General features: G+C 41.6%; 8 protein-coding genes and 1 non-coding gene across 9 annotated transcripts; 7 read left to right on the top strand and 2 right to left on the bottom strand.

The window, feature by feature from the left end:
• The first annotated feature begins 4,882 nt into the window (after nucleotides 1–4,882).
• On the top strand, nucleotides 4,883–6,808 carry LOC102701795 (UDP-glycosyltransferase 73E1-like). Its single transcript, XM_040520572.1, has one exon. It carries the CDS (start codon nucleotides 5,244–5,246, stop codon nucleotides 6,714–6,716), a length of 1,473 nt encoding a protein of 490 aa, XP_040376506.1. The 5' UTR covers nucleotides 4,883–5,243; the 3' UTR covers nucleotides 6,717–6,808.
• A 15,438-nt stretch (nucleotides 6,809–22,246) lies between these two features.
• LOC102701518 (UDP-glycosyltransferase 73E1-like) lies at nucleotides 22,247–24,306 on the top strand. Its single transcript, XM_040521427.1, has one exon. The coding sequence runs from the start codon at nucleotides 22,268–22,270 to the stop codon at nucleotides 23,771–23,773; it is 1,506 nt and encodes a 501-aa protein (XP_040377361.1). The 5' UTR covers nucleotides 22,247–22,267; the 3' UTR covers nucleotides 23,774–24,306.
• Nucleotides 24,307–33,087: 8,781 nt separating this feature from the next.
• On the bottom strand, nucleotides 33,088–33,226 carry LOC121053706. The gene has a single exon (XR_005811250.1). It is a non-coding gene; the product is annotated as a small nucleolar RNA Z247 (small nucleolar RNA).
• Nucleotides 33,227–60,944: 27,718 nt separating this feature from the next.
• On the top strand, nucleotides 60,945–63,609 carry LOC102714613 (3-ketoacyl-CoA synthase 11-like). The gene is made up of 2 exons (XM_006646996.3): nucleotides 60,945–61,048; nucleotides 61,715–63,609. Exon 2 carries the CDS (start codon nucleotides 61,722–61,724, stop codon nucleotides 63,300–63,302), a length of 1,581 nt encoding a protein of 526 aa, XP_006647059.2. The 5' UTR covers nucleotides 60,945–61,048; nucleotides 61,715–61,721; the 3' UTR covers nucleotides 63,303–63,609.
• An 863-nt stretch (nucleotides 63,610–64,472) lies between these two features.
• On the bottom strand, nucleotides 64,473–70,733 carry LOC102714344 (serine-threonine kinase receptor-associated protein). The gene is made up of 7 exons (XM_006646995.3): nucleotides 70,466–70,733; nucleotides 69,357–69,492; nucleotides 67,681–67,762; nucleotides 66,516–66,691; nucleotides 65,888–66,025; nucleotides 65,663–65,802; nucleotides 64,473–65,009 (listed from the first exon to the last, which is right to left on the bottom strand). The coding sequence occupies exons 1-7, from the start codon at nucleotides 70,581–70,583 to the stop codon at nucleotides 64,765–64,767; spliced, it is 1,035 nt and encodes a 344-aa protein (XP_006647058.2). The 5' UTR covers nucleotides 70,584–70,733; the 3' UTR covers nucleotides 64,473–64,764.
• A 1,266-nt stretch (nucleotides 70,734–71,999) lies between these two features.
• On the top strand, nucleotides 72,000–76,843 carry LOC102714068 (26S proteasome regulatory subunit 8 homolog A). Its single transcript, XM_006646994.2, has 9 exons — nucleotides 72,000–72,335; nucleotides 73,545–73,642; nucleotides 74,525–74,749; nucleotides 74,820–74,882; nucleotides 74,961–75,124; nucleotides 75,257–75,413; nucleotides 75,492–75,590; nucleotides 75,676–75,786; nucleotides 76,454–76,843. The coding sequence occupies exons 1-9, from the start codon at nucleotides 72,131–72,133 to the stop codon at nucleotides 76,592–76,594; spliced, it is 1,263 nt and encodes a 420-aa protein (XP_006647057.1). The 5' UTR covers nucleotides 72,000–72,130; the 3' UTR covers nucleotides 76,595–76,843.
• Nucleotides 76,844–83,005: 6,162 nt separating this feature from the next.
• Nucleotides 83,006–84,497, top strand: LOC102701241. Its single transcript, XM_040521050.1, has 3 exons — nucleotides 83,006–83,146; nucleotides 83,253–83,753; nucleotides 83,826–84,497. The coding sequence occupies exons 1-3, from the start codon at nucleotides 83,065–83,067 to the stop codon at nucleotides 84,371–84,373; spliced, it is 1,131 nt and encodes a 376-aa protein (XP_040376984.1). The 5' UTR covers nucleotides 83,006–83,064; the 3' UTR covers nucleotides 84,374–84,497.
• A 900-nt stretch (nucleotides 84,498–85,397) lies between these two features.
• On the top strand, nucleotides 85,398–87,901 carry LOC102713795 (50S ribosomal protein L19, chloroplastic-like). The gene is made up of 6 exons (XM_006646993.3): nucleotides 85,398–85,449; nucleotides 85,729–85,893; nucleotides 85,975–86,166; nucleotides 86,265–86,351; nucleotides 86,429–86,562; nucleotides 87,511–87,901. The coding sequence occupies exons 2-6, from the start codon at nucleotides 85,741–85,743 to the stop codon at nucleotides 87,611–87,613; spliced, it is 669 nt and encodes a 222-aa protein (XP_006647056.1). The 5' UTR covers nucleotides 85,398–85,449; nucleotides 85,729–85,740; the 3' UTR covers nucleotides 87,614–87,901.
• A 25,380-nt stretch (nucleotides 87,902–113,281) lies between these two features.
• On the top strand, nucleotides 113,282–116,061 carry LOC102700966 (cytochrome P450 734A2). Its single transcript, XM_040520849.1, has 5 exons — nucleotides 113,282–113,591; nucleotides 113,885–114,108; nucleotides 114,197–114,447; nucleotides 114,535–114,934; nucleotides 115,060–116,061. Exons 1-5 carry the CDS (start codon nucleotides 113,282–113,284, stop codon nucleotides 115,546–115,548), a joined length of 1,674 nt encoding a protein of 557 aa, XP_040376783.1. The 3' UTR covers nucleotides 115,549–116,061.
• The last annotated feature ends 10,081 nt before the right edge of the window (nucleotides 116,062–126,142 follow it).

The raw sequence follows: 126,142 nt of genomic DNA, 5'->3' as shown, positions 1-126,142 counted from the left end.
TATTTGTAAATATGTTGTTTGGTTTTTCCTTAAAATGGCAAAAATATGACCCCGTATAACAGCTGGTCAAGTCTTCGTAACTTGTATGTTTGATTATTTGCTCCCATGATCCTTACGGTTCTCTGAGTTGTCTCAGTCCAATACCATGAACACAATTGTGTAAGCTTGATACTAGTAGAGCCTTTGTAAATAGATTTGCTAGTTTTTCGCATGAACTAGGGGTTGTTTAGATGGGACTAAACTTTTTAGCCCCATGTCACATCGAATGTTTGGACACTAACTTGAAGTATTAAATAAAGACTAATAAAAAACTAATTTTATAAATGAGGTAATCCGCGAGATGAATTTTTTAAGCCTAATTAATCCATAATTAGAGCATGTTTACAGTAGCATCACATAGGCTAATCATGGATTAATTAGGCTCAATAGATTCGTCTGGTGAATTAGCCCAAGATTATAGATGAGTTTTATTAATAGTCTACGTTTACTATTATTATAATAAGTACCCAAACATTCGATGGGGTGTGCTAAAGTTTAGCCCCTTATCCCAAACACCCCTCTAGTTCACATGGCCTAGTTTACAGAATATTTACTCTTTTGAGATAAAAGAACATAGGGGCAATATGTTTTGTGAGACAGCTTTTCACATATCCCATGTGCATTTGTGCAACATGAAAACCGTTATCCGTTCGTATCTCTACTACACTACTAACACAACGGGTGCAATCTAATTCAATAAATACTACTATTCAAATAGAAATTTCAGCACCATTTGTTTTTCTCCAAATTCTTGGGGAAGTAAACATGGAACAACCGAACAATAGTTTCTACTTATATAATATTCAAATAAGAACAATACCTTAAAGCAGAATCACCTACATTTATATTGGATATGATTCTATCATCCTTGTTTTGCCTTTGTTCATGCATAAATCTGCACACTGCATACTCCAGTAAGCTTGAGCACATTTTTTATGATCTTTCCTTGGCATTGTCCTTTTAGACCCTTGCGTGTGCTCTGCTTGACTTCATGAATGTTCATGAGTTTGGGACCAACCGGTGGCTCTATCTCACTCTCACCACAATACATATAATCCTCTTCTTAGAGTTCTTGTATACCGAATACTTGCATTTTGTGTCATGCACCATCTGTTATTTGACATGCCGCTAAACTTGTTTTCTGCATGTAAAACAAAAAACTGATGTGTGAGGCAGAGTTGTGACAATTGTTTTCATTTTTCTTAAAAAATAAAAAATAAACCGGCTACAAACTAGGCCATCTTTTCCTAGTATAATAGGGTGGGCTGCAAGGTCAGCCCTGGCAGAGCCTATTTTGCCGTTTGGAGTTGTTATGAACCATACTTCATCCTTCATACTTACTGCCTTAGTGTGTTATATCGAGATTCATCCCTACCATCCCTTATATTTTATATATAGAGTAATTGATAGTGGCTTTGACTGTATGGCATATGACTATATATAAGTTGTCCTTAAATAGAGATTCGATTACAGTATTTGAGGCATAGGATTTGGTGGTGCCAAGGTATACACGAAATATTAGCAATGAGAATGGCACATAGATTTTTAATACAAGTTTTGGCCCTATCTAGTAATAGCCCTACTCATGTACTAGTTTCATCATTATATCAATCTAACATCAGTATACAACGAATAAACCATGTTTGTCTTCTAATTGCTCCTTAGGGTCTATTGGTCTCTAAGGGTTTATTGGATTGATTTTTAGTTGCCCCTTAGGGTCTATTGACTTCTTCAGGCCTGTTTTCCCCTCCTAGAGATTTTATATTTATATCCACAGTTATTCCCCTTTCCCAGTAAAAATGAAGGGGAAATGTATGGATACTATTCAAACAATCTTCTTAAAAATTGAGTATGACTTGAAGAAATCCTTGGGCTCAATGATCCGGTAGGTAAAATCGTACCCAGCTCGGACTAGCCATGTTTCCTTATCTGAGTACAATTTTCTTACTCTATCATGTAGGGTTGAGTACGTGGTACTTCCGTTGAGAAAAGTGCATGTCTATAGGACACATCATATATGTAACATTTACACCAGTCAATACGAAGCAACTATACGGAGTCAAAGGGTGAGGGAGTATAGTTACACGGAGAATATAGAGTATAAATAATTAATGTGATTAGCTGAATTGAATTGAGATGAACTGTACAGTTCTAACATTTTCTTGGTTTAATTGAATTGAGATGGATAATGGATAGTACAATTACTGATATTCTTTGTTGAATTGAATTGGGATGGATAGTACAGTTGAAGATATTCTCTATTGACTTTGGTTAGAATCTTGTTTAGATTAATGATAAAATCATGGGACAATCTATATTTCTCCCAACATAGTTCACAATTAAAATCAAAGTCAGTTCATCTTATGCTACATGATTCACACAATACACGATTGCGATAGTATCATGCACCGAATAGACCCATACCTCCAAAACCAGACTTGATAAAATTATTTGGCCTTGAGTTTAACGCTGTTAAGTTGACACCGGTAAGTAAAACAGGGTCAGATTAATTAGTATTTGGACTTCAAAACAGGATCAAAAGCATAATTATTCCCTTTTCTTTCCATGTTTCTTGCAGATTTATTGCTTGATAAAATTTAGTACAACAAGTACAAGCAATTGGAGGTGTGCTTTAGACCTTGAAAAAATTGTCACTCCTCAGTCCCAAAATGTAATATTAACTCTGTTCCAGAATGAACGCACCTCTCTAGTTTAAATTTAAACTAGAAAGCTTTCCAGAAGAGGGAGCAACTTATATACTTTAATTGTTTTCAACATAAAATAATTTTTACGCTTTTTTATTGCCGGTGTATAGCATAAAAAGTTAATATATTTTATGGTAAATAAATTATTATTTTTTCTATTGAGGTGTTGTAAACTAACGAGATAATGCCGTAAAATTTAAAAAAAAAGAAAAGAAAATGAAACAATAATAAGTAAACGGTTGTGGCCCGCTGCTATGTCTATGGTTATTTTTTTTTTTGAGATGAACGCCATCAAACTTTGGTAACGTAAAAGTTTTGATATTGCTAACATTTGGGTGGTGTTTAGATTGAGAAAATTTTTGGGAGAAGTGTCACGTCAAATGTCGGAAGAGGTTTTCGGTCACGAATGAAAAAACGAATTTCACGGCTAGTCTGGAAACCGCGAGACGAATCTTTTGAGTCTAATTAATCCGTCATTAGCACATATTGGTTACCGTAGCACTTATGACTAAACATGAGCTAATTAGGCTCAAAAGATTCGTCTCAAAATTTCTTTCATAACTGTGTAATTAGTTTTTTGGTTCATCTATGTTTAATGTTTTATTTAGATGTCTAAAAATTCGATGGGATGTTTTTGAAGAAAAATTTTGGAAACTAAACAAGGCCTTGGTAAGGGAGACAGATGTATGCAGTAAGTTTGACTTGTTGGCAATGTCAGAATTTTATAAAAGCTTCAAGAATGATTGAAATTTAATAGTGAAGCCTATTTAGAGAAATATCAGGATTGCTATTTTGCCAAATTTTGATAAAGCCAAATGTTCCAAGAAACGGTCATAAATTGTTAGAAATAGCGGTGTGACTAAATGTTATTTCAAGAAATAAAATAAATATGGTCCGTTGTTACAATATTTAAAATATCTCTGAAAAACACATAATGAATTAAAATAGTCTTTACTTTAGTGTGTGTATATATATATTTATATATATATATATATATATAATAGCTCTATAGAATAAATTAAATAGATGATGCAATGTCAGGAAAGCTTCTACAAAGAAACAAAAGACATGAAAGAAGAGGAGGCCCACTTCGATAGACGATTTTTTCTGACCTTTTTTTTCTTCTTTTTTATACAGGCTAAATAATATATATTTTAACAAATAGTATATTAAAATTTCTTAAAAAATTAGATGAATTTATTTTCAAGTTTATAACAGTAGCATTTAATTAATTATAAGTACTAATAACTTATCTTATTTTGCATCGAAAAGCATTAGAGCAGGTACAATAGCAGGCTATAAGCCAGCTATAAGCATATTTTAAAGAGATAAGAGAGAAGAGATAAAAGCAGCGTGCTACTAATTTATAGTCAGCTATAGCACGAACTTCAAGACATAGGTGAGACCGGATACTAATTATGTAGTATATAACTATTATATAAATTACTATTAAATTAACTATAAATGATTTAGAGCCAACCGTTGCCTTTACTATTGAACTCTATTAGCCGTTGCGAACGCGCCCGACAGTTCGATGGCTACAAAACTTCTCTCGTCCAATTGATATGGGCCTACCATCCACTTGATGTGGGCCTACTAACCCAGCGAGCTTCTTCTTGTTGGCACTGTTCATTGCCACATTTCGACGTAGCGATTATGTGTGGAATATCATGCCACGCAGGAACAGTGGTAGCCTGAACTCGAACGCACGTCACAAAATAGTGGTGTAACTGTGTAACTATAGGTCTATAGTTATTTTAAGAAATGGCATAATTAAGGTTACATAGTTAGAACGTCATTAAGTATGTTCACATTAAATAGAAAAAAAAAGAAAAAAAACTGTTAGATTAGATAAAGGGGTTTCACTTATATAGTACTCCATCCCTCACTTAATAGAAAAAATCCAATTTTATCCCCAAATACTATCTACCGTATCCTATATTAATAATTGTCCACTGATATATTCCCTTACAAAATTTTCCTCGTTCTAACTTTATTATTTCCGCTTTTGTTTATACTTATAAGCCATAATTTTAATTTTTGACTTTAAATTTGAAGTTGATTTTATTTTTTTCATATCATATTTTATTTTATAGCCTTTGCTTGTAGAGTGATAAAAACACATATATAAAATTTTTATTCCTAATTTTTTTTCTTTTCTATTATGTGATATTATAACCGTGTTTCTTCTTTCCCATTTCATTTCATAATTTAAGTAAGGATGTAACAGGTAGGTATAACTATATACTTCATACTTTCTAGCAGTAACAACAGAAGATTAGATACACATGAATACATGATGCAATAAAATGTCACAAAAGCTTCTAGAATGAAAAAAAAAGAAAGAATAAAGAAAAGATGGCACACATTAATCATTAGTGGCTCATGGCTATAAAATCCCTCTATATGTGATCCATCCAATGCAATCTCCCACATCAGCCACAGCGTTAAACGCTTTTGGCTGTCACTCGCACAAACAACTCGCGGGCGCCCACCACCATGGCGCCCATGGCGGAGCCCGTCGCCGCCGCGCCAGCGCCGCCGCACTTCGTCATCGTCCCCCTCCCGGCGCAGGGCCACACCATCCCCATGGCCGACCTCGCGCGCCTCCTCGCGGAGCGCGGCGCCCGCGCCAGCCTCGTCGTCACGCCCGTGAACGCCGCGCGCCTGCGGGGCGTCGCCGGCCTCGCCGCGCGCGCCAAGCTGCGCCTCGAGATCGTCGAGGTGCCGTTCCCCGCCGACTCCGGCCTGCCGCCGGGCGTCGAGAACGTCGACCAGATCACCGACTACGGCCACTTCCTGCCGTTCTTCCTCGCGCTGAAAGAGCTCGCCGGCCCGCTCGAGGCGTACCTGCGCGCGCAGGCGGTGCGGCCGAGCTGCGTCATCTCCGACTGGTCCAACTCGTGGACGGCCGGCGTCGCGCGGCGCGTCGGCATCCCGCGGCTGTTCTTCCATGGGCCCTCGTGCTTCTACTCTCTCTGCGACATCAACGCCGCCACGCACGGGCTGCAGCAGCAGGACGACACCGAGAGGTACCTCGTGCCGGGCATGCCGGTCCGCGTGGAGGTGACCATGGGGACGCGGCCGGGGTTCTTGAATTCGGCAGGGTTTGAGGCACTCAAAGATGCGGCCATGGAGGCCATGCGCACGGCCGACGGCGCGGTGGTGAACACGTTCACGGACCTCGAGGACGAGTTCATCGCGTGCTACGAGGTCGCGCTCGGCAAGCCGGTCTGGACGCTGGGGCCGTTCTGCCTCTGCAACCGGGACGACGACGCCATGGCGTCACGCGGGAACAAGCTTGGCATCGACCAGAGCGCGGTCACCGCGTGGCTCGACGCCATGGACACCGACTCCGTCATCTACGTCAACTTCGGCAGCCTCGCACGGAAGGTTCCCAAGTACCTGTACGAGGTCGGCCATGGCCTGGAGGACTCCGGCAAGCCGTTCGTCTGGGTGGTGAAGGAGTCGGAGGTCTCCACGCCGGAGGTGCAAGAATGGCTGTCCGCCCTGGAGGCGCGGGCGGCGGGGCGCGGCCTGGTGGTGCGCGGCTGGGCGCCGCAGCTCGCCATCCTGTCGCACCGCGCCGTCGGCGGCTTCGTCACCCACTGCGGCTGGAACTCGCTGCTGGAGTCCGTCGCCCACGGCGTGCCGGTCGTGACATGGCCGCACTTCTCCGACCAGTTCCTGAACGAGCGGCTGGCCGTGGACGTGCTCGGAGTCGGCGTGCCGATCGGCGTGACGGCGCCCGTGCTGCTGTTCGGGGACGAGGCCATGCGGTTCGGGAGAGCGGACGTCGCGCGGGCGGTGTCGGCGCTGATGGACGGCGGCGAGGAGGCCGACGAGAGGAGGAGGAGGGCCAAGGTGTACGGCGAGAAAGCTCGGAGAGCCATGGAGAAAGGAGGCTCCTCGTATGAAAGCCTGACACAGCTGATACAAAGCTTCACCCTGCAGGGAGGCAAACAGCACTAGAACAGTGTAGCATAAGCTCTTTTGGAAGATGCATTTGTGATTTTGGGAAAAAGCCAAACGGTATATTGTATAAATATATAAAAATAATTTGTGAATAAAATTTTTATATACTTATTTTTAGCGATATAAAAGCTAATATTAAAAAATAAATTTCGGTGAAGAAACCATAAAATCAACTCTAAATTTAAGATTAAAAATTTTAATTTTTGCTTATAAGCATAAACAGAAGCGAAAATATGGGGTGGCAGAAGTTGCACCGTCTGCTGATACCTTACCTTTATGTTGGCTCAGTTTAATCCCTTGAAATATAATAAAATATATTTTATATCTATATTATTTGTTATTTCAATTCTAATGCTGAAATATTGATCATCATAAAAAAAGTCAATTTTTACTGTTTTTGAAAACAAACGTGAGGTCCTATATTTTCAAGTATATAAATTTGGTACCTCAAGAAATTAGGTATCTAGATATACCAAATTTTAAGATATATTCTCAAGAACGATAAATTTCTTAGAAAAAACTAAAATCATCCCTAAAGTTTAAATTTTGGATGCGGCTGACGAGGGGCTTACTTATTTATGTGTTCATGTGTGTCGCTGCCGCAGAAAGTTCGTGGTGTAGATCAAGTCACAAATCTTTCTTATTCTGAAGAAAGAAAAGGATCACGTAATTCTAGCGTTGAACAGACTTCTTCACAATGCGGACTGAGAATCCAAGAAGCTCATGCATTCAGAATATTCCTAGTTGGAACCAAAGGATTTGTCCGGTTCCTTTGTTTTCTTGGCTTTTCACAGGCTACCAATTTCTGCACTAGTTTTTGGAGACATTTCTGCACTAGTCTAACATTGTTTTTGTCTGAACATTTTGTTTGGTTGATATCAGGCTATCGCTCATGTCTGTCATGTTCCACGTTCGAAATGATCACCTTGCAATCAGTGACAGATATAACTAATGAGGTTAGAGGAATCCGAACAACTTAGAGATATAGTTTTAGCCTAACTTTCTATTGATATTTGTCATAAAATTTTAGAATGATCTTAGTGAAAATTGGCTCACGTGACTTTAACGTGGGTAGCGGGACTCGAGCCCCCGTCACCACTATGCTAAGATCTGTTTGCAACGCTCTGCACATTTGAGCTGTAACAAGTCTGCCAGTAGCTGTGCCTGACTCTGGGTTAGGTTGATTGTCATTTTCATGACAGCGTTTAAAACAGATTATTGAACGGATCATCTAGATGATTATAGGGATGCATAAACTATTTTGGGGAATAAACGTGACCAATAGATTAAAACAAGTGGTCTAAACAAAGTTTTTTTTCCTAATAAAATGGAATTTTAGAAGCGTGAAACAAACAATCTGTTTCGATGATGTGGTGAGTTCTATGCTGAAAAAGAATAGGTCTTAATGCTAGGACTAAATTTATTAAATCGGTTATTGTTTTGGAGGCTAGCAGTCGATGCAACGTTTTGCAAGCAGATCTCTGTCCATGACCCTTCTCTTGCTTCCACATTCTTGAATTCTGTATTCCATCAGAAAAGGGTATAATCCATTCTATACATACTAATACTAGATAGATACCCCATACATTATTACGGGAGAACTGTGTAATAATATAGTAAATATGAGCTCTAAATTTTTTCTTACCTACTATATAATTTTTTCATGCGTTTATATATTTTTATGCATTTATCAATTATCCATAAGTTATAAATGATTGGGTTGTATGGTGTGTCTTTTAGGGAAAGAGATACAATTTTACTCTTGATGAATCATCCAAAGGCTAAAAACGATTAAGGTGATGTACCCTTAATATATCATCCTAAGATAAAAATAATTGAGCTGATGTGACTTTATAAGAGAGAAAAGAAAATTAGCATTAACTAAGTGTACATGAACTTTACAGAAAGAAGTGATATGACGTTGCTTTAGGTCAACCAACATCATATATTAAAGGATGCTGGTGGTGTGTGTATTAAAAAATCCCATTATAAAATATCTTTTAGTGAGATGGTAGGAGTGGCATTTGATTAGGGTTAATTGTATCCATGACTTTACTATTTTCATGGTTTTGAAAAATATTTATTTATTTAAAATCATACCATTATAATTTAATAGATATTTTGTATATGTTCATTTTAACAGACGCCGATGACGGTAGATGACGTGGCACGGATCATGGAGATGATGAGCGGCGTGATGGGGTTTATGTCCAGATCCATCCTCCCGATTGATGGCCTAAGCCGACCATACGGCGTAGGCAGACTCGATCGTCGGAGAGGTCGACGGCGATAGCGAAACGAAAAGAAGAGGAAGGATGGACGAAAAATATGACATTATTTTGGTCTATTAATATTTAGAAGTATCTCGAACAGGTAAATAGCGGCATGATATTATTCCTAATATATAAACTCGTACAATACACGAGAAAAACAACCTACATTTGACTCTACCGCAAAACTCGTACAATACACTACGAATTGCAGCGTGGGGTTTACTCTCTTATTTTTCTTATTAGCAAAATTTGATACAGAGCATTCGAAGTTTACAGACACCGCAGGATCATGTTTTGGCCGAAAAACACCGCAAAAAAGTGATAATTTACCATCGGATACCGGGACATTATTTTATATTTTCGCTGGTTTTGGTGAGAGAAAACATGATCAAAGTAACAAGATGCCCTTGTCCGATGATGACGCCATATCAAGAATCCATTTGTAGTGCAGCTAGCATGGAGCCGGTTCTTATCGTCCTCAGCTTCTTCTCTGAGCGCAAGTTTTTATCATCCTCCTCCATCTCCAACGTGAAATCGATACGGATATTTTGGTACTTTGGTCGTGTTTTCTCTCTCCAAAATCAGTGAAAAATATAAAATAATGTTATCGGTGCCCAACAGCTAATTACCAATGTTTTGCAGTGCCCTCCATCCAAAACACGATCTTGCGGTGTTCTGTAGCAAAGAACACAAACTTTCAGTGTCATATAGTAAATTTTTCCTTTTTTATTTCATGTTGTGAACTTTGGGTTCACGTTTCATGTTTAACAATTCGTCTTATTTAATATATATATATAATTATTAATTATTCTCTTGTGATTTGCTTTGTCATTAAAATACTTTTAAGCATGACTCGTAATTTTTCATATTTACAAAAAAAAGTTAATAGGATGAATGATCAAACCGTCATAAAAGAATTAACGATGTCAAATAAAAAACAGAGATACTATATATTTCCTCCCAAAATACTACCATGTATTAAAATGCATGTATTATTAGGTTGTTTAGATTAGATTAAGTACATATTAAAACATTCTATTTTAGTCACTTTAGTGCTTTTTAAATTTTCAACTAATTAGATTTCCTTTTGAAACATCTCATTAACTCTGAAATCATTAAAATGATTCAAATAGTAAGAATCGATACAGAAATACGTACATTATAATATAAGATTTAAATCCTACCCTATTTTGAAACAAATATAATTTTTGGGTGCACACGTCAGAATTCAGGAGACTGTCGCTCCATTATTGATCAGAGAGACAGAAAATACCTGTCTTGTTTAGTCCCAAATTTTTTTTTCAAAAATATGACATTAAATTTTTGGACACCTAAATAAAACATTAAACATAGATGAACCAAAAAGCTAATTGCACAGTTATGGGAGAAATGTTGAGACGAATCTTTTAAGCCTAATTAGTCCATGATTAGCCATAAGTGCTACAGTAACCAACATGTGTTAATGACGAATTAATTAGGCTCAAAAGATTCATCTCGCGGTTTCTAGGCTAGCCGTAAAATTTGTTTTTTTATTCGTGTCCAAAAATCCCTTCCAATATCCGGTCAAACATTTGACGTGACACTTTTCTCCTCAAAATTTTCTCCACCACCGAAGATTGATTGCGTGTTTTGCTTGGTTTGTGCTTGCTGCTGCCGCTTCTTCTGCATCAAGTGGACAGCAAAAGTACCAAACTACCAATCGAGCAATCAGATGTTGATTGACATAATTAAAGTAGTACGCCATGTTGGTTTTTACAACTGTCGTGTTCATCCAGCCTCCCCATGCAAGCATCAGAGAGATCTCGTAATTGATCTGCAGATCCACCTTGCTCCTCAAGCCTTAGGGGACAATCTCCACATATTTAGAAACAAATATAATTTATAAGTAACATTTTTATATACATATTCTTACTGATTTAAAAGTCAAAACTAGAAATAAATAGCAATGAAAAAACTTTAAAATTTAATTTAAGTTTAAGATTGAAAATTCAAATTTTGGCTTATTTTGGCTTTATTGCTTGCTTGATCCCATGTATATGTATATTGAAATGTACATTGTTCAAAGTAAGCATGCCCACGTGGAGAGCATCTTCAATAGATTACCTATTTAACTTGTCATCTCAAATTTTAGTAATTATGTTAAAAAATTATCCTCTAAAAGACTACATATTTGACTTAGCATGTCATTTGAATGGCTAAACATGTCTCATCAATAACTAAATCTGGCAAGTCATTCTCTCGCACAGCATGACTGTTATTTGTGGGTCTCACATGGTTGAGCCCATGAGTCATCCTCCCGGTGGTTAGGATTTGACTATTAGGGATGGAGAGTCTGTTGTAGTGTATTATAGTGCAGATCAATTTAGAGATATAATCTTTTGACATGGGTGACTAAATTAAAATTTAGCAAGTCTAATTTTAACCATTCTCTTGCAGATGCTCTTATGTACTTCTTGGAGATGCTCTTCCGTTCTATAAGGAACAAACTTGCATCAGAACACGTTCAGCTAGCTCAGGCCTGGGGTAAAGGTGCACACATGATCAGATGGAACCTTATTTGTTCAAATACAGTTTAATAAGTGATAAAAAAATTCGAAAACATTCAATACAATATACAAAATCGCAAGTCTAAACTCAATACATATCCATTGCGTGAACACTATTTGTACTATTCATTTAGAATTTGATATCAATGCATTCTATATTTAATTTTTTTCAAAACATTTCAGTATCATTTGTCTTCTATTCGAAAGGAAAAGTTGCACGAGAGATCATTCTTTCCTTCAAGGGATTGGAGTCCATAAAAATTTAAACATAGTTAAAACATGTTACATTATAAAATACAAGGAGTAATTAATATTAGTTAGCAGTGAGCTGAAGGTCTCAAAATCCAGGTGAACACGAATCTTCGAAAAGATTTATTCACCATTTGAAAATCAGAACATTATTGACTTACTATTGAGTGAGGTAGGTGGTGACGGTGAGCAATAATGTGCTAAAGTAAAACTACTCAAACCGTCACACGTGCAGACCCATAGTTTTTTTTAAAAGAGAATTGTATATTTATAAATAAAAAATAATTTACAAATAAAACTCTCATATACGTGTTTTTCGCAAGCGGCTTAGAACTTGAATTTGATCACCTTCCATTTACATACCTCATAAGCTATGGATAATTTAGGACTCAATTTGCAAGCTTGATCGGATAGTTTCATTACCTTCACGAGCAAGATCATACCTTTTGTTACGAGCCCATAGAAAGGTTCTGTCAAACAGATCACAACTATAGGCACCTGAGAGCATATTGAGGGAACGAACAAAATATGAACAGCCCATAGACCTTAGGTTGTAACTTGATCATGAGCGGATTGGTTGATGTTGCACCCACGAAGTATGAAAAGTGCTAAACATTGGGAACTACCTGGGGAGCAGTTAGGAATAGGAACAAGGAGAAGCCAGAACCACTTAAATGGAGGAGTCTATTGTATTTCTGCCTTTGTTCCTTTTTTTTTCTCTTGGTCCGATAAAAAACGAAAAGATCTATGAAAATATGAAACAAAAGCGGTCGGCAAGAACCGGTTTGCAAGGAGCAAGAAAACGGATGCACGTTCTAATGCTTTCACCCTAGTGCACTTAATCCGTTGCTTGTTTGCGAAAGTCTTTCTCATTTAAAAAAAAACATTTTTAAGTATATTTCCCTTCTCCATTTTCTGCTTGGATGATTGCCGCTTGTGTGAATTTCATTCCCAAGGTCCCGTGTGTGCTCGAATATGATGGTTTTAGGATTCTGTTTAGTTAGTTTATTTACTCCGGGATGCTGGTTATCAAGTTTATAGTGCGGCTGATAATCCAAAAGTCAAAAGATGTTAAAAACAAAATCTGAAAATAAAAAAATAATAAGAAACCCTAAATTTAACTTGAAAGTTAAGGATGATAATTCAAATTTTAACATGTAAGCATAAGGAAAGGCGAAAAAGATAAAACCTACGAATCTACTATGCTACTTCACACAAATTACAGCTATCCTCCAAACTAATGCTAGCGCTCGTTATCAACAACATTCTGTTGGCTGCTTATTCGAAGGCACACCGTCGCCGTCAGGATTGTCAACAGCCATCTTTGTATTATTGCACTAATACTCCCTCTATCCCTAAATGTTTGGCGCCGTTAATTTTTTTATATACGTTTGACCATTTGTCTTATTCAAAATTTTTTACAAAATATGTAAAGCTATATATATATATGCATAAAAATATACTTAACAATAAATGAAATGATATAAAAATAATTAATAATTATATAAATTTTTTGAATAAGACGAATGATCATGTATAAAAAAAGTCAACGACGTTAAACACTTAGTGACGGAGGTAGTATATGAAAACAAAAGAGAATGGATCCACTTTTGATCCATCAACTATACTAAACATGTTACTTTATATCCCTCAACTCTTATAATTCATCGTATTTTATTTTTGGGACTAGACAAATAGTTTTTGATGATGTGGCAAGATCCATGAAGTTATAAAAAAGTACATATATAGGAACACATTCTCTCCATCCTAAAATAAAATAAGTAACTGCTGTGATCCATTTAGACAAATTATTGCTTTAGTAAAATGATTTTTATGCCGCTATTTTTTACCCTTTTGGTGATGCAAAGATGGGATAATTAATGTTACTCCTCAATAAATGCAATAATCGTGCATGATTCTATCTAATATGTTTCCCTAAGTTTTAAAGCAATCACTTATTTTAGAATGGAGTAAGTACATGATACACTTCTGGGCAACTAGACAAGCTTCAAATTGTGCATTATGAAAACCTGACAAGGTACATTATAGTACTAAATTTTAGCTACTGTGAGATAGCATCAATTTTCTAACATGCTGACCTTAAAAAATAAGTAATGTTAGGACTGAAAAGATGAGCTAATATTCGTCTACCCAACCGTGTTCCACGTGCTCCAATATCAATTGTATAAAGTCATTTTCAGTTAGATCTTTTGTTAGTTTAATTACTTGTCCACACATGGAAAACCTGTTTCAAATAGGATTAGTATTTTCTTCTGCCCAAATTTATTATTCCTGCTCCGTACTGCCAAGTTGCCAACTAGAAACTCCAGTGATACTGATACATGTTCTCTCTCTAATTATAGTTACAAGTTGCCAACTGAAAACTCCAGTGATACGAGTTCACTCTCTAATTATAATTATTCGGTGTCTAGAAGAAGATTTAATTTAATGTAGTGAGTCGGTTCGTACGACGTACTTGGCAAAATTCAGATAAAACAATCTTTATGTCTCTACCTTTTTACTATTTTTGTGATAGAAGTATAAGCAATAGTTGTGCATGCTCCTTTTTAATATGTTTTTTCAGCTAAACCTAGAATAGTCACTTCACTTATTCCTCTTCTTTTGGCTTATGCTTATGCTTATAAGTCAAAAATTAAATTTTTAACCTTAAATTTGGAATTGATTTTGTGTTTCTTTTATCATTGCTTATTTTTCAGCTTGCCTTTTAGATTAATAGAACACATATAAAAAGTTTTATTCATATTCATTTGAACACATGTCATTTCGCTTACTATTTTCATTTCAAAAGCCAAAAAATTTACAAATTTTTTGGTCGAAATAGTCATTTCCAAACTTTTGGAAAGGTAGTGCCGTTTAGTCTTCCGATCAGTCATATGTTTCATCGGTGAGCAAAATGATTCGACTCAGTACTTGATTACCATATAAAAACCTGCTTAATCGAACTGATTCCAAAAGTTGAGCCGAATAGCATTCTTGTTTCATGTCATTATTAAGGGCGTGGTTAGGAGCTAATTTATGTTTTATTAGAAAAAAAAACTCCAACCTAATATAAGCTTGATGTCTTAATAATATTGTTCGCTTGCATTAAGTAATGTCTGTAAGACGGTATTTTTCCCAATCTATAAATTTATTTGAGTCAGTAAAATGTTGTATTGTAAGCCTATTGGAAAATAGTACACATATATTTGATAATATTGGCAATATAGCATACTTAAATATTGTAAAACTTAATATTCAAATATTTAGAATTTTACTTTGAATGTCAAGTTACGTATAATTACATCTAATCATCCGTATTTTGGTTAATTGCTTCAAGGTGTCTCGTCCATTCGACATGGAGAGGGTGATCGGCAAATGATATATTTGTAAACGAAAAATATTTATAAACTGGATGAGCTAATAGGCATTGTTTGCTTAATTTAGTTCTGACAACTATGATACAAGTATGTTTCTCTCCTATTGAGGTGTTTGCCCATGACGTACGACAAAAAAAACTATTTATTTTTATAATAGAAATAGGTAAGTATAAAAGTAACTGAAAAGATTGGGCTGTGATTCTTTGACGACTTTACCAGCTGCAGAACAAAGCGTGTGCATTATTTAACCGTGGTATCTCTGCTAGGTAGCCATGAGATTTGTAAACCACCAGTTGTCAAAGATAATTGATTAGACATAGGAAATGGATGATATGCCACTCTTTACGTTTGGCTTTGATCCACTGTTTTGCCACTCATTTGAGCAAGTTTAATTATAGAGCCAGCTACCGACTGTAAGGTTATATTATTAGAGCTAATATGTACAATATGTCGGTAAGGTTGGTTTCAATATTTTTATGGTGTCTCTTTCTCTCGCTTATATATCTAATACATTTATTTTATAGCATGTATACACGTAGCTCTTGCATAAAAGCAAATATCATTTATTTATCTTTTTTATCTTCTCTATGTAGACTTATAGCTGGCTTGCAGTCTGCTATTGTACTTGTTCTTTAGGCCTTCGTCTTTTCGCTTAGGCCCCAACGCTCCAATCAGCCCTGATGTCCTCGGCTGAGGCCCTAGCCCCCGGCCCTGAGGTCTGTGCCCTAAGGCCCCTGGCTTGAACCCTAACTGCTGCTGTTGTGTTTTTTCTCCCGATTAGAGATCGGTTTGCATCGCCCACTGACTCATCGACATTTGTATGTCTTTGATATTAGCATGGACTCCACCTTCCTTTTTGTCGTCCCTCTCACACAATATCAGCTTGATCACTCGATACGGTGCTTGACAGCAAGAACAGCTTGCGACTGATCACTTCTTGAGCCATCAAGCTTCGGGTTGCCGTTGCATTGTTCCCCTAGACCGTAGTGTCCCTGCTCATGGTCCCATGCTATTGCATCGACAAGGAGCTGCACATGTGTCTCGTTAAGTCGCAACATTGTGGCTTTTGTCGTCTTCACCGCCGATCGCATATCGACGCATGTGTCATCCATAGTGGTCATCATCCGTTGTTGAGTTCTCTGTCTACTTTGAGCATGGCTGACACAACTTTTTAAAGCTAGCGCTGCCATTGCTCCAGGCTGGTGGTCTAGCTACTCCTACGTTAGGCTACCAATGTCGCTATTTTGGTAGTTGGTCCCGCTGCTTCGACCTCGTATTTGTCTACTACACCATGTTAATAGTGTCACTTTCTTCCTAAATTACACTTAATTTGCTCTTCTCCAACAATAACGGGCTACATCGGAACTTCTTTCTCTATGTCGCTTTGCGAACTGCAATCATCTCATATGCCTTCTCCCCTTCGACAACACCGCAAGGTTTATGGTGGTCTCCTCACTCACCTGCACGGTTGTCACGCCCAGAAATTTACACCAAATTTCTGAACAATAGCATGCATTAATCTCGGTTTAGGAATCAGCCCGAGTACACACTATGACAAATCAATACACAGTTCCACGACTTAAAAACAAATAAAATCAGTTATCTATCGAAATGCAGCGGAAAAAGAAAACAAGACTAAACCATCTAATCTTCAACTTCAGCTGGCGATGACGGCTCCACACCACAGACATTCTCGACGGCGGACTGAACCTCACTTCAACCTCTGGAACAACCTTCTAACTCAGGCTCTGGCACTTGCTCTGGTGGGAGAAAAATTAAGCAAGGCTGAGTACAAACCACCGTACTCAACAAGTAACACCCAAGAGAGAAAGAATAATGAATGGGTATCAAAGATAGGCTAAGGTTAAATTGCACAAAGCTACAGTAATTTAGCAAAACAGTAAATAAAATAGACTGAATAAAAGTAAAGTAAACATTTAAAAATAAACATCCACTGTCCAACGTTACACCACATTGCAACAGGCCCAAACCACTGTCCAGCGTTACACCACACTGCAACAGGGTCAACCCTCTGTCCAACGTTAAACCACGTTGCGACAGACCCAAACCACTGCCAACGTTACACCACGTTGCGCAGGGTCAAACCAGTTCCAAGATTAATAAAATTATTAAAGGGGTTCAACTAATCCCAGTGGATCTGTCAGTACGCCCAATAACCGCGGGCACGGCTATTCGAATAGTTTTACCCTGCAGAGGTGTACAACTTTACCCACAAGACATGTCTCCCAAGCATGTTACCATGCCCCAACGTATCACCACGATACCTCAGTATGGAAACCATGATAAGACCTTTCACCTAAACCTCCCTAGACAATCGCACCGCACTTCAGGTTTCACCCCCTCCTTTACACCAAGTCGGGCAGTCCCCTCTTGTGCCTTGGTGAATCCGGAAGCAGCAGAGGCTTTCGTTACACCACGATTGCCCCTCCATACTCCATCACGCTCACCCTTGCCTTGGTACATCGAATAGGGACAAGCTAGATTACGAGTCTCAGCGTTACCCATTCTGGCTTGTGTTTAGTACGTGTAAGACTTTCAGGGTTTCTCGAGAACCGGTCCTTAATTGCCATGAGCACGACTCTCAAAACCATGCACCCACAGCCCACCACAAGCAATATTTTAGTTGTCATTAATCCACATCGGGAAATTAATCATGATCAGAACCATTAAAGATTATCAAGTCTAGAAGAAATTAAATAAGAATTGGTGACCTAGTTGAACTAAGCATGGCTAAGCATTGCCTAAGCCTATTTCTAGTCAAATTAACCCTGGGATGACAATAATAAATGAGAATCAACGGATATAAAGGTAAATGCCCAATAGATAAATAAAATAAATATATTTGCATAAACCAATGCACGTTTGAATGTAAAGCGGGGAATTTTATAATCATCGGTTCAATATGATCAAAAAAGGGTGCCACTTACCTTGCTTAGACCGACGAGGAACTTCGGCGACGACTTCGAGAACGAACGACGCTGCGACGGGGTCAAAACCTACGACAAATAAGGCAAAACAAGCAAAACAAGCTACAAAACTACTGAAACAGAGAAAGAAACTATTTTTAATGGATTCTTAGCATTTTTCTGGATTTAATGAAACTTGAATGGACCTAAACGGAGATTAGATGAATTATTTATGAATTTTAGAAGTTTTCTGGGTTTTTTAACTAAACAAAAAAGTCGTAAATCAATTATTGCGCAATGGGGCTGCTGACGTCAGCGGAGGGGAGGTGGCGCGCCGACAGGTGGGGTCCACCTATCGGTGAGAGAGAGGGGTGGCGGGATGGATGACAGGTGGGTCCCGAGGAGGAGAGAGAGGAAGGGGGCGACCGACGGCTGACGGGTGGGACCCGTCGGTCGGGAGAGAGGGAGGGAAGAGGAGGTGTGGCCGACGGGTGGGACCCGTCGGTCAAAGAGAGAGAGCAGGGGAGCGGGGAGGGGAGATGCTCGGCCGGCGGCGCCGATCGGCGGGCGGCGACAGCGGCGGCGCACGGCGCGGCAACACGGCGACGATGGGCGCGACGACGATAGCGACGGCGCGGCACGGCGCGACGGCGACGGCGCACGGCGGCGCGACGGACTGCGGCGCGCGATAGGGCGACGACGACAGGCAGCGACGGGTGCCGGCGGTGACGGCACGGTGACCTACGGCGACAGCGGCAGCGCACGACGCGATGGCGACGACGCGGCAACACGATGACGACGGGCGCGACGACGACAGCGATGGCGCACGACGCGCAACAGGGCAACGACGACAGGCAGCGACGGGTGCCGGCGGCGACGGCACGACGACCTACGGCGACAGCGGCAGCGCACGGCGCGATGGCGACGACGCGGCAACACGACGACGACGGGCGCGACGACGACAGCGACGGCGCACGACGCGCGACAGGACGACGACGCGCGACGACGACAGGCAGCGACGGGTGCCGGCGGCGACGGCACGGCGACCGCGTGGCGGTGGAGACGGCGCCCGACCGACGTGGAAGCGGCGACCTACGGCGTGCGCGCGCGGCGACGGCGAAGACGGCGGCCGGACCAAGAGGAGGACAACAAAGGATGGCGCCGGCTCGGGAAGAAGGTGGCGGTGACGTGCTGGGCCCGGCGGCGCTCCGGTGGCAGCGAGGCCACCACGGCGACGCCGAGGCGAAGTAGACGGCGGGCGGAGGGACGACGACGAGGACCGAGGTGTGCGGTGGCAGCAGCTTTCCCGGCGACGGCTCGCGGAGAGGAAAAGGAGGGAGAGGGAGGAGGGGAGAGCTCACCGGCGGCGACGGGGTGCGGCAGCAAGTCGGCGAGGACCCAGGATAGGTGACGACGGCCGGTGGCGCGGTTGATCAGCGGTGGCGGCGGAGATTGCTCGGCGGCGGTGAGGAGGTCGGGCGCGGTGGCGGACGGGAGGAAGAGGCGCGAGGGCGCTCGGGTGCCCACCGGTGGCGACGGAAGCCGACGGAAGGTCGGCGAGGTCGAGGCGGTGATGGCGACGCGGATAGGCGACGATGAGCGGCGACCAACGGTGAGATCGAACGGTGGCGGCGAGCTCGGGCGACGGGCGAAAGGTGGCGAGGCGGCGCGGGGGAGGGGAATTTATAAGGAAGGTGGCGCCGGCTAGGGCGGAGGCAGCGGTTGGGGAGGAGACCGAGTCGGCGACGGCCGGATTCGGCGGCGGCCGTTGCGGGCGGTGGAGTTGGAGTCAGCGGCGGCGACGCGCGGAGCTCGGCCCGGACGCGGCGGGGAGGCGGCGCAGACTTGCGCGGCACGGGCGCGGGCAAGCTGGGCCGGCCGGCTGGCAGCCCAGGCGGGGGGGGGGGGGGGGGGAGGGGGAGGCGCGCGTGGGCGGGAAGGCCGGCTCGGCTGGGCCGGTCGAGCGGGGGAGGTAGGCCGGCTCGGCTGGGCCGGCCCGTGAAGGAAGAGGGGAAAAAGAAAAAGAGAGAGGAGGAAAATTGGACTTCGACCCAATTTGAGAAGGAAGGAAAAAAGAAAGAAAAAGAGGGGAAAAAGGAAAGCCCCACTTTTGCCGAATTTTAAATTAATTTGTTTGGCCAAATTTTATAGTCTGCAATTGAAGTTTAAATCCCGTGAATCGATTTGCGAACCTCGATTTAATTAAATTACTTTCTTCAGAGAAATTTTTCCTGAGTTAATTAAGTCAATTATTATTTACGGATTTCTTTTACGAATTTAGGGTTAGGATAAACTCAGGGCGTGACAACGGTATTGGCAACACCGTTGCGTGAGTTCTTCTCGAGTCATCCCTGGGATTGGCAAACACGATGTGATGTCTCGCCCTCTATGGTCCAACTGTATCGGTTCTTTGTTATCATCTTCCTCCATGACCATGACATATTGACATTTGTGTCATTTGTCATTGTCTCCAAAGCGTCCTCGCACAACTTAGTTTATGGCACTATCCTGCTCACATGTGACTACTCAATGGGGCACCTTGTGTGCCCTACGACTTGTCTTACTCATCATCGCCATCAACTTCATTTGCATCGACCATGGCTCGTCCACGCCATTTGCTTTGGCAAAGTTCACTACAACACAACACAAAGGGCTGTCATTGCTATTGAGTGCTCCCGCCGGTTTCTTCTCCGGTCTAAGCATCCGCGTTGCTCATGCTTAGACTGCGGTGGATATCAGAGTATATAGTAGTTAAAAGATTATTAGGATGTGATTGATTTGATACTGTCTTTTCTTATCTCTATACTTTTCTTATATCTATCTATATGCCTATATATACCAGCCCTTGAGACTCAATACAACAACCCCTCTCAATACAACAACCCACGTATACGTTACATCTCTCTCACTGTACTCTCCAACACGTACATTCATCTCCCTCACATCGTTGTCATCGTTCATTTAGCCAGAGCCTATACCGGGTTGTGTTTTCCCCCCACGTCATTCCGTATTGGAATCGTCCAAGAAAACCGTCCAAAATTGCACACGAACTAGTCGCAAAATCCACTCGAGTTGAAACTTTTTTGTCATGGATGCAGGTGGAGTTTTCCCAGAGAAAAGAAATCCGAGCTAACACTCTGCTCGATAGACGATGGCCGAGGTGATGAGGGCGAGAGGAACGTAGCCCGTCCTGGCAGGCTTCTTGCCCTCCGTCCTTTTGCTTACCATCAGAGAGAGAGAGAGAGATCGAGGCAGCGAACGCACCGCGACAGCATCAACAATTTTCAACATCGACATCGACATCAGCGAGACGCATGAATGAGGATGTACGTCAGGCTTGGATCTATTCCAGAGCTAGAAAATCGGATCACTAATGTTCACTCCAACCTAAGCTAGTCTAGATTCATTCACTTATCAATTTATATATATTTTTATATGTATTTAGACTAATTAACATATATATATATATAAATTTAAACGAGATTAAAAAAATATTATAATATAAATTAGAGGAAATATTATTAATGTTAGAATACACTAATCTTGTTTAATTTCTTAGCTATCTAAAAGTTAAAATAAAAAAAAATAACTACAATAAAATACCCAAATTAACTTTAAATTAAAAATTTTAATTTTAATTTATAAATAAGGAAAAACGAGAAGACAGGTCCGAAGGAGAGGAGGCGAAGAGATAAGGATAGTCGTTTTTTGTTTGTCTTCTTTCTAAGTCCCATCGCTCGGGACTACAACTAGTCAGTACATACACAAACAGAGATAGGAGATGCAAAATTTGGACCATTGTATCATGAATAGTGCGCAAATCGCTCTTTTTGATCGTTTAGAGATATCTGAAATCGCAAATGGTAAATAATAAAAGTTTTGGTAGTAAAAATTTTAAAATTATATTTTTGTAAGTTGGTGTTTAGAGGCATGTAAAAGTTATTTTTTTAGTGAGAGATAGTTATGTCCTTATACACTTTTTGATCAAATTTGCTAGTTTAGACTACCAAATGCCAAATGTAAAGCTATCATTTTATTAGTCTGGTGTTCAGATCTTTAAAAAAGTACTTTAAACTGATAAAACTTTTGCTATTTTGGAGGATCCAAATAAGGCTTATTTTGTTGCCAAAACGGAAAACATATCATTCTCGCTTTGCTTAGCACACGTCGCCGGAAATGGCGCCAGCTGGGTCGCCGGCGCCGCCGCACTTCGTCCTCGCGCCCCTCGCGGCGCACGGCCACGTCATCCCCATGGTCGACCTCGCGCGGCTCCTCGCGAAGCGCGGCGCTCGCGCCAGCCTCGTCACGACGCCGCTGAACGTCGCCCGGCTGCGGGGCGTCGCCGACCAGGCCGCGCGCGACGGGCTGCCCCTCGAGCTCGTGGGGCTCCCGTTCTCGCCGGCGGAGGCCGGCATGCCGCCGGACTACCAGAGCGCCGACATGCTCGCGGAGAACGCCCAGTTCACGCCGTTCGTCAAGGCCTTGCGCGGCCTCGACGCCCCGTTCGAGGCCTACGTGCGCGCGCTGGCGCCGCCCCCGAGCTGCATCGTCTCCGACTGGTGCAACACGTGGACCGCCGGAGTGGCCCGGAGCCTCGGCATCCCGCGGCTGTTCTTCCACGGGCCGTCGTGCTTCTACTCGCTCTGCGACCTCAACGCCGTCGTGTACGGCCTGCACGAACAGATAGCAGCCGCCGCCGCCGCCGACGACGACGACGACAAGGAGGAGGCCCACGTCGTGCCGGGGATGCCGGTGCGCGTGACGGTGACGAAAGGCACGGCCCCTGGCTTCTACAACGCTCCGGGTTGCGAAGCGCTGCGCGACGAGGCCATCGAGGTGATGCTCGCCGCCGACGGCGTGGTGGTGAACACCTTCCTGGACCTCGAGGGTCAGTTCGTCGCGTGCTACGAGGCGGCGCTCGGCAAGCCGGTTTGGACGGTTGGCCCGCTCTGTTTGCACAACCGGGACGACGAGGCCATGGCATCGTGCGGGGGGAGCGCGGCCGCCGTCGACCGGCGCGCGATCACCGCTTGGCTCGACGGGCAGGTCCCCGGCTCCGTCGTTCTCGTCAGCTTCGGCACCGTCCTGCGAAAGCTTCCCAAGCACCTGTTCGAGGTCGGCCATGGCCTCGAGGAATCCGGCAAACCGTTCCTCTGGGTGGTGAAGGAGGCGGAGGCATCCAGGCCGGAGGTGCGGGAATGGCTGGACGGCTTCGGCGCACGGACGGCGGGGCGCGGGCTCGTGGTGCGCGGGTGGGCGCCGCAGGTGGCCGTCCTCTCGCACCGCGCCGTCGGCGGCTTCGTCACTCACTGCGGGTGGAACTCGCTGCTGGAGGCCGTCGCCCATGGCGTGCCCGTGGCGACGTGGCCGCACTTCGCCGACCAGTTCGCGAACGAGCAGCTCGCCGTGGACGTGCTCGGTGTCGGCGTGGCGATGGGCGCGGCGGCTGCGCCGGTGCTCATGCTGAACGACGAGTCCATGGCGGCCACCCGGCGCGACGTCGCGCGGGCGGTGTCGGCGCTGATGGACGGCGGCGAGGAGGCCGAGGAGAGGAGGAGGAAGGCCAAGGAGTACGGCGAGAAGGCTCGCAGGGCCATGGCGGAAGGAGGCTCCTCGCACGAGAGCGTGACGCAGCTCATCGCGAGTTTCATTCACAGTGGAGGTGATGAACTTGTCACATAGTCGCGTGATTTGTAGCCCTCCGTGTAGATGGCCAAATGGGCCGCTTGGCCCAGCACGGGTCGGGCATGATCGAGCCCGTGCTGAGATTGGTTGGGCCGGCACAGCACGACCTACCTATCGGACTGGGCCGTGCCCATCCACTTGCTACACCAGCTCAGGCATGGCCCAATAAGTCAAGAGTCAGCTCGAAGGCACGGCAACATATCTTTTTCTATGTAATAAGTCTATTTTTCCTTCTCTTCTCTTTGTGTCATGTCTTATATGCTAGAATAAGTCTATTATGCGTCCCTCTTTTATTTGAGTCGTGTGTTATATGAATAAATTAAGTCTATTTTAGGTCTGTCAACTATTTTTCTTTCCTACTCATTGGACCGTGCCATACAAGGTGCCGGGCAAAACACCAATCATGCCATGGTGTGCTTGCGCTGGCCTAAATGGTCGTGTTGTGGGCTAGGCCATTGGGACCTGTGACCATCTATACCCCTCCGATCCTAAATAATTAATTAGTATTGTGCACTATTTATTTTTAAATTTTAATCACTCGTATTTTAAAATTGTAGTGCATCGCAAAACTATGTTTCATATCTAAGTGTGAAAGTCGTCTTAGTGTAAACATAAAAACGGAAGAGTAACGTATTTACTTAAAAAAACAGTGTTATCCATCGTCCTGTCGCAAGAAACACCCTTTTCCCTAAACCTTGAAAATATAAGTAATTATTCAACGAAAAGAATACGCTATGCTCGATTCATGTTCTTAGTTTATCCCAATCATAATGACACGTGCATCATGAGCCATCGCATTCACGACCATTAATTACTAGTAGTCAAGAACAACATGTAGCAAGATGTAATCGCTGCTTCCTCTCACGCTGTGTTCTCAGGAAAGGATTAGACCAAATACATGCCTTGAGCATGATCAACTCATTTCCTCCTGATGGAATCTTTTGTACCGTATTATTTCTGTTTTTTTTCTTCGTTTTTATGTGCCAATACAAAACTAAAATGACTTTCAAACCAATGTCCCCACTTTCACAAATTTCGATACATTTATTCCCCGCTTTCGCAAACACTACTATATTTATGCGTGCTAGGAAGTCGAACGTTTTGCCGGATAGATCTTGACAAAAAAAAATAGTCGTAGGGGGGATGAATGAAGTAGTTTGCATTAATTGAACACGTCACATCCACGCCACCGTTGGGACATTAGGCTTAAAATGTGCTTGATGACTAAGGTTACGTTCTTTGGTTGCTGTAATAGAAAAATATTATCTTATTTTTATAATAGACTCATACCTATTTAACAGTATAAATTTAACAGTATAAATGGTAAAATTAGCCAATAAAAAGTTAAAAATTTGCCGAGAAAAACGAGATGGATTACTACTACAAAGAAACTTTTTGCAAGACGAAAAATGTATTGTTTAGTTGTTGATTAGGAAACATGCACATAAAAGCTAAGAAAATTTTTAACAAAAAACAAAACCTAATTAGATTGACTATTGGGGCTTTAAGTATAAAATGATTACACCCTCATTGTATTAATAGATGGTGTGCAGTAGATATTTTTAGCGGAATAGAGCATCCTAATTTTCTTAAAATAATATAAAATTTATGAATATTTTTAAAGTTGATGACGTTATACAATAAATATATTGTACCCTAGAAATTATATATATAAATTCAACTTACACGATTAGACCAATACAAATCCAAACCATAAATATTATTTGTACTATATATTGTATTTTTAGGGAAATGTTATTATACTATTACCGTATATTTTTTCAGTTGTAGGCTAAATCTAATATTTGCATAAACTTTTCTTTCGTGTACTACTTCACTTAAAATCAGGGGTGGATCTAGCGTGGGGCTGTGGTAGCTCCAGCCCTCTTGTACGCTAGATCCCTCGTAGAAAATGAGAGAGAGGGGAAGGGAAGAGATGGAGGAAGAAGAAGAAGGGGCTAGAGGAAGAAGAAGGTAACCAGCCCCTACAACTCAGATCCTACTCAGATCCTAGATCCATACCTGTTTAAATTTAAGCAGCCTTGTATATAAAATTTAAAAGAAACCGGTCAAGATTGATCAGGTATGGCCTCAACCGAAAGTTTCAGCAAGACATTACTCCATAATCCATGGGACAGAAAAAGAGTTGATCAGGAGAATAGTAAAAGAATGGCTAGATGACTTCTACAATTTATCCTCTCAACACTAATACTTGTTAGCATGTTTGAAAAATTGATTTTACATACAACTGGACAGTTGACACACTCGACACTTTTATACAAAAACACTACCGATACAACTATAAAGTTATTATTTTTCTGGTCGCTAAATAGAAATATATTATTCATGTTTGGATAATTTGTTTCCTCCATGATTTTCAATAGATGGATGGGTGTTTATTCATAACTATCATATTTGTTTTACTCCAATAACTCATGTCATCTCATAAATTTTTAAAAAAATAAATATCAAGAGGATAGAGAGTAATAGCAAGTGCATTTTAAAAATTAAAAATGGGTGGAGAGTGGCTAATCTATCTATCTATCTATCTATCTATCTATCTATCTATCTATCTATCTATATGTCCTTTAACTAAAAGCTGATGTTCAGTAATTTATAGTGGAGGCCAAGGAATGCTTGATATGATGAAAACTGTCTATTGTTAATCAGCTGCTCATCTAAAGTTTGCCTAGCAGTCACAACTATTTTGATGTTTACTTACACAACCAGTTCGATTGTGAACTCTCAACTTTTCGCTTTTGTATATGCTTATAGGATAAAATTTAAATTTCTAACACTAAATTTGAAGTTAATTTGTGATTTTTATTGTGGTTTATTTTTTATCATTTACTTTTAGATTTGTAAGAACACATAAATTTCATTCATAAATTACTTTTTATTTGTAAATACAAAACAGTGACCTTTGAGATGTTTCGCAACTCCTTTTCTGTTCTTTTTCTCAAGGTAACCGTCTATAGGATGTATGAGCTAGATTTAAAGGTCTTTTTTACTCTAATTGCTCTAACTGATAAAAAAAATGAATCTTTCACGCGCCCTTATTCTTTCTCTATGCACACCTTGTCCTTTCTCACGTTGTTTCTCCATCTCGACGGCATTCGGCCACCTTCGCCGCACCCGGCCTTCTTTCCCTCCATCAATTGGCCACCGTCGCCCGCGCCTAGCCTCCTTTCCCTCCATCGGTTGTCTACCTTCGTCATCCTTCGGCTGCCTCAGCCCACGCACCGAGGGTGCCATCTCCGTCCAGGCACCGTTGGAGTTAGAAAAATTGACAAGAGTCCTAACTACATGGCAAAAATATAGGAGCACTGTTGGAGTTGGTAAAGATTTAGGAGGATAATCATTTTGGAACAACTCCCAATATAGTAATTTTAAGAATCAATTTTTGACAATATCTTATATTACAATCCCTAAATGCAAATAAACACCCATCCATCAGGTGCGGATGACCGGGGCCGCATCTTTTCGATCGATTGCCGCAACGCGTGAGTTCTTTTTTTCACTTTGTCTTTATATGGTGTGCTCTTAATCCTGTAATTGTCTATTAATATTAATATGTACTCTTCTTGTCAAAAATATTTATTGTTTAAGATTAAATGTAATCACACTTTTAAAATTATGATAACCAACCTTTTGTTACAATAAATTTACAAAACTAAATGAGTTTATGGATTTACCATGGTTCCTTTTGAGAACTCAAAAATCTATGTATACCGCTTGTTTACATTTAAACTAAATATTTAAGAAATAATTAATATTTAAAACTTTAAATTTATGAAATATGATTCTAAATGGTAAATATTTTTGATTGACAAGAGTAGTTAGCAAACCACATGATTTCCTTCTCCTTAATATATTTGGCAGAGCTCCCACCGACAAAGTTTCGAAAACAAACTTTGATTTGTCCGTCGACCTGCGGTGTCACACCGGTGGTACTGCACGTGTTGATAGTGTTAACTAAAAGAGACGGCGATGTGAACGGTATATTTATAAATAAAAAATAATTTATAAATAAATAGTGATCTAAAAGTCAATACTATTAAATAAACTTTGGAGAAATAGCTTAAAATATACTTTAAATTTAAGATTTAAAATTTAAATTTTAACTTATAAGTATGACAAGAAGCGAAAAGATACGGGTCGGCCTGTTGTTACGAGATGGGAAGATATAAGACATCAGTTTGTATTTGTAGTGTTACTCTCTATTCCCTTCGTCCACCAAGCAAGTCACTACTTGGCTAATTTGAAGCAAATTAGTACTTGAAAGGAGATATGGTCGTCCTTCGAGTATAGATTGTCAAACTTTTAATTGTTCTATTCTAATGGACAAATCTACCTTGCATCTAACCAATAGGAGCATGATGTTACTTCATACTCAAAGACCCAATCCTGACTGATTTGTGAGTTGTGTGTATCAATCTTTAGAACTCACTAGATGATACCTCGCGTGTTGCTGTGGGCATATTAGAAATTTCGAAAAGTTGAACATTAGTACGAACGATTAGCATACGTGCAGTTTTAGATTTGTAATAAGAATAATAACATCAGCTAAGAATTTGAATTTGTAATGGATTGTAAGCACAATGAACAAATACATATCATACCAAATGAAAGACATATAAAGGACAATGTAAAGATATAATTTCATAGTAACATGCAATAAGGTGCATTAGGCAAACCTGTGATGTTGATGGAGATCCTTTGCGGCCTCTTGGCCTACAACATCATCCGCCGCGTCTTCTTCGCTCACTCCGACGACCCCCGCCCACCTGGAGTCAATGATGCTAACAATTCAGATTAGAATATATTTGACCAGATGGAGCGCTTTATTGCTAGAAGATCACTTTCTTTAAGACCTGTTCTCCTGCAACATCCGCTCACCGTCAGCACCAGCTTCGCCCCTCGCTGCCCTTCGGTGTCGTCGTCCTCGTCTTCTACGGTACCACCCTCGCCTATGCGCTGACGTATGGATGAATGTGAGGCTCAAATTGCTGCCAACCTTGAGATCATGGAGCCCTGCTCCAGTGTCAAGGATAGGTATGAAGTGCCTCTGTTTGTCCCCTTCTACTGATAATTTTGTGCTTTACTTATTTGTGTTATGTTGATAGTAATTTGCACGATTGGTTATAGCATGATTACTGATACAGAAGAGAAGGGTCTCATCACTTGAGGGAAGGTGAGACTGAAAGCATGAATCAACTGCTAGATTAGAATATACTGGACTCAATGATGCTAAGAATTCAGATTAGAATATATTTCACCGTATGGAGATATTTGGAGAAGCGGTACCTTTGCCTTGGCCCGGGTACGTGTTTATATATCGGTGAAAACAGCCTCCACCATGGCGTTTACATAGATAGATAGAGATTAGATTGTTGTAACCGTGTACAAGATGGAGATTGACGTCATATAAGCTAATCGATCTATAACAGCCATGCATGATAATTATCACACAAGAACTCACGTACGTATATGTGTACGTAAGCATGACATATGCATGACGTATGCATTACGTACATGCACGGGCTATACTCATATATCTAACACCCTCCCTCAATCACAACTTTCCTAAGTTTAGATTGTACTTAAAATTCTCTAATTGTCTACTAGACAAAGCTTTGGTAAAACCATCTGCCACTTGATCCTCCGTAGGAACATACTGTACTTCTAAAAGCTTTTTGGCTACTCTTTCTCTGACAAAATGATAGTCTACTTCTATGTGTTTTGTTCTTGCATGAAACACAGGATTAAAAGATAAATACCTTGCTCCCATATTATCACACCACAGTTTAGTTGTAGTTGGACTAGGAATCTGTAATTCATAAAGCAAAGTCTGTACACACATAATTTCAGCTGTGGCATTTGCTAGAGCCTTGTATTCAGCTTCAGTGCTAGATCTAGAAACAGTAGGCTGTTTTCTGGCATTCCATGACACAAGGTTATTTCCTAGAAAAACTGCAAAACCACCTGTAGATCTCCTGTCATCTAAACAACCAGCCCAATCTGCATCTGAATAAGCACTTACTAACATAGAATCCGACTTGCATATTTTTAACCCCAGATTAATACATAGCTTAAGATACCTTAGAATTCTCTTGACTGCTGCCCAATGAACGGTAGTTGGAGTGTGCAGGAACTGGCATACTTTATTAACAGGAAAAGCAATATCTGGTCTTGTGAGAGTTAAATACTGTAGTGCCCCAAAAATGCTTCTATACTGACTTGCATCATTAGGTCCTAGTGGTGAACCCTCATGAGCTGTTAATTTTTCACTAGTTGACAAAGGAGTACTAACAGGTTTACAGTTGACCATATTAGCCCTCTTTAACAGATCAGTAACATACTTGTGTTGAGTCAAGGTAATTCCGTTCGGAATTTTTGTTACCTCAATACCCAAGAAGTAGTGTAATTCACCTAGATCCTTCAAGGCAAAATCTTTCTGTAGGTCCTGTAGTAGTACAGACACTGCATCCTGTCTTGAGCTCACAACAATTATATCATCCACATATATAAGCATGAACATGATTAGTCCTCCTTTGTTATAGAAAAACAACGAAGTGTCAGCCTTGGATCCCTTGAAACCAAGTTCATACAACTTACTGCTTAGTCTGGAAAACCATGCTCTTGGAGCTTGTTTCAAGCCATATAAGGCTTTGTCTAATCTGCAAACATAATTAGGAGTTACAGAACTCTCATACCCAGGGGGTTGCTTCATATATACCTCTTCTTCCAAAATTCCATGAAGGAAAGCATTCTTCACATCCAGCTATCTCAAGGTCCACCCCTGGAAACTGCAACGGACAATATAATTCTAATGGTAGCAGCCTTTACAACTGGACTGAAAGTGTCCTCATAGTCAATGCCATATCTTTGCTTGAACCCCTTAACAACAAGACGTGCTTTATATCTGTCCAAAGTGCCATCTTGTTTTCTTTTAATTTTATAGACCCACTTGCAATCAATAATATTTTTGCCTTTTTGAGGAGGAACTAGATGCCATGTTTTGTTTTTGATGAGGGCCATATATTCATCATCCATTGCATTTTTCCAATTTCTATCACCTAGTGCATCTTGTAAATTTTGTGGCTCACCAGTCACAGTAGGGAGTCCCCATTTAACTGTACCGTCAGTATATACCTTGGCCTTGCGAATTCCACTTTGTAGACGTGTTCGGGGGCGAAGTGCCATGGTTGTAGTAGCATCTTGATCATCATTTGATGCAGTAGCATCTTGATCATCATTTGATGCGGCAGTATCAGGTTCCCCCCTTGCTGCAGAGGATCCTGCGCCGGAGGCAGGAGAGGGCGCATGGGCATTGTCAGGCTGTTGTGGAGTCGGAGACGGGGACTGCTGGTCTGGTGTCGATGTGTCGGTGCGATGCTGGTCGAGAGCTGAGTCCGAGGAGGACGCTGGAGAGTGCGCAGCGGAGGAATCCAGAGCTGACATGTTTCCTGTGTCATCAGTGCCATGCATGACGTTATCATCGCATGTGGGCTGTGAGCCAGCGCTGTCCTGTATAGGAAAATTTTCTGGACCATATTGATTAGTAAAATCAATAGGAGAATTAGACATATGTGAGCACTGTTGCAGACCCCTATTTCCTGGAAAAAGAGTATCAGGAAGAAGGGCAATTTCTGAACGAAGACGAGCACCGGCATTAGCATGGAGCTTAGTAAAAGGAAAAATTGATTCATCAAAGACAACATCACGAGAGACATAAACACGTCCTGTAGATGGATCAAGGCACTTAAAACCTTTATGAAGGGGACTATACCCAAGAAAAGTGCATTGTTTTGAACGAAATTGTAACTTTTGCGTATTATAGGGGCGCAGATTTGGCCAACAAGCGCAACCAAAGGTGCGAAGGGAATTATAGTCTGGTTTCTGATCAAGGAGATGTTCCAAAGGGGATAAATAATTAAGAACTCTACTAGGAGTTCGATTGATGAGATGAACAGCAGAAATAAAGGCTTCATCCTAGAATTTTAGTGGCATTGATGCATGAGCAAGTAAAGCAAGGCCTACTTCAACAATATGGCGATGTTTGCGCTCCGCAGAGCCATTTTGTTGATGAGAATAGGGACAGGAGACGTGATGTGATATACCTGCCTTGGCAAAGAAGGAATTGAGTTTCTGGTACTCTCCTCCCCAATCAGTTTGCATCGCCAGGATTTTCCTGTCAAATAAACGCTCGACAAGACTTTGGAATTCAAGAAATTTTTGGAACACTTCAGACTTGAATTTTAGTAAATAAATCCAAGTAAACTTGCTGTAGTCATCAATGAAGCTAACATAATATTTCTTTCCACCAACAGACTGTGGAGCAGCGCCCCAAACATCTGAAAACACAAGTTCTAAAGGATACTTAGACTCGCTAAAAGACTTAGGAAAAGGTAATTGATGACTCTTCGCCTGTTGACACGCATCACAGACGGTTTGTTTATTCGACTCACTAGAACAAGGCAATTTGTGATTATTGATGACTTTTTGGACGATGACAGAGGATGGATGGCCTAAGCGATGGTGCCATCTCTGAAAAGAGGGAGTGGAAACTCCATACGCCTGCTTTATTGACGATGTTGGTGGAAGAGGATAGAGACCATTGCGACCTCGACCTTTAAGAAGAATTCGCCTCGTGGCCCGATCCTTGATTAAGAAAAGATTAGAGTAAAGCTCAAGGAAGGCAAAATTATCATATGCAAGTTTATGGGCAGATATGAGGTTCTTTTTAGCCTTGGGTGCACAAAGAACATTATTTAGATATAGATTACGACTAGGGGTCTTAATAACAGAGTGCCCAATATGACTAATCTCCATACCTGCTCCACTCGCGGTCTGGATCTGATCTGTCCCATTATACTTCTCTCTTGTGGTCAGCTTCTCGAGCTCACTTGTTACATGATCTGTGGCTCCCGTATCAATGTACCAGTTGGGATCAATGTTGTAGGAGGTGGCCGATCCTGCAAAACGTTCATCTGGTACAAAGTTTTCATCAAACCTATACCAGCAATCTCGTACTGTGTGGCCACGTTTGTAGCACAATTGACACTTGGGGCGGTTGTCGACGTTGCTGCCGTAGCCACGTCCTCCTGAATTGTTGCCACGCCCTCGATTTGAGTTCTGGTTCTGATGACTAGAGAAGTTGTTGGAGCTGACGGAGTTGTTGTTGAAGTTGTTGAAGCCACCACGCCCACGACCGCCATTACCACGGCCGCGTTGTTGCTGCGATCCACGACCGCGATTAGCCATGTTGACGGAGCTTCCTTCGCCTCCTTGCCGAAGTGCATGGCGCTGCTCGAAACTCAGGAGCTGCGCCAAGGCTTCAGCCACTGTGATTGATTCGGGTCGTCCAACGATATTGGACACCACTGGCTCGAAATCATCATCTAACCCTGCAACAATATAAGAGATGAGATCATCGTCGTCGACGGTCTTGCCGGCTGCCGCCATCTCGTCCGCCAGAGCTTTCATCTTCCCAAAGTAAGTTGTGATTGACATGTCGCCTTTCTTCAGTGTAGCAAGCGACAATCTTGTGTTGATAGATCTTGCACGTGTCATTGAGGAGAATAGCCCCTCAACGAACTTCCAAGCATCAGCTGCTGATGAAGCCGACGCCACTTGTATCAGGATGTCCCTGGTCATGGATGCTAGGAGATAACCCAGCACTTGCTGATCCGTTGCCACCCAATCTTCATAAGCAGGGTTGCACGTCACAGTCTCGACACCCTTGTTGTCCTTCGTCTTGAGGGTCGCTGCTGGAGGCTCGCTTGCTCCGGTGAGATGCCCTTCAAGGCGAGCACCCCTGATCGCCGCCAGAACTTGCGCCCTCCAGATTGCGAAATTTCCTTTGCTCAACTTCTCGGAGAGAGCCTGTCCGCCGAGAGGATTAGCGACAGCAGAACAAGAGGAACTCGCCATTGTTTGTCGCAGATTGGATCTTTTTCTTCTTCTTTTGATGTGGATTATTTTCTCTTAGCCGATCACGGCTCTGATACCATATGGAGATATTTGGAGAAGCGGTACCTTTGCCTCGGCCCGGGTACGTGTTTATATATCGGTGAAAACAGGCTCCACCATGGCGTTTACATAGATAGATAGAGATTAGATTGCTGTAACCGTGTACAAGATGGAGATTGACGTCATATAAGCTAATCGATCTATAACAGCCATGCATGATAATTATCACACAAGAACTCACGTACGTATATGTGTACGTAAGCATGACATATGCATGACGTATGCATTACGTACATGCACGGGCTATACTCATATATCTAACACACCGGAGAGATCACCTTACTACTAGAAGATCACTGTCTTTAAGACCTGTTGTCCTGCAACATCCTGCTCGCCGTCCGCACCACCTTCGCCCCTCAGCCGCCCTTCTTCGTCGTCGTCCTCATCGTCTTCTACGGTACCACCGTCGCCTGTGCGCTCATGTACTACCTGCCCTTATTGCTTGGCTAAATTAATTACTCCACCTTTTGTGCTTAGTTAATTTCATTTTTTAAATTTTGCTGGATATGTGCATGTCTTTGATTTCTACGTCACATTAGAATGATAGATGCATGGTGTTAATTTTCTCATACTTTGTAAATATCTGATGCTCTCTCTATCCCATAATATAAGATATTATATTATAGATCTGAGCGATAAAATAATTTAGAATCAAATTTAGATCTGAGCAATAAAGTAATTTAGATCTCAGCAATGTTATCAACACATATTGATTGTGAATGTCAACTCTTGTGAATCAGATTTACTTCATACATATAACAGAAGTAATTTAGAACCTATATACTTCTTTTTATTACAAATATAATCATGTCAACTGTTGTTATACATATTTGGTTGCAATGAACATAATGGAATAAATTGAATTGTACACGCAACAAGTAACTTATGACAAAATTTTAATTCAACTTTAGGTGTTATCAATTTTTCTTGTATTTCCTTACCTTTCTTTACTTATGGGTCATCCTTCACTTTAAATGGTGCCGCATATGATTTGATTTGATAATTGAGAGTTCTCAGTATTACTATTATGGTACCTGTTTTTCTTGGTTTCAGCCTCAAGTGAAAAATATAGTCAGCTAGAGAATAGCTATGCAAAGCATTGGACAACCATCAATCCCATCGTTGTTTGTGTTCATTTTATTATCCCTTCACATGAATCCAAATTTTCATTTCTCTACTGGCTTTCTTACTCCTGTTTGTCACACCCGGAGTTTTGTCCTAAGCCTTAAATCGTAAAAAGAAATCCGTAAATAACAATTGGCTTAATTAACTCAGGAAGAATCCCTCTAAAAGGAATTAATTTAATTAAATCGAGGCTCGCAAATCGACTAACTGGATTTAAATTCAAATTGCAGAAGTATAAAATTTGGCCAAACAAATTAACTTAAAACTCGGCAAAAGTGGGGTTTTCCTTTTTTCCCTCCTTTTTCCTCTCTTTCTCCCTTCCTTCTCAAATTGGGCCGAAGTCCAATTTTCCTCCCTCTTTTTTTTCCTTTTTCTTTTTCTTTTTCTTCCTTCCCGGGCCGGCCCACCACTCCCCCTCGGCCGGCCCAGCCGACCGGCCGTTCCCCGCCCCGCGCGCGCCCCCGCCTGGGCCGCCGCCCGGCCCAGCTCGCCGCGTTGCCCGCGCCGCGAAGTCCGTCGCCGCTCCCTCCTTCCTCGCGCCACTGACAGGTGGGGCCCACCTGTCAGCGACCGAAACCCCGCCTCCGCGCCAGCCCGCGCCGCGCCGAGTCCGACTCCGCGCCGCCGCCGCAACCGCCGCCGCCGCAACGGCCGCCGCCGAGACCGCGTCGCGCCCGACTCGGTCTCCAACCTCCGCCCGCCCTAGCCAGCGCCGCCACCCTATAAATCCCGAGCCGCCGCGCGCCGTCGCCCACTTTCCCTCTTCGCTCGAGTCGCCACCGTGCTGTTGCCGTTCGCCGCCACCGTTCAATCTCGCCGCCAGCCGCCGGTCGTCGCCGTCTAGCTGCGTCGCCGCCTCCGCGCTGTCGTCGCCGCCGGATTGCCGCCCTGTCGTCGCCGGTGGACATCCCAGCGCCGCGCGTTCCCTCTCCGCCCGGTCGCCGCAGCGCCTCGTCGCCTCGCCGTCGTTCGTCGATCTCCGCCGCCGTTGCCGATCTTCCGCTCCTACCCGCGTCGCCACCTTCGCCTCGATCTTGCCGACCCGTCCGCGCGTTCGCCGCCGCCGGTGAGCGTCTTCATCCTCCTTCCCCCTCTCTCCCCCTTCCCGGCCGACCGCCGCCGAGCCGCACGCCGTCGCCGGACGGGTGCGAAGCTCGTCCTCGCCGCCGGCCGCTGCGGTCGTTGTCGCCTTCGCGACGCCATCGTCTAGCCGCCGTCACCTGCGCTTGCGCATGCCCGCGTTCGCCGCTCGCCAGTCGTCGCCGCGCCAGCCGTCGCCGAACGCCGGTCGTCGTCGCGCCGTTGCCGTCGCGCCGTCGTCGCCGTCGCCGCGCGCCGCGGCCGCGCTCTCCCCTCCCTCTCTGCTTCCCTCTCGCTGACCGACGGGGCCCACCCGTCAGTCACCCCGCGCCCCTCCTTCCTCTCTCCTCCCGTGGGACCCGCGTGTCAGTCTCTCCCTCCCCCTCTCTCACCGACAGGTGGTCCCCACCTGTCAGCCGTCAGCCTCCTCTCTCCTCGCTGACGTCAGCAGCCCCATTAATTGCGCAATAATTGATTTAGGACTTTTCTGTTTAGTTAAAAAACCCAGAAAACTTCTAAAATTCATAAGTAATTCGTCTAGTCTCTTTTCTGTTTAGGTCCATTCAAATTTCATTAAATTCATAAAATTGTCAAGAATCCATTAAAAATAGTTTCTTTTGCTGTTTCAGTAGAGTTTGTGCCTGTTTATTTATTTTTTGTGGTTTGTCGCTTAGATTCGGACCCCGCCGAAGAGCCGGTTTACTTCGAGATCGTCGCCGAAGTTCCCCTAGGGCCAGAGCAAGGCAAGTGACACTCATCCTTGATCATATTGAACCCATTATTGCAAATTCCCCGCTTTATTAATTCAAATATACATTGTTTTAATTAAAGTATTTACTGTATGTTATTTTCCGGGTAAACCTTATTATTATGCCGTTGTTTATCCAACTTTATTCACTGCTGGACCAGGGGTAAATTGATTAGAGTTAGGCCTAGGTTAATGCTTAGCCATGCTTAGAACAAATAGCTCATGGGATCACATATAATCATGCTTAGTTCCGAATAGCTGAGATATTGATTCATTACCCGGTTCGGGTTACTGTCAACTAAAATATTGATAATGGTGGGCTGTGGGTGCATGGTTTTGAGAGTCGCACCCATGGTAATTAAGGACCGGTTCACGGGAAACCCTGAAAGTAATTAAGTGCTAACCACATGCCGAAATAGGTAAGGTGGGATTTGAAGCATGACTTCGAACTATTTGACGTACCGTGGCAAGGGTAGGCGTGATGGAGTATGGACGGGCAATCGTGGTGTAACGAAAGCCTCTGCTGCTTTCGGATCTGCCAAGGCACAAGAGGGGACTGCCCGAATTGGTGTAAAGGAGGCGGTGAAACCTGAAGTGTGGTACGATTAAATAGGGAGGGTTGTGTAACGGGTCCTATCACGGTCTCCTTTCCGGTATACCATGGTGGTATGTTGGCGCACGTTCAAGTGTAGTGGAGTCGTGTCTTGTGGGTACAGTAGTACACCTCTGATCAGAGTATAAACTATTCGAATAGCCGTGCCCACGGTTACGGGTGAGCTCCCAGTCTCACTGTGATTAGTGAACCTTTAATAACTTGAGTAATTGGTTTGTCACTCGGGACTACTGCAACGTGGTGTAACATTGAGTAGTGGTTGGGCCTGTTGCAACGTGGTGTAACGTTGGACAGTGTTGTGGTATTTTACAACTGTTATTTACTTGTGCTTTACTGTATTCAATTACCTGTTATTCTTTTTTTTAATCTCTGTTATTGGTTTAACTGCTGCTTTACTGCAACTAACCCTAGCCTGTCCTTATTAATCCCTATGCATCATTTATTTCTCCCCTTTCCGTGTTGCTTGTTGAGTACGGTGGTTTGTACTCAGCCTTGCTTAACTTTCCCCCCAGAGCTAGAAGTCGAGTCCGATGGAGGTGCCTCTCAGGAGTGAGCTGTTCCGCCGTCGAAGCGTTGCCTGTGGACTGGAGCCGTACCCGCTGGAGCTAGTCTACCTTTTTTCTTTCCGCTGCATTTCCGCTAGAATAGGTGTAATTTTCAGTTGTTTCTAAGAACGATGGTTATGTAATCAACATTGTCTTTTTGTGTACCCTGGTTGGTCCTGGACAGGGATTTAATACACAATTAAGTTCGGAAATTCGTGTGAGTAATTTCTGGCGTGACACTGTTCAACTGAGCAGATACATTTCTTTCAAAAAACTCATGTGAAAATTAAGCTACTAAGCTGGTGGTTAGCAATTTTGTTGTGTGCTTGAAATTTTTACTATTTTCGCTTTCTTTAAACATTAGTACAACCGAGTTAGATAATATAAAAACTCATATTGACATTTATGTTACTGTGCCAACTCAAGCTTTGCTAGCTCAAACATACACCGTAGGATATCCATCATTGTAAGGACTTCCTGAGTTGGTTGTTTACCGTGCAGAAAGACATAACAGAAAAAGTGACATCTTCCTCTCTTTTCTTTATTATCCAGAAACTTTTGGATATCCATCAGATAACTTGACAAGTCCTCTAGCTTTCAAACTTCATCAAAGTTTGTGATTAATGTTTGTCTAATAAATGTACTTCTACTCTCTAGCTTTATATTATTTGTTTTTGACCCCAAGGTATTTCAGATCTCAAGTGTAAGAGAAAGTTTGCAAATTATTCTATTTATTATCCTGTATTGTCTAATAAATGTTTTTTGGCATGTAATTTTGAAAACAAATTTATGGTCCTCAAGAAAATCAAATTTGTGTTGCCTAATATGGTCTGCAGTATTGCCCTTGCAGTTGCACACATAGACAGAATACTTTTCTTTAGTCTCCAAGCTAATCGTAAATTTGTGGGATCCTTATATATGTTTCACTGACACTAAGTAACTGGGAAGGAAGGTTCTTTTGTGCTATCATTTTCTACAGATTTACCCAGGTTTATCTTCTGTATGTGCCGCTCATGAAATTCCCCACTCATTAACTAATATCTTCATTGACCTTATTGAAGAAATATCCCAAGATATGTAGAGATGTTGAATGTATCCCGACAAAGCTGGGACTTTCGTCTTTTGAAGAATCAAGCTATATAATTATAAAACTTTCTATTTAGTATGACAACGACTATTCATAGTGCTAACCAACACCTATATAAATATTTCTTATACTTGACTTTGTCTCGCATCGTAGACAATTGATTTGTACACCTAAATTACGAGTGCATGCAAAGAATGAATAAGCAAACAATGTATTCATTCTGATACCATGAGAGCAGACAAAATTCAACAGGAGTAGTCTGCATTTGTAAACAAGTGCATATCATTTATTTTGTCCTTCTCAAGGTGTGTTAAGGCGCATAAAAAAATGTACGTTTTTATCCAATATGTACTCAAATTATAAATTATAGTTATGTTGTATTGCTATCAATATTACATTTTCATATGTAAATATTGTTCGCAAAGTAGATATATTTATAAATATGAACTAACACATAAAATCTTCCCAGCTAGGAAAGTGATGTTTTGTTGTCTAAACTGTAGATGGGCTGGTAGGGCGCGCAAAGCGCGCCGTCCACTCTAGTTTATAATTAATGCTAGCAGATAACGAGCTACGTGCTTTGGTGTGAAGTCCTCAATCTACTTGCTCATCCAAGTTTTGACTGGCGGTCATGACTATGTTATGTCAATGGTAGGATGTTTGCACTTGCCAGTTTATGATTGTACGGTGAACGAGCTGCAGGCACGTATACTAGTAGTATTTGCCACTCGCTGGTGCACAGAGATTGCAAAATACCGAAGACGTTAATTTATTGGAAATTCTTACGTATCTCTAGGTATCAGAATCAATAATTAAAATTTTATATTTCAAGATACATTATATCTTCAGGCACCAAATTTCACACTAGGAAATACCTTCTTGGGGATGCTAAAATTATTATTAATTTATTGTGTGCTTTACGCACTGTTTTAGATGCTCCCTCCTACCTATGGAGTGTTAAAAGAAACCAACAATAAATAATAAATAATAGTCATTTAATTTTTATGTGTTTTTTCTAATGATAAACACTTAATTAACTGGTGAACGCAGAAAAAAAAAAGAACAGCAGTAATGACTATAACATTCTTCCCAATGTTAACCACGTGCAAGAAATCTGGAGTCCATTAAAATTCTAAGCATCCAAACGATTCAAATGGACGTCCAGTCTATTATTTCAAATATTGTGAAGTTGTTAATCAAAGTTCTGAAAGAAAATATGGTAAGAGTACAAAATTAAAATTCATAGAAACACATTTATATTTATGCAAATCAAATGGACTGCGGTTTTAAAATCGAGATTTAGGATAGCTGCAACGAAATTACATATTGTTTGGATTCCAAGGTATCTGAAAATTTCATAATCATGTAAGTGCTCTACAGTCTGAAGCATAAACACAAATTTTGAATTATGCTAATTTGATCAAAGAATTTTAATTTCACGTTCAGGATTTAAACACATGCGAAGTCGAAATATGTAAAATCAAGCGTCTAGCTTGCTATGTTGTAATTCAAAATTTGAACTATGGTTCATGGAGCAATGGAGGCGTCGGCCCTTTTGCATCTACAACAACGTACCGGGATTTTGGAGCTGGTGCTTGTCATCATCTCAAACAAAAAAAATTCCGGGAGCTCAAATTCAGTCAGTGCGCCGATCTTGCTCGTGATCCTATTGGTCGGACACCGAAACTGAACTTCCATATAGGCAAGGTTGGTCGGACTGTCCAAATCATATTTAGTTATCACCCCTATCTTTTATCTTTTCGCTTATGTTTATATTTAAATCTTAGAAAAGGCTTGAATCTAACTTATGTGAAACCTATGGTTGGGTTAGGTTTCTTGTTGTGGAAGGTTTCAAGTTTTAGACTCACCTCCATTGGTTAGGTATTGGAGGAGGGTTTGAGTTTTCAACTTAGCATGGCAGCAAATACTTATCAATTGCATTTGCGAGAGATGTTCATAGAGATATAGTGTACGACGTTGTAATCACAAGTGTTACCATCAGCATCTGCATCATGAGAACTAATCCAAATATAACCAAAAGCATCTAGTTTTGAAGAAAATGAAGTAAGTGCAATGACTACTCCAAATATAATCATAAAAATATGTATATTTCCAATTTTGGAGAAAGTTAACTAATACTACCTTCGTTTCAGGATCTTTACTCGTATGGATGCGTATACATTGATATATAAATAAGTCTAGACATAGCCAAAACGTTTAACAATACAAAATGGAGAGAGTAGTAAATTGACATTAAACATCTGTACACAGTCATCACTCCAATGAAAAATTCTTGGAAGAACAAATGATTATATTCAGTCGTTAGGGCATGAATAGAAGGCCCAATAAATCTCGTTGCGGACCTCCTCTTTTTCTCGTTATAATCGCACCTTATCTCGAACACCATGCGGATATTCTTCACTGTTTTGCCCTGCATGCACCAGTCAACCTCACCATCAAATATGAGTTTTTATAACTTCTCATGTATGCTTCTTGAAATTAAATCCAAATATTTATACTCTCAAAATGTCATCTGATACACTTGAAGTTATTTTTTCTTTTGATTCTAGTTTTTGCTAAAGAAGATAATTTAGTTATTTTCAGTTTTCTATTTCGGGTTTGTGGGAGATATAGATCAAAAGTATACACACGATTTGTAAGTATTCGTATACGATAAGAGGTTTATAATGATAGAAATGATAAACCATGTAAAATAGGTAGAGTAAAAAATCTGGAACCATGTGGATAATATGTTCATACTAGTTAGGCACAGTAAATATGATACCCATGTTGACGCTGAAAATAATTAACAAAGTGTGTTACACACGAAGGTCTGAGAATCACGCAGAACCTAAACCTAAATTCTTAGATGCTGGGCGTGTCAGTCAATTTGATCTGTAATTGACAAAATATAACATAGAAAATAGTTAAACCTAAACTGCTATTGGCCAGACAGCCGATACCGCTTCAGGACCCTAGCTGATGAGCTAAACGATCGGCTTTACAGAAATTTTATGATATCATATGAAAATATGCCCGATCGGCTGAACCAGGGGTAGGATAATTACCAAATAGCTCAATCAACTAATTAATCTTAAAAGATCGGACTCAACCAAGATAGTTTTAAAATTAACTGTGACACCTAGAAATTTACACCAAATTTCTGAGCAATAGCATGTATTGAATCTCGGTCCAGGAATCAGCCCGAGTACACACTATGACAAATCAGTACACAGTTCCACGACTTAAAAACAAATAAAAGCAATTATCTATCGAAATGCAGTGAAAAAGAAAAACAAGACTAGAACCATTTAATCTTCAGCTTCAGCTAGCGAAGACGGCTCCACAGCACAGGCATTCTCGACGGAGGACTGAACCTCACTTCAACCTTCGGAACTACCTTCTTCTGACAAAGGCTTTGGCACTTCTCTGGTGGGCGAAAAATTAAGTAAGGCTGAGTACAAATCAACGTACTCAACAAGTAACACCCAAGAGAGTACAATAATGAATGCAATAGGATACAAGGACAGGCTAAGGTTAAATTGCATAAAAGCGGTAGTAATTTAGAAAAACAGCAGATAAAATAGACTGAATAAAACAGTAAAATAACATTTAAAATAATCATCCGCTGTCCAACGTTACACCACGTTGCAACAGGCCCAACCACTATCCAGCGTTACACCACACTGCAACAGGGTCAACTCTCTGTCCAATGTTAAACCACGTTGCGATAGACCGAAACCACTACCAACGTTACACCACGTTGCGCAGGGTCAAACCAGTTCCAAGATTAATCAAGTTATTAATGGTTCAACTAATCCCAGTGAATCTGTCAGTTCGTCCAATAACTGCGGACACGGCTATTCGAATAGTTTTACTCTACAGAGGTGTACAACTTTACCTGCAAGACATGGCTCACAAGCATGTTACCATGCCCCAACGTATCACCACGATACCTTAGTACGGAAACCATGATAAGACCTTTCACCTAACCTTCCCTAGACAATCGCACCACACTTTAGGTTTCGCCCCCTCCTTTGCACCAAGTCGGATAGCCCCCTCTTATGCCTAGGTGAATCCGAAAGCAGCATAGGACCATCGTTACACCACGATTCCTATCCATACTCCATCACGCCCACCCTTGCCTGGGTACGTCGAATAGGGACAAGTTAGACTACAAGTCTCACCGTTGCCTACTCTGGCTTGTGGTTAGTACGTTAATATTTTCAGGGTTTTCTGAGAACCGGTCCTTAATTGCCATGGCACGACTCTCAAAACCATGCGCCCACGGCCCACCATAAGAAATATTTTAGTTCTCATTAATCCGCATCAGGAAATGAATAATGATCACAACCATTAAAGGTCTATTAAAGTCTAAACAATAATTAAATAACAATTGGTGAACTAGTTGAACTAAGCATGACTAAGCATTGCCCATGGCTAAGCATTGCCTAAACCTATTTCTAGACAAATTAACCCTGGGTTGACAATAATGATAAGTGGGGATCAACACATATAAAGGTAATTGCCCAGTAGATAAATAAAACAAATAGATTTGCATAAAACAATGCATGTTTGAATGTAAAGCAGAGATTTTATAAATATAGGTTCAATATGATAAAAAAAGGGTGCCACTTGTCTTGCTCAAACCCACGAGGAACTTCGGCGACGACTTCGAGAACGAACGGGACTGCGACGGGCTCAAAACCTACGGCAAACAAGGCAAAACAAGGAAAATAAGCTATAAAACTACTGGAACAGAGAAAGAAACTATTTTTAATGGATTCTTGACATTTTTCTGGATTTAATGAAACTTGAATGGGCCTAAACGGAGACTAGATGAATTAGCTATGAATTTTAGAGGATTAACTGTGTTTTTAAACTAAACCGAAAACCTTAATGAATTATTGCGCAATTAATCAGAGGCGCTGACGTCAATGAGGAGAGAGGACACTCACTGACAGAGGGGACCCACTTGGCAGCGAGGCGAGGAGAATGACAAAGGGGGCCCACGGGGTGAGAGAGGGGCTGGCCATGGGGCCCACGGGGAGAGAGGGGGTTCGGCTGACGGGGCGGGCCTACAAGACCGAGAGGTGAGGGGACTGACGGGCCGGGGCCCACAAGACAGAGAGGGAGAGGGATAGAAAGCTGGGCCCGACGAGGCAGTGAGAGAGAACAGAGGAGGGGTAGGGGATGGAGCGGTCGAACAGATAAGGGGAGCGGGCGGTGGTGGACGGCAGTTGGCGCTAGCGGCGACGACCGGCCAATGGCGCCAAGTGGCGAGCGGCGCAACGCCGCGCGGGACGGCGACGCTAGGCGGGGGCGGCTTGGCGCGCATGCGTGCGCAGCGGCGCGGCGAGGGGAGAGGAGTGGCAGTGACCGGGGAAACGGTGGCGCGAGCGCGGTGGTGTCGGCGTGCTAGCGGCTGCGGCGGCCAAGCGACGGCGAGAGATGGGCGGCGAGGAGTGGGCCCGAGGCAGCTTTGGCCCGGGGAGATGGCAGCATGGCGCGGCGGGCACTGGCGCGCACCAGCGACGGTGGCTTCACCTCCATGACGGCGAGAAGAAGGTGATGACGGGCAAAGGGACGGCAACGATGACAAGAGCGCACACACGCATGGCGGCGGCGTCGGCTTGACAGTGGCGCCCAGAGGGGAAGAAAGAGGGGGAAATGGACGGCGGTGGCTCACCGGCGATGAGAATGGTGGTGGCTAGTCGGTGTGGAGGAGGCGGAGGTGGCGACGGGGTTGCGTGGCTCGGAATGACGACGAGCGGCGGGATCGGGTGGCGACGGAGGACGTCAATCGACGGCGAGCGGCGGGGCGCACTCGCGGTGGCACGAAGAAACAGAGGAAGGGAGGAGAGTGGGCTCACCGATGGACGACGGCGGTGAGGGCGCGAGGATGACGACGCTCGGGCAGCGATCGGTGTCTGGCGGCGCGAGGACAGCGCCGCACGGGCGATGAGAGCGGCGCTCCGTGGCGGCGATCGGCGACATCCCGAGGCAGGGGCTTCGGTGCTCGAGCGGTGGCGAGGGCCGGGCGTGGGTGAGGCGGAGAAGAGTGGCAGCGTAGCGGCGATGGTGAAAGGGAGCGAGCGGCGGCCAGGGTGGGGATTTATGGTGGCGGCCGGCGCGTAGGGCGGGGAGGTGGTTAGCGCGGCCGAGGTGGACGCGGCGCGGGATGCGGCCGGGAGAAGCGGCCTGGTGGTTGCGCGCGACCATTGTGGGACGCGGGCGGGGCGAGGCGGCACGACGCGGATGCGCGATGGCTAGCGGCGCAGCGCGAGGCGAGGACGTGGGCGCGGGGTGGCGAAGGAGGGGGTGCAGGCGACGAACGGCCAGCGGCGCGGCTTGCGTGCGTGGAGGCGACAAGCGGCGCCGGCACGGATTCGTGGCGGCCAGCGCCGAGGCGAACAAACACGGCGGTGCAGCTAGCAGCGGCGGGGATCGGGGAAGGCGATGGTCGGTGGTGCACGAGCGGCACGGCGATGGATGGTGGCTCGGTAGAGCGACGGCGCGGCGCACGGGAGAGGGCGAGCGCTGGCACGACACGTCTGGGCATCGAGATCGCGACCGACGCGGGGAGCACTGTGCGGCGGCGAGGTAGGATGCGTGCGCGGCGAGGTAGAGGAGAGCGGCGAACTTGCGCGGGCGGGGTGACGACGCGACGGTGCGAGGCAGCGCGATGGCAGGCTTGTGCGATGGGTCTGCGGCGTAGCGTGACGGCAGCACGAGCGCGAGGCGATGACGCGCGGGCGGCGGCGAATGCAGCGTGGCGCGGCACTTGCGACGGAGGGCGGGCGATGACACGGCGTGGCGTCACGGCGGAAGGGAGAAGCGGCGCCGAAGGATGAAGATGCCTCCGACAGGTCGACCCCACCTGTCGGCGGCCGAGGGAGAGGGGGGAGGTGAGCCGGACCACAGGCACGTGTGTTGGGCCGTAGCCCGGCTTGGCCCAGGGAGGAAAGGCAGAGAAGAAAGGAGGGGAGGGAAAATAGGCCGAGCGGAGGAGGGGGCCGGCTAGCTAGGCTGGTGGCCTGCTGGCCTGGCCGAGAGGGGAAAGGAGGAGTGGGCTGAGGAAGGTGATGGGGACTTCGAGCGCGGGTTGATGTGGCTTAGGAAATTCTGAACAGAACGCGCCTTCGCAAAAAGGAACTAAAACATGCACGAATCATAGATTCGCACGACGAATCAGATCCGAAACGCGAAACCGTGAACGGTTACCGGAATAACGGCAGGAATTAACGACCTGTTAAATTGAGATTTAACGACTCGCTAGAATTAGACGACTTTAACGTAAAATCAATCTACACGTACGAAATTGAATTTCATATTGTAGATCAATCTCACGCTAGCTAATTAGATTAGAAAACCTAAACAATTACACGGTAGATCAAAAATATATTGACTCGCATGAGTAAAACGTATGCGAACCTGAGATTTGGTGGAGAGATCAGTGATGGATTGCGGCCGTTCCTCGCTGTTCGGCTATGAAACCTAAACAATTAAACGGTAGATGAATTTAGATTGATTCATAAGAGTAAAATGTATGCGAACCTGAGGATCAGTGACAGATTAGATCGGCTTTCGCTGCTGCGAACAGGGATGCAGCAGGGCTGCTAGCGGCTTGCTGCGCAGCTGCTGGATAGGGGGCGGCACAGATGTAGCGGAGGCGCAAGAGGCGACTGGAGGTGCATGGGAGAGGGAGACGAGGGAAAGAGGCCAGGCTGTGGGGGTATTTATAGGAGAGCTAAAGATAAATCTAGTTATCCATCTCCTATTAAAAATGAATAGATACTGTTTCAAAGGGATAAAAATTAGAGTCCTAATTAATTGAAATTAGTTTGACATGAGAGAGGTGGACAAGGGGTGGCTCACAGCTGGCAGGGGGAGGGATGTGCGTGCGGCACTGCACGGGGGAAGGGGGAGACGTGCGATCTGGAGAGGAGGGAGAGATCGCACCCAGGAGAAGGGGAAGGAGGAGTGCGGCCTGGGAGGGAAAAAAAGGAAAAAAGAGAAACAACGCGAAAAAGGAGAAAGAAAGAAGGAAAAAAGAAAAGAAAAAGGAAGGAGGAAAAAAAATTGCCTCTAATTTTGTCGATTTTTAGTAAGTTTATTTAGGCAAATTTTATTGACTGAAGTTTAAATATAAATCATGTTAATCATTTAAAATACTTTCGGGACATTTTACAATATTCCGAAAAGCTTCCAATTAGTTTAATTAAATTTATACACTGATTTTCTCCTGAACTTTAATTAACAAATTATTTTTAATGTATTATTTAATTAATTCTAGGCTTGGGAAAACTCAGGGCGTGACATTAGCCAACCAATCGACTAACTTGATGCTCATCGCATACACAGTCAGCAGCCGATAGGAAACTAAGCATGGAATACGAGGTAAACTGGATTGCTATGGAAATTGATGATACAAAACAATAATAACTAAGCACATACATGCCCAAGCTAGATCTAGAAGGTTGGACCAAACCAAGATAGTTTAGATCTAAACATAATCATATATGACATTCGTAAAATATTGCAACGTATGAATAATCATATATCAAACCAGTGTAACCCATCAACCTATTTACTAATCTTAGCCAACCGGACAAGTTCTTACAGCCAGATCGGACCAAACTTACATAGATCGGACCAAACCAAGATAGTATGAAATCAGGCACGATATAACTATAGGAAATATGAAGATCGATGAGCTTAATAAATAAACTGATGAATTACTCGAGATAATGTCAGCTAGAACTCCAACAATAAACCCTCATGGGTACTTGATCCAATTTGACCACACGAATCAAGCCAACTAGATTGATCGGAGTAAAAACGAGACAAATCAAGTTGAATAAACTCATATTAATAGATTGATAAAGAGCTCGTGAGGACTTGATCGAGAACCTATTACTACTTCGAGCCACGAATAGATCAAAGCAATAATAGGCCTCGGATAGGCCATCGACCAGTTAGTCAGTAGATCGAACTGAATTGAGACAGTCATGTTCTAGCCGATTGACGGGTTGACAAATATGAAATTACATTGCGAAGCTAACAAACCCCGTGCCGAAACCCCGCTCTGTAAAAGGTTGGCGATGCGCCGAAATTGTATTAGATGAACTGATTGTTATCTTTACAAAGCTGTGGATACCCTATTTATATTTTAGAAATTAACTAATCTAATCAGATATGGACCCGTATTAACAACTAACCTATTACACACAGGCTCTAATTAGATATAAAATCCTAAACAAACTCTAAGATATAGATAAAACTAATTTACATGAACTGTGAATAGTTCCGAATCTATCTTTGAGCTTCAGGGCACAATCAGACTCCAATTTCTGTCCGACTCAGACTCATTCGGCTGAACCCGTACTGACTTCACCTTACTCTTCCAACCGATTGCCCTTTTTTTATCTGATTCGGTTTCTAATTGTACATTAATCCACAACAGCTATTTGCCAAAATCCGACGTTAACAACCCGATATTTAATTAATGTAACCCATTATTTGAGAAAGATAGTAACATACTTCGAGTACATAGTTCTAAATGATTATACTTTGTTTCTTAAAAAATCTATTTAGTTTACTCCAATGGCTCATGTAATCTTGATAAAAAAAATATGACATTAGATTTCAAATTAGAATGGACTATTGTGTTGTAAGGATTTGGCCGGTTTGTCGATCTGATCAACATTTATAATTAATGCTATCAGATAACGAGTTCCATGCTTTGTTGTGGAGTGTTCGATCTACTTGCTCATCCAAGTTTTGCCTGACGGTCATATCTATGTTATGTCAATGGTGAGATTTTTGCACTTACAAATATATCGTTGATCCTAAAAATAATTTATAAATAAAATTTTTATGTACGGATTGGAGACACGGATGTAGGGACGGCCGGAGGGGCGTGGTAGTGCGCCCTGCGTGACCAGCTAGCCTGATAGAACCGAGGCGCCAGATGGAGCGGTGGCGCAAGTGTCCTCACCCGCAGGGCAAGTTGATGGCTGGGCTTCGTCACGCGTGGACACGCAGATTAGGGGCGGATACACGCTAACCCTATGTTTAAAAGAATCCTGGCTTCGTCACTGGCTACAATGGCGATGGTGGCATAGCAAGCGGTGGCTGTGCCATCGAATGAAGCGGCAGCAGCGACGGGGATAAGAGCATGTACAGTAGCGGACTATAAGTTAACTATAAACATATTTTAAAAAGATACGAAAAGAAGGAGAAGAGTAGCGGACTACAGATTTATAGTCAGCTGTAGCACGGACTTCAAGACACTTGTGCGTATAACAGGCGGGATATGATATTAATTGTGTAGTATATGGTTATAGGTAACTATTGTATGAATTAACTATTAAGTTGGCTATAGATAATTTTAAGCCAGCAGTTGGCTATTGAACTTGCTCTTAGGCGTCGGCGGAGAAAGCGGCTACGACGGCGGTGGAGAATTGAAGGTGGCGGTGGTGGCAACAGCGGTCATGGTGGAGAAGTAGAGGCAACGAGGGCGGCGGAGGAAGCGGTGACGGCGACGGGGATCGAGCGGCGACGGCGACGGTTTATATTTTAGCTAATATAAACCTAAAATGATTTTTAAATCCAATGTTCCCACTTTCACAAATTTTAATATATTTGTTCCTTGCTTCCACAAACACCACTACAACCTGTGGGTAAATGGAGTTTGTACTGCTTGCACATGTCACATCGATGCCACCGTCGGGACTTTAGTCTTAAAGTTTACGTTCTTTTGTTGCTAGAACACGAAATATTATCTTATTTCTATGATAGGCTAATAGCTATTTAATAGTATAAACGATAAAATTAGCTAATAAAAATTTAAAAATTTGCTCTTAAAAGTGAGACGATGGACTACTATAAAGAAACTTTTTGCAAGAAGAAAAATGTATTATTTAGCTGTTCAGGAAGTATGCACGTAAAAGCTGAGAAAAATTCTAACAGAAAAACACAACCCGATTATATTGACTATATTGACTATTGGTGGTTAAATAGAAAATGATTACACCCATATTGTATTAGTACAGAATCATAATTTTCTTAAGATAATATAAAATTTATGAATAGTTTTATAGTTGATGACGTTATGCAATAAATGTATTGTATCCAAGAAATTTTATATCTACATTCAATTTACACAATTAGACAAATACAAATCCAATCGATTAATATTATTTACACTATATATTGTATTTTTAGGTAAATGTTATTATACTTCTATCATATATTTTTTAGTAGTAGGCCGAATCTAATATTTGCATAAAATTTTCTTTTATATACTAGTTTAATTAAACTTAATTAGCCTTGCACATAGGATTTAAGAGAACTCGGTCAAGATTGATTAGATCTGGGTCTGAATTGAAAGCTTCAGCAAGTGATTCCTTGATAATCCATAGGATGAAGAGGAGTCAATCAGTCTAAAAATGAAATAATGGCTAGACGACTTAATCAATTTATCCTCTCAACACTAATACTCGTTAATTTTTGAAAATTGATTTATCATACAAGTCGTCAGTTTACACACACAATACTTTTATGCATCAACACTAAACAATACAACTATAAATTCTCTACCTTTCTAGTCACTGAATATATATGTATTATTAATGTTTGGATAAGATGTTCTCTGCCTCTATTTTTCAACACATGATGGATGGTTATTCATAACTATCATGTTTGTTTTACTCCAACAATTTATATCATCTCACAAATTTTTAAAAAGAATAAACGTAGAGAGGATAGAGTAAGAGCAAGCTCATTCTAAAAATTAAAAATGGTTGGAGAGCTGCTACCATCTATCTATCTGTGCTGTAACTAAAAGGTGAACTTCACTCTTTATAGTGGAGGCCAAGTAATCCTTTTTCTGATGAAGCCCGGCTGCCACTCATCCAAGTTTTGCCTCGAAGTCATAACAATTTTGATGTTTACTTACACAGCCGGTTCAACATGGACCTCATATTCTCGTTTTTTATATGTCTATAAGATAAAATTTAAATTTCTAACATTAAATTTAAAATTAATTTTGGGATTTTTTTATTGTAGTTTATTTTTGAGTATTTACTTTTAGATGGCTAAGAACACGCAAATTTTATTCATAAAATATTTTTTCTTTGTAAAAAAACAAACAATGGCCATGGGATGTTCGCAACTCTTTTTCTGTTTTTTTTAAAGGTAACCATCTACCGGACAACTGTGCTATCTTGAACGGGTGTAGAGGTGGTAACAAGTTTAAGTTTTGTGTCTTGAAAGGGTCGGATTTAAAATAGATCTGACTGAACTTTTATAAATTTTTAAAACTAAATTATTTTAAGGATTAAATTGGGTTATGGAAAAAACTCAAGGATTTAACTAGGGATGGCAATGGGTCCCGATACCCGATGGGTATTTGCTCTATTAGGATATGGGTATGGGATAATATCACTCCCCGCGGGTATCAAAATGGGCAAGAGTCCATCCCTAATGGATACGACGGGTATGAAGACGTTCAATATATACCCGTCCCCGATACCCATCGGGTAACCCATTTATCCTAGCAGTTATATTAAAATTTAAAATGGGCCCAAATATGCCCATCAACTATTTTGGCCCAATAGCCCAAATCCCTAACATATAAATTGCGATTGCTAGGTCTCAACTCTCAAACCCTAGGACGCCGAACTGCCTCCGCCGCCGCACTCACGCATGCGCAGGCAGCATGCTTCTTGCTCGCGCTTGCCTTCTCGCATCTACGCACGCACGCACGCGCTTGCCTTCTTGCGTCGCTGCCTTCTCGCCTGCTCATGCACGCAGCCGCGCGCACTACCGCCGCAGCCCTCGCACGCTGCCGCCACCACCCTCGCTCGCTGCGACGCTGCTGTCGCCGCCCCCGCTCGCCTGCTCGCCCACGTCGTCGAGATCGCCACACTCGCGGTCGCGCACGCCGCCGCCTGCTCGCGCTCGCGCCTGCAGCACCTCCCGACCTCCACATGCCCTCTGCTCCGTTGTCGCCTCCCCGGAAGACCGTCACCAGCACCGGTGTCACCCCCCTAAATCTCTCATCCATTTGCATTGCAATCGGGCTTGTACTCGGGTACGGGTTACCCGTTGGGTTTGTTTTACTTGGTCGGAGATGGGGACGGGGAAAATCTATACCCCCTACCGTTAATAGGGATGGGACGGGCCAATTATATTTTCACAGGGTTGATAACGTTCTTTACATACCTGATGTGTATATACCCGTTGCCACCCCTACATCTAACATGTATCAACCCTAAATGCAAACAAACGCTCGTGACAAGTTGATAACTCATTTCTGGAGATGTAGTCCGGCACCTGCGAATGGTTAACGGATGACCGGGGCCGCACCTTTTCGATCGATTGCCGCAACGCGTGAGTTTTTTTCTTCTCCATTTTGTAAATCTAGTGGTGTGCTCCTAATCTGATTTGTCATTAATAGACACTCTGATCAAAAATATTTATCGTTTAAAATAAGATGTAGGCACACTTTTAAAAGTCTGACAACCAATTTTTTGTTATAATAAATTTATAAAACCAAATAAGTTTATGATATTACGATGGTAACTTTTAAGGAACAATTTAAATTAGATATTTAAGAAATAATTGATAGTTAAAGACTTTAAATTTTAGTTAAATATTATTCTAAAGTATAAATATCTTTTTATCAAAGGGAGTATTTGGCGAAACGCCAATATCGATACTGTCTATCGATGTACGGCGTTACACGGATTGTACTGCACGGATTGTTGGTGTTAGCTAGAAAAGATTGCCTGTGCAGTCGTCGAGTAGGCATGTTACAATATGTGAAGGTAGAAGACATCAGGTTTTAGTGTTATTCCCTCCGGCCACCAAGTCATTACTTTGGCTAATTTGAGGAAAATTAGTACTTGAATACAATAATTCTCATGTCCTTTTTATTAACGTGAAACACTAACAGGTAGTGCGATAATTACTTCGGTTTCAGTTTCTTTTCGGTTACTTATATTTGGACAAAACTTTTGGTTAAAGTTTCCATTTATTTTGGAACGGGTGAGTACTATGTATCATCAAATTTGTCTAAGCAGATTTATCTATCTATATATCATAACCATCTTTTAAATATTTCGTGCATGTACTGCTAAGCTATATAAAAATGGTTTCTGTCTTAAAATTCAACAAAAGAGAAAGATGCGTGGTTCAAAAAAATAAGTTTGGTGTCCAGATTATAGTTAATTAATAGCAACGAACTGTTGTTGTGTTTTAGTAACATACAATGTATTAGTTTAAATTGAGTGCAGTGGACTGCAGTTTTAAAATGTAACTCAAAATTTGAACTATGGTAAATGGAATTAATTTTAACATACCTTGTAAGCATTAATTTTTTTATACCGTGTCGAACGATTTTTTCTCTTTCCTCTTTTGATCTATTAGCTCCAACGAGGTAAGTGGAATCCTAACAAACTATTGGATAAAAAAATGGATGGTCTCAACAATCTTGGAGTGGTGTAAAAATGAAAAAAAAACGTTTGTTTACACATACATGTCGATCGATAGGCTATTACTTTATATGTTTTAAAGTCATGTAACTGTGTATTTAACTTTGTCATAGTGTATAATCGAATTGGGTCTGTACCGAGAATTAATGCATACTATTGTTTAAAAATTAGTGTAGATTTCTGGGCCTGACAAGTTGATATCAAAGTCAATCTTGACTGTGGGATGAGCCAAATAGAAACCCTAGGAGCCATCTGAATGTTCTTTCATATGCTTATGTTTTTGCAAAATTGGAGTAGTTTTAAATAAACGAGTATTTTATTTTAAAATTAGGTTGAGCACACATTTATTCTCAAAACTTGATCTCTATATATGTATGACATCCCGTCAACGCATTGTGGCCAAGATATGGGAGATTTTGTCACAGAGATCAATCGGATGTTATTCATGGTGTCATACCGTAAGTACACGTTTGTCCGTTCGCTCAGTGGAGAGTTCACTCATCGAGTCGGCCTAGGGCTTCATGGAATGCTCACGTGTCTTAACAATATGGTGGTGATAGCATCTGCGGTGACGTTAGCACGCTGTCTGATGATGGCAAGACCACGGGAGAGACACGACGTGGAAGGACTTGTTAATCATGTTATTATAGATACACACGATCTGTCTTAATCACTATTAATTTCAATCTATCTCTATATAGCAAACAAATTGTGGTATATTGTTTCTGCTCCAATAGCTCATATAATGATCCAAGCTTCCAACATAGAAAAGGCTAAGAAAGCAGGAAATTAACAAACCATACACTAGTTTATTTGTCCCCAGAGCAAAAATATATCTCTAGATAACTCTGATATTTATGATACTTGTAGCTAACAAGCTAGCTTCATGCTGCAGTGGAGTCTATCAGCAAGGTGCTCTTCCATGTTTTGCCTAGCATTCATGAGTAATGTCTACACATAGGGAGAGTTGTCAAGAGTTCATGCATGAATGTTTTGGGAGGGAACACAGTTAACGTGCCATGATGTGTGCTGCAGCTCACCAACTCTCTCCTCTGATCTGATCTCTCTCTTCTGCATAGCAACATGACCCAACTGGCCCAAGCTCACATGCACACCATTATACGGCCCAGTTTGGCCCATTACAGTTTTTATTTTTATTTTTTGGGCCATCATTCTGCTCCTTCGTCCCAACCGAATAGAATAAGTTCATTTTAGGTCCCTCATCTTAACACCGAGTTTTAAAATTGTCTCTCAACCCTAATACCAGAAATGTTTGACCTCCAACTTATAAAAACCATACGAAAGAGATCCCCAGGCAATATATGAGGACGGTTTCGCTTACGTGGCATACTAGTTAGCTTGTACCTGTAAGTCAAATAAAAAATAAAAATAAGGACTCCCTCTGCTCTCCCCTCCCTCTCCATCATCATCGTCACCGTCAGGGTGGAGGCCCGCGTCTCGGCGCCACGCCGGCGAGCCACCAGCATCCTGCGCTCCGTAGCGGCGAGAGCATTGAGGGTGGGAAGCTTCCTTTGCCACTTTGGCATCTCGGGCGTGCTGCGCTGTGTCGATTCTACGTCGTCGTCGACGGTCGCCGCCAGGGCCAGCCAACCGCCGGAGCTCGTCACGACCTGGACAAGGCAGTTGACTTCAGTGGTGCAGATGAACAACGTATTGATCCCGGCAAGCAACATCTTGAACGCAGCGACGAATACGGTGCGTGGTGTCCTTCATCACCGTCAGGATCAAACGGAATGGAGTAGAGCAGCTGTGATGGTGGTGAGAGTTTTTGGGTCAAGCCCTGGCCTCCGCCACCCATGCAGCCCGACCACCACGGAGCATACACACCGGCCAGGCCAGCAACGGCGCTGGTGTGTGGCCCCGGACCTGTACAGCGCCGAAGATCGGCAGATGAAGTAGAGATGAGATAGTTTGTCACCCCCGCTTGTCAGATAAAGAGGAGAGAATTTTTTTTATTTTTTATTAGGCTGACAAATAGGCCCTACATTTTATTTAAGTTTGCTTAAGCTGACTTGGTAATAACATGTGGGTCCCATAAATTTTTTTTAATATTCTTTTGCTGACTGAGACGCCACATAAGCGAAACCATCCTCATATACCACTTGGGGACCTCTTTTGCACGGTATTCATGAGTTCAGGGTCCAATATTTTCGGTATTACGGTTGAGGGACGATTTTAAAACTCCGTGTCAAGATAAGAGACCTAAAATGAACTTATTCTCAACCGAATTAATGTCCCTCCATGAGCTGCGCATGTGAAGGCCCAATACTTGACCTTGAACTATTTCTATCCACATTTCACGTCTCGAATAAGTCCATTTGAGGTCTCTCAACTTATTTATTTCTTTTAGGTAGCTGACTATGGATCCAGGTAGGCCGGTCATTTTTTAAAAAAAATGTTATGTGCAGCTGACGGGTGGGTCTACTTTTTTCTGATATATAATTGCCCCGTAAGTGCCATATGAATGTCACGTGGGACGGAAACCTAGTTAAATTAGCCAGGTAGGCGTCAAATCAGCCAAAACCGCCTTCAAAACCACCGAGGGACCTTTTTTACGCCGGTTTTGATAGTTCAGGGACCGGTTGTATCCGAATTTACGGTCGAGTGAAGTACACCAGCAGTCCCTAAACTTGTGTGCATGTGTCATCTAGGTCCCCGAACTCTCAAAATACATTTTTGGTCCCCGAACTTGTCTGGTGTATCATATAGGTTCAAACGGGCTCCGAACCGTTCCATCCGATAAGGGACCTAAAATGAACTTATTCTTAACCGAATTAATGTCCCTCCATGAGCTGCGCATGTGAAGGCCCAATACTTGACCTTGAACTATTTCTATCCACATTTCACGTCTCGAATAAGTCCATTTGAGGTCTCTCGCCTTATTTATTTCTTTTAGGTAGCTGACTATGGATCCAGGTAGGCCGGTCATTTTTTAAAAAAAATGTTATGTGCAGCTGACGGGTGGGTCCACTTTTTTCTGATATATAATTGCCCCGTAAGTGCCATATGAATGCCACGTGGGACGGAAACCTAGTTAAATTAGCCAGGTAGGCGTCAAATCAGCCAAAACCGCCTTCAAAACCACCGAGGGACCTTTTTTACGCCGGTTTTGATAGTTCAGGGACCGGTTGTATCCGATTTTACGGTCGAGTGAAGTGCACCAGCAGTCCCTAAACTTGTGTGCATGTGTCATCTAGGTCCCTGAACTCTCAAAATATATTTTTGGGTCCCCGAACTTGTCTGGTGTATCATATAGGTCCAAACGGGCTCCGAACCGTTCCATCCGCTGACGTGGCATGCCACGGTGGCGTATACGTGTTGGTGGGCCATGTGGGTCTCACACGATGACGTTGTCGCCGGAGATACTGACATGTGGGACCTACATGGCCCCACCAACACGTAGGGCCACCGTGACATGCCACGTCAGCGGATGGAGTGGGTCGGAGCCTGTTTAGACCTATATGACACACCAGACAGGTTCGGGGACCCAAAAATACATTTGAAGAGTTTGGAGACCTAGATAACACATGCACACAAGTTTAGGTACCGCTGATGCATTTCACTCTTTATTATATTATATAGCGCTACCTCCATCTCAATTTAACTCTTTAACTGTATTTATAGATTTTTTTTCCAACGTTTGATCTTTCATCTTATTAAAAAAGTTATGAATTTTTTATAATAATCAGCATAAAAAGTATTATTCATATTTTATCATATAATAACAATAAAAAATACTAATAATAATTTTTTTAAAATCTCAACTTCGTGGAACGTGTGACCGATGCTTCTCACGGTGTAACGGCCGTAAAGACACCTTTTTTTTCTTTTTTGAGAAAACGGCGGTGAAGACTCTTATTACAGGCTTATGTGTTTGAGAATTGAGAGTGAGCGAGGAAAAAAAAAGTGCTCTCTCATTTTAAAATAAGACCATATTTGTCTTTTCTGCTCAAATAAGTTTATTTTTCAGCTGGTATATTCTAAAAATAGTGCACAAATGCATTAGAACCGGATAAAATGTGTGGCGATTATATTAAAATTTAATAAAGTGAAACGTATTATAGTCTTTTTATTTTTGTTTTGGTATGTGTTGGGCATTTGAAAAATAAAATTATTTTGAAACCTAAATAAAAGTATCTTATTAGTGAAAGATAAATTAAATATTAATAATTATAAATTTAATAAATTAATTAATATACTATTTAGAAAAAAATATTATTTAGTTGTTTGAGACAAGTATAACGGGAGACAAGCAAATTTTGTTCACCTTCGTCAAGAGTAGGCCATTTTTTATACCTTCTGCTCTCTTGATCTTATAATAAAACCAACATATATGACACATACTTTATATTACATTATAGATCTAAATATTATATCTATGAGAAAATCTATTGTGTGTCACTGACTTTGTCACCTTTCAATAATATACCATTGAGTTTGTCAAGTTCTACGATATACCCTCTATTCTGCTGAATGCTGCCACCGTTTACACTCTGTTAGACTCTGTTAGACTCTAGTTATATCTAGGGCTTTACTTTTATTAAATGCCAAAAATACCCTTCCCTCAAATAATATCACACGGAGGGAAAGAAGACAGTTCGATTGGAGCGAGGCCATGGAGGAGGAGGAGGAGAGCAGACAAGCGACCATGCCGCCGCCTGCATCCTCCGCGTCGTCGCCTGCGAGTCCGCCCCTAGCGCCGGCGGTAGCAGCCGCGTCCCCGCCCCCAGCGCCGGCAGCCACGTCTCCGCCCTCAGCGCCGGCGCCGATGCCTGCATCCCCGAGCCTGTCGCCAGCACCCTCTTCCCCGCCCTCAGCGCCGGCGCCGACGCCTGCATCCCCGCCCCCGTGGTGCTCTTCGGCCGCACCTTCTCCGACCGCGAGACGCTGCTCGGGCTCGTTGTCGCGTCGTTCGTGGCCTTCTACTTCACGTCCGTCGCGTCACTAGCATTTCCGGGCTGCTCGTCGGCGGAGCCATCGTCGCCGTGCACAGCGTGTTCCGCATGCCTGAGAATCTCCATTTCATTCTAATGATGTGCCTCTAAAATTTATCACGTGGATGGTTTGGAAATGGTTTCTGGCTTCCTGTTGCACAAGTACGATTTTGGCTATCTTTAGAGAGCTGGATCAAATGATCTTTTGTCTTAGCAAAGGCTAAATGATGTGGAATCATGTGGAATATTTGAGGATTTCCTGATATTTGTTGTTTGAGATGACTAATTCCGAACACTAATTTTGTAGTATTTTCACATAATAGTTTAGCCCCTCAGAAAATCCTTCTAAATTCTACAGTTCTCATGGAGCCATGGGATAATAATGGGCGCCATGTATATGAACATCTATTAATCTCTAACTTCAAATCTTGCAATGCTAATTCAATCAGCATTGTCTAAATAACATTTTCTGACTTTATAATGCTGCTATTTTCTTCCTAAATTGTGTCCTCCAGCTCAGTTGCAACTATACAATTGACTTATTATGCAGAATTTATATTTAAAATATATTCGCATCATTTTTTCTTAAATTTACATTGTATACTCAGAATTTTATATTTAAAATATATTCTCACAATTTTATATTTCAAATATAAATTTTAAAATATATTCTTAGAATTTTATATTTAAAATATAAATTTTAAAATATATTCTCAAAATTTTATATTTAAAATATAAATTGACTTGTAGTGTTCATTCTACATAATTATTACTACTGGCAACGACAAACGACAGTGCTATGCTATAGACGAGCAAATGTCACAAGGGCAGATTCGTCCTTTCTCCAGTTCAAACAGAGGCTAACAGCCAAACTCCTACTGCCAGTGGTATGCTATAGAGATTCAGCAAAATAGAGGACATATTGTAGAACTTGGTAAACTCAATGGCATATCATTGAAAGGTGACAAAGTCAGTGGCACACAATGGATTTTCTCTATGTCTACCTCTGTTCCATAATAACGTTATTTTTCGATTTTAGTACCCAATGCTTTGACAATTCGTCTTATTTAAAAATTTTATTAAAAAACTTAAAAAATTAGTCACGCATAAAGTATTATTCATATTTTATCACCCAATAACAATAAAAATATTAACCACAAAAAATTTCAAATAAAACGAAGAGTCAAAACATTGTACCTAAAAATTCGAAAATTACCTTATTTCAGGACGGGATAGTATTAGATATATTTTCGTAACACGAAGTGAGCAGATGCTTTCTACGCGGGAGCTCCCGCGTGGCCTGGGGAAAGAAGCGTATAACGGCAGAGCAGTGAATTTTCCTCATTCACCTTCATCAAGAGCACACCACCTTTTCTTCTTTTTTTTTTTCCATTGCTACCTTCTAGATGCTTTCTACGCGAAAACGGCGTGGCCTAAGGAAGGGTTCCGCGTCGCTTTCGCCGTTTTGGTATAACATATTAATCCAAAAACCACCCCCACGCGGCCACGCTGGCGCGGAGAATCGCAGCTCGCACACGTCGTCGTCGACCGGCATTTAGAGAAAAGCACTTAATTTTGGACTAGTTTTTGGTCACGCTGACTCCCAACGTTCCTCCAGGAAACGTGTACTACTAAATGTGTAGTATGCTCATCTACGGCATTGTTTAGGTGGCAGAAATTTTTGCTAAAGAGATCACATTGAATATTTGACCGGACGTTAGAAGAGGTTTTCGGATATGAATGAAAAAATAAATTTCAGGTTCCGTCTAAAAACCGTGAGACGAATCTTTTGAGTCTAATCAATCCGCGTCATTAGCACATGTTGGTTACTGAAACACTTATGGCTAATCATATCTTAATTAGGTTCAAAAAATTTGTCTCACGATTTCCCTGTAACTGTAATTAATTTTAATGTTTATGTATATTTAATATTTTATTTAGATGTCTAAAAATTTGATATGATGTTTTTGAGAAAAAATTTTGGGAACTAAACGAGCCTAAAAAACCTGAAACAGATCAGCCTTCTTCTATTGTACATGTAAGATGAAATGGATGGTTTATCGGCTAATCTTTTCGCTAGTGAAAATTTAAATTTTTAATCTTAAATTTAAAGTAGATTTTAATATTTTAAATGTAGTTTATTCTTTAGCTTTATTTCTTATATTGCTAAGAATATATATATAAAGTTTTATAAATAAATTATTTTTTATTTATAAATATATTGCTCGACTTTCTCTCCTTAACAGCCAAAAGATCACCTCAGACATTTCATCGGGAAACCGTTCACTTAAAAAAAAAAGAAAAAGAAACAAGAGAAAGTATCACGTGGAGATATGATCCATGGGTCCGTGGCTTCGTGTGTGCACGAACCATTCCATCCCACGACGACCCTCGCTGTCCACTTGTGCTCAGCCGGACCATCGATAAAAGGACCCCCTCCCCTCCCCTCCCCTCCCCTCTCCTGCTCCCTGCAAAACTTCGCCTTCTCCACGGCGGCGGCGGCGATATCGGCCTCGACTCCTCGTCGTCGTTCCTCCCGGGGTGCTCTGCTTGATCGGCGACAGTGCTTCGGTTTTCTTGCCGGTACGGTTCCAAGATCTCTCTCTCTCTCTCTCTCTCTGCACCTCTGTGTGGCTGGCCATGGGCGTTGGTCAAGTTGGAAAGCTTCGTTGATTTCTTGATTTTACTTCTCCTAGCTCTGTGCTGTTCAAGGCCAGGAGGGCTCCATCTAGCCATGTTGTTGATTAGTGATTACTGTGAAGATTTTTTTCCCTAATTTTGTTCCATCTTGTTTGGAGTAGTGGTCGCTTTTTGACATTTATTATGAGGATTTGACGGTGGGAAAAAAATCAGGGCTATTATTATGTGGTGCTCCACTACCTAAGTACCAAGGGTTTGTTGCCACTATTTTGTCTCGTACTATTCTTTTTCTGAAGTAAATATATTTCGGTCTAAGCTGACTGAAAGACAGCCAAGAACGCTGAAGAAAAATCCAGTTTTGTTTTTAGGGTAATTAAATTTCAAAAAAAAATTGAAGTTTACTGCTGCTTCTAGTTTATTCTGTCGATGATCCATCGCTGTTCTGAGGGAAAATCTAGTTCTTAAAAGTAGGATTAATACCAATAATTTACTGCAAATCTTAAAACGCTTCTGAATTTCTCATCTTAGCAACGGGAAGAGATTGATTTTCACCCAAAAAAATTCGTCCTTTTTTTTCCCTGAGAAATCTGCATTTCGATCTCTACCCAGAAGGTCCATGGACAGCACGGCGGCGCCAGCGAACAACGGCGACGGCGGGGCAGCCGCCTCGCCGCCGACGACGTCGCGGCGGCGCATGCCGGACTTCCAGCAGTCGGTGCGGCTCAAGTACGTGAAGCTCGGGTACCACTACCTCATCTCCAACGGCGTGTACCTCCTGCTGACGCCGCTCATCGTCCCCGTCGCCGTCCACCTCACCACGCTCTCCGCCGGCGACGTCGCTGACCTCTGGGCGCACCTCCGCTTCAACCTCATCTCCGTCGTGGCCTGCTCCACCCTCCTCGTGTTCCTCGCCACCGTCTACTTCCTGACCCGCCCGCGCCCCGTCTACCTCGTCGACTTCGCCTGCTACAAGCCGCCGCCGGAGCGCCGGTGCAGCCGCGACACCTTCATGCGCTGCTCCAGGCTCGCCGGCTGCTTCACCGCCGACAGCCTCGAGTTCCAGCGCAAGATCATCGAGCGGTCGGGCCTCGGCGACGACACCTACCTCCCCGCCGCCGTGCTCCGGGTGCCGCCCAACCCGTGCATGGCGGAGGCGCGGCTCGAGGCGGAGGCCGTCATGTTCGGCGCCGTCGACGACCTCCTCCGCAAGACGGGCGTGAGCGCCAAGGACATCGGCGTCCTCGTCGTCAACTGCAGCCTGTTCAACCCGACGCCGTCGCTGTCCGCCATGGTGGTGAACCACTACAAGCTCCGCGGCAACATCACCAGCTACAACCTGGGGGGCATGGGCTGCAGCGCCGGCCTGCTCGCCATCGATCTCGCCAAGGACCTCCTCCAGGTGCACCCCAACACGTACGCGCTGGTGATCAGCACGGAGAACATCACCCTCAACTGGTACGCCGGCAACGACCGCTCGAAGCTCGTGTCCAACTGCCTCTTCCGGATGGGCGGCGCGGCGATCCTGCTGTCGAACCGGCGGCCGGAGAAGGCGAGGTCCAAGTACGAGCTGGTGCACACGGTGCGCACCCACAAGGGCGGCGACGACAAGTGCTTCGCGTGCGTCACCCAGGAGGAGGACGGCGACGGCAACGTCGGCGTCTCGCTGTCCAGGGACCTCATGGCGGTGGCCGGCGACGCGCTGAAGACGAACATCACCACCCTCGGCCCGCTCGTGCTGCCGCTGTCGGAGCAGCTGCTGTTCGCCGCGACGCTGGCCGCCAGGAAGCTTCGCATCTCCCCCAAGATCAGGCCGTACATCCCGGACTTCAAGCTCGCCTTCGAGCACTTCTGCATCCACGCCGGCGGCCGCGCGGTGCTGGACGAGATCGAGAAGAACCTGCAGCTCAGCGAGTGGCATATGGAGCCCTCCCGGATGGCGCTGCACCGGTTCGGCAACACGTCGAGCAGCTCGCTGTGGTACGAGCTCGCGTACAGCGAGGCGAAGGGGAGGATCGGGAGGGGGGACAGGGTGTGGCAGATCGCCTTCGGCTCGGGGTTCAAGTGCAACAGCGCCGTGTGGAGGGCGCTCCGGCCGGTGAACCCGGCGGAGGAGCTGGAGAAGAAGAACCCCTGGATGGATGAGATCCACAGGTTCCCCGTCGCTGTTCCCAAGGTTTCTAGGGTTTCGGCCGACTAACGAGATTTCTATCGTCATTTCTCTAAAATTTTACCGCAAAGATCAACAGAAAGAGAGGTTAAAACTTTAATTTGTTTAGTCTTCTCTATCCTTGTTAGGTAGGCCCGTCACTGGTTGGCGTTATTGTCATTGGTCATTGGGTTTAATTTTAACTTTTTGTGTGGCATTTACAGATTATTTTGATCTTTCAATCTGCTGTGGGTTAGTTTGAGATGATTTTGTCGGGAGGAACAGGAGTGTAGTGGTTGTTCTGTCTTGTGTGTTATCCTACTATTTTACTGATTATTATGGATGAAATTTGGCGAATTTTGATTAGATATGACATCTTTTGTCTTTTATATGAGATTTGACGTTCGTATCTAGTACCTGATTCTGGCAAAAGATTAAAAGAATGTCTTTAAATAGTTAGTTATCTTTTAACATTTTAGAAAACTACGGGACGGAGTGTCCTACCTTCAGTGGTGCAATTAAACAATTACAAACTATTAATTCTTAATTCCATTGCATATTTGCATAGAGAAGATGCAGTGCTTGTTAGGTTGCTATGCACACACAATTCACTGTGTCCCATGCCTCGGTGAAGGTATCAGCCTTTTAGAGCAAATCCAACGTCTTATTCAAATTCTATTATCCATATTGTTATTTGGATGACTATTTAAAATGGATTCTCTGTTCATATCATAGAGTATCACTTCAACAAAAAATCCATATTGCATCATCCATATATATATTATTAATATTTTATAACCTCATTCTCCTATGTTAATATTTCTTTCTCCTTTTGTTATTGGATGTTGAGATTTGGATAGAGAAGAGAGAATAGATGTTCTCTCTCGATGATGGAATAGATTATCTGTTGAGACCATTTTTTTCTCTCATAATAAATGATACGATAGATAATCTGTTAGGTTTGCTCTTACGTTCTAGGCCTGCCATAGCTCTACCGTGATATTTGCTCTACATATGTTCTTTTACACATGAGACCTAGTGACAACATACCAATAAATAAGATATGATATATTTGTATCATCCACAATACGCAGAGCTTTGATTATCGAGATTGGTAGACTAATATAAGTGATAGGCCCAACGTGTCTACGTATCAATAACAAATGTATCCAACAATTAAGGTATGATATTTCAAAAGGTAAGGGCAATATGCTTGTAAAACTATAACTTTGAACCTTTTGGCAGTAGTCAATATATTGATAATAGCTATCAGAGTTAGGAGGCCTCATACAAAATTCCATCTTTTCTTTTCGAGAAATTCCACCATTGACAATTAAGCACACAAGACAATTCCCCCCAGTACTGTTACTAAACCCCACCATTGTTTTGTCAGACTACTAAACCCCCTTGGTTCGGAAGGAGACCATTACTCGAGAGAAATTAGGAGGCAAACAACATCCTCGACAACACAAATCTCAAACCATCACACGTTCCCAGGGAATGGAAGCAGTACCTATCCCTCAGGCTGCTGCCCGTCCTTGGGGAGGTGAAAGCCTTCGATCTTCCTCGCGGCATCACTCGCCGTAGCCTTCAGCTTCCCGCTTCCATCCGGCGGCGGCGGCGACTCCTGCTCGTCACTGTTAGCAGGGCCCAGCTGCCAGATTCGAATGGTTCCATCTTCTGATCCTGATGCATACGACTCACCACCAGGAGCAAACCGAACGCAGTGGACAGGACCGTGGTGACCTTTGTTGCAGGCTGTTTTCAATAAGAACGGTTAGGCGCATAGCTTCTAAAATTTGAACGAACATGAATGGCATCACATAGAGGTTTAGGACTTAGGAGTAAGAAATGTTATTCGTCGTTACTCGTTACTCCATAATTTAAACATATAGCCATACTGCTCACAATTTGTGCCCGTGTTAAAACTCAACCAAGCATGTGAAAGGGAGAAAATTGAACAGCTAAGTTGGTTAGCTCCTTGTAGTGGAACCTACCACCCAGATTCAAGTCCTACACATGGCATGGATGCTTGCATGTGTCAATGGCAAAGCGGGTACTCGCTACATGAGGCTAGCTGGCTAGGCTTCACATCTCTGTAGACAAGTGATAGGACACTGGACACCTGTTTGGGCATGTGTGGTCTGTGTGTCCAATTTGTACTCGCAAAAAAAAATAAACATTTACCATTCATCTGAGATAAAGTCATAACAGGTCAAAATAACAGATGAGTTTCATTGTGGGTGGCTGGCTAAAACAAAGCATATATCTAAACTACCATGCAATAATTTCTAGAGCTTGTACAACTCCAATGATCTTGAAGAGGTTGGCATCATTAGTACTTTTACAGGTATAATCAGACATAACTGTTAATTCGATCATTTCAATTAAGCTTCAAAAGTATTACTTACTTATTTCTTCCCCAGTAAAGAAATCAAAGACATGGACCCACATGTCTTCTCCACCAGCAATGAATTTGTTACCATACTTTGGTTCAAGGGAAGCTGATTCCACATTGCATGACATATTATAGCTCTTAACAAGTCCAAAGCTGCAGAACAAACAGGGAATACTTTAACAAATGAGCTAATCACAATCGATACTAACAAGAAAGTTTTGAATGCAAAATATCTTACTAATTTGCATCCCAAAATTTTACACTAGAACCATCAGCTGTAATGATGTACCGACCGTCTTGACTTACTTCTGCACTAGTAACAGGTGCATTGGTTTCAAGGGTTTGAACAATTTTTCCACTCCTTACATCCCACAACCTATTCAATGGCAGCAAAAAATTAATCAAAGCAGGGAAACAATACAGTTAATTCTACAATGTTTTGTCATGATTACACTGTTCATAAATGAATCTGTTGACAAGAATATACTGTTCATAATTGCAGTCAAGTTTGTGAGAATCTCTTGGAGGCAAATAGTCAGCCTTATTAGTTCAGATTCCTAAATGTCAGTTCTTTGGAGTCCTGAACACCTGTCCCCAAATTGATTCTCACGCTGGTTACTTTGCAATTCAGATAGGTTTGCAATTTAAAGAGACAAAATTGGGATTACTTGCAATTCTCAATAATGTACGACTCTTTTGTGCTTGCAGCCCGACACCGACAAAATTAGAACATGTGGACTCTGGGTAACTGCATATGTTTGTCTTGTTACTATAATAAAATTTCTACACCAGAACACCACGGCAGTAATCATAACAGGGAAGAAAAAAGCAATCCTAAGCTGGAAAAAGATGAAATTTAGATGCACCTTACGCCCCCCATATCAGTGCAGCAACTTAATATAGATTGGTCACTATGAAGCCAAGCAACAGTTCTGACAGAACCAGGAGATTTGTCGATCTCTCTTGGGGCTGCATCTGGGCGGTTCATATCATATATACGTAAAATTTTCTCAAGACCTCCAGTAAGTAACAGGCGAGTGTCCTGCAATAACATTAGCATTTTAATCAGTTTTCTCTATGAGTGCAAGAAAAATCTGGCAAGAAAACTGGCAATTAGTGACAAAATAGGCATTTCTACAGTGTTAGAGAAAATTATTCTGTAGGATTTAAAGTAAAATGTTCAAATGATTTGCATGCTTACAGCTGCTTTGAGATGGCTTCCAGAATCATCTCATATTTTTTTAGCATGTGTGCATGTCATCTCTTAGAGCTTAAAAGGCAATACTTACCAACAATTTTGCTTATTGCAAGAGTGAGCCAGAAAGATAACAACATAATCAAGGAAAGTTGCAAAGTACAACTTGTGAGTTCTAGGTTCTAACAACTAAGAGGTCCAAACTTTTCAAGGATGCAGATCAACTGCTATCTAATATTAACTACACCTGTGGTTTTAAAAAATTGTTGCGATGACCAGGAAGGTGCAGATTGATAACTAGTGGTCTGTATAATTTGCACTCAAAACTAAAAATTAATCAAATATTATGCTCAAATGTTGTTCAGTTTGGCACTTGGCAACCAATGCACCAGTACAAAATGCAGTAATAACGAACCTATTGTTTCGTTTTGTCATCTTGTTGAGATCGTAACTCAAAACAGTCACTAATTCACTATATGAATAAATATAGTGATCAATTTACCATAAATGAGTAAATAATAACATATAATTAAGTTGAAGCGAATGTATTTTGTCCTCTGAACCATAGGATTCTAGGTAGTGAAACTAAGCTAATGTAATCTTCATGCAGCCACATATGTACTGTCACAATGACAGCTTAACATAATTAAGAGCAAATATGATGTGGCAGGTGTTTGCAGGTTAGGCCCCAAAAACAATCATGATCGCTCTTAGGCTCTCAGCCTACGAAAAGCAAAGGATTGAGTAATGATATTAGGCAATGAAAAGATTTCATTAAGAGAGAAGAGGGGGTATGAAGCTTTAAAATGGTTACAGGAAGTCAGGGAGAATATAACCTCAGAAAAAGCGCATGCACGAACAATGTGCTTGTGTTCGAAGGAGTGAAGCTCTTCACCAGTTAGAGCATCCCATACTTTACTGAAAGATTTTACGGAAGTAAAAATAAAATCAACAAATACTCTCGGTAATTGAGATAGCACTATTCTAGTGATTTTGATGTTTTGGTTCCTGCGAGGAAATTGCCCTTCTACATCACAACATAAAAATTTTGTTTCTTGACATTTAATGGGAGCATTCCAGTTTAACATTAAACAACATAAAATGGTCTGTACCATGTGTACTAACATGTGGGAACGATTTAGTAATTAAGGATAAATAAAACCATCTAGTAAAATTAAACTTTGTAGTGTAGCTCGCCGTTCCTAAGCACCATTGAAGCAATAGTCCTGTTGGACCGAGGATCAGAGCTGAGCAGCTACCGGATCCACAATGTGTACGAATGCATAATTGGTATGACTTGTTGAGTACCATGGGTGTAATCAGCTTCCCTATGATTGCTCCCACAGAGTTGGGAGTCCTACACCGATGAGGACGATCAGGAGTATGTTTGTCCGCTACCGTCAAGATGCCCGCGGAATGGATTTTCACCCCCATCTTTTTACTTGTGCTTATGTTTATAAGTAAAATTTTGAATTTTCAACCTTAAATTTGGAGTTGATTTTGGGGGTTTTCACCGAAGTTTATTTCCAGCCTTGGCTTTAGATCGCTAAGCCACAGGTTTATGTAAGACATAAACCCAATAAAATTTTATTCACAAATTATTTTTCGTTTGCAAATACGCCGCTGGCTTTTTCCATAAAAAACCCAAATAATCACCCCCGTTATTCACTTATTAGTGTACGGTATTTTGTTTCAGCTGTATAATCGTATCAATTGTAGTGCGAAGACGTATATGCCTCTGTAATACTACAGATTTATGTAAGACATGGATATATATGTCAACTCTGTCAATGATGTACCCCAGCTGGTCCTGGATGGGGATTTAAAAGACTATGTCTGGAATTCAGATTTCTTGTTTTTGAATTACTGGGCGTGACAGTGTAGTAGCTATGGAACACCTGCATTTCCTAGACTACTAAACTTGACCAGCACATAACATGCAAATGAAGGGTTCAAAATCTTGCAATATTATTTAGCATGATGAATGCTTGTGGGTTGTGACAGATGCAACTTCGGTCATAAAATTGAACAACAGTCTTATTGAGTTTGTGATGATTAATGGACAACACTAACATATGACATCTGTTATAATGACTCACGAGACTAAAACAAATCACTTTGGGTGTCTCGCCCAAATCGCAGGACATTCCTCCAAGCCATCCACGTGTCAGATTGCATTTTTTATCTAATCTAAACAATTTGGACTCAAATAATTTCCTGAATAGTAGAGTTGGAAAAAAAATGCTTACTATCTTTATGTCGTTAGTGAGGAAATCAGCAACCATGCCCTGTCTACTCCAGGAAACAACAAAACATAATATTTATCAATTTCCAATACCATCACAAAGGATAGCATGCCAGCATTTATATCCCAGTAATGCTACCGAAAACAACACTAGATGACGATCAACTGATAATTATGTGCTCGCTGCAGAGAATAATTCATTGCATTACACAGAAAGAACATAATTACAATTAACACCAATGCAACTTCACAGGGTAAGAAACATACGCTGAGAAGTCAGCAGAACCAGAGGCGGCACGCAGAGCATTGGCGTCGAGGCAACAGCTCCAAACAGCACCTTTGTGACCTTCAAAAGTCCCAATCCAATCTCCAGTATCACCATTGCGAATCATTGGGTTTGAGTCTGGAAAGAAATAAAAAAACAATATTATTCAATATTGGCACATAAAGAGTAGAAGAATTAATCCAACAAGAAGTGAAGCATATAAATGGAAGATTCTGACAGCATTACTGCCACTCTACTGTGTCAAGTCTCAAGAGTCTATACTTCCCTAGAATTTGTACCCAATATCCATAAGAAGCAAATCATACCAAATAGTAGCAGTGCAATGGCCAAATTTATTTAATGCTCAGAATTTGAATTATTGCAGTGGAGCACTTTATAAAGAGATCGATGTTTTTGATATAAGAGTAGCACATGGGATATCAAGCTAAAGGATGCCAGGAATTGCTGTTGAGATCAATCCAAAGAAGAATTATAAATTTAGACAAAAAAAATACTAGAAACAAAACATGAGCATAAAACTATTGATTTCTCTTGGAGGAAGACTTTAGTACTCCTAACAATATGGTCGGGACACGTATAAGCCCGTATGTTAGTGGGCACCGCAAAACATCATGCCAGTTCCTCAAATTTGCATAGGTGAGAATCCAAGCAAAGGAATGATGTAGACGTGTGAACAACAGATGGATCGCATGTCCCAATGACTAGAGTGTATGTTTAGACTTAATCTCCTAATAGACTTTTGATGCATTCAACACATTCTGCTTCTTGCCTTCAAAATTCAGGTCTCGGGCTCCTTACTAAAGGAGCTGAGCTATTCAACGTGATCATCTGGCATCAGGGATTGAAATTTGTTATGGCCAATAACTCAGGATTCAAGCAAAACCTACTAAACTGAACTAACACAAGCCGAAATGCACGAATCAAGGCAGTAATCAGGTAGAAAGAACCCGTATAATTCCCTACCATGGTACCACCATCACAAGCAGCGATGCAGCATGAGTCGCATTCCAAGCCAACCAAATACAGCACACCACCATGTATCAATCAGCGAATCCACCAGAGCAAAGCGTGAGACCAAAACCACGCATACCCTTGCTCGCGCTGATGAGGAAGCACCCGTCGGGCGTGACGGGGCTGTAGAAGAGGTCCACCACCGGCCGCGAGTGGCCGTGGCACACGAGCGGCACCCCCGCCTTCTTCCTGTCCATCCCCTCCCCCTCCTCTCCGAGTAAAAGAGAATCGCCACTAGCCCTAGCTTCTCGACCTCCCCGCCACCGCGCGGCCGCAGCTAAGAACCCTAACACGCGAGGTGCGGCGCGGCAACCCGGCGGAGATGGCCCTAGCTCCGATCTCAAAAATGGCGGAGGATTTTAGGGTGGAATAGAAATCGGCGGCAGTGCGGTGACAGTGGGAGTGTCGATCAACGTGAAGCGGCAAGGGAGGGAGCGGGGGGATGGGGGAGGTTTGGAGCCGTTGGATTTTGATCTGGTGGTAGAGGTGTTTGGAGCCGTTGGATTTTGATCTGGTGGTAGAGGTGTTGTCTTGTACTTTTCTCGGGCCTTTAACTTTTTTGTCAGTATAATCCCTCTCGTAACACTTACGAGTGAAGAATTATAAATCTGTTATCACTTATTCGTAAAAATGACATAAAGCTAATTTTTCACTCTTGTCAGCCTCGTAGTTTTGCTTTCAATAAGTAGGAGTATTTTCTCCGTTTAAAATCATATAATGCTTTAATTCTTTCTAGATTTGTATATCTAGATGCTAATAAAGGTAAGCATCTTTTAAACTGCTAAATGTTGTATCTTGTGTATGTTGTGCGAAAATTTTCTATACATAAGTTTCTATAAAATCAATAAATCTATTTTTTAATATTTAATTCTTAATTCTCAATTAATCATATACTACTCATATTTCTTACTTATATTTCTTGATTTGCGTGAGGCTAATCAGCTGATCAATATTGCCGAAAAGAACGTGCCCATACGGGGGTGTTTTCCGCTTCTTAATAGTATGTTGTCCTGAAATAAAATTATGTTTCAGTTTTTAGATAGAGTATTTGACTCTTTGTTTTATTTGAATTTTTTAATATTTTTTATTGTTACTCGATGATAAAATATAAATAGTACTTTATGTGTAACTATTTTTTTTAGTTTTTTTATAAATTTTTTAAATAAGACGAATGATCAAAGCATTAGGCATAGAAATCGGAAAATGATGTTATTATAGGACGGAGGTAGTAGTATTATTAGAACTTGTCACTAGCTACTGGCTCCGTTCCAAAATAAAGTCATTTTTAACGGTTCTAGGTTGTGCCAAAATAACTTTACTTTTTAATAATCAGTGCATATTAGAGTATGTAAAAGTAAGTAATAAATGCATCAAAGATAGTTAAATTAAGGATACTTGTACTGGGATTCGATAAAACGGAGGATATTTTACTCTTTCAGCCTCAGTATTGTTAAACGTGTGGCGAGTAAAAAAAATCTCAGTATTGTTAGACGTGTGACGAGTAAAAAAAATAAAATTATTTTTTACTGAGGGAGTAAAAATATCAAAATATAAACGCAGCCGGAAAAAAGATTGTAGCAGTAGCAGTCTAGCAGAGCACGAGACTACGAGAGAGAACCCAACCCTGCAAAGCAAAGCAAGCAAGCAAACCCAACCCAACAACCTCCGAGCTGTTCTTCCTTTCTTCCATCGCAAGAAGAAGCCTACCCTACGCGACCCAAACCCCCACCGGCGGGCGGCGGCGATGGCCACGGTGGCGATGGACATCTCCAAGCCCCCGCCGCAGGCCGGCGACGAGGCTGCTGCGGCGGCCGCGAAGGGGAGGGGCGGAGGGGAGGGGCTGCGGCAGTACTACCTGCAGCACATCCACGACCTGCAGCTCCAGATCCGCCAGAAGACGCACAACCTCAACCGCCTCGAGGCCCAGCGCAACGACCTCAATTCGCGAGGTGACCCCCTCGCTTCCCACGCCCTCGCGCTCCCCAAACCCTAGCTGCCTCCGTGCTCTGTCGGTTTGGGATCGCGTTGGTGGAAACGTAGCTTGCTACGCGTGTACGGGATCTAGTTGCGCTCTTGGCTAAGAACTCGCTCTTGGAGGGGGTCAAATTTTGTATGGTTAATATCGGATTGCGTTAGGCAATTAGGGCCTCGTGTTAACCCTAACGCATTGCGTGGCACCCGTTGCGGCAAAGACATGATTTTAGTTGCGTTGTTGGTTGTCCATGTGTTGATTTTAGAACTTTTTGTCAACTCTTGTTTGGCCCCCTCTACTCCATTCTCTAGTATTTTACAGGATATTTGTTGATTTGGGTTAGATGGAGCCATTATCCGCTTCAGTTTCGCACCTTTAGATTAGTTTGAGTTGCAAATTATGGCTATGAAATAACTGTATTTTATCTGCGCTTGGATGGCGAATGTAGTCATGCTGTTATTGGCCATTTGCTATCTTGAAAATTTCCATCAAATTTCAATGGTTTCATTTCCTGAGTTATCTTCTATTTTGCAGGATTACTGTTGATTTGCACTAGATATAGCCATTATCTGCTTTAGTTATGAACTTTTAGATGTTTAAACGGCAGACTAAGTGGTGCAGTACTCAATTTGAGTTCAAAGTTATATTCATGCAAATATGCAATGGTTATTGTTTAGCCGCACTTGGATACCAAATATCAAAGGAAATCTGAATATTTCTCAGTTTCTTGATTGCACTGATGCCAAGTGGTATATCTTGTATACTGTTGTTGAGTTGTGAGGAGTTAATAAACTGCGGTTCTACCTCTCAAGCTTTTTATTCTTCTAGTTGGCTGCAAACTGTTCTTTATTTTTGCGAAATTTTTTAGAGTCACCTTTCAGATGAGAATTTGTTTTACTAAAACTTTCTAATGCATAATTTCATATTGAGAATCCAAATTTGAACTCCCTCTATCCAAACATTGAAAATGCAAAATTGATTCAGCAAGCTTCCTGTACTATTAACTTTTGCAGTGACCAAGCAACATAGAACTGTAGTCCTGTAGCATGCTAGCTGTATTAGGAATCTCTATAAATCTTCTATCCTCAACTTGTGGAGTTGATTTACTTTGCACATATATATGTTCCTCTTTCTTTCCTTTGTTTTGCTATTTTCTTCTAAAAAATTACTGCAATTTGATTTTCAGTTAGAATGCTCAGGGAAGAGCTGCAGTTACTTCAAGAACCTGGCTCATATGTTGGTGAGGTGGTGAAAGTCATGGGAAAATCAAAGGTTCTAGTGAAGGTAAATTCACATTATTCCTGTATACATTTTTTTTCTACCGTCAGTATTTTAGCTGTGCCATTGTTATTACTTGTCCATGGACTTGTTACTTAGCTGGGATTGGTTGAAGTATTGAATCCACCATTTGATCCTATCTATCGTGGTTGTCTATCATGTACTCTGTTGTAAAATCTGCAGTGACGATAACAATCTTCTCAATTAACATACATAATTACATTGTCAACTCTGCTTAACTATCTTTTTATGAATCCTTTCAACCTGTAAAACTTAATAACCAAGAAATGAGCACTATTTCTCCTCTTATAGATAACTATGCAATTTTACAAAAGGATAATTCAGAACTCATGGAACTCCATGCATGAAACTCATGCTATTACTCTGGCAAGCTCAGAAGAGTTTCTGAATCTCCAGTATCTCATCATTGTGAAATGTGAATACATAAGGCTGAGACTGTATGTGGAAATTGAAAATTTCTGGTTTCTCATTTGGCATCGTTTTTTAATACTCATTCCATTCCAAAATATAAGCATTTCTAGGATTCAAATTTTGTACCACAATATAAGTACTTCTGTACTGATTCCCATGATTTTAATCATTCCAATGATTCCAGAGCCAATCAGATGCTTAGAAGGGGAATCTAATCAATTCAAAATTCATAGATTTACCATTGAAGTAACCAAAAGGGAATCTTTGAACATCTCCTTAGTCTATGCTAAACAACCTAGAAATGTTTTGGAACGTAGGTAGTAGATTGGTGTGACTATGTTGACCTGCTCATGATTTTTTTCACATTATCATTGGTTTTGTTAGCCAGATATTTTTAATTGACATTCTAAATTTCTGGTTATCCGTATTATTAACCTCTCAATTATAATTATTCAGGTACATCCAGAAGGCAAATATGTGGTGGATATTGACAAAAGCATTGATATTACAAAGATCACACCTTCAACAAGAGTTGCTCTTCGAAATGATAGCTATATGCTCCATTTAATCCTCCCAAGCAAAGTTGATCCGTTGGTTAATCTTATGAAGGTTGAGAAGGTTCCTGATTCTACTTATGATATGATTGGAGGTCTTGATCAGCAAATTAAAGAGATCAAAGAGGTTTGTGTATTTCAATGTACTATTGATGGTTCACATGTTACACATTCTGACTCACCAACTCAACTTTTAGGTCATTGAGCTTCCCATCAAACATCCAGAGTTATTTGAGAGTCTTGGAATTGCCCAACCAAAGGTTTGAAACTCCTTAACAAGACCATATTAATCAATCCTATTTATTTATTAGCAGAAAATATTCACTCTCTTTTTTCAGGGTGTTCTCCTCTATGGCCCTCCAGGCACAGGAAAAACATTGCTGGCACGTGCAGTTGCTCATCACACTGACTGCACCTTCATCAGGGTGTCTGGTTCTGAGTTAGTTCAGAAGTACATTGGTGAGGGTTCTCGAATGGTTCGTGAACTCTTTGTTATGGCCAGGTAGGCTGAGCAAAAGATATTCTGAGTTCTATTGTAATAATGGAAGCATTCTTTACTTGAAACCTAAAATCATGTTCCACATATGCACTCTGTTGTCAGTTTAGGCTTAATTGTTTGGTTTACATATTACAGGGAACACGCACCATCCATTATTTTCATGGATGAAATAGACTCCATTGGATCTGCTAGGATGGAGTCTGGAACTGGCAACGGTGACAGTGAAGTCCAGCGAACCATGCTTGAGCTTCTTAACCAACTTGATGGTTTTGAAGCATCAAACAAAATAAAGGTATGCTTTACATATGTTCTATTGCCTGATTGAAAACTGTGAATGAGGTTATTCTGACACATTCAATGTTCCATGCAGGTTCTGATGGCAACAAATAGGATAGACATCTTGGATCAGGCCCTTCTGAGGCCTGGTCGCATAGACAGGAAAATTGAATTTCCTAATCCTAATGAGGACGTACGTGCTGAATTTACCATTTATTGTTTGTGTTGGTTTTGAATGATTGCTTGGGCTGATGATGTGCTTTATCTTTTGTGTTCAGTCGCGTTTCGATATCTTGAAGATTCATTCAAGAAAAATGAACTTGATGCGTGGTATTGATCTGAAAAAGATCGCAGAAAAGATGAATGGGGCTTCAGGAGCAGAGCTTAAGGTTTGTTTAGTCTCCCTACTTTCGTCTGTGATAAACACTGTACGGTCACACATAGTTTATATGATATCTCTTACTGCTTATGTGTTTACCATGCAGATAAATTATATTTAGGCATTCGCCATTCTGTTATAAAACTGGATGTTGCATCATACATGCATACGATGAATATATTGAGAAATCAAATTTTTTGCTTGCATAAAAGGCTCCTGACGACATTTCTGCAACCCCTGAGTGCATTTTCTGCATGTTTTTTTGTTACATTTTTTCCTCTTGTAGCTCAAGTTTACTTTAAGATGTCCAATTGTTACTTGTTAGCAAGGTTCATGAACTATATGGATTTAATTGAGCTACTGTTGTAATGTGCTGTAGGGGCAACACTGAAGTTTGAATTAATTTGCTTATCTAACACTACCCGTAGAGACAGTGTCATGTCATCAAAATGTTTTAACTACAACTAGAGCTTCTCTGGTATATCAACTAGAGCTTCCATTTAATTTCTCGTAAAATAATTGTATATGCAAAACTTTGCTTGAGGCTTGTAATTATCATGTTTTTGACAGCAAAGTTTCAGTCAGGTCTATACACAATCATATAGAACATTGTATTATGGCTCCTACAACATCTTGTGCTCATGTGAATTTATTCACTCTGTCTCCATCTTCTGCAGGCGGTCTGCACAGAAGCTGGTATGTTTGCCCTCCGTGAGAGAAGGGTGCATGTAACACAAGAGGACTTCGAGATGGCGGTGGCGAAGGTGATGAAGAAAGACACGGAGAAGAACATGTCGCTACGCAAGCTTTGGAAGTGAAGCTCACGCCTTGATACCCTAAGCTTTCACTCCGTTGCTGAAGCGGCGGAAGCATGTAACTGCATGCCGTGGATTTCTGCCATATGCTTTGCAATATGTTGTTCCATGCTTAACCTTGAGATTTTAAGATGCACCTATGATAATATGATGTTGAAAAGTTTAATTTTTTGAATTGGCTAGATACACGATATGACATTGCCTTCTTGCAATGTACCCTACGTTGCCTACTTTGATCATTTGCTTGCCTGTGCTCTGAACTCTGGGTCAGAAGTCAGAACTGCTGATTTTTCATCAGCTGTTCGCCATATGGGTGGTTTAGCTGCACCATGGTAGCTATTGAGATGAGAGATATGGACATACTGGAAACTATTTGTTCATGAGTAGCTGAACGCATGTACGTTGGTACCAATGATAGAAAACATGTTAACTAAAATAAATAAAATTATTTTTTATGAAACGTGTTAACTATCTTCTTATGGGGGATATTCACCTTAATTTGATTTTTGGTTACATTTAGATTTGATTGTTGTTCCAAATTAAGAAGGGGGCGATTTGTAAAATACTCCTCGAATATGCTAGCCCAAATGCCAGGCCAGGCTTAGGCCCGAGCTTAGCCGAACATCGGGCTCTTTTGGGTTAGATAGTTTTGTCAGGTTTGTTGGGCTTCAAAGTTTAGGCCCAAGTCTGACTCGGTATACCATTGGGCCAGGTCGGGCTCAGTTTTACTTTGGGCCGGATCAGGCTCTATGGGCTTTCTCATGAACAAGTCTACATGTGAGTGCTTTGGTGGCAAATTCAGTGCCACCACCAATTGAGCCTTTCAAAGGAAATATAGCTACTTGATTTTTCCTGCACTGTTATAAATGGTACGAAGCTGCCCCACATATAGATGGCCAAACTGGGCGGCTCGTCTCGGTGGTCCGATCAACATGCCGAGTCATGCCGTACTGACCCACGGACACAGACAGTCCAGGTATGGCCCAATACCACTCGGACTATGCCGAGCCTGCCCGAAGGCACTATGGTCCATCGTGCTTCTTCAAAAAATGACTCTATATTCCGCTCCCTCTTCTTTGGGCTGTGTTATATATGGCTAGAATAAGTCTATTTTTCATACCTCTCTTTTTGGGCTAGGCCTTATATGAATAAATTAAATCTATTTAAGGTCTCATATTATTTTTTAAATCGGGCTGTGCCGAGCCAACCCACCATGCCGAGGGTGCGGCCCAGGCATGGCCTAACCGTCGGGTCGGACTGGTCCAAGCCCGACACCGGCTGGGTCGTGTCGTGCTTGGGCCGGGCCGTTGGGCCTCGGGCCTTATGGCCAACTATAGCCCCGGACACATATGTCACTGGAGGAAAAAAAACCAACCCCATAGAAAATCGAACAGTTTTATAGTATGTCTAAAGAATCAAATAGTCTCACCCACACCAACCAAAAAAACCATGTATAAAAACCAACCATGAGAAAAGCTGAATAAAAAAAGAACTCATGGAAATTTATTCACGAGAAAAACTAAACCCATAAAACCATTAGCCCGTTTTCTCATAGATCTTGTTGTTGTTGCAATGCACGAATATGTCCCTAGTGAACTATTGCAGTACGACATACCACCTCACATCCTATTAGGGGACACGGATTCGGTGACATTGCCCTGTGACATTCTCAGTGACATTGAGTCACTGACGTATGGGACCCACGTAGGTCCAGGCATATATGGGTCTCACACGTCAGTGACTCAATATCATTGAGAATGTCATGGGGCAATGTCACCGTATCTACGTCCCCTGTCAAGTTGGAATTATATAAGCAACTAGTAGATTGTAGCATGATGCTTGTCTCTATTGAGTGTAGGGGGAAATGGTATTCAGGGTTTGCAATATCGCGACTTCGCGAGAAGCGCCACGATTGTCATGATACTCAGTGATATCGCCAGGGCACAATAACGACAAACCACTGTTTGATTTGGTAAATATAGTCAGAATTTAAAAAAAATAAAAAAAATGGATGAAAATCCAAAAAATCATGGAGATATATTATGATAATCGTGACATATCATGTGGTTTCCATATAAAACCGTGATTATTGATATCACAAAAACCGTTGTGATTATCATCTCGAATGTTGCGATTATCATTGTCACCAGAACTGCAATGATAATGGCTACAAACCGCGTGATTATCGTGCCCTACTGCATGATATTCCCTTCCAAACCATGGCAATTTTGTTCAAAAATTTCAAATTCAAATTCATATGATTTTTGTGTGATTATCGCGATTATCGGCATCACGATACAGCGGTTTCGGCCTTCTCCACGATAAATGAAACTCTAATGGTTATTTCGGTCACATGATGGGCTAAATGATCATATGTCGAGTAGCCACGAGGGAGCATTTAGCCAACGGCTAGGAGTGGAATCCTAACCATTATGCCCTTCCAAGGAAATATTCCTCATGATTATGGTGAGGAACTAGCCATCAAGTACACATGACAACTGATGCTTGTGGTCTAGGGAGCTCAGTCCTTACCATTTTACCCTTTCTACCTTGAAGTTTTGGAGGAAAATTATGTAACTTGGTAGGACTATAAAAGCCAGGCAAAACCCACTGTAATGGTCAGATTGATTAGATTATCACAATACCTGAATTCACTATGAGTCTATGACAAGTGGGGGTAAAACCTTTCCGCCACTTATCCCTTTTTCTGGCTTGTGATCTGAAGTCACAACATGAACCAAATATGAAAGTATTATTCCTCACATAGAAGACGATTTACTCCAAAAGTTCTCAGCGGGTGTGAGAATATTGTCATCCGGATGGTCTGTGCTTTTCTGAGTTTATGATGATCTTGCCCTATTGCCCAGAGTATCTTCAGTTACCAACCTCTAATTTTGTAGATCAGTGGACGATTGGTATGCAAAAAATAGATAGCAGATGACCAGTATATGGAGATGACATATGTAACAGAGCTGATAGAATCTGGTCCCATGGCAGATTACAATACTCTGATGTGCACAGTCAGCTGATGAACATCACCAGGAGTGGCACATGCCCAATCTCCCATCAGGGAGCACTGTCACTGGCTCAATCCTGCATTTTCGGATTTGACAATTTGAGAGCTATAATGCTCTATAAATTATTTCCAGCTTTGTAGCGAAAAGGCGATATATATATCTTTGAACAACACGCTTGACATTCATTCTCCTCAGTACTGGACAGAGATTACTACCCCTGCAACTGAAAGCAAACATGGCAGTAGCATGCACTGTAGCATGTCCGGCACATGCTACTGACAAAGGGTAGGTGAAATGCGCAGTGTTTCCAAAGTGTTCAAGTAAACTTGTAGGGTTTTATTGAATATTGCCTTCATCACAATCACTACTTGCTACTATTAAAAGTCTACAGCCAGGAAAAATAATCCTACAAGGCCTTGATTTTCAGTAAGCTCGTCACCATCCACCCTCATCACTTGCAATTATCCAATGACATGTGAACTTGATTTTCAGATGAAATCTATTTCATGAGCTACAGAAGGCTTGTCCACCAATTCTTGCAATTTCATGTCATCTGCAGTACTGGTGCACCCAAGGATACATGACAAAAAAAAACAGGTTGAGAAATACTATTGAACAGACATAAATGGTTGTTCTGCATTGCAGTCTCATGCACATGCACTGCAAACTCCTGCGACCATAATAAACCAAGCAAGCACTTGACTCCAAGAAAGGAGTGTGAGTGAGCTACAGTTTCATCAGTCTCTCCAACATGGACCATAACTGCCCAACCCTTCAGTGATTGAATATGGTCCTGCGGGAAACAGTTTTTAGCACACGGATGAACATCCACCCGTGTGCTTGCATGTTATGTAAATAGTCATCAAAAATATGAAAAAGTTTGATAAGATAGATAAATATGAGTTATATCACTCCACAAATATGCAAATTTAAATTCAACTTCTACAAGTTATAGCAAAAAGGCAAACAAAACTGAGACTAAGTATACACACAATTATTTTTGTTATTTTTACTATAATTTATAAAAGTTGAATTTAAACTTGCATGTTTATGGAGTGATATAAATCATATTTATTTATCTTGTCAATTTTTTTATATTTTTATGACTATTTAGATAACATACGAGCAACGGGTGGACATCCGCGTGCTTCTCTCTCATCCATCATCGTCACCAAGATCCAAACTTTGCACCACTCGCTCCCAGTTTCACTGATTCAGTGCTACCTGTCCTGGATACACTGTGGATAGTTGGTTATTTACAGGTTTGCTAGTTATTGCATCCTCCTACCCTCTTCAGACTACCTTTACTCTGCCTTGAAGGCTAGTTGAATGATCTGTCCCACAAAATCGAAATGCAAAAACAATGAACTGAAGTTAAAAAGCAAAGAGATCAAAATACAAATTGCAAGTTGAGCAAGAGAAACTAGAAAGGTCCAAATAGTACAAAAAAATATCCTTTATTCTCATGAATTTGAGCTGAGTTTCAAGAATTCAGACAGAAAACTCCAAGATTGCCCATCTGGTACATCTCCTTGGAGGCAGGGGTATGTGTCAAGAAACTGGTCATGCAAGGGCTAGGAATACAGACACATGTACACATGCAGATAAGGTCTTAACATAAACCCAACATGCAAGTGCACATGCATTCAGAGGCCCAGCATCTGCTTGCTCCCCCATCTGATGAAACTCACAGCCACATGACAACTCCAGAGGGGTTCACATGCCATATGAACTTGCAGAAATCCCTGGGGGGTCCCTGCTGCTGAATGCTGACCTGTGTTGCAAGAGTGAGGAGGATTAAACAACATTGATAATTAATTAGTTCTTGATTTGCAAGCACATCAGAAGGACAGGATTCATGCCCTCGTGATCACAGCAATATTCTCTGAATAATTGCACCTCCCAGTCTTTATCTTGTTCTTGAATCTGCCTAGAATAACATAACTTCGTCGATAATTCTGTAATTCTGACTGCTGTATGGTAAAATTCAGGGAAATCAAGTAGTTGGTGGATTGGGAGGCAGAGACCAGACCAGAGAGAGCAAATGGCCAAAGAGCCCCTTGGAACAAAGGTCTTGGCAACATCACATGGAGTACTCATAATTGCGCCATGCAAATGATTCCCCTGATGCTATGCTCCTTGTTCTTTCGTCATTAGATTGGTCACAGAAAAAGTTCTTCATATGCATGATGTGCAAGCTCAGCATACTGATGCAGAAAATGTGCTCAAATTAAGAATCAGATGTGTGAATTACAGCATGGAAAGAGTACAGATCTTCGAGGATAAAGGAGGTAATTTTCACTTAGCTTTCTATCCAGATCAGGATTTGGAATGGACCAGATGAAATGGCTGGTGTTCGTCCAATTTTTTTTAAGAAACGTATTTTTACCCGGTCTCTATATCTAACCAGATATATGCAGTCATATTTTTTAGAGTGAAGTGCAACAGCAGTCCCTAAACCTTTGTGCATGTGTCATCTAGGTCCCTGAACTCTCAAAATACATTTTTGTGTCCTCAAACTTATCCGAGGGTGTCATATAGGTCCAAACGGGTTTCGACCCGCTCTATCGCTCCATCCGCTGACGTGACATGCCACGGTGGCGCCTACGAGAAGGGAGAGAAAAAAAATAAGGAGTAAGAGATACTGACATGTGGGACCCACATGGCCCCACCAACATGTAGGCGCCACCGTGGCATACCACGTCAGCGGGTGGAGCGGATCGGAGCCTGTTTGGACCTATATGACACCCTCGAACAAGTTCGGGGACCCAAAAATGTATTTTAAGAGTTCAGGGACATAGATGATACATGCACGCAAGTGGGAAATTCTCATGTCCGGTTCCTTTAGGGGCTAGATCTTAAACAATTCGCCTATCCCAATAAGCTGGTGCACTTCACTCTTTTTTTTTAATTCGGGAACTTAGTCCCTCAAACACCCAATCCGAAATTCATGCTCCTATGAAAATTTAAATCCAAAACCTTGGGTGAGACTGATCCCATAACTGGTTCCGGAAATTGTGAGATGAGTTCACCCCAAATTTTGCCAGAAACTTTGCAAGCTCCTGCAAAGGAATAGGATATTAATTTATTAAACATCAACATCTATTACAGGAGTGTGTCACTCTTAGAAGTTCAGTGGTTGCATACGCCAGTTCTGCAGATGCTGATGAAATTTGATGGCAGATTAGTTAAAAGAAGTAGTACCATTAGTGAAAGAACATGGACTCATGTTCTTGACCCCTGCATCATCAAGACATAACAGTACATGATCTGACAAGAAATGAAACGCTCATAGTGGCAATATGGTAAATTATGTGCACATCGAAGGGCAGGTCGACGAGGCGTCATCCATTTAAGCAACCGGCTAATCCATGGCGGGTCAGGTCAGGTCACCATTTCCAAGAGAAGCCGAGAGCTCTCTTCTACTCTTCTCCTCCAGCTCCGGCGAGGGTAGCCATGGCGGACAGGTCGGCGTTGCTGCTGGTGGTAGCGGTGGTGCTCTGCACGGCCGGTGGAATGACGCTCGCCATCACTGACGGTAACGTTTCTTGGTTTTGTTTGAGGCGTTGCGGCGCCGGCGCCGCCCGTTTCGTATAGTTCGGAGGTGTAACGTGCGTGCGTGTGCGTGCGCCGGCGGCGTGCAGGGCTGCTGCCGAACGGAAACTTCGAGCGCGGGCCGGCGGCGTCGCAGCTGCGGGGGACGCAGGTGCTGGGCGCGGCGGCGATCCCGTCGTGGGAGACGTCGGGGTTCGTGGAGTACATCCCGTCGGGGAAGAAGCAGGGGGACATGGTGCTGGTGGTGCCGGAGGGGAGCTACGCGGTGCGCCTGGGGAACGAGGCGTCGATCCGGCAGCGGCTCGCCGGCGCCGCCCGCGGCGCGCGGTACGCGCTGACGTTCAGCGCGGCGCGGACGTGCGCGCAGGCGGAGAAGCTGAACGTGTCGGCGTCGGGGCAGTCGGCGGTGCTCCCCATGCAGACCATGTACAGCAGCAACGGGTGGGACTCGTACGCCTGGGCGTGGGTCGCCGACGCCGACGTGGTCGACGTCGTCATCCACAACCCCGGCGTCACCGAGGACCCCGCCTGCGGCCCCCTCATCGACTCCGTCGCCATCCGCACCCTCAACCCACCTCGCCGCACCAACAGTACGTCGCGCCGCCGCCGCTCGCCATGCTCGTCGTTGGCTGACCTGACCAGGTGTTCGACCGTGCTTGCAGAGAACCTGGTGAAGAACGGGGACTTCGAGGAGGGCCCGTACATCATCCCGGGGACGAGGTGGGGCGTGCTGATCCCGTCCATGGTGGTGGACGACCACTCGCCGCTGCCGGGGTGGATGGTGGAGTCGCTCAAGGCGGTGAAGTACATCGACAGCGACCACTTCGCGGTGCCGCGGGGGCGGCGCGCCGTCGAGCTGCTGGCGGGGCGGGAGTCCGCGATCGCGCAGGTGATCCGCACGGTCCCCGGGAGACAGTACGCGCTGTCGTTCACCGTCGGCGACGCCAGCAACGGCTGCAAGGGGTCGCTGATGGTGGAGGCGTACGCCGGGAGGGAGTCGACCAAGGTGGCGTACGAGTCGGCCGGCCGCGGCGGCGCCGCCAGGCGCGCCGTGCTGCCGTTCCGCGCCGCGTCGGCGCGCACCCGCGTCGTGTTCTTCAGCTCGTTCTACAGCACCAGGAGCGACGACATGAGCTCGCTCTGCGGGCCGGTGCTCGACGACGTCGCCGTCGTCAGCGTGCGCGCGCGGCCGGCGGCGAAGCGCGGCTAGAGTCTAGCAGTCCGCCATTGCCAAGATTTTCTTGCTACTTAGCTGCTTATTATTTCGTTTTGTAACTTTGTATGTACACCAAGAAATTGGTCGAGCCATGGAAAATTAATTTAAGCTTCGAATACAATTATAACTTTATTCATATTCTACTTCGTATTTAAATAGGTTTTTGGCAGGATGATTCGTCTTATTCAAAAACCTATATAATTATCAGTTATTTGTTGCGATTGAATTTATTACTAAAATTATTTTAATTATAACTTATACGTCTGAATATTTGCACAAAAATTTAAATAAAACAAGTAATCAAATATGTGCAAAAAATATCGACATTGTCTATTAAATTTAATATAGATGGAGTATTTCGTTGGTTTCTCATAAATACTTTTAAAAGAGAACTATTCAAAATTTAAAATTTAACTATGTTTTTATTTAAAAGATTAAATTGATGACATCTTTTATTGAATTGGATTACAACTTAAATATAAGTATAAACTTTTTGCTTATCATTATTTAATCATTTAAAAAAATATTAAGGTCACAGCAATGCTGTAAATGGAACCTGCCCTATCAAAATATTGTCATTTCGAATAGTAAAGTGGCATTATTTGGTTTGCAACCAATATTTACCTATAATACATTTCTACACTGTTCAATTAAAAATTTGAGAAAGCAGCAACTAATGTCATAGAAAACCCAAAGTATTCTACCAAAAATAATCCTACGAACTATTTTCCGCATATTAAACTATGCTTCAAAATTTCGGATGCCACGGTAAAGAAATCCCACTATTTTTACAGCTAGCAACGACACCCTGAAGTCTAACCTGAGTTTTGCGTCGGGATGGGCCGTAAGAGGCCCAAATTCCGGCCTCGAACCACACATGGGCCAGATGTATTGGGCCGGGCCAGACAGCCCGGCCCATCAACGAGTCAGATCTAGAGCGGAGCAGCTTCTCTCGCTTCTCCCCCACTCCTCGGCCTCTTCCACCCTTCCCCTCCCACGCGGCGGCGGCGGCCGGAGCGCGCGCCTCCTCCATCTCGTCTCGTCTCGAATCGAATCGAATCGAATCGAAGGTATTCTTCTCTCCTCCTCCGTCGCCGCCCTGCCTCATGAACCAGCCAGTGTAGAAGGGTGACGACCTCTCCACCGGGTTCCATTTTTTTTTTGCCCCGAGGTTTTAGGATTTTTTTCGTTGTATTTTGCTCCCTAACCTTGAAGTTTTTTTATTCCCCCGTAGAGTAGATTATCGAATCTGTGGGTGGTCTCTCTGATGCGTGATGCGGTAGAAAAATCAGTTTTTTGGGGAGAATTTTTTTTAAATTTACCGCATGGGGTTTATCTGTCGTTTGCAGGGTACACGAACGATGCAGTCTTTGCTGCGGCGTGTCTGTCTCGCCGGAAGCGGTGGATCTGCGGCGGCGCTCTTGGATCGTGCAGCTTCTGGAGCTGCGCAGTCCGGTGCTAACCTGCTGCCCATCAGGCACCTGAGTTCTTGCAGCTGGACTCGTCCGTTTGGGGTGTGTGCGTGTTTGCACTTTTGATTTGTGTGATCCAGCTAATTTTGGTCATGCTAATCACGGCCGTTTCTTGATTTGCAGAATTCAATCAATTCCGGTGCTAGTGTTCACAGCAATGGGTTCTGCATGAATACCTTGTCAACGAGGGGTTTCTCGGCGGTTGGAAATGCTGAGGTTTCTCTCGAGGAGGAAAGTTCTAACTCTCCTGCAGTTGAGCATCCTCTGCGGATTAAGTTCAAGAGGCCTGACAAGACCGCTAGACACATTATGAACGTAAGCCTAGTATTATGCAACGCAATCATATAATGTCCACTCATGGTAGTGTCAAAATGGGCAGTTAAGGCCGTTTGATATATTGTTTTGTGTTGCAGATCTTAAACAAGGAGGCAGTTGACAAGGTCCGAGGGGAAAGAGAGATTCCTGATGTGCAGCCTGGATGTATTATTCAAATGAGATTGGTAAGCATTTGCATTATCAAGTTGCTGGTATTTGCCTGCTGTGTCATGTCAGTTGTTCTGATTATGTGTGTAAACAGCAAGTTCCTGAGAACAAGCGGCGTGAGTCTACATTGAAAGGCATTGTCATAGGAAGACGCAATGCTGGGATCAATACAACTTTCAGACTGCGTAGATTAGTAGCAGGTGTGGGAGTCGAGTCTGTATTTCCGCTGTAAGTGACACCAATTATGCACTTCCCCTTTTGCACCTTTTTTTTTGTATATAGAGATTGAACTACTTGGTTTTTTGCTACTCTATGCTACATGAATAATTAATTGGTCAATGTAATTTGAGAGTCATGTATTATACTTAATATTTTAAGCTTCGAGAAGTTTATTCTCACTCATCTTTAGCGTGGCAGACATGATCATTTTTCTTTAATTGTGCATAAACTTACCACTCGGTTGCATTTGGCTAATTAAGTATAGTTATAAATATAGACATCTAATTTTGGATTACAAGGTAGTTAGCTGTTTGCAAATATAGGGAAATTCATTTAAGTTTGGTGTCTGTTTCTTGGGTGTCCTTGTGGCTTCTTGACATCCCTAGTAGGCTGATGATAACAGTGGCATGCTGGCACTACTTTCATCCTTTGCATTCTTCTGTAAATCCATGCATAACTTTCTTAATCATATATTGGTAAATAACTGGCTATCAAATTCTTAAGAATTTGAATGCTGAGGTTGATACCGCTAGTACCTGATGGTACAGATGTGCAATAAATTCCTGTGTTGTGTTTGAGCTCTATTGCACATGGAGCTTGTAATTTCATAAATATGCATGTTCAACTCTGACAAAACAGCAATTTTCACCACTACGAAAATATGTTCCTTAACCCCTTCTGTCTTGTGGGTATATCGGTATAATGGAAATAATGCAATAGGATGTTTCAATATATTTAGCCACTATTTCTTGTTCTCTCTTCGTGCTGTTCTTTAGTTATACTGGAATTTTTCATACAAAATTGTCATTAGTTCCTGAAGTCATATATGGAAGATATCATTGGAATTTTTCATATAAAATTGTCACAAATTGCTGAAGTCATATATGGAAGATATCATTACACGCGATTCATTTTGTTTCAACTTTCATCTTGATGCAACTTCTCTCTTGTGTTCAGTTACTCTCCAAACATCAAGGAAATCAAGATCTTGGACAGGAAGAAAGTCAGGAGAGCGAAGTTGTATTACCTGCGTGACAGGATGAATGCACTTAAGAAATGATACTACTTTAGATCCCCTTTTGTTTTTTCGGTTGATCTGCCAGATTTTTGGCATAATGCTTTCGGTGCAAGCGGCACACTTTCCAATTCCAGCTCCTAAAAGGCCACTGTTTGTATTTCTGATATGATACTTGGTCCATTCAAGTAACACTAGCAGTGCTGGCAGCAGTCTGCTCCTGTGGCTCTGAACTAGCAACGTGGATATCTCATCTTTTATAATTTGTGACCACTAGCGGACTATACTGTAACCTCGTGTTATGAACATGATCATCTATCAAGCTTTCCGCAATCATTTACTTTGTGTTTAAGATTAAAGTAGGTGGAAATTTAGCTCATCAAAGCATAAAACTGCTCAATGGTATGTCTTCCCTGTCTGACAGCTAAAATTACTGATGTTGTCAATGGTATGCTACTTTGATAGTATATCATCATAATGATTTTTTTCTTTAAGATTCGTTTTTATGTGAATTACTATCTTTGGCTGCCCAGACGTCCGGAGCAGGTGCACGTCTGAGACACTTTTACGATGTCATGCCATCTTTCAGATTCATTTTCATTGTCGGTGTGATTCCTGGGTATTTTTATGCTGTCGAAATTCATCTCAGAAACGGGAGGAAATGATCAAATCAACCAGATCTCCGTCGCTTCTCAACTGGAACAGTACCCTGATATACCCAATGCATGACAAACCTGGTCGTATTTGGCATACGTACTCCCTCTATTTTGCAACGTAAAACTTTTTAGTATTGTCTATATTCATATGGATGTTAACGAGTCTAGACACATATATAAATTATATATATTAATCAATGAATAAATTTAGACAATGTTAGAAAGTCTTACAATATAAAAACGGAGTTAGCAACTAACTCTGGATTTCCATCGTCTATAAAGAAGGAACCCTGGAATCCTGGATGGCCATAATTGGCATTTGTATATAGCTGACTCTGGATTATCATCCTCTTTCATTTCATTATATTATATGGTACTTTCTCCATTTCACTCAACAGTCTTGTTCAGATTTATATGAAGACTAACAAATCTAGATAGGAGTCTTAAAGGCATTTTTTTATGGTACTCACTTCGTTAATGAGAAGTGCTCCAAGATAAATATAATAAATATATATAAGAGAAAAAAATAGTAGAGTCAACTTTATAGCTAAGTATAAACTTATATCGGGGTTGGTTGTTAAACCTGTTTTAACATGGTGCATGATAAAGCAAACGCAGGCAACATACAGGTAGGGTGGGAATGGATCAAGGCTCGTGGATTCTTTTACAACCCTATTTAACTTTTAAAAATATTTTAGCTCAAAGCTCTATATAATTTTATTTTTAATTCGTTTTGAACACGACCCTTAAATTTTGTATGTAAAATGGTTGGACCATTAACACCCCTACGTACAGACCAGTTAATTTATAGGACGGTTGTTAATGCACACATGCTGGGCCGGCCGGTGATGGCGTTGCAACTGGGCTGGCTGCGCTGTGGACCGGAGGAGGCCCAACGGGCCTCGGGCAGATGAGCCCACGCCAACACGAGATGACGCGGCCTGACACTAGAAGGAGGAGGTTATTGGGTAACCAATGCTCATGTTAAAGATATTACCTATATCTAAATTAAATGAATACTCTGTGTTACCTAATGAGTATGGATAACCCAATGGGCAATATGATGTATATATGTGGGTCTCACACGTAGAAATGGATAGAAATTTATGCAAAGTTACTCTTCAACGTAATAAATCACCCCTTCAAATTTGATAAAATTGTGAAATATGAATGTGAGAGTTTAAAATTTTTAGGTATAAATTTATACGTTCTTAATGTGTATGGATAAAATAGGTAAAATGGGAAATACCTTCTCCAAATCCTAAATTCAAATAAGTGATTATTCTTACTTGTGCCCTGCCCAAATAGTGCGAGTATAGATATGGGGATGGGTAATGCATATCCAATGACAACCTCTTATGAAGCATAAAACAAAGTCAGAATTATCTATCAATAAAATTATATTGAAATACATTAATTAATACTCACATTGTTTTAAATATTTCTAGAGTTGGACATGTGTATTAAGAAAGTAGCTAGAAATGATCGAAGAAAGTTGTGATTCTTTATATGAAGAAATTAACTGAAGAATGATTATGATTGATTTAGATAACCGGATAGGTGAAGAAATAACTATATTTTAGGATAAATATGGAAAGGTGCAAATAACTTTATTTTGACGTAGGGGGTAAATAATGAAATTAAAAAAAAATTCTCAACTCATCAGCCATGATAATACAAAATTTCGGCCCAACTAATATTAGGTCAGAAAGCAGTAGATTGAAATGGAGCAATACATCGTCCAGAATGACATACTTATAAATAAAAAATAATTTATGAATAAAACTTACATATGTTTTTTTATCGATCTAAAGATAAAAGATAAACTCTGGTAATAAAATCTGAAAATCAACTTCAAATATAAAATTTAAATTCAAATTTTGGACTACAAGCATGATCAGAAGCGAAATGACCAGCTAGCAGAGCCCAAACTACTGCGTACGTACGTACCGTGATGGGGGTGGCGCTGCACGCCAATGGCGACGGCGTCGTTGCGCCGGTGGGCCACGCCGGCCGGCCTCGCGCCGGCGAGCCGACACGGCCGGCCGGACAGCCGCGCGCGCGACCGCCGTGTCCGGTCCGTGGGCTACGCGTGGGCCCACCGGCAGTTCCATGCCCCCAACCCAAAACCAAATCCATCCAAATTTAACCCCCTCAATCTCTGCCACTAATCCCCCCACCACCAATCATTCGCTCCCCCCCCCCCCCTCCAAACAAAACAAAACAAGACAAAATTTTAAATTATGAATTAATTCAGTCAATTTTCGAGCTACTACTACGTAGCTAGCCACACTACACGGGCCACAGAATATTCAAATTGTTTTTAGTTCGATCTTTCACGCGCCAATTAAGCTAGCTTCACGAGCCTCTCAAGCTGTGTCTAGTTAATTAGTGAGAGGTTTATTATATCATCACACTAACCATATTGATTATGTTAATTATATATTCGTGTGGCATCTTTGCACTAATAAAATTGAAAATGTTTAGCTAATTTTGTCATCTTGTTGTCGAACTAACGGCAGAAGAAGTCCAAAAAGATAATGTGATCTTGAGCTACTCCCATGACCCAAGTCTCGAGTAGTTAGTTAATAAATTATTTAATTTCAAGTTCTTGCTAATTCAACATTGGGCTCCACATCCAACAAGAAACGCGTAGTCTCCACCCAAATGAAAACAAAAAGTTCTCCAAAAATTTAAAGGCTCCACTAATTTATATTGCAAGTGAGTTTAGACCACTTTCCGGTTTAATTATTGTTTGCAACTTAGGTAGGTAGGACGTCCAAATTTGCCATGCAATCGTCTGAATGAATCAGGGAATGGATAATTAAGACCTTGCATTACTTGAAAATATTATTAAGGTATAATCCTTCTCGAAGACTTTAATTATGTGATTAGTCAAATAAGATATTTGTACTTTCTCTTGTCCGTTTCTAACGTCTTAATTTATACGTATATAACGAAAATTTCTCTGGTCATTCATGACGGCTAATTAACCTGGTGCTGCTAATGTCTCTTATTGTTGACATGTAAACAGAAAATATATGTTTACGTGATGATCTTCGAACTTTGCATAGTCTTGTCACGCTAATTGATCAAAATTGGCGGCAAAGCATATCACCATTTTGGTTTCTATCAACCAAAGATTTCAAATGTCAATGCATACATGCCTACAACTTGAGCAAGAATGCTTGGGTCCTCAATTAAATTAATGGATTAATATAAATCCACAATTTGAGGCTCCATCTTATGAGTAATAAATAAAATGTAAAGGTTATATGCATTGTATACTGCTTTAAGTTAGTGTAGAGTTACCGGGCACATATGAATTAATGCACAAGAGAGATAAATCTTTTGTTAAACATTAAGATAATGAGAGCTATGCGTGATGGTGCCAAACTTCAGGTAATCTTTTATTCCACTAGAATCATTATGATTTCTTTTACCGTTTCAATTTTTGTGTTTAATTATATGGGTACATAGAGGTTTGTCCCAACTCTCTATCTTTTTGTTGAATCAAATTATTCTTGCTTGTGTGTGTCTTATGGCAGAGACTAAAATGTTGTCATTATGTTTTAAAAGATAATTAAAGAAATTGAATATATTAATAAAAACATAAGTGCTAATATAATGATGCTATGTCGAAGAAGAAATGCAGTAGAAAATATAGCTGTTTAATTTACTCCTCAAGACATCTTAACTAAACCGAAACCGTGTCAACATTCTTGCAGACCACAAAGTTAAACTAATCTCCTCGTGGATCAGTCGTTACAAAAAATTAACTTAACTAAATTAATGAAAAAAAGAATGCTCATAAACAATGTCAATCCTATGGATACAAATTAACTTAATTAATTTAATTAAAAAGGAATGCTCATCAGGAATGCTAATAAAAAAAGAAAGCTCATAAAAAATTAACTAGTTCGTTTACCTTGCATCAGGGGGGAAAGAACCGTGTTACCTATGCATACAAATTACTTCTCTATTTTAAAATATATAATGTATTTTGTTTCGTTATAGTATGTCTAACAATTACTCTACTGAAATATATTCTTTTATACAAAATTTATGATTAGATTCATTTCGAAAAATACTTTATTGTGTTTACATTTTTTTTGTCAGGTAAGTGTTGTTGATAGAGTAACTGTTAGTCAGATTTTTATTCTAACAAAATAAAATATATTTTATGAAATGAAGTAAGTAAGTTTTAACGACGATTATGACTAATTGGTTCGGTCAAATTAATCCCAAAAATCCATACTAAAGTGCGTAATTAACAAGTTACATCATACGTGACGACCGTCACCAGCAGAGACGAATTCAGACGTCTTTTTTTTCTTTCTTTCCTTCTCAAGAGCCGATGAATTCAGATGTCAATTCAAGCAAACCGTTTCCAACGCACTGAACTTACTTGACCGTATATATAACGTGTGTACTTTGACTTATTTGAGGTAAGAACAATACTGTATATATCTACAACGATTTTTAGTCAGGTCTTCTCATCCTCTCTAATTTATTTCAGTCTTAGTTTCATGTTATATCTTCAGAAAGGGTGATTCAAGCACAAGAATATGTCGCTTATCTTTTCTCCTATGCTTATAAGTTACCATTTAATTTTTAAAAGTTAAATTTAGAGTTAATATTGATATTTTTTTACCGTAGTTTATTTTTCACTCTTTACTTTTAGATCGTTAAGAACGCATATATAAAAGTTTTAAACTCAAATTATTTTTTAATCGTAATAAGCGGTTTCGCCTATACTTTTCACAAGCTAAACAATAACCCTCTTGTAGTCTTGTGTTGATGTAATGTCTTTAGTTGCACTACAAGCAGTGGGATATACCTAACTAGACCTTCGAAACTACCAAGACATTTCTATGGAGTCGGGAGAAGTTTTTAGTAGAAAGTCAAGAGCTGATTGAGCCTAAAACTACTGAATAATCCCATCGGATGACTTTGTTTTCAGATACTTTTTTGCGTTTGAAATATTGACTTTTTATCTACCATTTGTTTTATCCAAATTGACACCATTCTTATTTATTTTACTTTGATTTATTTTATCATTAATGGGACTTTAATCACGATTTTACATATTTGCATAAAAAATAAATAAGGTAAATGATCAAACAAATGTTGAAAACTCAACTGCGGTAAACATTAAAAATCGGACGGCCAACAACGATGCATATAACTGCATATGCAAGCATATAACCTGTCTCTCAATTTGGGTTCCAATTCCATTAAAAACTAGTACTAGACTAGCGTATAGTTAATTTGAAAATTTTCGAAAAAGAACAGTAACATGGAATTATATCCTTAGTAAAAGGCTCAGTGCACCTAAACTATTTCTATAAAAAGAAAAGTTTGCGCAAATTTATATAAATGCACGACACAATATGCACGTTACTAAATTGCTATCCTACTATAATAAACACAAGGTAAAAGAATAATATAAGGTAATTAATATATCGCTTCAAATTCTTGTAGAATAACTTTTGATGTCCAGATAAGATGTACATGCATAACCGAAAGTGTTAAGAATTTTCTCAAAAGTCAGTTCCACCAAAAGAAATAATCATTAGAGGAACCAGACTATAAATTCCCCCCACTTCAGACGGATTAATTCCATGTACTTAAGCAAACAAAGCATCCTAATCATTAACCGTGTGGATAGTATTCGCCCTTTTCGGTGTGTGAATGAATTGTCACAATGTAACACATTGAACACGATATGATGGAATTTTGCCATCCTTAAAGAAGGTACGAGGAGGTGCTATATTTTCTAGCGTAAAATTATAATACCTTGAAGTACTTAGCTACTTGAAGAATAGGGCTGTCAACTAGCGGTGCTCGAGTCAGGCTTATGTAATCTTTGAGTTCTCAAGCAGTCTTGGCTCAAGTTCAACTGCTGAGCTCGATTTATTATTTATATAACATATATATAAGGATGGTTTCTTGATAAAATAATTTATTTCAAGTTAATTTTGTTATTAGAGGATAAGCAAAAGGATATGATAAATATACAATGCCAGCATTTGCTAATTCATCATGTGGATATATATAAAAATAACACATTTGATCAACTAGTTTATAAAATAAACAAATAAAAAGCATATACTTAGGAGCCACTACCTTTTTTTATAGCTCTTTTGAGAGGTACTAAAATTTTACACTAAACATTTACTGCATATTGTAACTTTCTAAGTACTACAAAATTTTCCTACTGTCATATATAGCTGACATGTATAAATCGACAATCGACAATATTGGGTGCAAAATCGTAACACACATTTGCAAAAATTTCAGCATTTTTTTAATCCCCAACATGCATTCCGAATCAATGCTATATATAGAAATTTCTTAATAAAAATAAACGTGGAACTAAATGTAATGAATTAATTTCATATGGTTAATTAAACATTTTTACTGCATGTTCTCTAAAAAAATACATTAATATGGTTAATTAAACATTTTTTACAACATGGTGTACCCGGAATAATTCTTTCCCCATGTATCTGTCCTTGTGGTTAACATGCATTTTCCCCCTTTTCCCCAACTAATTAAGATCTATGTAGATGAATAGACAACATCTTTCATGAAAAAGAATAAGGTTCGGTGGAAACACTTTTGACACTTTAGACAAGATAGAAATCATTGAATTTAATTATGCTTCTGCTAGGCATGCATGCAGATTTAGCCATGCTCTGAAACTAATTAACTAGCTAGCAGCTAACTGCAAATATTCTCTAGCAGAATCAGTCTAACAAGAAAGAAATGATGTATCATGTAGATTTGTGGAACCCATCAAGTCCAGAGGTTGACACCTCAGTCTAATGGGATCCATTTATTCTCCCCTTCAAGATTCGACAATTCACAAGAAGAATTTGAATCTTATCGGAGAATTTTATGCACAAAGAATGCGATATATTCAAATGATGGATTTGTACTCTTTTTATCCAAAGACAATATATGTTGTGACAGTTGGTAGAGAGATCGAGATTCAGTTGCTCATGATGAGCAACTTTTGAACCCATGGTATATATGACCTACCAAATAATATAGGTACAAAATCATGAACTGCTAATCTATCCCTATCTTTACATGCATGAAAGGTAACATATAGAAGGTAATATAGCTGCCGACACTCCATACATATCCTTTAATTTGTTTGCAAACACTTAGACCACACACAAAAAGAAAATGCATATATACTTCCATCTAATCTACCCCTTTCATTGAAAATACTATGGTAGCTAGCTAGTTAGGTGCCAGCAGCTCAACCAAACCAAATTTAGGGTTTGTTTGAAAAACTTTAGATTCTAAGAAGCGGATGGTCTCAGAATCTAAAAAAGTTAGTTTTTTTAGCTTTTGGCTTCTAGTTCATTTTTTTGAATTCTACCACTCTAGATTCTTAGAAAATTGAGTGTTGTTTGAGAGAACTTCTAACTTCTGGAAATTTGTGAGAAGCTGCAGCTGCCCAGAAGCTCCCCAAATAGGCACTTCCGCACTTAGAACTTCGTGATAAATATTTCACATTTAATATAAAAATCAATTGATCTTTTAAAATTTCAATCCTTGATTTTATATTAAATTAAATTCACAAGATCTAATAATTTATAATAGCATATTATACTTTTCAAGATAAATCTATACATGTAATTAACATTTCATATAAACAAATTAGCCATTTGATAAATTTTTGATTTTAAAAGTTTAACTGGATCTTGGCTTAAATGCGAAATTTATATAACCAGAAGTACCGAAAGTCTGAAAGGCATGAATAACAAAGAATAGTGATGTAATTGCTATATAATTATGTCTTTGTACGCTATTCCCCTCGTAATACATTAAAATTCGAGGATGAGCAGCTCTTCGAGAAACAAAATTTGAGATAAATTTCAATGTCTGATACGTGAAGGATGCTTCCAAGAGACAAATACGTACCAATTATTGAACACACACATCATCACGTATATGCTGATAACGACTGTCGATTGACAGATGCATTAATTATTGTTTGCTTATGAAGAGCACATAGCAGCTAGCTTCAACCTCGTCACGACAACGTAATTAACCATGCCCTATTCACATGAAAAATCTCTTCAGGCCTACACATTCAGAAACAAAATTTTTTCCATGCAATTCGACATGCAAATCTAAAGATCACGGCGACAACAACCATAGAAAAGGACGACGATCGATGAGAGTGTCCAGTTCAGTTCTTCCTGATCCCCTGTCGTCGTCTCGGCCCTCTCACATCACTAGCTACTTGCTTGCTCGATCATCAGACGATCAAAGAACCCTACCTACATGAGGGCCCCCCTGCTAGTAGCTGCCGCCGCGACGACCCACATCATCGTCGTCGTTTTGCTATATACATCATCGGCAAGAACAGCTAGGTAAGGTGATGTTTAGATTGAGAAATTTTTTTTAGAAAAAGTATCACATCAAATGTTGGACCGGATGTCGGAAGGGTTTTCGGACACGAATGAAAAAACGAATTTCACGGCTAACCTAGAAACCACGAGACGAATCTTTTGAGCCTAATTAATCTGTCATTAGCACATGTTGGTTACTGTAGCATTTATGGTTAATCATGGACTAAGTAGGCTCAAAAGAATCATCTCAAGATTTCTTTCATAACTGTGAAATTAGTTTTTTGGTTTATCTATATGTAATGCTTTATTTAGGTGTCTAAAAATTCGATGTGATGTTTTTGAAAAAAAAATTTGGAAACTAAACAAAGCCTAATTAACTCTTCAGTTACGTAGCGGTGGTGTAGCTATGGAGTATATGCCAAGGTGCAGAAATGTCAGGACTGTTAAATTTAGCGGTGGCGATGGGCCGTACGTCGTTGGTTGTTAGACGACGGAAGCTGGAGAGGGGAGGTGAACCGGCACATCACGTGTACTATGCACAGCCATCGCCGTGGTGGCCTAGTTGAGCCATGGCTGTGTTTGCTGGTAGCTCGGAGGGAGCTAGCTAGCTCTTTCATGGCACAGTGACAGGGCGAGGTCGAGGGCGATGGAACGGACGTCGTCGATCGAGGCCGGAGCTAGCTGTAGCGTGCGCGCGCGTGGCGGGCATGGCGTGGGCACGAGGATTTCACATGCGGCGGCGGCGGCGGCCCGCGCGCGGCCGGGGCCCGGGGAAGAAGGCGCGCCGCGCGCACACGCACACTGCATGAGGCGCCGACGCCGCCGCCAACGCCGCCGCGCGCTCTGTGTGGCTGCAGCGGCCGGTAGCATCGGGTCCCACGGCTCGTTTTCTTTTCATTTATGCTTATAAACTAAATTATATATTTCTAAATTTAAATGTTAAATTAATTTTACGGTTTTTATTATAGTTTAATTTTCGGTCTTAATTTGCTTTTAGATGGCTAAAACACACCTATAACATTATTATTCATAAATTATTTGTTTTAAATATTTTGTTTTTTTAAAAGCCAAATAATAACCCGTTAAATTTTTTTTTTGGCCGTGGGAAGTGAGTTTGCTCTTCACCGTCTGTCCGCTAGCTTAGCTCTTTTAATTGATGCTCACTAGTCACTCCCGTTGCAAAAGAATGCTACTTTTGACTTTTCATACTCCGTGCTCAATACAACACATAATTCTTGAGTTCATTTATATGGATGAGGTAAAGAATAGTTATACATGTAAGGATAGTGAGAAGCTTTGGGATGTTTGTTTATAAAAAAAATGGGTAAAAATCCAATGATCCATAATGAAAGGCAGCATGTAAAATGTACTTCTATATGTGTGCTTAGGTAGGAAAATGATCAAATGAAAAAGGCAAGTTTGCTAATAAGATGGACAAAGGATAGGATTGTCTTTGAGGCACGCTGGTACCGGCGTACGTACCACATTGGCAATTTTTTTCCCATCTATAGTATGCATTGAGGTCACGTTTGGCAACCTCTTTTTCCATATCCATATTCTCTCATTTTTTATGTGTATGTTTTCGAATTACTAAACGGTGTATTTTTTATTAAAAACTTTTATAAGAAAATTATTTTTTTATAAAAAATCATATCTAACTATTTTTAAAGTTTTGTATAACTAATAATTAATTAATCATATGTTAATTTGTTACTACGTTTCTAACCTCAACAAATAACACGACCTAAGTCGCATATATTTATTATGTTATTTGCGTGATTTTTTTAGATTTACATTTGAGATGTGCCTCAAAGCTCTCTGGGAAAAAATGCACAAATTTTAAAGATGAACAGAAGATACTTGACTACCTAATTGATCTTTAGGTTGGTAATTTGGACCTTAGAAGGATTGACCATACCCGACCTGTATGAATTCACCCGTTATCGCTCATTGCACCCAACCTTGAGCAGCGCCGCTTCTTCCTTACTCTCAATGCAACCCTGAGCTCAGTGGCGAATCCAGAAAAAAAATTACCGTGGATCCAATATATACCAATTATCTGATTTTTTACTTATATACTAATTACTATGATATAATCTAGTAAGAATTGGATAATTTACCCGGGGTCCGAAGACCCCAGGAGAGTATACGTAGGATCGCCACTGCCTGAGCTAGAACGAATTAGAGAGATCAGGTGTCTCTGTTTACTTTAGTGTGTTTTAAACTGAGTTTAGACTGTTACAGTTGACTGAGTTTGGACTGACGTAGGTGCACATAGAAGAATTTAATTTGTCTTAATTCGAGTACTTTAGTTTTTCCATTTTGCCTTTAGGCCAACTGTAACTATAACTTTTGGTTTAAGCTAGGGAAGCTTGTAGCCCTTTTTTTTTTTTTCCTTTTGGAAGCTATCATAGCTTATCTCAAAGAAGGTCTTAGTGCACACTTTTTAGCCTGTAAGAAAATTTTATTTCAGGTAGACGCCCTTCTCTCTCAACCTATATACACCAAAGAAAATATATAAATGCGCCAAGTTTTTCAATGTTTGTGCATATATAAATTCTTGATTAGAAAATAGGAGTATATGTAGCACTAAAGCACACAATTCTTCTCCTTACAAAAACAAAATCTTCACCTGCTTGGCCGACAAATTATAGTTTTGATGAGAAATTGAATGACATAAGCTGACCATGATTCAAGCTGTTGGTCCATATATATTAATTCTTTGACCAAATACTAGTTAAGTCCATGCTCAATCATCATACTCCAGAATCAACTAATTGATTTCCTTAGCCATGTTTGGTGTATACTTCTTCAGTATTCATGAATCATGATGATGAGCTAGCTAACTAATAGCTAGCCAGCAATATGAAATTGAAGGTCACATCAGCGAAAACTCAACTTAATTTCTTTTCAAACCAACTTGATACCAACTTTGTAATAGAACTTAGTAATTAATGTGCCAATTCTTCCACAATCTAGAGTCATCAATTGCATTACTATACTGTGAAAATAATTTTGTCATCCATTGATCCTTTTGCATCCGCATGTATACGTCAGGTTAGGTTAATTTGTTCTATAGGTGTAGCTACTCTGTGAATTAACTGAACAACTTATGTACCTATCATATATTAACATCTATTATATATATGGCATGGAAAGATGGCACCACGTTTGCTCCGTAGGTTCAAAATTACCACGTTAATCAGAGAAAAATATACACCATCAGATCGTAAGATATCCACATCACTTATTGCATAATTGATGACATAGGCATTTTGTAAGCTACACATAAATGACTAGCTGGCCACTAAGGGTCAAAGTATATTAAAATCGTTCAGTTTTGCATCAACATTTAAACCATCGTGTGCTCAATTAATTATATCCTGGAAACAAGATATGTGATCCTGAATTTTCGCAAAAGAAAATGTATATTCCTGTACATCATTAATTATTGTCACATTTATACCAGTGTCCCCAGCTAATGTCTAGCAACGATACCATTTGTACATCCATATGATCGATGAGCTATGCATGAATATGATGTGGCCTCGATTATAATAGTCCAGTTAGGCATGCTCGATCATACGCAAAGTGTAGTAGATAATGAAGTTAGGTCAGATTGATTTTCTTGGGTAGTTTTCTGCTGATATGATCTGTGCACATGGCTAATCAAAATTATCGCTATCACTCCTTGCAGAAAAAACATTTATGTCTACCATTTCTGTAAACAAGAAACATATAACATATTTAGCCAGCGCATATATATGTTGTGCAAAGGACGGAACCCTAAGTTGATTTTTGACTACTCGAGATCTCAATGCTGACGTCCACTACCACAGAAAACATCTCATATATGGCGGGATATAAGCCGGTTTATCTAAATCCAACACTGCATCCCCCTGCCTGCGTGCCAAAATAAGCTCATCCGACATAGCTAGATAGTTGCATGCAACCGATAGGGATTTTTTGATGCACAGGCACCGATACGGATTTAGCCGAGCCAAGCCATCAAGCAAGCCAAATGGACGTATTATCGTCTCGTCTCGTTTCTCTCCCTTTGACTCTTGCTTCCTCTCATTTCTTTCGCCCTCGATCCCTCCTCTCTCTCTCTAGATCGAGTGGATTCGTTGGGAGGCTAGCGACAGAGGAAAAGTAGTCCAAGAGAATGACAGATCCAGTGTGGCAAAAGCAGCCGCCACCTCTACTTTTTCTACCTTGAAGATGGTGCGACAGAAGCTGTCACCTCTCCCTCCTTGTCCACCATGAGCAACTTGTCCAATACCTATATGAGTCAACCCTGTCGTTGTCTAGGTCGAGCTGAGCCACCGCCGCAACAACAAGTATGTAACTTCCTAGCCCATAAACCCACGTAGCCCACTCTATATGGTGAGTGGGCTTATTTTTATTATCGCTTCGTGTAAAAGGGTTAACCTAGAGGTGCTATGCATGAGGTGAATTAGGTATATAAACTAATCCAAACCAATCTAAACTTTCTACGTGGGACTAATCCCATCAATGAATACTTGGGTCTAATGGGCCTCACATTTGTACTTAACGGACCTAACACTTGGACCTAATAGGTTAAACCAGAGCGAGAACGTACAAACAGTCTGAAATACCACCAATGTGCTAGGATATTACAAAGTAGGAGCAACAAGAATCCATCATGCAACTCAAGGGTGGCGGATCCACCACCGGTGGGCTCAGGAGAGGCAGATTTGCCACTGGTGCACTCGAAGGAGACGAATCCGCTACCTTGGAGCTTAGGAGACTCAACATTACCATTGACTCTAGCACTACACGGACACATACATGCATAAGAATAGGCATGTGTCGGCCTGCGGGTAATACGTGGCTCTCTAATCGAAATAAATGAACTAAGTTTCGTTAAAACTTAGTTTATTTATTTAAATAAGAGACTATCACGAATTATCTATGAATCAACCCACGCACATCCCTATACGTGCATCCAAATGTATTAGCTAGCTGTCCCAGTCGAATCCTCGAGCTACTCTTGATCGATGCTGATAAATATTGTCACATGCAAAGGAGAAATTAAGCTAGCTAGCTTTACTTGCACGTTTTACCTAGCTAGCCATCTAGCTAGTAATATTAAAATTAGCATGCTGCCAAATCTCTAAAAGTAGGTTAAAAAATTGATCTTTGCGTGCAAACGATGAATGCATAGCTAATTGGGCGTGCATGCAAGTTTCGTGTCAAGTAGGCATATATATGCACGCTTGATGTACGTTAATTACGGGTCTCAATCAACTTGAAACCCAACTTTATTAACTCTAGCAACTTCAACTTGAATAATTTCACCCAACTGGGTTAATCAAATTTTACACAAACCACATACATGGTTATCGTAGGATAAATATAGATCAAAGAAGGGTATAGTAATTAATGTGGCTGGTTTAATAATAAATTCTGGCCAAAGATATGCAATTTTTTTTTGAAAGTTGCGTACCAACCCCAAATATATTACGCTTAGTTAATTTGAGAACCTATAAGATAATTATGGCAAATACCTCTGTCTAATTTATCTTGTTTTAAAATTCCTTGCTATTGTCGATATTCTCGTTCTTATTGTGGTACTTTGTGCATATTCTATATGACTTAGCACGCATTAAGGTTACAAATACTACTGCATTAGTCGAGTTCAAGTCATTGAGGTTGCAAATGCTACTACATCAGTCGAGTTCGGCTAGGTGGAAGCACGTGACATAGTTAATTGTGCCGTGCATGTCTCTATGTACATATGGTCTCAAGAACATCTTCTTACCCTAGCACAGTATCACATTGAGTTCATCTTCCATTCCTTAAATTGACAGAGAAAATCCAATAAGACAAAAGCAACATACTTTCCTCTTCGATCAGGCCTAACTGGCGTGAATGTTGACCATGACTACTCTCAACCTATTTATACTCGTAGGAGCGCGTGTGAGAGCTAGCCCGCAACCATGAAAATGCATGAGCAACAAAAATAGGAGCCGATCTTAAATCAAGTTGATTTAGGAAGGGGATATTTGCAACTTTGTAGGAGATTCTCAAACTAGGAGTGGTATTTGGAGTTTTTTTTCCCACAGTTTTCCTTTTTTTAAAAAAAAGTACATGCACACTCCACTTCTTTCCGGTACTCCCTCTGCTCTCAGAATATAAGCATTCTTAAATCAATGCTAGATCAAATATTTTTATAATTAACCATATATATTGATAGTAAAAAATATAAAGGTTGATGAAAAAAATTGATGTTAGCTAGGTTACCATTGAAAAGACTATCGTAATATAAAAAATATTTAAAAATATTTATTATTTTACTACTACTATTATTATTGACAAGTAACGTATGGAAGTTCGTGTCAAGAGCTAAAAGTGTTTATATATATTTATGGACTGATGGAATAAACCATATATCTTTCTAGAGCTAGCTAGCTAGTGTCTCAAATATCAACTTCTAACTACCCATAGCTTAGCATTGACACTATATATCTAAGACTTCCTTAGAGAATTTGATTAATTAATCAAGATAACATTGGCTGATATATATTAGTCGACCACACATGTTTTAGATGCTGGCTAACACATGTGTTTTGAGTTTTGACCCTACGTACTGCATGCTAGCTATATATATAGCTTCTTACCTAGCTAGCTGCTAGCTACAGTCTCTGTAAGCATTATATCTCGTATTATCGTTTGACCCTAGCTATATATATAGTAGTATATATGTATGTGGCCTATTTATATATAGCCACTTAATTAGATGGTGTAATTCCTGTAATTAAGCTCGACCATGTGCAGTAATGTCACAAATCGAATGTGCGTTGCATATGCGTTTCCAGACATCCCTTGATTGTACGTTCACATATAATTAATATAACCTCGAAAGCTTATCAGTATTCGCATTTTTTAACACATTTTGACGTGGCTGATCGAGATCAATTTTTGACTGAAATTTTGGATAGATTTTTTATACATTCAAAAGTTATATGGTAAATTTGATTAAAATTCAGTCAGATTTTGAAAAGCAGTCAAAAACCGTCAGACCAACATGACTGAAAACCCGGTTGTCAATCAGTAATTTAAACCCTTCGTCGCATGTTTGTCTTGAGAAATTACCAGAATGCCATATGTCATGGTTATATATGTAACAACTTAACTTTTATTAGAAAAGCCCGCACACAAGGCACAACTACACACGCGTATTGTAGTCGATCCTAAGAATGTGTGTCCTCTAACATATATTTTAATAAAATGAAGAGCTCTCGTTTCTGGGTTTAAATAATTAATTCATATTATTTACTTTTCTAAATCTTCTATACTTATTTTAGAAGTCCATTAGTTACGTGCATGTAAAATGAAAAAAAAAACCATTACACATCTTAATAATGTTAAATCAAGTTACCCCTCTAACCATTATCCACCCTTAGCTAGTAATATTGGACAAAAGAAACTGTATCTAAACATGTATAAAAAGTCAACGGCGTCATATATTTATGTACGAAGGTAGCATGGAGTAGCATGTGAGATTGGCAGTTGACACACAGGAACTGGATTGGGTTGCAGAGAGGTGCTCGACCTATATGCATGGATCGATCAGATCGTGAGCGAGCCAGCAAATGATCGATCGATCTCGATCGCAAGCAAAACAAATTAATTAGTATTCAGTTTGAAAGATGGTGTAGATGCATGCATGCATGGGTGCACCGAAATGCAGTGGATGCGGCCCCAAAACGGGGCAATTTTGATCCATCCATCGATCCGTCCTCCGTATCCAGGGCCGGGTGTCCTGAATAATTCATTTATAATATTAGTTGCTTTTTTGTAAGATAGTAGTGTATACATAGTGCTAAATTAATCATCACCGCCATTCTGGCCTCGATCGGTCTGGACCATCCTATCCTGTGACCACCGCTACTGATGCTAGCCTAGCTATGGGATAATTAACCCTCTGGTACCCATAAAATTTTATCTTATCTTTTCTCTGTCTATGAATTTTGCTTACTTTCTTGTGTATTCTCAAAATTTGATTTTGATCCATTCCACGTCTCCATAAGTTGACAGATATCTGACCATCTAATTTCTACGAAAATGACTATTTTAGCCTTTGGATGAACGTAGAAATATGAATTACATTATTAAAAATATAAAAGTTTATCCCATGAGACTATAAATAGTTATGAGTTTGTTGTCTGATACATTATTTATGACAAAATTTATTTTTAGATAATAGAATAAAATTATGTATTTATTTTATTTTTAAAAAGTCATAAAAATGAGAAGAATTCATACAAACATTGGACTACCAATGCTTCCGAATTTTTTTTAAGACTGCTCCCAATAAAAAAAAATTGTCCTATTAAATTTTAAATATAAACTTTAACTTATTATATTTGTTTTATTTTTAAAATTTATGTTAAAATTTTCTACACTAATTATTTAGTCTCATTTGTTACATATATAAAATGCACTCAAACAAAATTTTTAATTGCTTTTTCAAGCTTATATGCAAACCTAAATTATTAAGGGCATTATAGACATTTGCCACAGACTTAGAGCAGACAATCACCCCATCTTTTGGCTTTTACTTATGATTATAAGCCAAAATATAAATTTTCAACCTAAAATTTAGAGTTGATTTGGAGGTTTTTTCATCTTAATTTATTTTTCAACACTGGTTTTTGAATCTCTACGAACACATATATAAAATTTTATTTGTAAATTATTTTCTATTTGTAAACTTGTCGTTTGGCTTTTTTTCTTAAGAAAACCAGAAGATAAATATCGCTTCACCATATACATTGACATTGTCTTGTAGTAGGTGACGTTCATGTCATTGTAATCGCGTACAATGATATTTCTTTTGTATGTTTTAAATTTATATTGAGAAAGTTAAATATATAATCCATCAGTTTTATATTGTAAGGCTTATCCTATGTAGAACATCTATTGATTTGTATATATGTATATTGATTTGTATATATGTATAGACCATTAGTGTTCATTAGATAATACTATAAAGTCGTACATCGTAGACTTTGAATTTCATAGACAAAATTGATTGAAATTATGAAATTTTGAATTAAGAAATTAATTTGTTTCTTTTTAGAGCTAATTAAGCTAGAAGTTTACAAAGTACTTCCAACACACTATAATTAGGCTTGGTTGTGGGAACTTAAGATTTTAGTAAGCAGTTGGTGAGAAGTCAGCTTCTCAGAATATAGAAAAGTTGGGTTTCTCAACTTATAGCTTCTAGTTCATTTTCTGGTTTATGTAACTCTACATTCTCAAAAACAAACTTTAGTATGTCTATGACTTCTGAGAAATTGCAGCTATCAGAAACTCCCTAAACAGATTTTTTATTCTATAAAGGACATCAAATTTGACAACGAATTAACCTGCCAGACGACATAAATGTTCGTAGCGTGGTCATCATCTTCAAACAGAGAAAAATCGACATAAACATAAACAAAACAAAACAAAACAAAACAAAAAAAAAGAAAAGAAAAGCGTGGTCCATGCATGGCGGGACGAACGCACAAAGCCGCGCCGCGTGGATGGATGGATCCATGGCTCGAAAATCCCAAGAGATCGAGACATATATACGCTATACCTAGCTAGCTACAGCTAGCCAACGCCATGGCAGGAACGTTCCTTCGTTCGTTCGCTGCACGCGCGACGAGGCCGGCCGGCGCCGGGTGGCGGAAGCCCGAGCATCGTGCTCCGCTCCGGCAGCCAGACTACACGCCGCACCGCCGTGCGCGAAGTGCATGTGCTAAGCTATACACATATACTATTATCTTAATCATTCTCTGCCACGAAAAACTACGCCGCCGGCCGCCACGCTCGCGCGTGCATGCATGCAGTAAAGCGAGCGAGAGATCGTCGGAGGAATCGCCGAGCTTCCTACTTCGATCGAACTAGCAAAGGAGGCAATTGTTCGGCGTTTGCATGAAAAAAAAAAAAGACATTTGCTTAGTATCTCGAGCTACCGATACCTCGCAGTACCAACTCGTTTCTGATCGTTGGATATAACTGTGCACGTCCTGCTCAGCTAGATCACAATGATGGGATACGATTTAGTACCTCCAGATACCGGTACCTCGAGATATTTTTTGTCTTTTTGTTGGACCGAAGTCAAATGATATATTTGTAAAAAAAAATTGTAAATAAAATTTTTATGTACGAGTTCCTAGCGACCCAGTAAACGAGAATAAAAAATAAACTACGTAAAAAACTTAAAATTAACTCCAATTTAAAGTTAAAAAATTTAAATTTATGCTGGGTGCAAGCGATTACGCTGGCGAGATCTCGATCGTCTCGATCATGGAGGAAAAATTGGAGAGATATTATATAGCGTGTGGGGTATAGAGAAGCTAGTCTTTCGACCGGTCGCGTGGCGAGGAAACGGGAGCGATGTTTGTTCATCGATCTATATATCCATGCATATCTTAGTTAGTTTCCTCGATTGTCGATCGAAGAAAAGATTAAAAAGATAATTACCGATCGTCGAGGTGCCCTAATGGTGCATGGTGTCTAGGGTTTAGATCGACATGGTTCACGATTTGGGGTGACTGATGATGACCAGTGCTGATTGTTTGTTCGTATATGGACATATGGCTGGTGATGTTACCAAAATCTGAGATTATATATATTTGGAGAGTTTTCTCTGAGACGGCGACGTTATATTGAACGTGATGAAATTTATTTTACACTCTTTATAATAATACAGTAGATTAAGTATAGTATGCCGGTGAACTCATGGGTACAAGACTAAACCCTAAAGCCCTTAAATATTACACACATATAATTGTGCTTTCGATAGGAAATTTAATGGGTCCATAATTTATCACTCTCTTATGTTAATGGGTGTACTCATATCCATGTATGTGTGGATTATATATATATATATATATATATATATATATATATATATACATTCCGCTAGATTTTAAGGAAGAAAATTATAGTTGCAATTAATCCATGTATATGTTGTTTGAGATTTGAAAGCGTGAAGAAACATACCAAACCAAATCGATAGACGTACGTACTAGTGACCGGTGTTAGAGTGACTTGCACAACTTAACAAACCAGAACAGTGGGTTCTCTTCTTACAAGTGCTTGCTTCTTTGGCATGTGTCTATGATAGATGTCTACTTTTTCTGGCTTTATCTGGCCTTTGAGATAAAGATTTGTTTGTCCTTTGTGAGAAAAGCTACTTGCTCTTTGGGCAAATATTTGACTTAATGGAAAAGGTGTGTGTACTTATTTCATCAAATGATATACCTGGTCCAGGTTGGTAGCTTCTTGACTTTTCCTACATGTTAACATGTTTTGAGATTCATTAGTTCTTCACCATAGTCATGTACTAAACAAACATGTTATACAATGAGTTATATTTGATGGTATGTACCATATTTAATACATCATTTTTTATATTTTGTATTTGTTACATGTAGACCAATGCATAAAGGTTTTCTGTAAGATATATTGCATGCAGCCTGGGAGCACTTACGTGAGTAGTAGACGAATGAAGAAATGATAACTTTTTTCTTGAGTTAATGATGCTATGTAGGATGATTAATCTGACGTAGATGCATATATACAACACCTATCTCACTGTTGTATATGTTCGTAGGGGGTCCTGGCCATCCTTGATTACTTGTTGCGATATAAACTAAAATAGTATGACCCCGAGGTAAATGTATTTATCCACGACTACTTCAACTCTCCCTTTCTTTCCATGGACTCTGAAAATATTGGTGTAAAAAAACCAATATATACTCCATCTGTGTCATAATATAAGAGATTATGTTTGGGGGGGGTTGAAGTTCAGGCTAGAGAGAAAATGCTAAGATACCTTATTAAATGAGAGGTGATTTACGATATGAGGGTAATTAAGAGTAAAATAGAAAGAAATTTAAATTAGAACTGGTTGTGGGATATCTGTAAAATTCGTTATATTTTTGGACAAGGTAAAGACAACAAAGTATCTTAATATTGTGGGACTTGGTAAAAGAAAGGAAAAATAACAAATATTATCAATATTCATTCAAAGAGAACATGGAAAAAAACTGGTATGTATAGAGGTTTTTTTAAGTGTGTAGAGAGATTTAGCTCTAATCGGCAGCATGCAGGTATATATATACGTGGCGCCAGTTGGGACGGGCCAGCAAGCACGTGCCACGTCTACTTATAATATAATATTGGTTATATATGCTTAATAATTTATGGTCCTTAGGATACTTGAGATTGTAGCAACTTCATTAAAAAAAAAGAGTAATTAATGGTAGTTCTAAAACAGGCCGGGATTTTTTTAAAAAAATCTTGATGAAAATGTTATTAGTATTTAATTTGCAACAAAAATATATAGGGCAGGTGGTTCATGTTTAAATTTAATTTGCCACAACTCTTTATATTACCTCCGGAGTATTATTGTATAATTTGAAGCCTCATCATGTATAGGCTGCAACATAATAATGATATTTCACCGATAAATCACATCAAAATAGAAAAGATGAAGACCCTAATTTATTGAATGGATCATTGATCTTAGCATGCATGACCTGTGTGTACAATGACGGCCAAGTTCTTAGGACAGAAGCATGATCTGTGTGTACTGTATACAATGATAACTGATCTGTTACAGGAGTACAAGCATCAGCATAAAGCTCATGTGGCATGATCTGAGCTACTAATTTATTTATTATCAGTTATTTAATTGATCATTCTCAATGTGCTTTGTATTGTATAATGCTCTATTAAAAAAGGAAAAAATTAAAATAACTCCCACAAGTACTTTTGTATAATTTTTTATCGCCTTTTTTCTTTTACTGTTTTGTAACCTTTGGAAAGAAAAAAGTTATTGACAAAAAAACATTTCTTATATGTATAAAAGATACGACTCTCAAGCATTTGCATTATATATAGGTTTGTCCAACTTTCTCCAAGACCTTCTTAAAAGGAAGGTGTGGTGGTGATAAGCGTCGAATCTACCACCCTCACTTCGATCCACCACTAACTATAAAAAATTTTAACCAAAAATAGTAGAAGTTGATTTTGACCATTATCAACCTGGTACACTAACAATAAATACATCACTTTTTAGGGAATGAAAGATTTTGTTTTGCAATTAATTAATGTGTCGATGCGATTTTTTACATTCCATAATAAACATTTTACTAGAAATCGAGATGTAAAAAACGGAATGTTTATTTTGAATAACTTGAGTTTGCAAGGCCACAAATCAAAAAAAGAAAAAGAAAAAAAACAAAACCAAAAGGAAATAAAATAAAAGGTATTTGCATTTGCGATGTTGATCCTTCCACGTACATGGATGTACACACATACATATCATGCATGGGTGCTAAGCACTGTGGGAATTAATTAAAACAGTTCAATTATTATGAGAGCACCATCCAGTGTAGCAGCTAGCTAGCAGCACACACAACCTTAATTAATTAAGCCAATCGATCATCATACAAATAAAAGTGATCAGTGCCCTAAACCACACAGAGATAAGGCTTTGCTGCACTGTGATCTCGCTATCCATGTTGAGCTATGGCATTGCAGGCACAATGAGACAGAGAATTAATTAATGTGCCAAATTGCACTTTTGTCCGTCTGGAAACAGTTCTTGAATAGCTTTAGCAATTATGGAAGGGTAAACAGTGTTAGCAACCGTGTATATGTCCTTGAAAATGTGTTCAACATTATCCTGAAAAAATAGCTGGTCAAAGACTCAAAGGCAGGAACAACCGGCATAGTGTCATACTGTGATGCAAACATATATACTTCCCCCTGAATGGTAAAACAAAACTTAAATTTTTATCCTCAAATTTAAATTTAGAGTTAATTTTAGAGTTTTTCATCATAGTTTATTTTCCGGCCTTGGATTTTAGAATGTGTATATAAAAATTTTATTCATAAGTTACCTTTCATTTACAAATACCTCATATTTTTCTATATAACGAAAAATGATTACATCTCCGGCCGCTTGAGAAACATATGGCCCCATGTCCAAGGGTCAGTCAATATCGCTAACACAATAATCAACCAGCTAGCTAGTGCTAGTATTATGCATCTGCAATATCTGTGAATCTATCGACCATCGTAGTCATCTCTTCGCTTCTGTCTATGCTCTTATAAGCTGAATTTAAATATTTAACCTAAATTTAAAAATTAATTTTGTGATTTTTTTTCATCGTAGTTTAATTTTTTATCCTTTTACTTCAGATCTCTAAGAACACATATATAAAAATTTTATTCACGGATAATTTTATGACATCGATCATCGTGCATAGTCATAGACCACACCAATAGCAGCAGCAACAGGAAGCTAGCACGCCACCACAAAGGTGGTGTTTAGTTGCCAAAATTTTTTTAGCAAAAACGTCACATCGAACGTTTGACCGGATGTCGGAAGGGGTTTTCGGACACAAATGAAAAAACAAATTTCACGGCTAGCTTAGAAACCGCGAGACGAATCTTTTGAGCTAATTAACCGTCATTAGCACATGCTGGTTACTGTAACACTTATGACTAATCATAGACTAATTAAGTTCAAAAGATTTATCTCAAGGTTTCTTCCATAACTGTGCAATTAGTTTTTTTGGTTCATCTATGTTTAATGCTTTATTTAGGTGTCCAAAAATTCGATGTGATGTTTTTGAAAAAAATTTAGCAACTAAACACCACCATATTTGCCGCCACGAAATGGCTGCACATCGAGGTCAAGGTCACTCACTGCATTTCAGCATCAGACAGGCATGATATATCTCGCCCTCCAGGAACAGTAGGGCTGCCACCGGGAGCCCATACACAAAAGGCGCGACGAACGGACGGACGCTCTTTTCCCAGGTTTTAGAGGACCCAAAAAACACACACACACCCAGAGAGAGAGAGAGAGAGAGGGGTCGTCTTCCCAAGGATCTGGCCAATCATCATTGCCATATCACGCAGCCATCGGCGCTCCTATTGCCCCATAGTGACCTTGTCTGCCTGTGTGCTGATTGCTGCCCTTGTTATGTTTATATATTTAGGATTTTTCATATCTTGGTTTGCCTCTTTTTCTTTAATCGTCCAGATGAAGAGATATTCACAATATTGCTTCAACTTTTAGTTAATTTGAAAGATAGGAAAACTAGGATTTTAGTTTATGCTTATGCTATGATAATTTACCCAAGAGGAAAATAGCCCGAGTACACTGTACTTGACAGAATCATCCGCCTAAAATATAAAACCAGACATCCCTTTTAACTTTTTCCAAACCGAACGAATATCCCCCGCCCTCTCTCTAAAAAGTGTTCTTGGCAAATTCGTCCTGAGTAGAAACACGTGGTGCCAACGTGACAATTAATCAACACTATTTTTTTAGGCAAAATTTGCTACAGGGCATCGAAAAAACATGTAATTAGCCGGTGGACACCGCAAGATCACGAATTTGCTACAGAGCACCACAAAAATATGGTAATTAGCTACCGGGCACTCCGGCCAATTTTTTATTATTTTCAAAGTCAAAAATTCTAAAAATGACAAGATTACCCTCGGTGGCCAACCCGTTATTATTTTGCCTATTGAATACTCTAACAAATAAATTATTTTTCAACCAAATTGTGCGTGGAATTGTAGATGGTACACCCCTCTTCCAAACACCATATGACAGATTTAAATTTGAGGATAAGACAAGTTCTAAGAACTCGTTTAAAATAATATTTAGCAACTCGAAAAGGTAGAGTTTTTTTAGGGTGAAAACGAAAGTGGGGTGAATTTAGGCATGATTAATTCCATTTAGGATTACTGTAGTCTAGATTATAGAGCTAGATGATATAAGCTGGATAATTATAAGCTAGAGTAGAATTATCTATGAGTTATTTGTTTCTTTGAATTATTCGAGGTTTGGAGTACTAGGTTTGCAAGATACTAGAGTCTAGAGTCTAAGATGTCCTTAACTATTTTGGATTAATGGATGACAAAGTGTATAATTACTTTGCATTACCAAGGGAATGAGTCTATAGCCACCCAATAACCTAAAAAAAACACCTCACCCAAGGGTTGTAAGTTCAAAATGCCCTTAATGAGCTTATCGCATTACATTTTTCTGAGCTCTAGTTTATAATAAACTACCGTAATAATCTATGTGTTTGATTCAAATTGCTTCTAATATTCTAGATTATATGAATTATCTAATTCTATTTTAGCACAAACGACTGAATTGACTAACACAATTTTAAAATTTATGTTAAAAAAAACCATACGAGAAATTCTTACAAAACTATTTACACAATACACAAGCTTAAAAAGCGTAGTCAAAATCGATAATCGTCTTCTCTCCCCCCCTGTCCACACCAAACACATCTCCACAGGCCAACACCATCCATCCCAGACCCAAAGCTCCCTCCCAACATGGTCAATTAAACAAGAAAGTGCCAAACCCAACCTCGTTGACCCTTCGCAACGAAAAACACACCTCTCTCCTCTCTCTTCGTCTCAGCCACCTCCTCCCGGCCCCATCGCCGCCGGCCTCCCCCGCCCCCAGCCTCCCACTATATAACACTCCTCGCCTCGACGCCTTCCCCTTCTCACACGAGGAGCCAGCTCCCCCCGCCATTGCCACACACACGCACACGAGCAAGCTCGCTCTGCTGGCCTTGCTCTGTTTCTTGGAACAGAGCGGGTGGGAAATGGAGGAGGTGTCCGCCGGCGGCGCGGGGTGGATGACGTGGAGGGCGGCCGCGGCGGGCGTGGCGCTGTGGGTGGCGCTGCACGTGGCGGCGAGGCTGGCGGACGCGCTGTGGTGGCGGCCGCGGCGGCTGGAGGCGCACTTCGCGGCGCAGGGGGTGCGCGGGCCGCCGTACCGATTCCTGCTCGGCTCGGTGCGGGAGATGGTGGCGCTCATGGTGGAGGCCTCCTCCAAGCCCATGTCGCCTCCCACCTCCCACAACGCGCTCCCGCGGGTCCTCGCCTTCTACCACTACTGGCGCAAGATCTACGGTGAGCTTGGGTTTCTCGCCTTCTCCGTCCGCGTCCGCCGCCGCCGCCGCTCTGCGGCATGTGTCGCGTGGCAGTGGCGCGGTTAAATCGCTCATCTTTTTGGGTGGTTTTGGTTGCATCTGCTGCTTGATCCCTTCTTCTCTGTGTTGTGTCTGCTTGTGACCAGAGCTCAGCTTTTGTCTCCTAGTTGTCAGCTCAGCTCTCGGTTTCTCTCTCTATCTCTTGCTTGGCGCCGCCATTGATGGTGGAAGTGATGAGCTTGGATTGATGGGGGGATGGGCGATGGTGTGCAGGGCATAGGTTCTTGATTTGGTTCGGGCCGACGCCGCGGCTGACGGTGGCGGAGCCGGAGCTGATCAAGGAGATCTTCCTGACGCGCGCCGACGCGTTCGACCGCTACGAGGCGCACCCCGTCGTGCGGCAGCTCGAGGGCGACGGCCTCGTCAGCCTCCACGGCGACAAGTGGGCGCTCCACCGCCGCGTCCTCGCCGACGCCTTCTACCCGGACAACCTGAACGTACGCGCTGCTGCTGCTCGCTATCTGCTTCGTGTTCGTCCATGGCGGGCGCTGATCGATGATGGCCTTCATATTTTTGTTGCTGCAGAGGTTGATACCGCACGTCGGCAAGTCGTTGGCGGCGCTGGCGGCGAAGTGGGGCGCGATGGCGGAGGCCGGGGGGAGCGGCGAGGTGGAGGTGGACGTGGCGGAGTGGTTCCAGGCGGTGACGGAGGAGGCCATCACGCGCGCCACCTTCGGCCGCAGCTACGACGACGGCCGCGTCGTGTTCGCCATGCAGGGCCAGCTCATGGCCTTCGCCTCCGAGGCCTTCAGCAAGGTCCTCGTCCCCGGCTACCGGTATGCGCCGCCGCCGCCGCCATTGATCCATCTCGAATTAATCCACCCTCCAAAATTGACCGAACAAAACGCACGTTCTCGCCGCAGGTTCTTGCCGACCAAGAAGAACAGGCTGTCATGGAGGCTGGACAGGGAGATACGGCGGAGCCTGACGAGGCTCATCGGCCGGCGCAGCAACGAGGCCGAGGAGGGCGAGAAGGCCGACGCCGGCAACTTCCGCGACCTGCTCGGCCTTATGATCAATGCCGCCTCCCCGGCCGCCGCCGGCAACAAGCACCCCACGCCGGCGATCCCCGTCGAGGACATGGTGGAGGAATGCAAGACCTTCTTCTTCGCCGGCAAGCAGACGACCACCAACCTCCTCACGTGGGCCACCGTGCTCCTCGCCATGCACCCGGACTGGCAGGACCGCGCCCGCCGCGAGGTGCTCGACGTCTGCGGCGCCGACGAGCTCCCCTCCAAGGAGCACCTCCCCAAGCTCAAAACTGTACGCCGGCCCCACCACCACCTCCCTCCCTCAAAAATTCGCCACCCATGGCGCGCCGCGGGGGGCACCACGGTCACTTCCACACCACGCTAACCAACATCCCACTTCCTTGTCCATGTGCGCAGCTTGGAATGATCATCAGCGAGACGCTCCGGCTGTACCCGCCGGCGGTCGCCACCATCCGCCGCGCCAAGGTCGACGTCCGCCTCTCCGACGGCTGCATGATCCCGCGCGATATGGAGCTCCTCATCCCGATCATGGCCGTCCACCACGACGCCAGGTACTGGGGCCCCGACGCCGCGCAGTTCAACCCGGCGCGGTTCGCCGGCGGCGCGTCCAGGGCGGCGAAGCACCCCATGGCGTACATACCGTTCGGGCTAGGGTCCCGGATGTGCGTCGGCCAGAACCTGGCGCGCCTCGAGGCCAAGCTCGCCATGGCCGTCCTCCTCCAGCGCTTCCACTTCAGGCCTTCCCCGAACTACGTGCACGCGCCGACGGTGCTGATGCTCCTCTATCCGCAATACGGAGCGCCGTTGATCTTCCGTCCACTCTCGCCGCCGCCGCATCCATCCGACCAAACAGTATCACCCGCCGCTACATATGCAGTACAGTAGAGGATCCTACTCTCATCACACCCATCAGACCCAACCGACCCAATAGTATTACTCGTCGCCGGTGCATATGCGGTACACCTCTTATTCTCATCGTGTTCATCCGACCGAATAGTAGATGATCTCGTTGCCATTGCATCCATCCAACCCAACCAACGGTATCGCCCGCTGCACACGCAGTATTTCGCGAGATCATAGGACATGTTGAAAATGACCCAGATGCCCCCATCCTTCACCTCCTGTGTATAGCTCATGCCAAGTGACACAAAAAGCCAAGAAGCACTAACTTTTTGTCCTAGACTGTGGCTTGGGGCCCCACCCAGGTTGCCAAGAATACCCTCCTTAACAGACCGGATCAGACCCAGCCTTTTTAAGATTTGATGACACACAGCAATGTGGGCCCCACCTCTCTGCCCCTCCTTTTCTTTTGTTGCCTTGCCTATGGCTTCTGGTGTATGTAATTGTATAGAGCTTTTATTCCATCTCTCCTATACAAGAAGAAGAACAAGAAAATTCTGAGCAGAAAAAAAAATGAATTTTGAAGAAAAAGAAGAAGAAGGAAAAAAAGTAGTGTAGTTTTTTTGTCTACCTTCCACACGGCATTCCTCTTCTTTTGCCGGTCTCTTTCTTTGTGTGGTCGGTGATCCTGCTTAATATACAAAGAACTGCGTAATTAACAAGCCCAAAGCTCTGCTCTTCGGTGACCCAATTTGTGCAGGCATGCCTGGCCCTACAAACAGCTTACATGATTCATCATTTGGACAAAGTTTATAAGTGAGTGTGTCAGTTGGATGTGGTCTCCCCGGCCAGTGTCTTGTTTTTCCTTTTTAACAACCATTAGGAGACCTTGTTTAGAAAAAACATCCACCAGAGAAGGCAATTTTTATTCTAAGCTGAGTATATAATTTGAACATAGTTTTGTGCCATGCTTATTCACGTGGTATTCCTCTCCGGTTACGTGGCATGACCAAAATGTTTGTTTTCGAGAATGCGGTTCCGAGTGGCCTAGTTGCCTATCTTTGAAATTTTATTCAAAAGGGGTTCAAATATAATAAAAACCTGATGGTAAATTAACAAATTGACATTTTCGAAATGAGATTTTTACTCAATCGTATGATAATCTTAAAATAGGTTTTCACGAGCACCATGGCAACTGTACATAATTATCCAAGCATAGAAACTTCCATTTTGTGTCAACCTCAAATGCATAACAAAATCCATATTTTCTGATCAAGTGCTATCTAACCAGCCAGCCACAAGCTAAGTAAAATAAAAAGAAAAAGAAAAGAGAGAGAGAAAGAACCAGATCAAGCAGAGGCTGGAATTAATGGATGCATGCATGTCAATGGCAGTGCTAGCTACTGAAAAAAAAAACATATTGTAGGCGTACGTGGTGGGGCCACCCCGCCGGCGATCGAGAGGGAGCAGCCAAAACCCAGCAGGGCGGGGCCGGCGACGGCCATGGCGACGGCGACGGCGAGCGAAGGCAGAGGAGACGGCGGATCGCTGCGTGTGCCGCCTGTCCTTCTGGAGCTAAGCTGTCACTGCCGCGAGGAGCATTCCCGGACAGCCACGCAAGCGGACACCGTGTCTTCCTCCCTCCCTCCCTCTCTCCCGGGAGACCGGGCCACTGCCCGTTGTGCCATCATCGAGATCCGCCAATGAAAGGAGATTTGGGAGGGGGAGGGGGAGGAGATCTACCACGTGCCTGATTTTCACGGCACGCGTGGTGTGGCGGTACGATGGTAGCAGTAAGATGTTGGGTGATATATGTTCGATCGTATGGGACTCGTGTTGTCCGTCGTTAGTAATATAGAAGTGATGGGTGTAGTGTTCGATCGTGCGGCTCGGGCTGTTTAGGGGGGACGGTTGTTGTGATTTTCCGGCACGCGGTGGTAGCAGTAAGATGGTGGGATTATATGTTTGAATGTGCGGCGTAGGCGGTTCTTTGAGGATATGGTTATCGTTGAGCATGAGGAATAGTCGATAGAGACGTAGATATGAACCGACGTGTTGCTCTGACTTTATTTCGATGTGTGCCGCGCAGTTTTATCACTTCTACAGCTGATCCTATTTGATAGAGACGTAGACATGACCTGGCCTGCTGTTTTGACTTTGCTCCAGACTTATGTCATTTTATTACTTCTAGAGTTGTGAATTCTTGATGGTGACCCATATGGTTTAGTCAAAAGAAAGCATTTTCTCTTGTTGACGAAGCATAGCAAAAATACTGCCATGTCAAAGTGGTACGTATGCACACAACCCATTCCACACTTCAACCCTCAGGACAAAGCATTACTTGTTGGGTTATAACGACGGAATTTGTAAGCTACTAGCAGTAGTAGTGTCCAAAAGACATGATGCATGAGTGGTTGAGATAGAAGAAAAACAATAAGAGAGGTCAATGTCTAACACGAATTTTTTTTTAAAAAAAATTGGTTGAACACCAAATGTATTTTGCTCAATCAATCCTGAGGAGTGAGAACTCATCTCTCACACACAGAATTTCCAAGTGGTTGATGGCCTCATCGACCAGCTTTTCAACGGAAAACCTCCCATGTATACCACAGGGTAGATTTGATTTGTGTTGGATCATCGTGATAATGAAATGTATGTGTGGTTGTTTACTGGTCCAACCAACTTAAATGAAGTGGCATGTTTTTTTATACATGTGCCACACTTTATCTATCTATCTAGATTATTTATTGAGCAATGGTATACATACAGGTTTTACTTTTTTTCTAAATAATAATGATAGACTCATCTTTTCGCTTTTATTTATGCTTATAAACCAAACTTTAAATTTTTAACCTTAAATTTGGAATTAATTTTTTGGTTTTTCATCGTAGTTTATTTTTCAGTATATGCTTTTATATCTATAAGAGCACATATATAAAAGTTTTATTCACAAATTGTTTTTCATTTGTAAATACGTTGTTTCGTATTTTCTCTCAAAAAGCCAAACAATCACTGCCTAACAGTAAAGTTTTATGCAGCATCATAAATAAAAACTTCTTGTCAGTTTTTGGTATTTGTCAATCGCCTAATTTCTTGTCCTAATTATACAAGTAAATAAACTAGTATAATAATAATTATTATCTGAGGTCGGAGGGACATAATGTGTAGGTAGAGAGCAGTGTGGATGGCGATGTTTAGGTTGCTAAAAGACGGACGGTCCCAAGATAGGGGTGCCCATTTTTGCCAGCATGCAGGGCAGCAGCCCCCCAAAACCAAAAGCCCTTATTATTATGCAGTACACCGGGAAATTAAAAAAAAAGTACACCTCTTTCCTGGCATTCCAAATCACTGGTCCAATGGAAGCCATCAATCATTGATGAACAGAGCAGAAATGCCCACACAGTTGCATTGCTTTGTGTTGCTGTGCCTTGCATTCCTCACCAGGTGTTCCTGAATTCCTCCTGATAGGATAAGTCCTCCCCCCACACCCTGTGCAATGCCAATTCAGTTTACTGCTGTTGCTGCACATCTTGATTGACATTTTTCCTCTCATTTCTTTTGTGTGTGTGTGTGTGTGTGTTTGTGTGTGTTCTTGTCATTTCCATTTGGCTGCAAGAACTTCTGCATGCAAGGAGAGGATGAGATAAGGGACACCCCACCACAAACTCATTGATCTTTGCTCTTGAAGAGATCTCCAATAATTTGGTGCAAATTCAGAAGTGGTCTGGTTTGGTTTGGTTTGTCATGTGTGTAAAAATTCTGGTCCCCTTGGAAAGCATGTGGGAGAGAGGAGAGGGGGATTCATGGTTACTTGCTGCAGTTACTGCACCTGGCCTTTGATAAAGAAAAAATGATATAGGAAGGGAAGCCATGTGCTTCTCAATGGCTCATGGCATTATTGTTATGTTTTCATCAGCCTCACTCTCAAGATGTGCAGTCTGGTTTGTCTCCAATGTTTCAGAAGGAAGCCATTGCACTGTACTTGTTCATGGCAACTTGCCCTCGGCCGACATGAGTAGTAAGGGCTCGATGCCGTTTTCGACATCCTAAGCATGCCCTTTTACTCACAAAATGTGGCCTGAAAAGATGTGAGGGGAGAGCAATTTAGTGAAGTTTGCATGATCGGTTGTCACAGACAGTAATCTGAAAGTGTGCAGATTTTGTTGTCATGTACTATGTGCATAGGCCTTGCTTTAGGGAACAGCCCTACTAATGACAAACAAAAGCATGATATGCTACATCATTGCTTCTTCTTTTTTTTTGCAGTGTGGAGAAAAAAAAAAACTGGAGTTGGGAGAAGGAACAGTGCAGGGTGCATTATTGATCACAGTTCAGAATTCAGATAGGAGATGGATGGAATGGTGCTTTCAGATTCAGAACTATAGCCCTTCATGGCAGGGAAGGGATGGCTGGTAGGAAGCAGGGCCTTCACCACTAGGGCATTTTGTCCTACTCACCACGCAAATGGCTCACTAGTATATTGCTCACTCTGATTCTGATGTTCCTTCAGGCCCCTACACCATCACAACCCATCTGCAATTCTATATTTGAGGGCACATCTCATGCCTATCCCAAAGTTCAACTGTGTGGCAGATCAGAATATAGTTGAGAAGGAGGAGGATGCTAATATTCCATGATTCCAATTCAGCAGCAGCTCACCAGTATCCCAGTTATAAATGTTTTCAAAGATAGATATATATTTCATTTTTGCACTGTGCCAATGCTATCCTAAGGCATGACATAGTACAAGCAGGCATGAATGATTCACAGCTAAAATAATCATCAGACAGAACTCCTATGAATATAGAAAGCTCTGGCTCAACAGTGACTCACACCCCCAGCGGTCTCCAACTTGTGCTGCATAATTCAGCAAACAGAATGACACCTATCATCTGCAGAGTTTATAATAATATCCATACGTCGTAAATGATTTTACGCACGATGATAAAAGAAAAGGTTATCGCAAATTGCGCATTAAAATAATCCATTTCAACTGTATGTCAGTAAACTCAGGGGGTACATAAGTCTCAGCTTCCTTCTGCCTTCTCAGATGGCACTGGCAATGGCATCCTCACAGTATCATGGAAGCAAGCAGCAGCATTTGACTCCAAAGATTTCTTAAGTGGTAGCATATGGGCATGGCAACATGTGCAATTAAGAAGTTTGGTTGTCTTATATTTCAGTTCTAACTTCCAATGCAATCATCTTCAGAAGAAAAGTTATTAATGCAGTAATGAAGGACAGGTGCCAGGTGGCACTTGGAATGATGCCCTAGACTAGCAACAGCACAACAGCACTGGAAATGCTGCAGGGATTGGCAATGCTTAGTCAGCACACACAGAGACTCTTAACTGGCAAATGCATGATCAGCCATGGAAAATAAATTAAGATTCTGAATCACTCAAAAACCAGCCCATGGGCATTGAAAACCGGGATTCGATAGCTGGGTCAACTCTTGGAATGATTAGCAGCAGCAATTGTGGTATTAAAGGATGCATTTGTGGTAACCGACAAATATTGGAGGTTGACCCCCCAACTTAAACTTTCATTCTCCACTTATGAAGCTCCTAATCACTACATAAGAATGCATCAAAAGACACAAATATTCAGAGGTTGTAATACACCCTACAGTGTCGGTAGAGAAATGGTTTAGCTTTCCTCTATTTGATTTGCTAGATTAACAATCTTGCATGGAGTATACTTCAGGAATTAGGACAATGAATCATTATTAAATACACACATATATATATATATATAAACACACAACTTACAGAAGATAATCTTGATAGCTATGATTGCACGAGATAAATGACAAGAGAAGCCGGCTTTTATAAAGAGATTTGGTTCAGTCCAACAAAAGGTATCTCGAGTTATCGGTATCTCGTGGTACCAAATCGTTTTTATCGTTGGATCTAACAATACACATCCTACTCAGCTAGATTCAATGGTGGGAAACGATTTGGTACCTTAAGGTACTTTTTGTTGGACCGTAGCAAATCTCTTTTATAAACTGTGTGTAAAATCTCCTCATTTATCAGCGTCAACTGAAAACAGCACTATTTACTGACAGGTAAAGTCAACCCATAAATAAACTGAAACCATCATGGCAACAAGCGAGGTTAGCAGTTACCTCTGCAGATGAGTACTGCAAAACTGTCCTTGACACAACATATTCAGACTTTTCAGAAGTGTGTGATCTTATTCTTAGCTAGCACTGTACTTCCACAAGCTGGTTTAGAATTCCTCTCCTTCGAGATCACAGCTGTCGTCCCAGATGTGCACCATCTCCCAAGCCAAGAGAACTCTCCAGCAAGTTGCCATCTTTTGCTCTCGATTAAACCTTGGAATTCTCACAAAAACAATACATAATCTGAAAGTACGTACGCTTTGCTTTGCTCTCGCGACAGATATCGATCGAATGCCCACGAGATGGCAGCTAGCTGGGAACCTTCCCAGTTCAGCGATCGAGAGCAAGAACAAGATGCGAGCTGCTTCGATTTTGCGTTGATCCATCGATCGCTTCCTGGAAACAAGAACAAGGATGGCAACCATTGCAGAGACATCTACGGATACATTTAAACCGAGATCCCAAGAACAGGTTGGCATCCATCCCCAGAACAACATCCATGGCGTCTCCTTCTCCTAGATTAATTGTTACAGACAGACAGACAGAGAGAGAGAGAGAGAGAGATTGCACGCCTACGATCGAAATGGTGTCAAGATCGAGGCTCGATCAGCGAGCTGAGCTAATCATTGCACAGTTCACCACCGTGTTCATCACATCACAACGGCTGGACTGAACGATTTGGGGTTCAGATCGAAGCACTACAAATTCATGCTATTTAATGAAATGAACCGATTCGTGTTGTGCGTCCCAATTGTGCCATGTTGGAATACAGGGTGAATCGATTAACCTTTCTTCACCAATTTTAAACTTTAGGATTGATGAACTGATCGATTCATAGCTCTCTACGGTATCAAAAGCCAAAATGTGTAGAGTTCAAGTCCTGAATATGAAAGTGTCCTTGGCACATGGCGCCAAGAAGGGCATGACATGAACTTGGTGCACTCTGCACTGCAACTACTGCAACTGCAAGCCAGTGCAAAGTAGTAGCTATAGAGATTGCTTGCTCTCTTGCTCATGGGTTCCAGCTCAGAGTGAGAGACATCCGAGGTGAGTCCAATTAATAGGCCACATGAGCAGCTAGCTACCTAAGCTAACCACTTGATTAGTTAACTAGTTAATTAGTATGAGCTTATAGTATAGTACTATAGTACTACTCCACTGATGGTGCAATCTCCCATGTAAATCCCCCGGCCTATCTCCACGTTTGCTGCCTCTGATCCTTCACCGTTAAATTTGTTAGTTTTGCCGCTTCATTTCTTCACTTGCTTCCATGGCTACCTACCTACCTACCTACCTACCTAGCAAGTTTAGCCAACCGCTATCTTCAATCATTTATAATCAATCTAATAGTCAATTCATATAATAGTTACCTATAAAATATATATATTATCTTATTTCACCTGTCATACTGTATCTTGAAGTCCGTGCTACAGCTGACTATAAATTTATAGCATATTGTTATTCTCTCTTCTCTTTTATTCCCTTAAAATATGATTATCGTTGGCCTACTGTAGCTGCTCTGAGAGAGATCTAGAGGAAGAGTGTGTGGGGTAGGATGCTGGTTTTGGACTGCTGCTTTCAGCTGCGGCTGCCCTTGATTTGAGCCGAGTCTGTCCCGGAAAGAGCGGCAAATGGCCACCTTAATTACAGTAATGTGATTAGGACAAATCAAATTAAAACCAGGGCTAGCTGCACTGCAACCCTATGGAATGAGAAGGATCCATGCTGCATATATACTACTAGTCGCATGCATCTGGCTTTGTGTCACAACATCCACACTTGCTCTTCTTTAGAGAAAAGAGAGATGCATATATGTATATATGGTTAATTTGTTTACTTGTTCAGAGATCGAAGGAGATCATCGGAGACCGGACTACTGACAGCTAGCTAATCCGGTCCGTTAACCTAAGCATCCTGTGGTTGGCTCTTGTTGCAACTTTCATATGTATAGTAAAAAAAAGTCAGTCCCAGTGCATAGTTTTATGGCATAGTTACCAAGAATGTAAACTAGGTAACCGAGTCAGATGAGTTTTATGAGGATAAAACTTATCTCATAAAACTCTCTCATTTAATAACTCTGTCAAGTCATCAATTTTGCTAATATGATGTTCTACTTAATATGCATGACACTCTCACGAAACATGCATTGAGGCTGGCCTAACAAATGATCATAAGACAGACAGTGGCAAGCATGGAAAACACAGCTGACAAGTAATTAATAGACTAACTAGGTTCTTGTGTGTGTTCAGAATTCCAATGCATGGAATTGTTGTACGCTGCCACAAAAGATAAGCAATAGTAATACTGTATTTGCATAGTATTATCTAAAAAAATGTGCACATATATAGTGTACTAGTACACTAGTGCTGTTATCTAATTAATTAGGGGAGTAGTAGATATAGTATAGTGGTAGCTGGACCATACTAGTGGCTGTTAACTTATGCAGAGAGTACTACTGAAGAAGCACAGCATTAGCATGGACAGTGGTCAGTGATGGCACAAGAATCTTAACTGAAGCACACTGCCCCCATCCATATCATCAGCTATCAGTAGTGAGTAGGAGATGTATATGATCAGTGTCATCAGAGGAGTGCAGGACACAGCCACACCCTCTCTTCTACTAGAAAAATCTGGTGGTCACTACCAAAAAGGCAAGGCTGCAGCTGCCCAAATGCCAAGCTTGTGCAGACCAAGATCCCAAGAACAATAAAAGAGACTAGTATGAGATATATAGAGAGAGAAGCACAGACACACACAATAGTCCTAGAGGTACTAGTGTGTGTGCTGATGCTCATCAGCTGCTGTTAAGGGCGGAATTTACCATCAGGGCTAGGTGGGCTTCAGATCCTCCTATACGATATATACTATTGAAGCCCCCTTAGTCTATCTAACAAAATTTTTAGTATTACTGAAAAGAAGGAAATGCTACAAGCATATTCTCTTTCATCCGGTCACTCTTAATATTTTTTCTGTATCCACCACTGGCTGCTTCTGCTGCTACTGACATTACTCACTACTGGCTGAAGGAGAGGGCAGCAGCACTGAAGAATGAAAGGAACGAAATTATTGAGAGAGATGTTGAAGAATGGATGATGGAGATGATACCATTCATTCATGCATGGGGCTACCCTTACCTTACCTCCTCTCCCTAGCTGCTAGCTAGCTAGAGGCCAAAGGGCACAAGCTCTCTCTCCTCTCCTATCTCTCCTTCCAGTACCCAAATTGCTGGTGGCACTGTGCTGCCTGCAGCTGCAGTGCTCACTCACCCCCCTTAGCTCTATCCATGCACCATGCATCCATCACATGTCCAGCACATGAGAGCAGAGAGATCAGCTGGCTATAGCTACTATACCTGCACAACAGCTGCAGCTAAAATGTAGTGGCAATGGCATGGCATGAACTGATAATTAATCGATTGATGATGATGATGAACCACATCATGAACAAATGCCTCTGCAGATACCACTAACATGTACATATGTGAAAGAAAAGTGTGTGCGATCAGCTCGTCAGCAGAAAGCTCTGAAACTGCATGCATACACCAATATTTATGTATGCACCAATGGCCGGCGGCAGTGAATTGGTTAACGACGATTCAGAATTCAGAAATGCAACGAAGTAATGCATGCTGCCCACATGATGAAAACAAGGAAGCTAGGCGTCGTCAGATGGGTTCAGAATCAGAACACATGCTGCAGCAGCAGCAGCATGAGCCTAAATGAACGGAATCAAGATGGCATAGCTAGGTGCACACCAATGAATGAACCGTTGCTGTACAGTCTACTCCAGCTCAGGCGGTCAGTCTACGTACGTACGTTGGCCATGCATGGCGCAGGCCAGCATATGGGAGAAGGATGCATCCAAGAGAGAGAAGAGAGAGAGAGAGCCATGAATGTGATAGATGGATGGCCACACCACACAGCTGCAGAGCAGAGAGCTGCTAGCTGATGAGCTGCAGTGACTGAGTAACGTACGTACGTATGCTCAAGCGATGAAACCAGCAGCCTTTCTTTTCCATGGCAGGAGCTGCTAGGCTGCTACCGATAGATCGACGCATCATATCTCTGCTCTGCGTGCAATCATGCAGTGTGTGCAAGCGATGAGAGATCGATCGAGTTCCTTCCTTCGCGAGTGTTTAGCAGAGGATGAGAGAGAGAGAGAGAGAGCGTACAGAGACGATGGATCGATGAACAGAAGATTCATGTGGGTGGTAGCCAGAGCCAGGTGCGTGCGTACTCGATCATTTATGTCCACATATTGATTGCTTTACGTTCGATCAGAATCAGATCAGATCAGCCGGCCAAGGACGACATTAGCAGCAGCATCAGGAGAGAGGAGGGAGCCGAGAGAGAGAGATCGAAGAAGGCAGGGTAGCCCAGCGCAGCCCGGCCATGGTAGCTAGGAGTAGGAGGGCAGTACGTACGGCGACGGCACGCAGCGCAAGGCGGGGAGCGACGTGACGTCGCAGATGGATGGACGCGACGGCGCGAGGGCAGCAGCAGCTAGCGGGCG

The sequence above is a fragment of the Oryza brachyantha genome, chromosome 2 (genome assembly GCF_000231095.2).
Source record: "Oryza brachyantha chromosome 2, ObraRS2, whole genome shotgun sequence".
Taxonomy (NCBI): domain Eukaryota; kingdom Viridiplantae; phylum Streptophyta; class Magnoliopsida; order Poales; family Poaceae; genus Oryza; species Oryza brachyantha.
This window is presented reverse-complemented; position numbering and strand designations above follow the sequence as displayed.

What these genes read in the sequence shown, in the direction of transcription:
- LOC102701241 (XM_040521050.1), top strand. Translation starts at nt 83,065, where the DNA reads ATGGCGGACAGGTCGGCGTTGCTGCTGGTGGTAGCGGTGGTGCTCTGC. An exon ending in GACGCTCGCCATCACTGACG is followed by an intron (nt 83,147 to 83,252) that starts GTAACGTTTCTT and finishes GGCGGCGTGCAG; the next exon opens with GGCTGCTGCCGAACGGAAAC. An exon ending in CCCACCTCGCCGCACCAACA is followed by an intron (nt 83,754 to 83,825) that starts GTACGTCGCGCC and finishes CCGTGCTTGCAG; the next exon opens with AGAACCTGGTGAAGAACGGG.
- LOC102714068 (XM_006646994.2), top strand. Translation starts at nt 72,131, where the DNA reads ATGGCCACGGTGGCGATGGACATCTCCAAGCCCCCGCCGCAGGCCGGC. An exon ending in AAATTAAAGAGATCAAAGAG is followed by an intron (nt 74,750 to 74,819) that starts GTTTGTGTATTT and finishes CTCAACTTTTAG; the next exon opens with GTCATTGAGCTTCCCATCAA. An exon ending in CTTCAGGAGCAGAGCTTAAG is followed by an intron (nt 75,787 to 76,453) that starts GTTTGTTTAGTC and finishes CATCTTCTGCAG; the next exon opens with GCGGTCTGCACAGAAGCTGG.
- LOC102701795 (XM_040520572.1), top strand. Translation starts at nt 5,244, where the DNA reads ATGGCGCCCATGGCGGAGCCCGTCGCCGCCGCGCCAGCGCCGCCGCAC.
- LOC102713795 (XM_006646993.3), top strand. Translation starts at nt 85,741, where the DNA reads ATGCAGTCTTTGCTGCGGCGTGTCTGTCTCGCCGGAAGCGGTGGATCT. An exon ending in GCTGGACTCGTCCGTTTGGG is followed by an intron (nt 85,894 to 85,974) that starts GTGTGTGCGTGT and finishes CTTGATTTGCAG; the next exon opens with AATTCAATCAATTCCGGTGC. An exon ending in GTCGAGTCTGTATTTCCGCT is followed by an intron (nt 86,563 to 87,510) that starts GTAAGTGACACC and finishes TCTTGTGTTCAG; the next exon opens with TTACTCTCCAAACATCAAGG.
- LOC102714613 (XM_006646996.3), top strand. Translation starts at nt 61,722, where the DNA reads ATGGACAGCACGGCGGCGCCAGCGAACAACGGCGACGGCGGGGCAGCC.
- LOC102700966 (XM_040520849.1), top strand. Translation starts at nt 113,282, where the DNA reads ATGGAGGAGGTGTCCGCCGGCGGCGCGGGGTGGATGACGTGGAGGGCG. An exon ending in GTCCTCGTCCCCGGCTACCG is followed by an intron (nt 114,448 to 114,534) that starts GTATGCGCCGCC and finishes TTCTCGCCGCAG; the next exon opens with GTTCTTGCCGACCAAGAAGA. An exon ending in ACCTCCCCAAGCTCAAAACT is followed by an intron (nt 114,935 to 115,059) that starts GTACGCCGGCCC and finishes CCATGTGCGCAG; the next exon opens with CTTGGAATGATCATCAGCGA.
- LOC102701518 (XM_040521427.1), top strand. Translation starts at nt 22,268, where the DNA reads ATGGCGCCAGCTGGGTCGCCGGCGCCGCCGCACTTCGTCCTCGCGCCC.
- LOC102714344 (XM_006646995.3), bottom strand. Translation starts at nt 70,583, where the DNA reads ATGGACAGGAAGAAGGCGGGGGTGCCGCTCGTGTGCCACGGCCACTCG. An exon ending in GTGCATGCGCTTTTTCTGAG is followed by an intron (nt 66,692 to 67,680) that starts GTTATATTCTCC and finishes ATGTTATTGCAG; the next exon opens with GACACTCGCCTGTTACTTAC. An exon ending in ACTGATATGGGGGGCGTAAG is followed by an intron (nt 66,026 to 66,515) that starts GTGCATCTAAAT and finishes GCCATTGAATAG; the next exon opens with GTTGTGGGATGTAAGGAGTG.